We start from the raw sequence: 144,179 nt of genomic DNA, 5'->3' as shown, positions 1-144,179 counted from the left end.
GCAATGGTTAAGAATCCACCTGCCAGTGCAGGGGACACGGGTTTGATCCCTTGTCAGCAAAGATCCCACATGCCACAGAGCAACTAAGCCCTTGTGCCACAACTACTGAGCCTGCAGACCACAACGACTGAGCCCGCGTGCCACAACTACTGAGCCCATGCACCACAACTACTGAAGCCTGTGTGCCTAGAGCCCATGGTCTGCAATGAGAAGCCACCTCAATGTGAAGCACGCGCTCTGCAACGAAGAGTAGCCCCGCTCTCCGCAACTACAACTAGAGAAAGCCCATGCACAGCAACGAAGACCCAACGCAGACAAAAAAACCCCCCAAAAAACTAGCCCCTTAAAACTGGTGATATTTGATTCAGGTTTATGGACTATCCAATTGTATTATAACAATGTTCATTTCCTGATTTGGATATTTGTACTGTGGTTAATTAAGAGAATGTTTTGTTTTTAGGAAATGCATCCTGAAGTATTTAGGAGAAGAGGGGCATCATGTCTGCAACTTACTCTAAAATGGTTTAGAAAAAATATATAGCATGTATATATTGAGAGAGAATGATAAAGCAAATGTGATAAAATGTTAACTTCTAGGTTAAGGGCATATGGGAAGTTTTTGTACTATTTTTGTGATCTGTAATTCTGAAATTATGACAAAATTAAAGTTTTTTGAAAAAATCAGGCCAGTTGTGAACCTAGTGATCTGCTCTGGCTTGTAAATAATCAGCAAACTTTGAGCAGCCATCTCTGCCCCTTTGATGACGACAGGTAGATGCCTGTTCTTCATCTTCCACTTCACGTGACCCTCTTCTGTTGTCACCCTAGATGGCTGCAAAACTGAGGTGGATCCTCCATCCTACATGAGGCCTCTTGGTGCTTCTCTTCGCATCTCCATGACTTTCTCATCTATGTCACCTCAGCCACTTACTATCTTGGACACAGCCTGAGCAGAATCACTACTCAGACAGCAGCTTCCTCTTTGTCCAGTTTCAATGATCAATTATTCCCACTTACCTATTCTCTAATTTTTGCTGTCCCTCACTCCTCCTTCATCTTGAATTCAACTTGCTCCCTTGTCTGTCCTTCCATTCCACCCATATGGCAAATCCTAACCCTGTATGAGGCCAGCCATATTCCTTTGTTGTGGCTATATCAGGATTGCTTGGGTTGTGCTGGAGGTTTCAAGTGACTGTGTTCATGGGGACCCTACAAGTCATTGCAGAAAACTCTAAAGATAGAGTTACCATATTATCCAACAATCCCACTCCTGGGCATACATCTGAACAAAACTATACTTCAAAAAGATACATGGGGGGTGCCTTCAAGATGGTGGAGGAGTAAGATGTGGAGATCACCTTCCTCCCTACAAATATATCAAAACTACATCAACATGTGGAACAACTCCCACAGAATACCTACTGAACGCTGGCAAAAGACCTCAGACTTCTTAAAAGACGCCCTCAGGCGACCTACACGCAGAGGCGGGGCCAAATCCAAAGCTGAACCCCAGGAGCTGGCAAACAAAGAAGAGAAAGGGAAATTTCTCCAAGGAGCCTCAGAAGCAGTGGATTAAATCTCCACAATCAACTTGATGTACCCTGCATCTGTGGAATACCTGAATAGACAACGAATCATCCCAAAATTGAGGCTGTGGACTTTGGGAGCAACTGTAGACTTGGGGTTTGCTTTCTGCATCTAATTTACTTCTGGTTTTATGTTTATCTGAGTTTAGTATTTAGAGTTTATTATCATTGGTAGATTTGTTTATTGATTTGGTTGCTCTCTTCCTTTTTAAATTTTATATACATATATTTTTCCTTTTTCTCTTTTTGTGAGTGTGTATGTATATGTTTCTTTGTGTGATTTTGTCTGTATAGCTTTGCTTCCGCCATTTGTCCTAGGGTTCTGACTGTCCATTTTTGTTTGTTTGTTTTTTGTTTTTAGTATAGTTTTTAGCGCTTGTTATCATTGGTGGATTTGTTTTTTTGTTTGGTTGGTCTCTTCTTTATTTCTCTCTTTTTTTTATTACTTTTTATTTTTAATAATTTTTTCTATTTTAATAACTTTATTTTATTTATTTATTTTTCTTTCTTTCTTTGTTTCTTTTTCTCCCTTTTCTTCTGAGCCATGTGGCTGACAGGGTCTTGGTGCTCTGGCTGGGTGTCAGGCCTGAGCCTCTGAGGTGGGAGAACTGAGTTCAGGACATTGGTCTACCAGAGACCTCCCAGCCCCACGTAATATCAAACAGCGAAAGCTCTTTCAGGAATCTCCATCTCAACACTAAGACCCAGCTCCACTCAATGACCAGCAAGCTACAGTGCTGGACATGCTATGCCAAACAACTAGCAAGACAGGAACACAAACCCACCCATTAGCAGAGAGGCTGCCTAACATCATAATAAGTTCACAGACATGCCAAAACACACCACTGGCCATGGTCCTGCCCAACAGAAAGACAAGATCCAGCCTCATCCACCAGAACACAGGCACCAAGCCCATCCACCAGGAAGCCTACAAAAGCCACTGAACCAACCTTACCCACTGCGGGCAGACACCAAAAACAACAAGACCTATGAACCTGCAGCCTGAGAAATGAAGACCCCAAACACAGTAAGTTAAGCAAAATGAGAAGACAAATACACAGCAGATGAAGGAGCAAGGTAACAACCCACCAGACCCAACAAATGAAGAGGAAATAGGCAGTCTACCTGAAAAAGAATTAAGGATAACGATAGTAAAGATGATCCAAAATCTTGTAAACATAATGGAGAAAATACAAGAAACCTTTAACAAGGACCTAGAAAAACTAAAGAGCAAACAAACAATGATGAACAACACAATAAATGAAATTAAAAATTCTCTAGAAGGAATCAATAGCAGAATGACTGAGGCAGAAGAACAGATAAGTGACTTGGAAGATAAAATAGTGGAAATAACTACCACAGAGCAGAAAAAAAAAAAGAATGAAAAGAATTGAGGACAATCTCAGAGGCCTCTGGGACAACATTAAACACACCAACATTCGAATTATAAGGGTTTCAGAAGAAGAAGAGAAAAAAAAAAGGGACTGAGAAAATATTTGAAGAGACTATAGTTGAAAACTTCCCTAATATGGGTAAGGAAATGGTCAATCAAGTCCAGGAAGCACAGAGAGTCCCATACAGGATAAATCCAAGGAGAAACATGCCAAGACACATATTAATCAAACTATCAAAAATTAAATACAAAGAAAAAATATTAAAAGCAGCAAGGGAAAAGCAACAAATAGCATACAAGGGAATCCCCACAAGGTTAACAGCTGATCTTTCATCAGAAACTCTGCAAGCCAGAAGGGAGTGGAGGGCATATTTAGAGTGATGAAAGGGAAAAACCTACAACCAAGATTACTCTACCCAGCAAGGATCTCATTCAGATTCGACAGAGAAATTAAAATCTTTACAGAGAAGCAACAGCTAAGAGAATTCAGCACCACCAAACCCAGCTCTACAACAAATGCTAAAGGAACTTCTCTAGGCAGGAAACACAAGAGAAGGAAAAGGCTTACAATAACAAATCCATAACAATTAAGAAAATGGTTATAGGAACATACATATTGATAACTACCTTAAGTGTAAATGGATTAAATGCTCCAACCAAAAGACATAGACTGGCTGAATGGATACAAAAACAAGACACATACATATAATGTCTACAAGAGACCCTAGAAACAAATGACAACGAAAATACAACGACCCAAAACCTATGGGATGCAGCAAAAGCAGTTCTAAGAGGGAAGTTTATAGCAATACAATCCTGCCTCAAGAAACAAGAAACATCTAAAATAAACAACCTAACCTTACACCAAAATCAATTAGAGAAAGAAGAACAAAAAACCCCCAAAGTTAGCAGAAGGAAAGAAATCATAAAGATCAGATCAGAAATAAATGAAGGAAGTGATAGCAAAGATCAATAAAACTAAAAGCTGGTTCTTTGAAAAGATAAACAAAATTGATAAACCGTTAGCCAGACTCATCAAGAAAAAAAGGGAGAAGACTCAAATCAAGAGAATTAGAAATGAAAAGGGAGAAGTAACAGCTGACACTGCAGAAATACAAAGGATCATGAGAGATTACTACAAGCAACTATATGCCAATAAAATGGACAGCTTGGAAGAAACGGACAAATTCTTAGAAAAGCACAACCTTCTGGGACTGAACTAGGAAGAAATAGAAAATATAAACAGACCAATCACAAGCACTGAAATTGAAACTGTGATTAAAAATCTTCCAACAAACAAAAGCCCAGGATGAGATGGCTTCACAGGCGAATTCTATCAAACATTTAGAGAAGAGCTAACACCTATCCTTCTCAAACTCTTCCAAAATATAGCAAAGGGAGGAACACTCCCAAACTCATTCTACGAGGCTACCATCACCCTGATACCAAAACCAGACAAAGATGCCACAAAAAAAGAAAACTAAAGGCCAATGTCACTGATGAACATAGATGCAAAAACCCTCAACAAAATACTAGCAAACAGAATCCAACAGCACACTAAAAGGATCATACAACATGATCAAGTGAGGTTTATCCTAGGAATGCAAGGATTCTTCAATATACACAAATCAATCAATGTGATACACCATATTAACAAATTGAAGGAGAAAAACCATATGATCATCTCAATAGATGCAGAAAAAGCTTTTGACAAAATTCAACACCCATTTATAACAAAAACTCTCCAGAAAGTAGGCACAGAGGGAACTTACCTCAGCATAATAAAGGCCATATATGACAAACTCACAGGTAACATCATTCTCAATGGTGAAAAACTGAAACCATTTCCACTAAGGTCAGGAACAAGACAAGGTTGCCCACTCTCACCACTCTTATTCAACATAGTTTTGGAAGTTTTAGCCACAGCAATCAGAGAAGAAAAAGAAATAAAAGGAATCCAAATTGGAAAATAAGAAGTAAAACTGTCACTGTTTGCAGATGACATGATACTATACACAGAGAATCCTAAAGATGCTACCAGAAAACTACTAGAGGTAATCAATGAATTTGGTAAAGTAGCAGGATACAAAATTAATGCACAGAAATCTCTTGCATTCCTATAGACTAATGATGAAAAATCTGAAAGAGAAATTAAGGAAACAATCCCATTTACCATTGCAACAAAAAGAATAAAACACCTAGGAATAAACCTATCTAAGGAGACAAAAGACCTGTATGCAGAAAACTATAAGACACTGATGAAAGAAATTAAAGATGATACAAATAGATGGAGAGATATACCATGTTCTTGGATTGGAAAAATCAACACGTGAAAATGACTATACTACCCAAAGCAATCTACAGATTCAATGCAATCCCTATCAAACCACCACTGGCATTTTTTCACAGAACTAGAACAAAAAATTTCACAATTTGTATGTAAACACAAAAGACCCTGGAAAGCCAAAGCAATCTTGAGAAAGAAAAACAGAGCTGGAAAAATCAGGTTCCCTGACTTCAGACTATACTACAAAGCTACAGTAATCCAGACAGTATGGTACTGGCACAAAAACAGAAATATAGATCAATGGAACAGGATAGAAAGCCCAGAGATAAACCCACACACATATGGTCACCTTATCTTTGATAAAGGAGGCAAGAATATACAATGGAGAAAAGATAGCCTCTTCAATAAGTGGTGCTGGGAAAACTGGACAACTACATGTAAAAGAATGAAATTAGAACACTTCCTAACACCATACACAAAAATAAACTCAAAATGGATTAAAGACCTAAATGTAAGGCCATACACTATAAAACTCTTAGAGGAAAATATAGGCAGAACACTCCATGACATAAATCACAGCAAGATCCTTTTTGAGACACCTCCTAGAGAAATGGAAATAAAAACAAAAATAAACAAATGGGATCTAATGAAACTTAAAAGCTTTTGCACAGCAAAGGAAACCATAAACAAGACAAAAAGAGAACCCTCAGAATGGGAGAAAATATTTGCAAACGAAGCAACTGACAAAGGATTAATCTCCAAAATATACAAGCAGCTCATGCAGCTCAATATCAAAAAAACAAACAACCCAATCCAAAAATGGGCAGAAGACCTAAATAGACATTTCTCCAAAGAAGATATACAGATTGCCAACAAACATGAAAGAATGCTCAACATCATTAATCATTAGAGAAAGGCAAATCAAAACTACAATGAGGTATCACCTCACACTGGTCAGAATGGCCATCATCAAAAAATCTACAAACAGGGCTTCCCTGGTGGTGCAGTGGTTGAGAGTCCGCCTGCCGATGCAGGGGACGTGGGTTCGTGCCCCGGTCCGGGAAGATCCCACATGCCGCGGAGGGGCTGGGCCCGTGAGCCATGGCCGCCGAGCCTGCACGTCCGGAGCCTGTGCTCCGCAACAGGAGAGGCCACGACAGTGAGAGGCCTGCGTACCACACACACACAAAAAATCTACAAACAATAAATGCTGGAGAGGGTGTGGAGAAAAGGGAACCCTCTTGCACTGTTGGTAGGAATGTAAATTGATACATCCACTATGGAGAACAGTATGGAAGTTCCAAAAAACTAAAAATAGAACTACCATATGACCCAGCAACCCCACTAGGGAGCATATACCCTGAGAAAACCATAATTCAAAAAGAGTCATGTACCACAATGTTCATTGCAGCTCTATTTACAATAGCCAGGACATGGAAGCAACCTAAGTATCCACTGACAGAGGAATGGATGAAGAAGATGTGGCACATATATACAATGAAATATTACTCAGCCATAAAAAGAAACGAAATTGAGTTATTTGTAGTGAGGTGGATGGACCTAGAGACTGTCATAAAGAGTGAAGTAAGTCAGAAAGAGAAAAACAAATACCAGGGCTTCCCTGGTGGCGCAGTGGTTGAGAATCCGCCTGCCGATGCAGGAGACACGGGTTCGTGCCCTGGTCCGGGAAGATCCCACATGCCGCGGAGCGGCTAAGCCCGTGAGCCATGGCCACTGGGCCTGCGCGTCTGGAGCCTGTGCTCCGCAACGGGAGAGGCCACAACAGTGAGAGGCCCGCATACCGCAAAAAAAAAAAAAAAAAAAAAAAAAAAAAAAAAAAAAAAAAATACCATATGCTAACACATATATATGGAATCTAAAAAAAAAAAAAAGGTTCTGAAGAACCTAGGGGCACGACAGGAATAAAGACACAGATATAGAGAATGAACTTGAGGACATGGGGAGGGGGAAGGTTAAGCTGGGACGAAGTGAGAGATTGGCATGGAAATATATACATTACCAAATGTAAAATAGATAGCTAGTGGGAAGCAGCTGCATAGCACAGGGAGATCAGCTCTGTGCTTTTTGTCCACCTAGAGGGATAGGATAGGGAGGGTGGGAGGGAGACACAGAGGGAGGAGGTATGGAGATGTATGTATATGTATAGTTGATTCACTTTGTTATACAGCAGAAACTAACACACCATTGTAAACAGTTATACTCCAATAAAGATGTTAAAAAAAAAATACATGCACCCCAATGTTCACTGCAGCACTGTTTACAATAGCCAAGGCATGGAAGCAACCTAAATGTCCATCGACAGATGAATGGATAAAGAAGATATGGCAGGGCTTCCCTGGTGGCGCAGTGGTTGAGAATCCGCCTGCTGATGCAGGGGACACGGGTTCGTGCCCTGGTCCGGGAAGATCCCACATGCCGCGGAGCAACTAAGCCCGTGAGCCATGGCCGCTGAGCCTGTGCGTCCGGAGCCTGTGCTCCGCAATGGGAGAGGCCACAACAGAGAGGCCCGCATACCGCAAAAAAAAAAAAAAAAAAAAAAAAAAAAAGAAGATATGGCATATATATATATATATATATATATATATATATATATACAGTGGACTATTACCCAGCCATTAAAAAAAGGATGAAATAATGTCATTTGCAGCAACAAGGATGGACCTAGAGATTATCATACTAAGTGAAGTAATCCAGACAGAGAAAGACAAATATCATATGATACCACTCATATGTGGAATCTAAAAAAAAAAAAGACACAAATGAACTTATTTACAAAACAGAAATAGATCCATAGACATAGAAAACAAACTTATGGTTACCAAAGGGGAAAGATGCAGGAGGGATAAATTAGGAGTTTGGAATTAACATATACACACTGTTATATATAAAATAGATAACCAACAGGGACCTACTGTATAGCACAGGGAACTATACTCAATTTTTTGTAATAACCTATAAGGGAAAAGAATATGAAAAATAATACATATGAAATATATATATTATATATAATATATAGGTATATATAACTGAATCCCTGTGCTATAAACCTGAAACTAATACAACATAGTAAATCTACTGCACTTCAGTTTGAAAAAAAGAAGTCATTGTAACCAATCTCAAGCCTTCAACGCAGCCAATCTTCCCTAGTAAGTTTAACCTTTTTTTTCCTTCATGAGAATTATTTCAAACTTTCCTATCTCCTCCTTTACTCACAGCAGATGACCTTAACTTTATACCAAACCTTTCAACTCACTGTCATCCGCACAAATTCTTCTCTTTAGCTTTCTGTAGCAATGGGAGAGTGTTCGACCAACCCAGCCAAGGCTGGTACTTCTGCTGGAGCAATGACTCCCTCTCTGTTCCATCTTCTCACCAAGAACCTTACTTACTATCACTTACCCGTCTCTGACCTTAGCCTTTAACCTCTCCCTTTCTACGGCTTCCTTCCTATAAACACTGCCATAACAATATACCATAGACTGGTGGTTTAAATAACAGACACTTATTTTCTCACAGTTCTGGAGGCTGGAAGCACAAGATCAGGTGACTAGCATGGTCAGGATCCTCTTCCAGACTTGCAGATGGCCAGACTTCTCATTGTGTGCTCATAAGGCCTTTCTCCATGTGTTCATGTGGAGAGAGAGAGAGAGCTCTGGTGTCTCTTCCTCTTCTTATAATGGCACTAATTCCATCATGAGGACCCCACCCTCATGACCTTATCTAAATCTAGTCACTTTCCAGAAGACCCACCTCCTAATACCAACACATTGGTGGTTAGGGCTTCGACATAAGAATCTGGTGGGAGACACAAACATTCAGTCCATAGCAGACACTTACATCTTTTTCTTTAGTGGTGGGGAGCTAAAGCCAACTTCCCATCTGAAAGCACCAACTGGTTTTTCCTCATATTGTTAAACCTACTTAGTTAGAAAATACACTTTCAACAAGCATGCAGATTGATTTTATTGTTCTACTCCTCAGTACTTTAATCTCTGACACCTCTCACTCCCCCGCTGCCACAGGGCAGACTCTTTTTCATGGAAGGAGCATGCCTCCCAGAGGAACTGAAGCTTTTTAGAGCAGAGGTGGCTGCCAGCCCTGTGGGTCAGACCATGCTAGTCAGAGCACTCAATACCATTGTGTAATTTTAAGGAAGGTGCAGAATATTCCTCTACTTGGGAAGGGTTGAGGCCCAGGCACCTTTTGGGGTCCTCCCTGGCCCAGGAGTACTAGTACTGGCCAAGAGGGAATGGCAATGACCAGACTCTTGCCCCCTGAAGCTGCTCCCAGGAAGGTGAGGTGATGTCACCTTCCCCAGCAGCCAGGGGGCAGGTGTGACTTCCCTGGGCAGTCACACTTGTGTTGCTCTCACTTCTGGAGAAGGGGGCAGCCTTGTGCATTGAATAATGAGAGGGCTTTAGAGAGACCAGGACTTGACTCTTTACCAGCTGTGTGTCTTTAGGCAGGTCTCCTCACCTCTCTGACTCTGAGTTCCCTGTTCTGTGGAAAGGGGGAATTTACTCTCTACTTCACATCTGAAAGGAATGGATGAGATAACACTGGTAAGGCTCTTGCCACTGTACAGAATGGGGGGACACAGCAAATGCAAGCTCCCTCCCTCCCTACCTCCAGCCTGGCAGAGAGAGCCAGGGAGCCCACAGAGTCCGCCAATGTGGCCAGCACAGGTGTCTGGGCCAATGAGGGCAGCGTCTCCGCTCACACACTGGCACTATTGTTTCAGCCAGAGAGACTGGACATGAACGTGACTCTTGGGAGGGGGGAAGGGCAGGGCAGAGGCAGAGAAAAGCTGTGAGCAGAGGAATGTCATAGAAAGCTCTGCTCCTTAAACAGGGCCTTGAGGCCTGCCAGTATCCTGAAAATCACTTCCGTAGCTCACTTCCACTGAGGCTGTGCCATCAACTCGAAAGTGTTCTTGGGGGCTTCCCGGGTGGCGCAGTGGTTGGGAGTCCGCCTGCCGATGCAGGGAACACGGGTTCGTGCCCCGGTCCGGGAGGATCCCACATGCCGCGGAGCGGCTGGGCCCGTGAGCCATGGCCGCTGAGCCTGCGCGTCCGGAGCCTGTGCTCCGCAACGGGAGAGGCCACAACAGTGAGAGGCCCGCGTACCACAAAAAAAAAAAAAAAAAAAAAAAAAAAAAAAAAAGAAAGTGTTCTTGGTGCACAGGAGCGTTCTTCTTTGTGCTAGAGTCCATCTCCCAGCTTGACAAAGCCTCTTCTGGGGCCTCCGTGGTTCCTTCCTGTGGGGAGCCTGAGCCCTCACCTCCACCTCCATTATCTCCCATGAGCCTCACACTCTGTGAAATACCTGGGAAAAAAATCCAACCCACTTACATCAGTTTGCTAAAGCTGCTGTAACAAGGTACTACAGACTGAGTGGCTTAAACAACAGAAATTCATTTTCTCACAATTCTGAAGGCTAGAAGTCCAAGGTAAAGGTGTCAGCAGGGCTGCTTTCTTCTGAGATCCCTCTCCTTGGCTTGTAGACTGTGCCTTCTTCCTGTGTCTTCACATTGTCTTCCCTCTGTAACTGTCTGTGTCCAAATTCCCTCTTCTTATAAAGATACCAGTTATATTGGATTAGGGCCCACACTGATGACCTCATTTTACATGAATTACCTCTTGAAGACCCTATCTCCAAATACAGTCACATTCTGGGACTTCCCTAGTGGTCCAGTGGTTAAGACTCCATGCTTCCACTGCAGGGGGCTCAGGTTTGATCCCTGGTCAGGGAACTAAGATCCCCATTTGCCACACGGTAAGGCCAAAAAAAAAAAACCAAAACAAAAGCAAACAACAACAAACAACAAAATACAGTCCCGTTCTGAGATGCTGGAAGATAGGACTTCCTCTAATTATTCTCACTTCTCAGAGGAGGAAACTGAGTCACAGAGTGGTGAAGTCAAGTCTCACAGCTAGAAGGTGACAGAGTTAGGATATAAAAGTGGGCAGTCTGGCGCCCAAGCAGGCTCCTATCACTGCACCCCACAGCCTAAAAGTGGGTCAGCCTGTCTTGTCCTTTCTGCATTCAATCTTAACCAGCTACATTTCCCAGCTGGCCTCACTCACTGCCCGACCACACCAGGCCCTGCTGGGCTCGGGGAGAGGGGGACAGGCCAGGATTCTCCACAGCTGCCATTTTATCTACAATCACATTTAAAATTTCCCTCCATCTCGAGCATGTCTTACCCAGGGATGTGCTTTCTCAGACCTCCCTGCGATGAGAGAGAGGATGGGGAGAAGCATATGGGGCTGGCCCAGATCCCATCCCCACAGCCCGGCTTCCACATGGCTGAGCAGGAACTCTGGAGCAGATGCACACAAAGGAGGGCTTTGAGGTGGCTCCAGCCAGGCCCAGGCTGATCCCCTCTCCCCCCTGGTGCGTCACTTGCCCCATTCTGGGCCTCCCTGTGAGCCTGATTTAACGGGAAACTGTGGGCCGTGAGAAGTTCCTTGTGACACACTAATCCCAGCCTGCTGACTGGACCACGCCCCCAGAGGAGGCAACCTCCAGGTCCTGGAGGACACAGGCACCAGGTGTCCCGAGGAGGAGCTGCTGACTTGGCAGGTAAGTCAGTAGCAGGGGCCTGGCTGGGCCAGGAAGCCCAGGACTCAGGTGAGGAGTCAGCGGTGGGGAGACCACGTCTCAGGCTGCTCAAAAACTGAAACCAGCTAGCCATTTTTCAGGTTGAGCCAGACCAACCTGACGGCAGACTTAGCAAATAAAAATATAGGACACCCAGTTAAATGTGAATTTCAGATGAACAACAAATACTTTTCTAGTATAAGTATGTCCCAAATTTGTATGGCACATACTTAAACACTTCAAAAAAACTTTTGCTCATCTGAAACTCACATGTAATTGGGCATTCTGTATTTTAGCTGGCAACCCTAGATGGCAGGGAACAGCCTCAACACGGAGTGAGGGGTGGGTATTTTTTCTTGTATACAGCTCATAAATCAATAGTTTAAAAATCAGAGTTAGTAGATTGGGCATATTTTAAAAAGAGTTGCTGTACTGACTTTAATCCTGCATTTCTAAAATCTAGGATCTTGTCCTGATGAGCTGCCTAACTGGCTGGGGGTGTCTAGCCACTGTCTCTCCTGTCTGAGCCCCTTGCTCAGAGAGTTCTGTCAGCCTCTCCCTTTCTGTTCCACCAAAATCCAAGGGAGAGCACAGTCGTATTTCAGTCTGTCTTGTATATATATATGCCTGCATATTTGGAAGTCTACCTGCTAGAAGGTTGACTTAGATTTTATTCCTGTTGGTGGATGACAGGCCCCAGAACCTCCCTGCCCTGCTGGGTCTGTGGAGTAGGAGAGGCAGGAAATGGGAGATCCTCAGATATTCCCTGGCATCCCCTAAGTCTCTCTGTGCAAGTTGGGGTAATGATCAGTATGATGCTAAGAAAGGGAAGGAAAACTGTGTTTTACAGCAAAACACTGTGCTAGGTGTGTTCTACAGAAATTATAGGATCTTCATCACAACTCTATTTGGTAGGTGTGGTTATTATCCCCAATTTGCAGATGAGGAAACTGAGGCTCAGAAAGGTTAAATAACCTACCACCCTAGCTCATATGGGTGGTAAATGACAAAGCCTGATTCAAACCTGCTTCTCTCTGACCCTAAAGGATTTTCTGTGACACCAGCTCTCCTAGGGAGTTTGCCTGGAGATGTCTTGGCTCTAGGTGTCAAAGCAAGTCTTGGTCTCAGGCAGACATAGGTTCAGGTCCCACCTCTGCTACTAATTAACAGTGAACAGATGACAGAACTGACCAACGGGAACCACCTGGTCAGAGGCAGGAGCAGGGTGGTGATGGGTAGGAGAGGGGAAAATCTGGAAATAGAAGAGTTGTCTCCAAAAATACTCAGTGGGTTGTCATGTGCACAATGGATGAAATTGGTTCTGGTGGGCAGGCACTGATTCTGTGTTCATTATTTAATTAAATCCTCATAAACTTCCATCTCCCTTTTACAGGGAGATGGAAGATACAGGTTAAATCACAAAGCTTGCAAATGGAAGAGAGAGAATTCGAACCCAGGTCTAACTTTTGCCACAACAGGCTGCCTCTTGATGCTGATGGAAAGTTCACAGCTTGGTCTTAAGTCCCGATCCCTGGCTATTGCAGGCTGTGTGAGCTTGGACAAGTCACTTATTCTCCTGGGCCTGTTTCCTCCTATGTAGAATGGGAATAATAATGCTGGCTCCCAGACAATGGATTTGAAAATAGCGCATCACAAGGCACAGAACACGCACCCAGTTATGGTTATGTAACTAGCCATCACCCCTCTGGAGAGTTAATTCCCTGGAACGGGGCCGTCCACTAGGCTGGGAAGTTTCTGAGGTGCCCCTTTGGGCTGGAAAAGGAGGGCCACAAATGGGAGGATGGATTGCCTTATCTTGCAGTGATCATGTAACTGAGAATGAAGGCCGATCCTAGTTTTTCCCTGGCTGGGCCAACTCATCTTAAGAACTGAGGTTTGAGGTATTTTTGTGTGTGTTCCTTCTCAAAGGGGTGTTTCCCAAAGTGTAGCCCAAGAACCACCTTCTTCGGAGCCACCGGGGGTGCTGTTTTAAAGTATAGATGCCCAGGCCCCAGTTCAGACATCCTGAGTCAGAATCACAGGTGCAGGGCCCAGGCATCTGCATTTCTAACAAATGCCCCACTTGATTCTGAGGCACTCAGAAGTTTGAGATCCACTGTTCTGAGACAAAACAGAACAGTTTCTCCATACCACTGCAGCCCTGACTTCCTCTCCTAGGAAGGAGGCTGCGTGGAGAGGCCAGGACAGAAGAAGCGGTGTCCTTCTTTTTCCGAGCACTCCGAGTCTTCCAGAGGCAGCATGTCAGAGGGGGTGAGTACCCCTGTGCCCTGGGGCTCCCCTCCATCCACCTTCCCTCCTTCCCTTTCTTCCTTCTTGTTTCTCTGTCATCTGGTCTGCTCAGAGTTATGGGCATTCACCCCTACAACCTCTCTGTGGTCCCTGACCCCACCCAAAGGGAGGAAGCTCAACGGTGACCTTGGGCAAAAGCACTAGTTTAGGGTCTGAGCAGACCCATTTGACTGGCTTGCTCAGGTTGCTGGGGGTCTCTTCCTGTCTTTTCCTGACTTCTCTCTGCCCAGGCGGGCACATTCCGCATGGTCCCTGAAGAGGAACAGGAGCTCCGTGCCCAACTGGAGCGGCTTACAACCAAAGACCATGGACCTGTCTTTGGCCAGTGCAGCCAGCTGCCCCGCCACACCTTGCAGAAGGTGAGGTGGCCCTGGGGTGTGCAGAGGGACAGGGTAGAGAGACAACAAGGGGGAATGTTGACAGCATCCTCTCTCCTGTAGAAAGGGTCCAGCACCAGCTCTCCAGGTTATTCTGGACCTAAAGGACTGGCTTGTTCTAGGGGCTATTCTGAAGGTCAGGGCCATGGCAGCAGTTGGGGTGACCAGATGTCCAGGACAGCCTATTCCAAGACTATGGCACCAACAGTGTTCCCTGAAGCCAATGCTGAGACCTAGGGCTTCTGGACCAGGGATCATCCTAGACTCACATGTGAGGAACATTGCTTTGCAATGACCTTGGAGAACACGGATCCAACTGCTGCCCCCATTGGATAGGAAACGGCCTGAGTTCTAATACCAGACTGACTTCCAACTTGCTGTGTGACCTTGAGTAAACTTCTTTCCCCCTTTGGGTCTTGCTTTCTGTACCTATGAAAGAAGGTTGTTGGACCAGTTCAGAGTTTATCAGACTGTGCTCTGTGGAGGGTGGCAGAGCTGTCTTGGGGTTGAGCTGGACCCCTCCTGGCTTCCACCTCTGCTCCCTGGGCATCTCAAGGGAAAGGTGCTCTGAGCTCCCCCAGACCTGCCTTTCCCCCTCATGCCATCCAAGGAAAGAGCTGGCCCTGGCATGCTGAGGAGTTCTCCAGGCTCAGCCAAGCGGAGGAATAGGAGGCAGAGGACAGGCTGCCATCTATCTGCCTGGTATCTTTGATTTTGGAAAGATCAGAAATGAGCCTGGGAGGCAGCAGAGTGAAGCGATTAAAAGTCCAACCTGAGTAAGAGTTTCAGTTTCACCCCTTTTTATCTGGGTGACCTTGGTCAAGAATACCTTGACCTCTATGAGCCTCAGTCTGCTCACCCTGAGAAATGGGGATAAGATTACAACCTTCCTGTGACGGACTGTGGCAAAGATTTAAAAACATAATGTATCTAAAGGACTCAGCGGTGTGCTAAGTCAGGTTTCCAGTAGGCTGTTGTGATTAGAAACGTTTAGCTCTCTGGCTGACTCCTCAAACAAACCCAGGATGAAAGATTGACCTAATTTTCTCCAAATGTAATTGGCAGTCTGAGGTGCTGTCAGTGCAGAAGCTGCCCCTGTGGGCAGAGCAGCGATGGCCCCAGCTGCCATGCCCTCTGCGCCTCAGCCGGTCTGGCAACTGGAGGAGCCTCCCGCACCCGTGCCTACCTGACTTCGTGCCTGCACCCCACCCCTGTTCCAGGCCAAGGACGAGCTGAATGAGAGGGAGGAGACCCGGGAGGAGGTGGTGCGGGAGCTGCAGGAGCTGGTGCAGGGGGAGGCAGCCTCGGGGCAGGAGCTGGCCGTGGCCGTGGCGGAGAGGGTGCAGGGAAAGGACAGCGCCTTCTTCCTGCGCTTCATCCGCGCTCGCAAATTCCACGTGGGCCGAGCCTACGAGTTGCTCAGAGGTGAGACCTGCTCAGGATGGGTGGCCCTGGGAAGGCTACGTGGGGGCGGGGGAGTAAGGGGGGGAGTGAGGGGGGAAGGGGGGAAGTTCATGAGGAGGGCATTGACCCTCACCCGGGCACTGAGACCGACTCCTTCACTTCCCTCCCATTCCCTGTGCTGTGCAAGTCACTCTCTCTGAGCCTCCTTATCCTTACCTGTAAAATGGGTGTGTGAACTAAATAGCCTTCAAGATACCTTTCAGCTCTGACAATGAATGCATGAGTCTGGCAGGACCGGATTCCTAGAGGTCTGGCCCTGCCTCTCCTCTCTCCGAGTCTCAATGAGCAGAACTGAGTCACCCAAATTGGGTGCCCAAATTGGGGTAGTTTCCTCTCTCACCCTTGTTCTCCCCTTCCCCACCCGCCCAGCCTAGGTTTTGGCTCTGGAGCACTGCAGGGAAGGTGGGTATGAGCTTGACTCCCCTCAGGTACCCAAACCTCACGCATAGTAGAATTGAAGATGGTGCCAGCCCTGGGAAAGAACCATCCTGGCCGTGCCCACGGGATGAAGACCAGTGTCTTAAGGAAATCAAGTCCTTGGTGCTGGTGGAGGGAAGGGGTGTCTGAGCAGGCCCTGTGCAGCCTGATGATTCTCCTTACTTCTTCCTTCCTTCCTTCCGCAAATGGTAATTCTCTGCTGTGCTTTGCCAGCCACTGGTTTAGGCCAAAGTATGTGGCAGAGAACAAAGCAGACAAGAACTGCCGGCCCTCGTGGGTCTTATAGTCTAATGGTGGAAATAATAAACCAGACAAATAAAATAAAAACATACAGAGAAAAATAAAGAAGGTGGATATAAAGGACTGAGGGGTCGAAGTTTTAGGTAAAGAGGCTAGGAAGGCTCCAGTGAAAAGAGAACTCTTAAAGAAAAACTCGAAGGAAATGAGACGCCTGGGGAAAGAGAGGTAGGGCAGAGGGTACAGCAAGGACGAAGGCTAGGTGGTGGGAACGGGCCTGGAGCGCTGGAGGAGCAGCGAGGGGGTCAGTGGCTTTCCCTTGGCAAATGCCTCCCCAAACCTCCTCTGGGCCTGGTCCCTCCGGGGTTTGGTGGAAGAGACAATCGCAGATAGGCGGGGACCTGTTCAGGATGGGTCAGGGTGGGGTTAGTGGCTGGTGGTGGGAGTGCCACTGGAGTCAGAGAGGGCCTCTGTGTCCTGCTGTGGGTTTTATCTGGGGGTCATTTCCCCACCCACCCCCACTCAGCTACACCTGTGCCCAACTGAGAAACCTGTGCCTCTACCCTTGGGAAAGAGAAAAATACCAAATAGTAATTGTCCTTAGATTTAGGATTACATCTTGTGTTTTTACAGTTTACTCATGGCGTTCGTACCTGGAATCTTGTTTGATTAGCACAGCAATTTGGTGAGATAGGCCAATATTATCGTCCTATTTTTTGGAGAGGTACTGTGGGGCCCAGAAAGGTTGAGCATCCTGCTGGGTTACACATAGCATGTAGGTGGAGGAGCCAGGCAGGAGCCCAGGTCTCTGGAGGCCCACCATGTGCCACCCCAGGACGGGCTGGCTGCCTGAGGGGCCTCTTCTGCTCCCCCACTGCCAGGCTATGTGAACTTCCGGCTGCAGTACCCAGAGCTCTTCGACAGTCTGTCCCTGGAGGCTGTCCGCTGCACTGTGGAGGCTGGCTACCCTGGTGTCCTCTCCAGTCGGGACAAGTATGGCCGAGTGGTCATGCTCTTCAATATTGAGAACTGGGACGCTGAAGAAATCACCTTTGATGAGGTCAGTGGGGATTCGCCTGGCTCCCCCCGCCATCCCCTGGGCTGAGCTCCTTCCTCCAAACCTGACCTCTATTGGACCCTCACTCCTGGCTCCCCAGGAGGCGAGGTTTGCGGGGGAATGGCCAGTAGCTCATGGCACCAGGCCCTTTCCCGGCAGGAGGAAAAGTCCTAGGATGTGCCGTGGCAGCTGGAAAACCCAGCAGCTTTGCAGGCAGGGCCCACTGGCCAGTACATGGCTGCCCCCTTGTACCCCTGCCAGGTGGGAGAGCCAGCTGTGGGTGACGAGCTGGGATCAGATATGTGATTTCACTTGTCAAGCCTTTAAGAGAGCTGTCCTAGTGGGGGAACTAGGGTTTATCTTAGGAGAACTTTGGCATGTGCCACCAGACCTTAAAAAAAAAGTACAAACTCATTTTAGAAAATGCTGCCTAGTAGTCACAACACCATTTATTTAAAAGTCCATCGTTTTCCCCAGGGGCTTGAGATGCCATCTTTATCATATTCTGCATCTTCATATGTGATTGGATCTATTTCTGGACTTTCTATTCTGTGCCATCGGTCTGTCTTTTCATGCTCCAATATCACACTGTTTTAATGATAGAGACGGTATAGAATGTTTAATATCTGTTGGGATTAGTTCTGTCCTTAATGCTCCTCTTTTTCAGGGCTTTTCTAGCTATTCTTGCATGTTTACCTTTCCTTATGAACTTTAGAATTAAGTTATTAAGCTCTAGGAGAAATGTCAGGAGATTTTTATTGGCATAACATTAATGTAAGTAACAAACTTGGGGAGAATCAGCATCTTTATGAATGCAACATCCATGGCCAGTGGTATGATCCACAAAAAAGGGATGCATTCCCTTTTATATTTTTAGCTTCCAGGAGTGATTTAAAGTTTTCAAACCTTATGCATGTTTCTCAATAAGTTTGTCGTAAGTATTTATTTTATTGTTGCTATAGGTGGGACTTTCTCTGCCATTATATCTCCTACTTGGTTATTTTTTGTATCTATGAAGATTATTGGTTTTGTATGTTAATTTCATATCCTGATATTTTTACTGAATTCTTCTGTTATTTATGTTACTCATATAAATGACTCTCTCAGATTTTCTAAGAATACTATCCTATTATCTGTAAATGGGGGACAATTTTTTCTTTTCCTCTTCTAGTTCTCATACCCTTGATTAAAAAAAAAAAAAAAACCAACTTGGATGCACTGGCCACTACTTCCAACACAGAGTTGAATAGTGGTGGGGAAAGTGAACATGCTTATCTTGTTCCTGATCATATTAGGGATGCCTGTAGTGTTTGCTACTGAATAAGATACTGGCTTTAGGACTGAGGCATACATATGTATGGTAAGAAAGAGACTTACAAATATTTTTTTCTTGTTACATAAGTGATATCTACTCATTTTAGAAAATACCAAAAAAATCACAAGTTTAAAATCATCCACAATTCTACCACCCAGAGATTTCTACCACTGACATCCTTCCAGCCTATTTTTTCTAGAAACCTAGAAACATATGTGAACGCATATGCACACAGATATACACATTTTTTCTTATAAAAATAGGATTGTACTCTACAATAATATACCATGAATGGATATCTTTCTGTATCATTAGTCTCATATATCACTGTTCTAGAATATACTCCATGGCATGAATACACCATAATTTCACCAGTCCCTTATTGCTGGACATTTAGGTTGTTCCACTATTATAGGGGTACAAGGATAAACACTCTGGCATCTAACCGTGGATATGACACTGAAGATTATTTTCTTGGCATACATTCACAGAGGTGGACTGTCCCAGCTCAAAGCCTGTGACCAATTACCTCTGGGGAGGGGTATACCAGTTAGCTCTCCTGTTAGGACCTTGAGTCTTAACTGTCTTTGTGAGTTGGGTCTTACAGCCCGTTCACGTTGTGCCCAAGATCTTGCAGGCATACTGTTTCATCCTGGAGAAGCTACTGGAGAATGAGGAAACTCAAATTAACGGCTTTTGCATCATTGAGAACTTCAAGGGCTTTACCATGCAGCAGGCTGCTGGACTTCGGGCTTCAGATCTCAGGAAGATGGTGGACATGCTCCAGGTGAGGCCACAGAACGCTGTCCTGCAGGAGCCTCTCACAGGTGGGAAGGCTGGGAGGCCGGACCAGGTTTCCTGGTTTAATGATGCTGGCAGGGACCTGAGATGACAGCCGCCTAGTGCCCAAAAGATCAAAGACAATCACAGCCCCAGCCACAAACACTTCATGGTGATCAACAGTTTGCCACGTGTTCACATTCATTAATTCATTAACTCCTTAAAAGCATTCTCTCCCTCCTTCCCTGCTTCGCTTTACAAACCTGGAAACCTAGGCTCAGAGATTTGAGTGACTTCTCAAGGTCACACAGCTATCAAGTGGCAGAGGCGGGACTTGAACCTACACCTTCTGACCTAGAATCCCATTCTCTGTCCACATATGTCATGCTGCCTCCCTCTGGATGTGAATTTATCCTGAGAAAGAGATATCATTAACGCTCCTGACAACTCATTCCTATATACTGATGTGTCAGAAGTCCTTTCTTAGAGCTAATCTAATATTAAATCTGCTTTGTCTTGGAAAGGAGAGATGGGAGGTGGGGGTCATGGAGGGGACGAAGGACAATGAGGCATGACAATAGTGTACCTCTGGTCTATAATAGTTTGCAGTCCGCTCAGCAGGCAAGTGGATTTGAAATACCTTGGTCACCTAAAAACCAAGCAAGGCTACTATTTCATTTCCTTATTCCACCTAATTACAAGGTTTTGTGCATCCGCTTGTTGAGGGCTGGGTTGCGTGGCCTCTGGGGCGTCCGTCCTTCAGTTTGGAGCTGCAGTGAAGCCAGGGCTCCCCAGCTGCTGGCTTGGGGATGGAACCTTCAGTGGGCTATCCTCTGGGGCAACCGAGTGATGACAATTCTGTCCTCTTGTCATGGGGAGAGGCAGTGAGTGGGAACCTCTGAGGTCATGGGGCCATGTGGTGGGGTTTTGTCTGTCCCTGCAGGATTCCTTCCCAGCCCGGTTCAAAGCCATCCACTTCATCCACCAGCCGTGGTACTTCACCACGACCTACAACGTGGTCAAGCCCTTCTTGAAGAGCAAATTGCTTCAGAGGGTGAGTGCGTGGCCACACAGGGAAGGTGCCCAGTGATTGTCTGGTGTGTGAGTGAGTGAATGGGGTTGTAGCAGGAAAGGGTTCAGGAGACAAGGGGGATTAAGGTGGAGGAAGAAAGCACCCCGCCTGAGCCCTCCTCAGGCTCTGTACCGAGGTTCCGAACCAAGTGGATCCCACAGACAGCATGACAAGGAGGACTTTTGAGAAGGCTATCACCAGGCAGAGATGGCATGTGTGCCTTTGTCCTCCTGTCTGTCTTCTCCCCCCAGCCCTCATCCTAAGGGAACCCCCTTGCTCAGCTCTATCTCCTCTGCTTCCCTGCAGGTCTTTGTCCATGGAGAAGACCTCTCCAGCTTCTACCAGGAGTTCAACGAGGACACCCTGCCCTCCGACTTTGGGGGCACACTGCCCAAGTATGACGGCAAAGTCGTTGCTGAACAGCTCTTTGGTCCCCGGGCCCAAGCTGAGAATACAGCCTTCTGAGAAAATCCCCTGCCATCCAACCTGTAGTTAGTGTCCCTGGGCCTCTCCTCAGCTTCCCTGGACCCAGAAGGCTGGGAAAAGGGTTGCCTGGGGTGGCTGTGGTTCCTCTGAACCTCCCTAAGCTTGGGTGAGCTCAGGTGTCACCCTCCTCCCAAGCTGGGGGGCAATAAAAAAGCAGGGGAATTCCCTTGAGCAAGAAGAAGTGAGGGCAGTTATATTCCTACTGCCTCTGAAGCTTTAGGACAGAGACTTGTGTGGGCTTGAGTGTCAAAGACTCTAATCAAGCTTCTCAGTGATTTTCTTTGTAATAGTTTTTACTATTTAGGGTCTGTGAAAATAGGCAAGGAGGCTGGTTTAAAAGTCTCTCCCATCCCTAAAAATATAAAAAAGAAGATAAAAGAGGGGGAATATTAGTGAAAATGATCTGGCAAGTACAGTGATCTCGGTGGCTGGTAGGCAGGTGAAATGTTTTCCACGTGTAATTCTAGGGTGGAAGCAGCCTTGAAGTAGCTCCATTTTGGGGTGGTCTGGTCCCCCTCAGTCAGGTGCAGTCTGATGTATGCAGTGATGGTCAGGAGCTTGGACTTCCTTCAAGGGTGGCAGTTGTGTCCCCCTCCTTCTGTCTGTGGGGTCTCTCCACCAAAGCTCTCTCCTCCAGACCCCTTGCCTCAACGGATGGTTTTACTTAGATTTACAGATGGTATCTTCTCTGAGCACTCTCCCAGTCCTCAAGTTATACAGTGAAAGCTCTTCTTTGTCTTCAGCCTCAGACACCTTATAGAAATGAACTTCTACTTTCAAGCTCTGCATATTTAGACAAATATAAATGCTTTCCTTTCTGTGCAGTTGGCTTTCCTCAAGTGTCTGGTGACTTTTGAGTGTGTGCTGGGCATGCTGCTCTGTCTTGGGGAAGGCCTGGCTTCTTCTGGGCATGGGGCTCATAGGCACTGGCAGATTCTTTTCCCAAGATGCTACACTGACTTTCCCAGTGGAGGCAGACACTTGTTTCTGTTGTCTGGCTCATGGTGGTGGGTGAGGGTCAACTGGCCTGGCTGCCTCCACTAGGTACCCTGATAATCATCGCAAGACTTCTCTGCTCTTGCCTCCTTCTGGGCATGAAGCACCCTTGGTGCTGTACCCACCTTTTGGGGCAGGACCTTCAGCTGTTTCCTGGGCTGTGGGTTCAATCCAATGCAGTCCGCTTTCACTCCTTTAGGAATTTCTCTGAACCACTGAATTCTTTCTCGTTTTCCAGTGTGGCTATGTACATGTACATATATATATGTGACTGTACATATATATGCATTTACTTCTTATATCTTTTCTTTCATTTCTAGGGTTTGCAGTGTATGCTCATCACCCAAGTAATTTCCTTCTCTATCATGTTCACAGTCAATAATCTATGTTCATAAATAATATACATATGACTTCAGAGCTGGAGGAGGAATCATAGCAAATTATTGTGGGTGGCTGACCAGTGAGGATTTCTCCCAAACCCTTCCTTAAACCCTTTGAAACTTGAAGCTTTTCCCAAACAAACCTTACATGGAACTCTAGTATTAAGCCTAAAAAGAGTGGAGGTGCTATGGTTGAAGGGGGCTCAGCAGCCTCACCCCGAGAGATCTCCTCGAACATCTGGAGCTAAAAAGGTATTTCAAATGTGAGGGCACAAACATGCCGCTGAGGGGGCAAGTGATAAGAGAATGAGGACTTGCGTTTGCCAAGATAGAGGGCATTGCTGAGTCGACAGTACAGGTGTTGGTGGAGTAGGAGCCAGGGATGAGGCTGAGTTTTAAAAATTAAAAGAATGAGCATGTTTTAAACTTTCAATATACATTTATAATTGTTTTGTAAAAGAGTTGTGTCCCCAATTTGAGGAAAACAGTGGCTGATTCCTCTTGGATGACTCCCATCTTTCCCCTGGCCCCTAATTGCCAGGAGCCCTCCTAGTCCCACCCTCTGATTTGTGGGAGCTCTAATTTACAAATGAGACCAGGATATGGAAAAAACTGCAGGCAGAGGCACTTGGGGCAGCTTTGTCTTACTCAAATCCAAACGGGTGCTGGTGTCCCTCCTAAAGTCAGCAGGGCTGGGGCCTTAGCTTAGGGAGGGTTTGACGTAAAAGCCCAGGGGCTTTCTGAGGAAGAAGCTATAGGGTTGGGACCCAGAGAGTCGGTTCTGACCGTGGGCTGCCACCACCCCCTGCTGGCCGTGCCCTGGTACTGCCCCTCTATGCCCAGGGATAGACTAGCCAGGGGCAGGCCGAGCCAGACCTTGCCAGGAGGGTGGTGCTGCCTTTGGGAGCAGGTGCCTGAAGACCACGAATGTTAATGTTAAAATCTGATGTGCTCACGGGCTTCCCTGGTGGCGCAGTGGTTGAGAGTCCGCCTGCCGATGCAGGGGACACGGGTTCGTGCCCCGGTCCGGGAAGATCCCACATGCCGCGGAGTGGCTGGGCCCGTGAGCCATGGCCGCTGAGCCTGCGCGTCTGGAGCCTGTGCTCTGCAACGGGAGAGACCACAGCAGTGAGAGGCCTGCGTACCGCAAAAAAAAAAAAAAAAAAAATCTGATGTGCTCAGTCTCACAAAATCCGAGCTGCCTACATATGCTGGATTCCCACAAGTGGTCACAACCCCTGCATTAATGAGAGAGGAAAAGGGACAGTAAAATACTCTTGAAAGCCAGCAAATATGTGAAGGGGGACAACAAAGCATGACTTTCACGGCAACCACTTGCTGCTCAGAACACCTTCCTTTCTGGAGACATCTGGGATGAGGCAGGGATTCTGCATGTGAAAGTAATTTGAGCATAGCAAAAGTTGGGAAGTCACAGTGATGCATCATGTGGCCCTTTGGGAAAATACTACCTGTTAGCAAATGGAAGCATTTGTTAAGGTGTGGATGGAGGTCTCAGTTGGGAAATGGGCCATCAGCTTCAGAGAGCCTTTGAGCAAGACTGGTCACTGCTTAGAGCCTCGAGTTTACCTAAGGGATGTTGTAGGAGGCCAATGCTCCCTGGTATCCTGGCAAAGTCCTCCTGGAAGAGGGATGCCCAGTTCTTAAGTTAACCAGGGAAAGAGCTGAAGAGTCACCTTCAGTGTGAACTGGACCATCTTTTATCCCACTTTCAACGGTGGGTGTGGCTCTGGTGTTGAGGAAGCTTAGCAGTGCAGGGTCTGGAAGCTCACAGGATACCAGAGACACTTACTACTCAAAGTGTGGTCTCAGGAGGGGACTGCTCAACATAACACTTTGAAAAACATTATTTTATTTGATTCTCTCAATATCTAGAGACAGGCATTCTTATTAAAATTATTCTCATCTTAGGGGTTAAAAAAAAAAAAAAGGAAAACCCAAGGTCCAATACTGATCAGGGTCACAGAGCTAGGAAGTGGCCTGGATGGGACCCTAACCCAGCAACTCTGGCTCCAAATCCCTTGGCTCTGTTACTACCAATGCTTTGTCTCAAATGTTTATTTCTGGGGATAGAGGAAATGTAGGTAGACGTGGGGAAGAGGAACCATGGAATTAGAGCTTCATTTATTTCAGGTCAATTTCACCAACATCATCAGATAAAGGAGGAAATAACTTTAAGGGGAAACCAAACTGTCTTCAGTAGAGATGCTGCGGTAATTCCAAATGGGGTAGACAGCAGAAATCAAATATAAGTCCTGGATGCACATAGCCACAGAGAGAGAGAGAGGTTTAACTTTTCTCTGGGGAGAGATTGAGCAGTTCAAGGCTAAACCGCCCGTAAGGTCGTTCCAACCACTCAGCTACATGTGACCCCCTCTAAGGCGGGGATACACCAAGACAGAAATGAGGAGGGAGGCTGTCATACAGCTGGAGGGCCATCCAGTTAGGTGTTTGGTCCTTAACATGGGAAAGTACTCCCTATAGAGCTAGAGCTGAGAGGCCTGTTATTGGAAGGTATAATAAAAAAGACATCAGCACCCTTGGGTCAGCAAGTGATTGTCGATAAATGTCACCGAGAACAAATCTATAGGGTAGAATCAGGAGAGGCACAGCTGTGTGCTGACCACATTGGCAAGCTGTTGGCATCAATCTGCCTAAACACTCTGGACCTGAAATCTCTTTCATGTGGTACTTTTCATAGGTAGTATTCTTTGCAAGTTGGTTTTCTTGGATCAAAGTAGTCTGGCTATTTTGTGGGTGATAGGAAGTGGGGTGGTGGGGTTGGTGCTGGGGGAGAAGCTTGCTTACCAGGAAGGGATACACTTTGGAATTCGATATTGGGCATTTTTAGGCCTCGTTAATGCATGTCCTCCAAAACCAACGCTCCCCACCCCACTTAGCTTGTCAAAGGTTTCGCATGGCCAAGGAGGGAAGAAAACTCTGAGTGCAAGGTCCCTGGGGTGAGGGGAGCATGGACTGGCACAGCTCTCCTGGCTGGGCCAGGGCTTGGCCCTGGGAGACCCTAAGCTTGGATTCAGACAGATGCAAAGGAGAAGAAAACACCACCATTACTCAACCAACCCAGTATAAACTTAATTTAGGTCACGTTCACCCAGTCTTTTCAAAGAACGCTATTAGAAAAGGATGGGACTCATGCATGGCAACCACCATTTACATCTCACCTTACATTCTGTCTACATGGTTCACTTTATAGAGCAAGTATTTAAAACGCTGATATCTCACTCTTCCCGGGCCTTGGCTTTCTTTCTGGAGAGGATGGGCTTGTAAAGACACCTGTGGGCTGCTCATTTCTTTGGTATTCGCAAGGCTGGGTTAAAATCAGTTGTGATGAGAACTTGGTGTTTTGCTCATTTCTTTCAAGCTCGTGCTTCGGTGAAGACACAGGAAGAATCCTTTTAGATAGAAAATCTCCACTACAAAGTACGCACAGCCACGCCACATTTTTAGTTCTTTTATTTTTTTAAGTAAAGAAATTCCATTGAATCAAAGATAACAAAATTACAGTTTTTGTTTGTAATGATCTTTGTTTACCACCACACAGAATCAAAACAGAACCAAAAGTAATATGAGAACATAAAATGATCAAGGACACCACTGTTTAGTATAATTTCTTAATAAAGGTAAATATCCTCATATTTAGAAAAAATTGCATTGCTAGTTGCAAATCTTAAACACCTCAGTGATGGAGGATCCTGTATTCCGCCTCCCCCACCCCCAATCCACCAGTACGGAGGCTTTCAGAACACAAACTCAAAAATACATTATTTTCAGGGCAGCATTTGAAGTTTCAGAAAGTCCAAAAAAAAAAAGAAAAAACAAACAAAACAGACAAAAATTAGGAATGTGAAAGTGATGGTTCTCAAAAATCAATCTGGAAGCAGATCTGCCAAGAGAAGAATGTGGTTCATGGAAGTCTAACCAGGAAAGGGGGAGATGCAAACTGGCTCCCCCCCTCCATGCCCCCAGCCCCTGGTGTCGCTAAGGCAGCTGCAGTGGCAGAAGTCAAAAGCTCAGGTACAGTGACGGTCTTCCTGAGGCAGTGGGAGAGACTCAGATCATCTGAAACTGGTGTGGAGAGGTGACAGGATTCTACGTGGACTTCTGCTTTAGGAAAACTAGAGGCCCAAACCCAAACCAAAACAAACCTAACTCCCACACCCAGGAACTCGGTCCACCCACTGGGAGGGAGTGGCTGGCGCTGGGACTGAGGGCTCAGCAATTATTCTAGGTGACTGTTGGCTGCTCCATGTGGGTGGTCTGGAAGGAGAACACCTATTGAGATGAAGGGTATTTCTGCAGGTGCTATAGGTGGACTGTCCCCAACTTATGGCGATAGATTTCTTGGCTAACGGGGACCAGAACGGGGGGGACAGCAGCTTATAGGTTTTATTAACTAACTGACAGGAGTCGAGTTAAAGGACTATATCCACTGGTTGGAAATTAACTTCAGCTTATTCATTAGAGATAGATGAATGTTTTACCCACAATACATGCTAGGAAAAATGGTTCAGAAAACATGGTGTGTGTAGGGGGCTGACTCCTTCAAAAGGGGCAGCTGTCTACCATCTGGGGTCTGAGAATGGCTGGCGACCTGGGCTCTTCAGGGGGGGCCACTTCGGGGGGATGCTTGGGCTACAGCGTCCGGAGGTAGCTGTAGCAGTGACACAGGCAAGAGGAAGCAGCTTTAGTTTTGGGTAGCATCTCAGTTCTCACTGCGAGTACAGGCCCGTTCCCCTTCAAACACAATTTGGCAAAAGCAATCCTAGTTTATGAAGAGGGGGCACTTCCCTCTGCTTTGATAACAGTGGGGAGAAGAAAACCTTTCCCCCAATTGGTTGGCCTCTAAATGTCAAAGGCAGGCCACTTTTCATGGTTTTTTGAAGCATCCAAAGTGGCTTTGAACAACAGAGTGAGGCCAAGAAGGAAGAAAGGCGTCAGAGATGAGGTGTTTGGCCAGTTCTGGATTGCTCTTATTGTCAAGGGGTGGGGGGCACCTAATGTAATAAGGAGCGTACAGGCCACATGAAGACATTCTCTGGTTTTGCTGTAGCTTTGCTTCAGACTTCTACAGCAGGAGAATTTGAATTCCAAAGCCACAATAGTGTTGTACCACCAGGGGATATTCTAGAGGCAAGTTAAGGCTTTCTGGGCAAAGAGAACAATTCCAGATGATATTGTGAGCGGATGCTGCAGTGAAATGCCTCTTAATAACTCTCCTGTCCTGCCTTAGACGACAAAGACCTGAGTTTTCAACTCAACGTGATGTTTCAGTGATCTTCACTTTAGCGCTAAGTCAGAAGCAATGCCACGGGAAAAGAAAAGCCTCTCACAGCTCAGACATCTGCTTGCCCGGCAAACACAAACAAGAACACACGTATTGTTTCCCTGGAGCTGGCAAAACGGATCTCAAGCCGCACAGTGACAAAGAGAGCTCTCATTCAGATGCCAGGCATATAAGCTCAGCTACCCAGAAAGTTCAGCTTTAATGAAGACTGTAGTTTTAGAATGAAAGTCTGAGCAGGAAGGGTTTCTGCCCTGGGAACTCTCAAAGCTTGCCCGAGTCACACAGAAGGATGGGGATATTCACCTCGTTCCAATGGTCAGCACCTGTCCCAGTCATAAGACCACCCTCAGTACAGAAAGAATATTGAGATGACAATGGAGGCTCTGAAGAGAAGCCAGTCAGAGACACAGGGCTTTGGACAAAATCAAGGGTCTTCACCAGCAAAGGCTGAATGCAGGAGTTCCCTCTCTCCAAGTCCCCTCAAGATAAGCCTGAAGTCTTGATTTATCTGTTTCCACTTGCAAGGGCTGTAAGAAGGCCAGTGGGAATGTTCTGGCAAATGACGTGTAAGTAGATGAAGTAGACTTAGAGATGGTCTAAGATGAGGTAATTGGGGCTTGGAAAGGTGAAGTGATTGCCCACAATCCAATGTGAATTAGAGATAGGACAAGAAGCCAAGTCTCCTGAACCCTGGTTCCCTAACACCGTGTCAAGAAAGGGACGCTCCCCTTGAAGTTATATTCCCACTGTCATGCGTAAAATGCTGCGGGGAGGTTCAAAGAATATAGTGACAACAAACAACTTTCTGCCTCCCTTCTGCTCTGGAATCACTGGTGCAAACTCACCGGCGGGAAGGTAAGAGGTTTTCCTCAAGTCTGTTAAACTCCCTACTAACATAAATGCATCAAGGAGACTTGAGACCATGTTTTCAAGTCAGATAATCCTGACTTGACTGGGATCTTCATCACTGTCTTCAAACTGTTTAGAGGCCGGGAGAACAACCCGGAGAATTGTTAAAAACCTGCTTGGTTTTTAACATGTTCTTCCTGCGACAGAACTGTCTAGGTCTCTGCAATTTATATCCTTAACCTGATTTTACTGTATTTTTAACCTGATTTTAAAATATAATATTCAAATACTCTTTAAAATTCTGCCTTGTTTTAGCCCAAGAGGACCTCAGTAGCAAGAAGAGCCCTCACATTATCATCAGGAATGAACGAAAAGCAAGGAAAGCTGGAGGAAGGAAAAAGCTGACCTACATATAAAATGCTGCTCCCTTGTTTATTAGGCGAGCTCGCATCTCTGTAAATTCAATGCCTCTGTGCTCTCTTTCAGGGACAAACAAGAATTTTCCTGTAAGATAGCCACAGTTACACTCTTATTTCCATGCCTGAGAGCCTGAAGCTTGAACAGAGGCCTTCAGTTGATTTCATGTGAGCCAAAATGGAATGTAAGTGCCATTCAGAGTCACACACTAAAAAGATTTCAGCTGGGAGGCAGTCTCCACAGTCCCGTGGGGGTAAATTCCGGTTATGTGGCAACAAAAGGCTGTGCCCCGAGCCCTGCCTCTCCTCCGTGGGCCACCAGAACTGCCGTGCACACCAGGCTCCAAGGACCTCTGCCCCCATCCCTGCCAAGTGTGTAACAACAGGACTGTTTTCTCCTCCTGAATGGAGCTGGTACCTGGCCACTGCTTTGTCGGAATAGATCAAGGGATGTGACCTAAGGCAAATGAAAAGGAGCCTCTTGCTTCCTGGGATGATGATTCAACCCCATTAAGTTATTGCTTCGTTCATCTAATTTCACAAAAAAAGGTCTTGAGACATGAAGGTTGTAGCAGGATATATGACCATGAACCTTCTAGATTATAGCTGTGGTTGTTGGTTGGAGGGAAAAGTAACAGAGGGGAGAGACTAGCTTCGAAATTGAGGGGTAGATGATAAAGTGCCAATCTGTACTAAAAAGAACATGAAAAAGAAAAGCACTTGAAAAGTAACAACTTGGGGGGAAAGTCACAATGATGAATTTGGTGTGTGTGAGAAATTGTACCGAAGCAAAGTTGAGACCATAGGAGTCTCAGTCGCTTCAGATACGGCTGTTTTTGATGTTTTAAGGATGATCTGGTGATTGTCAGAAAACAACTTCTTCAGGTTACAGACATTACTGTCACATGACTTGGACCGATGCCCAAACTACATCCACCTGCGGCCATGAGGGTCTGCATCCAGGCCCTCAGGTGGCTCCCTTTACCCCTTAAACATCCACATGCAGACCCACTGTTTATATTCCTGTCTGTCCTATAGCAAAGGAGAGGAAGCTGGGACATTTTTTTTTTTTAAGTATCTAGGTCATTTCACTTGTAATTCTGTTTAGTTCCAGATAGCAACTGCTGATTTTTCAAAGTGCAGGGTTTTTAGATATTCAAGTACCACAGGATTGGAGGAAAGGAGTACTTGAAATGTAGAGTGACTTTTCATTTGAGAAGATAACACTCTGGAAAGATCTATCCAACACGCTACAAATATGAGCTATCACATTACAAAATCTGGTTTCAAAATCACACGCTCTTCAGTTGGAAAGTCCAAACTCAGATCCAACTTTTGAATTGTTTGGTATCAAAAGCCAGAGTTAGAGAGACCTGGGTTAAAAAAATAAATTATAACTGAGTGCTTTAAAAAAAAACCCACCAAAAAAACCCCTCTTTATATGAAATGAGGCACAGAAAAAAAAAAGGCAAATGATGACGTCTACATGCTTAGAATAGCTCTCAGGCTCCCCTGGAGAGGTGTTCTCTCAAACCTCAGTAAACTGAGTTTGTCATTGAACTTTAGAACTGGTAGTGATATTGGCAATCTACCTGGCCCAAGTCCCCCATTTTACAGGTGAAGAAACAGAAGTTCAAAGGGACTTTTCCAGGGTCATATAGCCAGTGAGAGGCAGAGTCAGGCATGGCCTGAAGTCTTCACCCCCAGCCCAAGCCCTTTCTGAGACATCACATAGCGATCGCACCAGGGCAGCCGTACACGACAGGCCTTGCGGCTTTGGAGGCTCCTGGGATCTAAGAGATACCTCCGACTACGAATTTCAACAACACAAACTACCGAGATGTTTCTAATTTAAAGGCTCTGCACAACCGTGCTTCTCAAATTTGCCTGGTGAGGAGAATCACCTGGGGCACTTGTCAAAAATTAGAATCCCCAGGCCCCTTCCCAGACCCACTGAAACAGCTTCTCCAAGGGGAGGGACCTGGGAGGCTGCATTTGTAACAAGCGCCCCAGGTAACTCTCATCATCAGCAACCTGCGGGAAAACTTGTCTTAGAGGACAGTGAGGGAGAAACTTGGTTTGTGACTCAAGGGAATTTTCTTTGCCACGTAGGAGGCCACAGTTTTGGCCTGGGAGGCCCAGGGCCCCAGGCTCCCAAGCTGAGCTGCATCTACAGCATTGGCTCTTTTTAGGGTCTACGTCAGGACACGTACACCACCACAAAATAACATACATCCTTCACTGCTCTTGGGGAAAAGCCTTCTGATTGGCAAAGCAAAACTGCTGTTCAGACACATTTTTAATAGCGAAACTAGGTGTAATTGGCTTGAAAGCAATCAGATGCTGACACCGGACAGGAGGGTGAAAACCCTGTCACTTGTCACCATGGCTAACAATGCAGTGGAGAAAACCAGTAACTAAGCACAAAAATAGCCTGGAGCTCCCAGGGACGGCCACCTACTTCAAGTCAGGTGTGTCTAGTGGGTGGTCCCCGTTGATGGTGTGAGGTCAGATCCAGGGAGGGAGATGGGAGACCTGAAACAGCCGGTGACCAGGGCAGCTGGACGCACCAGAGTCCGGGGGGTGCCTCACTCCAGGTCGGCCTCCACCTGCTCCGTGTCAGAGCACTGTGACTTGTTACGTTCCCACTGGCAAATGGCGTTGGCGTACTCCACCACCAGCTTATCCATCCATGTCAGGGGCTCGGGGAACAGCACGGACCCCTCAAAGAAGCCCAGGTGGCCCCCGTGCAGGGGTAGCACAAACATGACGTTCTCCCGTTTCTCTGCGGGAGAAAGGCAGTTGAGTGAGTCACTGTTCTCTGACCAGCTCCAGGGCAGGAGGTGCAAAAGCGAGCTGGCCAGGGTGGCCCAGGCTTTCCCCACAGGCGAAGGTGTCACCTAAGTGGGCATCTGATTCCTACTGCCTCGTTCACCAAAGCGGGAGGGAGATTTGGTGGGGCAGGCAAGATGGTGGGATCTAGCAGGTTTCGGAATAGCAGCTTGGCTTTGGAGTAGAATGGGTACCGCCTTAGGGGATCCTTAAAACTCTATGTGGTTCTCAAACTTGGCTGCATATTAGAATCATCTGGGTTCTTTTTTAATGACCCCTATGTTGCATCCAGACCAATGAGATTCTGATTTGAGGGTGGGGGTGGGGTAGAGTTGGGGGGTGGTAGGTGAGAGAGGGAGGACCCAGGCATTGATGTTGCTAAAACTCCCCAGCTGACTTGATTGTACAGCCAAGTACCTCCCAACTTTGCATATCCAAATCACTTGGGAGACTGCCTTAAAATGCAGATTCAGCTTTAATAGGCCTGGGGAAGGAGCTGAGATTCTGCATTTCTTTTTAAAAAAGATATTTATTTATTTATTTGGCTGCACTGGGTCTTAGTTGCGGCATGTGGGATCTTTAGTTGTGGCATGCAGGCTCTTAGTTGCAGTGTGCAGGATGTAGTTCCTCGACCAGGGATGGAACCCGGGCCCCCTGCATTGGGAACATGGAGTCTTAACCACTTCGCCACCAGGGAAGTCCCCAGATTCTGTATTTCTGACAAACTCCCGGGTGATGCCGATGCTACTGGCGGGGACCAGGCTTTGAGGAGGGATTCATAACACTTACACTCTTATCTACTAGAGAACCAGATGAATTCAATGGAGTCAATGTTTTTTCATTACAGAACTTTATTTTTCAAGGCTAAAACATAAAGCTGCAAGTTGCGTTAAAAGACGGCCAAGCTCTCAATGACACGTGCTAAACGGCCATTTGAGAATTCTTAACCTGGAGCTTGACTTTATGAGTCCACGTTTAAGTTAGTCTCGCGTGGGCTGGTAAAGCTATTACCAAAGATGTGTGCAAAATGGGCAGCCAGGTACAGTCAGGTACCACAGGGAGCATCTCTCTTCCCAGGGGGATAAGTGACAACGGGTCCCTTGCTGGATGCTCCAGGCCTCTGAGGCGCTTCCTGGCACTCACATTTCTGGCTCTGCAAGGGCTCTTTTCTTGTCTGATGCTCTTTATCCTTCCCTTTCGCTGCTATTTTGTAAGTTTCTGTGTGGCAGCATTACTGCTATGGATGTTACTTTAGATATGCAGAAGGAAACCAGCATGGCTGCTTCCTCTCACTGCAGCCCACGTGGCTGCTTTTGTGTAGGGAGCCTGTGGTTTGATAGACGGTTGACACATAGCTTTTTATCACATAATGTACCTGCAACACATGCATTCACTCTGAGCAGTGAACGGAGCTCTGTCTGGGTGTGGGTCCTTTATCTGCTTGCTATGTTATCTACTCATTAACTTGGGGTCATGAGATGAATCATAAGTACCCCTTTTCCCCCTGGTTAACATATGATATTTACAGGAGGAAACATAATCACAGAGGACTGGGAAGGGAGGAGATCAGGTACAATGCAAAGTAACTTTAGATTGTGACCCAAGTGTTTCCTTCCGTTATCCTCTTTCTAGTTTCTCCCGTAGCTCCTACCTAGCATGGTGTGAGGCCGTGCAAGCCTGAGGCAAGATAACATTCTCATGAACAACCTTCTTTGCTTTTTCAGTTGCTTATATTTTTATCCTCAAAGCAGATGGGGAGGCTGTCTGTCAGTTCTGCTACAAGAGGTAGCAGAACTGGCTTTTTTGTTTTGCTTTTCAGGTCAAATTTTAAGTCTAAATATCTCTTTAAGTCAAACTCTCAGACTTAATGGACCCACATCCCTGAGGCCATAATTTCACAGAACACCAGGGGACTCCCGGAACCTCTTGGCTATGGATATAAATGATGATCCTGTCTCTTGCACCAGGACAGAACATGAGAAGGCTCTACCCAGGCTCCAGCATAGCCCCAGAACTATCAGGCTAGAATAAATAAGAACACTGCTAAGAGATACCCTGATCGCCAGGATATGACAGCATGATGAGGGTGACATACTGTGGCAATTTGCTGAGTGGTTGAGAGAGCAGCAGGAAGGGACACTTACCTGAAAGAGATTTTGGAATGGTTAGAAGACTTTCATGCACCAAGGGGTCATCGGCTGCATTCACCAACATGAGAGGTACATAAATCTGAAACAAGAAAATAAAGCAGAATTAAATGGTCAGTTCTCTTTTTATAGAGCACATTGACCCAAGGCTCAAATACACTACCGGATATGTCTTTGAAGCGAAGGGAAGAGGGTCAGAGCTCAGTTTCCTGAACATGTGGACTAAGGACACCTCGTATTTCCTGGTGGTGGCAGGAATGATAACTGCTGCTGTGATCACAGCCCTGGCAGGCATGTGCAGGGGCCAAGCTTGGTGTCCTAGGTGGCCCACGTGCTCTGATGGAGCAAGGGTAAAGACTCTACAATACTCACTGGCAAAATATTTCTGATCGTCCGCACAGTGTCTCAGATTAGCCGTACCTTTCCGAAAAATGACTTTACAGAGTTATGTACATATTCATTCAATTTATATGGTGGGGAGGAAAAAAGGAGTGTGCTCCACTCCAGACAAAGGAGGCTTTCTAGAAGAATCTGAAGGGAGAAAACAGGAGCAGGCTGGTGGATATCGGGAAGCTCTTGGCAGCTTTGCATTCAACATCCATTTATCAAAACAGCCAGTAAGTGTCCTTTTTCATTTTAGCAGAGGTGGTGCTGATGGGGGTGCTCAGACATTACTGAACAGCCATGCCCAGGAACGTAATGACTGCTTGCCTCACCTGGAGGCCCCCGACACTGGCTCTGGACAGCTTCACGTTTCTGTAATGGCTTAAATGAAGACATGAAAAGCCTGGATGATGATGCTAAAGTAGGAGGGGTGGCCGATATGACACGAAGGCAGAAATGCCACTCACAATGGTATGCTTAAGCTGGGGGAATGGTGGACCAAACAACAGGCGGACATTGATAGGGATAAATGGGAAGTCCTGTGTTTGAGTAGAAAGAGCAATTGTTCAAAGACAGAAGGGGAGAGACTGATTTGGTGGTGGCTCAGGTAAAAAACATGGGGGTTATGATTGGCCACAAGCTTAATTTAATACAAAGTTTATTGTAGCTGCTCACACCTGCATTAATATAAGCCAGTCTACTTTGACAAAAGACATGCTCCTGTATCATTCTGATACAAAAATGCATCTATTTTACTCTGTGCTTGCCAGATCATGGCAGGAATTTTGAGTTCAGTCCTAGGCACCACACCAACAAAATACACAATGACCAAAACAGGGTCTAGGATTATAAGAAATCTACACGGACTTCCTGTGAGGAACCATGGTAGGAACCAGGAAGGATTATACAGTCAAAGGAAGACTAAGAAAAAAATGGGTGTGGCAGAGATTTTAAGGGCTTTCACCGCACTAAGGGGCAGCTCTGGGATTATTATATGGAGGACACAGTGGGGCAGAGTTTGGTTCAATAATAAACCCAAGTCAACAACTAGAGCGGTTGGAGCCAGATGCTGGGTGAGCTTCCACCAGGGAAGCTTAGGAGGGATGCTTGTTATATCACGGGTGGAGCTGGATGGGGTGATTCTAATTCTGAGATGCTGCTCCCTGAGTTGATGTGGTCACTCACCCTGTGCAGGTACCTCATGCAGCTTTCTTCCTCGTAATATTCCTTCAGGGAGTTATAGCCATGAAACTTCCTGGGACACACATACACATACACACACAAAGGAAAAAGACAAAACAACACTTGAAATAAGATTGGAATGCTGGATTGATTTTATTACTGTGCCAGTTCCCACACTAGCTCATCATATCAGTAGAATATACACAGGTACCAGAGTTAGGGGTTAAGAGCACCCAGCTTTGGCATCTGGCTTCAAATCCTGACTCTGTCACTTAACTGACTATGGACCTTAGGCAAAGGGTTTAACCTCTCTGAGCTTCTCCTCTGCAAAATGGAGCTAGGGACGGAAGCTTCTTTAACGGCACTGTGAGATTTATGACATTAAAGTGACATTTTATTAGCGCAGTGACTGGCCCAGAGTAATTACTCAGTAAGTGTTATCTGTAGTAATTATTAGCGGATGTTACATCTTTTTGAGGCAGCATAAAACCAGATGTCACTGTAGACACTAAGAAACTGCAATCCAAAGACATTTACTAGAACTTTGTTTTCAACAGAATTCTTCCTGGCAGAGTGATCAGGACCACTGTGAACTGGAATGAAATAGGCACTGGATAATAGAAATGAGACAGGGATTCAAAGTTATCGACTCTGTCCTCCATGGAGCAGTAGTCAGAGACACACTGACATCAACAAACCCTTCGGTGCTCCAGCGGGCAGGGCCTGCAGCTTTGCCCTGCCCTGTGCTCTGAGAGGTCGGCACGATTCAGCCTGGAGCTCTGACACCAGGAGACAGAGTCAACCCCAGGTCAGAGGATCTCTGGAAACCTCATTTCTTTCTGATACAGATTAAGGCCTCTGGTCTGTGAATAGCAGGGTTTTTTTTTTGTCCTGACTGGGGTCTTCAGGGTATCTCAGCTCCCCTGTGGCTGTGGATCTCTTCCACTCCCAGGCTCCTTAGACATCTCTGCCGGCGAAGGATCCTCAGGTTGGACTATTTGGGCCAAACTCGATAGGGAGGCCGCCGAGTGTAGAAATCATCTCTAGGACATTTGTCTCCATGAAATCAGCCCCTCTGAGGTCTCAGCGGGCCAGGAAGGCACTCTCGTCCTCCAGTATTACTGGTGGCGGGTTGAGGAGTAGGCTGCGCAAACTGGTTATGATCATGAAAACTGCTACTATCCAGCACTATTAAAAAAGAAGAGTTTTAGGAAGAGTTGAAGAACACTCTCTTTGGGGCTTAAAAAAACTTAGAAGATGAATGAAATTTAAGTAAGTTTGTTTTTCTTTTCTCATTAGTGTAGTGTCTGCACCACAGTAAAGTTGCACACCCCATCGTAAGTGAGGGTGGGTATAATTCATTCTCACCTTCTGAACGTGCTGGCAATTTCCCAATTTCCATTTCCTTTGAGTAACTGTTCATGGGCATATTTCAAAGTTACTTGGTGTAAGAAGGCTACTAAAATCCCATAAGGAAGGTAAATACAGATCTCATACTCTCAGGTCAATATGTGCCTATCTACTGGATGAACACTAGCTTGCTTTAGGCCACACCTGAAGGTATCAAGTGATCTCTAAATAAAAAGGATGACTTTTTCAAGAGAACGATGAGGTCAGAGATGAGCTTTACCTTTTCCAGCTAATGCTAACTTCAATCAGAAACTACTGGTGCCAGGAAAGAGGACACTGTCAGTGTGGTGACCTCAGGTGCCTGGAGAGGCCTGGAGGGGCAGCAGGGAAAGGGCAACCGAGTGAAGTGGGCAGGGTTTGCATATTACACTCAGAGGAGAGTCTTTACGCCCCTAAAGGAAGACGTTCTGTCCGTTTTTCTTGCAACACACAGCTCTCTCGGTCTAGTTTTGGTTTTTCTACTTTTGATAGAGACATAGGCAGGTACAAGAAATATTTTCCTTCTCCTTTTACTCCATTGCCACATGCAGTTTATATGACACCTGATCCCTGACCTGGGGTTGAGGATTGTGGACAACTAGGGCACGCATACCCCAGCTCCCCAGTTCAAGCTCAGTTGGCCATGCAGGAATGTAGAACGAGTAGTCAGAGCCTCTTCCTATTTCTTTTTCTTTTTTTTTTTTTTTTTTTACATTTTTTGGCAGTGCCATGCCATGTGGCATGTGGGATCCTACTTTCCCAACCAGGGATCTAACCCGCGCCCCCTGCATTTGAAGCGCTGAGTCCTAACCACTGGACCGCCAGGGATGTCCCCTTCCTATTTTTTTTTTTTTTTAAGAGACATTAGAAATTCGGATTTCTCTGTGAAATCTTCAGTTTTTAAACAGTGGACATTAAAAAAAACCCAACAAAACCAAAACCCTTAACACTAAAGTGGGCAGAGGAAACCCCTGGTGCTGGGCAGCAATGGCCTGCTACCTCCTGCCTGGCACCCTGCCCCAGAGCATGGGCACACCTCATCACATTGTCGTCGATCTGCATCAGGGATGTGGCTGTGTAGAGGCGGCTCAAGTCTGTGTCCTCCAGGCTCTGAGGTTTCTTAACATGGTCTCCAAAAAGAGCTTGCCTACAATGAGACAAGAAGCAAACAGAATGAAAAGCAGATGATAAACCAAATCATCACACTGTACAATGAAATATCTTACAATTTTGTCAATCATACCTCAGTAAAGCTGAAAAAAAATTTTTTTTTAAAGCACACGATAAACAGCCACAGCCGAGCCTACTTCCTTGCCCAGAGGCAAGCCAGGAGAGGGTCTCTGACATAGCGTCTGCGGGTAACTTAGAAATAAATCCCTTCAGCCTTCAGAATGTCCCAGAGGATGCGCTTGCACTGTTGACTTTTGAATAACTGAAGAAGGATCAATAGCAAGACCTTATTTTCCTTGCCCCTGTCTAAGGGGCAGCTAGACAAACTGAAGATTGTGTTTGAGCCTAAGTGACTATTACAAAACTGGCCCTGCAGAGAGGTCTCAGGATGGGCTCTGTGGCCTGCGGTGGGCTGTCAGCCAAACAGTGGGGGGCCTTAGTTAAAGTTGTGGAGGCCCCATCTTTACACTGGTGTTGACACTGCCCCCTTTAGCAGAACCCCTTTCTCTTTATGGGCTCTTTGTGTCACTTAACAAGGAAGATAATGGTTAACCCATTCAGCATTTGGGCAAATCAACAGCCCTTCAATATGTTAGCTAAAAAGCTAACGTATACTCAGAAGAGTATTTCCAGTAAGAAAATGATCCATCTGGAGAGGATGACAACAAAGGCAGAGATCAAAATGTGCACATTTACACGTCCATTCCCAGCAAGGGCTCTCACTCACACAGCTGAAGGAAGACTGAGTTTGCTTTGAGGTTTGGCCCTACAGTGGGAAAAATTCATTACGGAAACTAAATGCTCTGGTATCCATTCACAACCTCTTCCAAAGAAGAGGAACAGATTTCTTAAACATTTTTTTGTCAAAAGAGTATTAGGAAGATTATATACTTAAAGGATAGAATTCACAATTTAAAGTGTATCCCAATAAAACTAGAGAAAAATTTTAAAAAAGAAAAGACAATGCTGATAGAGAAAAAAAATTATAATAAAGTGTCCCTAAAATTTCTAGGTGTTTGGCTTTCTGTGGTAAATTAAAAAAATGTAAATACACCGAGAGCACATCCAGAGGACTCTGCCAGTTCGTTAAGAACTACATGATGGACCTTTTGGACTAAATGATTAATGGCAAGACTGGGCCCTGTAGCAAAACAAATGTTCCCTGGGAGGAAGGAGTTCACTTTCCATTGCAGAGGTGTGGGAAGACAGAGAGAGGACTTGGACTTGGTGTCTGATGGCCTGGTTTCACCCCTGCTGGAACCTCAGCAAATCCCTGGATCCATCCAAACCTCAGCTGAGCCACACCCGAATCAGGGCCCAGCACACAACTGGCGCTCACACACCACGATCTGAGCAGAAACTCAGCCAGCCCGGGGGACATAAGTCTCCCTGTGCCTTCCACCCACCCAACACCAGGGCCTGGGGATGTGCCTGGCAGCCTGAGGGGCCTGCGAGCACCAGTCCTGCCTAGGCGCCATGTGAACCCCACCCACAGGAAGCCCAATCTGGGGTGCTTGGCTGGCCGGGTGGGCAGTACATTTTTTTTTAATCACTGAAAAAAACAGGATAAGAAACTGATCATTCAGTCGGGTTGCTTTTCCTAGGATGGCATCAAAACCCCCCTAAAATTGTACTTTTAGAGTGCCCAATATGTACCAGGCTCTGGGGGAATCAAAACATGCCCGAGCCCTCCAGTGCTTTCCAGTTTAGTTCATGACGCAGGATTCACACTGTGGAGGCAGCAGAAAAACGACTTGTGCGGGGAGGAGCTAGCTTCACAGAGGCAGATACCCGAGATGGACCTAAAAGGATGGGCTGGGTTTGGACAAGCAGAGATGAGGGGAAGGGGGTCCTCAGCAAGGGCATAAGTGGTGTGGGAGAGGCCAGAGGGCACATGGGCCTCTGAGTGGCTTGGTCCAGCTGGAGAGGGAGGGAGGCATGGGGGAGGAGGGAGAGCCAATATCACTAACAATAATGACAACGATGAAATCATCACTAATATTTCTTGAGTGCTACTGAAGACCAGGCGCTGCTCTAAGCACTTTGTCAGGGGCTAACCCACCAAAGGATTCTGAGCAGGAGACGGGCAGGCAGAGCATGGAGAGTGTGGACACCACGCTTGGCATCAGCGGCTGGACTCCTGTCACGCTGCTGCTTGGTCAGAACCCCAAGAGCCAGCAGAGAACGATTCTGGATCCCCAAGCACAAAAGCATCCTAAGGAGAAAAGCTCCCCAACAATGACAAGCCACCCTCAGGATTGCCCGCATTTGGGACAGAATGGTGTGGAAACGGTTTCTCTTTCTTCTTGGACTTTTTGAAAATTATGGAAGCAGAAAGCGATTTGGTGAATTTGGTAGCTTGGGACAAGTTTGTTTCTAACCAAGTCACAAGACAGGCAGCAGACAATGTGTACCACCCCTGCCTTTTTTTTTTTCCTGGAGAAAGAGGAATTTTGGCTTTTAGTGAAATAAGCTCAGAAAGGAACTGTCTCCCAAGGGATAGGGAAGGCACTGCACCTGTGCGAGAGGATGATCTTCTTCATGTTGTCGGCCATGAGGAAGTTGTAGAAGCGCCGGCACTGATCCCACTGCATGAAGGTTTCCTGGGCCCTGGAAGAACCACAAGTGGCAGTGAGAGGGACTGCGTCCTGGGGAGGAGAGGATGGGGCTGGCGAGGGCAGGAGGCAGAGCTCTTGCCGCTGAAGAGCACCGGTTCCCTATGCTGGAACGTGCGCTTGGATGCGTGGTCCTCAAACTACCTGTAGAGACACCAGAACAGCTGAACGTTGCTGAACATGAGGCCCCAGCCAGAAAGCTCTCTGGGGCCACAGGCTGTGTTGCTGACACTCCTAACCCCCTCCTTCCATCACCTTGGCCTTCTCTTCGTCACAGGACCTCCTTCAATTGTCATTTGAACACGTTTGCTACTCAGCTTCCTACCCTGCAAGCATGTTTTTCTGGCTTAATAACAGGAGTGTGTAAAGGGAGGGAGCGTGTGGAGAAAATAAGTGCACAGCAAAACCTGAAAACACTTACACGTGGAATCTAAAAAATACAACAAACTAGTGAATAAAACACAAAAGAAGCAGACTCACAGAGTAAACTAGTGGTTATCAGTGGGGAGAGGGAAGTGGGGAGGGGCCGTGGGGGGAAAGGGTTATTATGGGAGTGTATGAAATCATGTGTGTGAAACTTCTTTTTTTTAAATTTATTTATTTATTCATTCATTTTTGGCTGTGTTGGGTCTTCATTTCTATGCGTGGGCTTTCTCTAGTAGCGGCAAGCGAGGGCTACTCTCTGGTTGTGGTGCTCGGGCTTCTCACTGCGGTGGCTTCTCTCGCAGTGGACACGGGCTCTAGGGTTTGCAGGCTTCAGTAGTTGTGGCTCATGAGCTCTAGAGCCCAGGCTCAGTAGTTATGGCACATGGGCTTAGTTGCTCTGCGGCATGTGGGTACTTCCCGGACCAGGACTTGAACCTGTGTCCCTTGCATTGGCAGGCGGATTCTTTTTTTTTTTTTTTTTTGCGGTATGCGGGCCTCTCACTGTTGTGGCCTCTCCCGTTGCAGAGCACAGGCTCCGGACGCGCAGGCCCAGCGGCCATGGCTCACGGGCTTAGTTGCTCCGCGGCATGTGGGATCTTCCCGGACCAGGGCACGAACCCGTGTCTCCTGCATCGGCAGGCGGATTCTCAACCACTGCGCCACCAGGGAAGCCCTGGCAGGCGGATTCTTAACCACTGCGCCACCAGGGAATTCCCATGTGTGAAACTTTTAAAAACGGTAAAGCACTATAGAATTTAAAGAATCATTCAATAACAGTTTAAAAAATGGGAAGGGAAAAAAAACACCACTTGTTGCCACTTGCGAGGGAAAGGAAAATCATATATTTTGAGCTTTCTTTTGATTAGCCTTAGCATATTCAAGGGGCAAGGAACGGAAGAAGTAGCGAGGCCATCAGCCGCTTCTAGGCCCAGCTGCTGGGGCTGGTCCTGAGTCTTTTTTCCTCTAGAGCTAGTATGTGATTGGCACAGCAAGGCCCACCGACGTGTGGGGTCACCAGGCAGGCAACACCCCTGCTGCCAGATCAGGAGACCACGGGCTCAGAGACGTCAAGTGACCCGCCCTGGGTCACACTGGAATGGTCATGTATGGCTGAGTCTAAGCCAGGCCTGCCTGGCTCCAGCACGTGTGTTCCACCACCATCACCCTGTCCCTCCTCTACTTGCCTCTGTGGCCAGATTTCCTCACCCATGTGTCAGGTGAACAAACACCGATGTTGTCATTCCCAGGCTGCCGCTCAGCCCTCCCCACTTCGTGCTTTCTTCCCTCGGGGCTTGTGAACCCAGACACAGCTGCCATGGAGGCCACGCTAACCTTCATTTTGCAGATTTCTGAGTCTTGAGGCCTGATTCCACCCTGGGAATGAGTCTGGGTGTCACTATTCCCATACAGAATCCATTGCCCTCATCTCCCAGATGGCCAGAGAGGGGACTCTTGAGAGAGGGTGGTACATAGGTTTTTTTTTTTTTTTAAATCCAGGGAGTTACAAAAGTAATTTCCCCAAAACTGCCACACTTCAATTTTGGAATAACAAACATCTCCCATAACATCGCGGTTAAACAATTAGAGCTGGCGGGAAGTTAAAAGTGAAAGGGTTTGTGGATTTAACGGCTTATGACGTGCTCATAAAAGATGGGCTAAAGTTCACAGTGAAGACTAATACTGCCTTCAAAGGTCAAAAGGTCATTCTATAAATGCACGGGTTTTTTGTGGGGGGCTCCCCGAACACTGTAGGAGCAGAAAGGACAGGCCAGATCACCATGGGCAGGGTCCCAGCTAAGGCAGGACTGTGGACACTTGCCTCTTGGTCTGAATGAGGAGGGGGGTCACCCAATCTGTGACCCACAGCCTGCTGCTAGGGCGGGTCTCCCTCCTCTGACCTTCGACCCAAGCTGTCCCTCTTCAGAAAGCCTATGGTCTCAAAATCCCAGCTTTCTCTTGCTCTCATCCTTTTCTCCCTTTGCTGACCTTCTAACTGCTTTTGTTAGTATCTCCTTCATATTAGAGGGACTGTGGAGGTTGGGAAGGGAGGGGGCACTGACCATAAATTTAAGCTATGAGAAGATGCTCCAGCGCTGCAGATTCCTTGATTGAATCACCCCAGAGGTGCCACTCACTGAAAGGCTCTGGGAATACACGGGGGCCCCGGGCTCAAGGAGGGACTGGGATAAGGTTGCTGGGACCAATGTTTTACCCAGTCAACGCTGGCCAACATTGATTCCTCATATCTTCGGTTTACCACTCAGTATATTTAAGGGATGTCTTTCACCACCTCTGAATATAAAATTAAGGGATTGAAACTTAATTTTATATTAGTTTTAAGAAAACATAATCAAGACCAACATATTATAAAAAACATTCATTTCATATATCTAAAAAAAGACCTCATTTCTTCAATACCACCACCACTGACAAACTGAAAAGAAATAAAAGAGAGGGGGATCCTACAGACTAAAAGCAACTGAAGAGACAAATCAATAAATGCAATGTGTGGACATTATGGGGATCCTGATTCAAACAAACCGACTGTTAAAAAAACTTCCATGAGACAATCAAGGAAATCTGAACACCGACTAGAAATGGGATGATATCAGGAATTATTAATTTTTTGGTGTGATAATGGTATTGTGATTATGTTTAAGAAAAAGTCCTTAGAGGCTTTTAGTGCCACTTAGTGAAATATTTACAAATGATATGACATAATGTCTGGGATTTGCTTGGAAATAATCCAGTTTACGGGGGCGTGGTACGTGGATGAGGTGCAGAGGAAACAAGAGTGGCCAAGAGTTAAGCATAGTTGAAGCTGGTGGTGGGTACACAGGGGTTCAATATCCTATTGAATATTAATATTCAATTAATATTGAATAATTATATTCAATATTAATAATATATAATTAATTAATAATTAATATTCAATTAATCAATATCCTATTCAATATCCTATTGCTTTTATTTTGTATGTGTCTAAAATGTTCCATAACAATGAAGAAGAAGGAGGAGGAGAAGAAAGAGAAAATAGAAAATCTTTTGGATTATGGGCTACTGAAAATTATTTACCCTGCTGAGGAAAGTCAAAGATCAAAGTCAGTTTTAACTTTTAACCCTGTGCCTCAACAACCATTTTCAGGGATGGCAAAAGACCAGCAGGTGGTCTGGGACCATTCTATACATGGCCCATCAAGAACCTCACTCTTGCAGCTCCCACTGAAGCCAAACTCCAATTTCTCTGTCATGTTTTTGCAGTGAAAGCAGGAGGCAGAACCAGGCTAGAGGGGCAGGCGAGCCCAGGGCTTGGGGCTGGTGATGGGATGAAGGTCTAACAAGATGTCCAGGCCACCTGGCAGGCAAGAGTTAGAGCAGAGACTTGAACTAAGGCCCATCTGACCCCACTGGGTAGTTCACCAAACTGCAGAAGCCACTTCACCTCTGCAAGCCTCAGTTTCCTTACCTGTCAAATCAGGAGGTTGAACTAGAGAAGCAGTTTTCACACCCAGATTGCTCTGTGGCTGAGGTAGGTAGACAGTTCTATCACAGGCCTGACAGAGGCCACCCTGGGGGCCTTGGTGTTGCTTTCATTGCTTCTGTTAATGGTGGATGGACTTTTGCAGACAGTGGTGCATGTTGTGAGTGGGGAGCCAGTCAACCAGTGGTGTTAAGAATGGGTCTGAATTCTGGCCTCAGTTGAAGAGACCTGAGGGATGGGCAGGCTCCTGGGCATGCATATCATGAGAATGAAGAGAATGTCTACCTGGAAACCAGATGACTCAGTCAAGAAGGTTTAAAGAGAATGGTGGTGGTGGTACGGGAAGAACACTCAGATGAGACTGTAACATAGGGTACCATGGTGGACAGACTTCAAGTACGACAGGGTGATAAGCATAGTGGTGTCATGAGAACAGATGGGAAAGAACGGGGAGGGAGAGATGACATTTACAGCCTCAGATACCGGTATGCCAATGGGAAGAGAACGCACAGGTGAACTCAACTCGGCACAGTCATAAGATATGAGAGGTATCAGCGAGACTTGCTGAGATGAGATAAGGATTGGAAGGAACCCTGTGATGGACACTGTGTAGCTATTCAAAATAAGGTAGAGAAGGAGAAGCAGAAAAGTGCTATATAACAAGAAAACACAGACCAAGGTGGAAAAACATGTGGGGAATGTTTGGGTGAGATCTGACACGTCACATGGAAGAAATGAATTTTCATTTTTTGTTGCTAAATGGGCACCCAAACCAGGGGACTTCAGCTCTCTAGACACTGAAAGAATCCCTTACTTGGCCACACAGCAGAATATCCAAGTTGTTGACTTGCCTCTAAATAGCTATGTTCTCCAGAAGAGAGAAGGGATGGCAGGAAGTGCTCCCAGGCTGAGCCAGATACTGGCCCACCAGGAGAAACTAGCTGAGGACACAGCAGAGGTGTGTGGAACCTGGGAGGACGCAGCTAGGTCATAATTACAGGGAGGAAAGCCTTTGTATAATCCAAAGTGAACCCTTGTTGGAAGGAAGGCAGGTTTCATAGACTTCAGAAAGAACGAGATGACTCCAAAAGGGATGATGCCTCCCGAGAGTTGCAAAGCCCTCAAAAATGATTCTGTCATTGAGATGGCAAATGAGAAAAGACAGTACCCCAAAACACTAGTAAGGCTTCACTGGGAGTCTTATTCCAGAATGACATGTATGGATTTTTAAAGAACTTTATCCATCCATCTACCTATCTATTAAGAATACCAATAAAGTTCTTTTAAAATGCTGTTATTTCTAATCAATGTAACATTAATAAGATATTATCCGTACTGGTTTCCCAGCCATCTGCTGGTGAGAGATTTCTCTCTGCAGGGTTAAAAGAATTTTAAAAGGTGATGTGGAAGGAGATGGATATTTTCTTTTCTTTTTTTTTTTTTTGGCTGTGATGCACAGCTTGCGGGATCTTAGTTCCCTGAGACCAGGGATTGAACCCGAGCCCCCTGCAATGGACGTGTGGAGTCCTAACCACTGGACAGCCAGGGAAGTCCCAGGAGATGGATTTTTAAATCACTTAGAAGAGGGTCCCAACAAAACAGGGGTCTGTAATTATGTTCAGAACAATCAATTAGGCAAGGAAGAGCTGAGACAACTGCTTTATGCTCCTGGGCTACTGCTCAGAGAAAGCTCAACTTTTCCAACTCATACTTTGCAAAGTGAGTGGACAAGGCATCCATTAAAAGGAATTAAAGTCGGAAGAGAATGAACTGGGGGAAGAATGCATCTAACACCCAAAGAAATTCAAATCTCCTAGCACATGTAAATTTCATCTCAGAGTGCTGGGAGACTGTGAGAACACCACACAGCTTTGCTGTGGTCTTTGAGAAAAAATATGGAGGATGAGAATGAGAGACAGGTTCTATATGTCTGGGGTGGGCAAGCATGACTCTCACATTCCAAAAAGGGGCACCACAAATTAAGATTGGTGAGGAATTTCTTAAATATGGTCCTAGGCAATATTAAAAAATACCTTGAAAGTAATATGCCAATGAAACCTTAAAGTACACTAAGTATTTTCCCAGAATGCTACCACACCAATATAACCAATTTTTATTTGCGAAGGGAGGGGGTTCCCCTCCAGGCTTTGCCAATGTGCAATCATTAAAAAATTTTTTTAAATTGTGGTAAAAAACACATATTATAAATTTTACCATCTTAACCCTTTTTAAGTGCATAGTTCAGAAATCTTAAGCATATTCACACTGTCATATAACAGATCTCCAGAACTTTTTCATCTTGCAAATCTGAAACGCTATACCCAGTTAAATGACAACTCCCCATTTCTCTCTCCCTACAATCATATTTTTACAGAGTTACCTTCCCCCCTACATTTAATATACACAGTTTGCCATTTTATATATTTTCTTAATTTTAAAAAATACAAGCAGCCTTCTTTTCTACTGAGTGGGTCTATCATAGCTTACAGCTATCCCTCATGCTAGACACGTGGGTTATTTCTAACTTGGCCCTACAAGAGTCATACTGCAGTGGGGCAAAACTAGGATGAGCCTTGAACAGTGTGGCCTCTGGGAGGAAGATGGTGGCACCTCTGTGCCCAAGACACTCAGCAGAAGGTTCTGGGCTGGCAGCTGGTTGCCCTTCAGGGGAAGGGCTGACCTGTGGAGCAGTCATTACCTCCAGCTAGTTCAGCTTGAGACTGCAAGCAAAAGAAAAGCTCTCCGAACCCTACTAGGGACTGGGCCAGAACTCTTCACACCTGCCTGGCTGGGCTTTGTGGCAGGACGGGGCAGGGAATCCAGACAAGGGTAGGGATGGCCACCCACCAACCCCCTTTCTTCCTTATCAGAATATTTTCCCTTAGGATGCACTTTTACAGGAATGGGATTAATGGGTCAAAGGGCATATCATACACCCTCATTTTTCTGATTACAAAAATTAACAATGAAAAGTAAACAAAAATCCCCAAGGACAAAACATTTGGTTAGCTTCATAACCCAGTGGTGGCAAAGTTAAGCTGTTTCTTTTTTTTTTTTTTTTTTTTTTTTGTGGTACGTGGGCCTCTCACTGTTGTGGCCTCTCCCGTTGCGGAGCACAGGCTCCGGACGCACAGGCTCAGCGGCCATGGCTCACGGGCCCAGCCGCTCCGCGGCATGTGGGATCTTCCCAGACCAGGACACGAACCCGTGTCCCCTGCATCGGCAGGCGGACTCTTAACCACTGCGCCACCAGGGAAGCCCCTAAGCTGTTTCTTAAGGTTGGAATTCTGTCCATGGAGTTTTGTCTAAACTCAGCAGATTTTCCTCCTTTGCTCGGCTCTGTTAAAAAAAATTACTGAGTATTAAAATTATTTTACAGCTCGACTGTGAACACAGGTTTGATGAAGGTACAGCTCTGCAGAGGGACTTTATGAATGATAATGCTTGCTTTTGTCATAAACTCATCCGTAGTCTGGAGTTTGCCCATTTGCAAAAGAGAGAATATATGCATAATTTGGCAGGAAAAGTGGGGCCTGGCTCTTCCTTGTGACAGGAAGGCCCTCCTAAAAATGCTGGGACGTTAAAGTGGCTACGAGTTAGTGGTGCTCAAGTACTCACTTAGCCAGAAACATACCACATTTAGGGAGATCTGATGGTTCCTCCACTGCCCTGTAAGGGGCCTCTGACCCCACCTCACCTCCTTCCAAAAATCCCTCCCCACTGACTCCCCACTTGACTGAGGTCTTCCTTGGCACCCATATGCCTAGCGTGTCACCATTAGTGACACTTATTTGTTGGTTTGCTGCTGTGTAAACATCATTCTATTGCTATTAAGCAGATACAGACTATCTCTTACACCCAAACTGCAACAGAATGCTTGGATTTAATCATATTATTATTGGCGGATTCTTCAATGCAAGATTGTTGAGGGCTTCCTCAGCAATGATGACTTGATTTTACCTGAAATGAGACCACAAAAGCTTCCCTTCCCTTTTCTTTAAGCTCCACGAGGGTGGGGAATTTGTTGGCCTTTTTCCCGGTTGTGTCCTATTACCTAGAAGGGTGTCTTGCTGAATGAATCAAAGAATCAATGAATGAATTAATCGCGGGTAATCTTTTGGCATCACTACTTCTCCCTCTTGCATTTCTGTCTGGTTGCTATTCACTGGATGAATTTATAATCAAGGTCTTCATGATAGCTTCAAATGATTAATTACACCAGAGAGTTAGGCTGAGTCTGACCACACACATTTCCAGGGCTAGTTAGTTGGCTGCTGTTTATCTTGAGGCAACATGTTAAGTCAGCTGGATACCATGTAGTTTTGGGACATCTGTTTCCCTCCTTCACTGGTTCAGCACCTCATCAAAGGTGAGCTACTTTAGCAGCAGCTAGACTGCTCTAACTACAGCAAGCAGGCGCTGGCTTCTGAGCCTAGAACTGGCTCTGGCTAGTGGGGAGGTGCACTATAGGGATGAGAAGCCAGAGGAGGGGATGGATCACTGACAAACGGTTGTGTAGACTCAACGAGGAGGGATTTACCGGAAGCATGAACTCCTGTGTGGCCCCTGCAGAGGCAGACGAGCCCTCCCAGCTCCACCTTGGCATATAGGAAGCATGGCTGCCATCATCCCAGTGCTGAAAAGGCTCATTGCCCTCAAGCCTTGGCAGGAAAAAGAAGGTTATGCTTGTTTAAAGTAAGCCACTGTCATTTAGCGAGTAGATCTCATTAAACTGTTGGGGGGACCTGAACTCATTAAAATGTTGGGGGTACACATAGGGCGATGGTGTCTCCTTGACCTGCTGCCAGGTCCTGTGTGTAGGGCCACAGGATCTTAGCCTTAGCATTAGTTCTCTGTGCTCTAGAGGATAAAGTTGCCTGTTTCTCTCCTCTTTGTAGGAGGCTGATGTGACAATGATTATGAGTATCAAGATCTTTGAGGTCTCAAAGAGAAGTGGTGTAGACCACGCCTGCAAAATGTTTAGCACCTCACAGATGTTGGTCAGTTTCTTAGCTTAAACCTTTGCCTTAGTTTGAACGCCGTGGATGGGCAGAAGCGTGAGTCGTGTGCTTGGCCAACAGCAGATGGCGCTGTTGCAGCAAAATGAAATCAGGCTGTTACTGAAGAGTGCGCGTTGGAAAAAAAAATGAAAACAAACTCGTCCTACATCCTCCTGCTTGTCAAATCCAGGGCTCTCTGAACACGAAGTCATTGTTCACAGTAATTTGACAGCCCTTGGTTTAGGAGGGGACTTCAGCGATTCTGATTTTTACAGATGCTAGAAGCCTTGCCAAAAACTGGACCACGTGTCAGGTGACAAGGGCTTCCTGCCAGGCCCTGCTCCCTCGGATCCTGTGGCGGGCCCTTTGCTCATTGCTCTAATATTCCAGTCACTGGGCAGGATGGGACTTCGGTTAACTCTGGTTACATAATGGCTAAGAAATGGGAGTTGAGAAAAAAAAAAAAAAAAGAAAAGAAAAGAATTGGGAGTTGAATATTTTTAGCCAAGCCAAAATAAAGAAACATGTCCTGGCTCACCAGAGTGTAGAGAGGAGTGAAGGGGAGGATTCCTATCAGGAGGATGAGGGGACTAACCTAGTCCTGCAATATTAGAGCTGCAGAGACCGCTGAGGTCCCCAGGCCCAATGACTGCTAAACGTGGCTAAATCTCAGGAGTCACCTGTGAAATGTGTCCAAACGCAGATTCCTGGCCCTGTGCCACAGATGCATGAATCAGGATCTCCAGGGCTGGGGCCCAAGAAAATGAGTTTATTTCTAACATGATCCTCCAAGTGATTCTTAATGAAGTGAGGCAGTCACTGGTTCGCTAGATTGGTCTTTGTCATCCACTGATCTAGTCCACTTCTCATTTTACAATGAATAATGATGATAATTAACAGTTACTGACTTAACTTTCTACATGCCTGGCACTGTTGCAAGTACTTCATGCCCATTAACTCATTTGACCCTCACAATGGCGCCATGGAGTAGGTACCATTTATTATTACCGTCATCTCCATATTGCAGGTGAGGACAACTGGAACCTAGGCCCTGGCGCTGGAACTCAGGAAAGGTTCCAGCAGGGATGTCTTTCATGTCTATTTTTGGGTACATTTAAATTCTCCGTTTTTGCCAGCTTTAAGGCTCAGGCAGAGGCTGAATTCTGAGCCTGCATTTGACCTTTGGATGTGTTGACTTCACATTCCAGTAACAGATATTTTTAGAAATAACGTAGCCCCTTTTCTATTAGAAAATGACAAGATAGGTTTAAACTACACCATGAGAGATACAGGTGAGGCAAAAAGGAAGGATTCATTTATTAACTATAAGGACTCTTCGGCATTAGACTGGATCAATCAGGGAGTTTTGTGTTTGTTTTTACTTTTTTGTGTGATTTTGGATTTCAAGAGTTCTTTAATAACTGGTCATACCCATTGGTAATACAAAAGACATTATCATGAGCAGTGAGTACAGGAAAAAATGTGAGTGCATTTAAAGAGTCTGGAAAGATGTGTGAGTGTGGTGTGTATGACTCTGTGTGTGTGTGTGTGTGTGTGTGTGTGTGTGTGTGTGTGTGTGGTGACTCTGGAGTGATCTAGGACAACACTGACCTGGTAGGGGGGTCAGAGCAGACGATAATGTCCTCCTAGGACTACTCCTTCGGGGTTCTGTTGTCGGGAGATTAAGGGGAGAGGTAAACCTTTACCCAGTAGGTCATCTCTTGTGTGTGATTCTGGGATGCCTGAGAGAGATGACTATTTGACAGTGAGGGCATGGATTAAATGGTTTCTAAAGACCCCTTCCAGATGCTACCTGAGACTCAACTCTTTGGTAGACAGGAGGAATCTGGGGTCATAAGGCCCAGTTCTCAGACCCTGGTTCACTAAGTCTCCTCTGTTTTCATAAACCCACAGGGCTACAAAACTCCTGGAGCACGAACAGAGTTAAGTCATCTCACAGAGACTCCAAAGGGAACAGCAGCTATTAATGGGGGCTTTGGCTTATTCAATGACAGATCTGATCCCAAAATAGAGCTGCATATCCCAGGCTTAAGGGGTCTGATAGGACAAATCCAGTGTACGATGTGGAAGCAAAACAAGGTGAATACAAGACCCAGAAATTTCTGCTCAGGCTGACCCAGCATTTCCCCTGCTCTTCATGGGCCAATGTCTGGTGCACTGGGGCATCTCAATAAACGAGTGCTAACTGGAGGACCAATGGCAGAAAGAAGTGGGAGCATGTGGCCAGGATCACTCACCTCAGTGCACTGTAGCCCTGGCACACGCTGACGCAGCACAGAACCTTTTCTTGGTTGGCCTGGGTCTCCCCCAAGTATTTACACACGATGTTACCGCCCAGGCTAAAGCCCACGACCACCAGCTGGGTCAGGGGATATGTCTTCTTGATGTAGTTTACCATGGCTCCAAATTCCCAGGTGCAGCCTATGGGAAGAGAGGTAAGATGACTTGGTCATTTTGGGTGCAACAAAGATTGGAGAAAATGTGAGCTGGAAGGTTACTAAGTGGGTGTTAAGACTCTAATAGAGAGAGAGAGAGAAATATATACGTATGCAGCCAGCCCTCTGTATCTGCTGGTTCTGCATCCGTGGATTCAACCAAATACAGATTGAAAATCTTCAGAAAAAAATCCCAGAAAGTTCCAAAAAGCAAAACTTGAATTTGCCATGCACCAGCAACTATTTACATAGCATTTACATTGTATTAGGTATTATAAGTAATCTAGAGATGTTTTAAAGTATACAGAGGATGTGCATAGGTTATACGCAAATATTATGCCATTTTATATATGGGACTTGAGCATCTGTGGATATTGGTATCTGTGGGGTTCCTGGAACCAATCTCCTGAGGATACTGAGGGACGACTGTATAGGAGAGTGTGTGTGTGTGTGTGTGTGTGTGTGTGTGTGTGTGTGTGTGTGTGGAGAGAGAGACACACATACATTCAGCCAGACAGGCAGACTGCTCTTTGGCTGCCTGCAGCAAAGTTCCCAGATGCCCCTCAGCATTAGAGGAAACACGGCATTAGTAGTGCCCGTGAGGGAAGGGACCATGTATCAAATGCTTGTACAATGTTCCTTTAAAGATGGGTTGTGACCTATCTGGATACTCATGGAAATTAAAACAGATATTCAGGGTGTACATGAGCACCTGTGTTTGTATACACAGGTAAACAAAACAAGAGCAACACTCTTTGGGGTTAGCTTCTTAGGCTACAAAATAGGATGTTACACCCACATTACAATGATTCATGGTGTTAAGAAAAGTACCAAGTGGATGTTATTTAGAGGACTGCCTTGTCAATGTGGGGAAGGGAAGGAGAGACAAACTTCAGTCCAGAGGGACGGCCAAGATGCTCTGTGGGATTAGGATAAAATGTTCTTGGTGATGTAGGGACAGGTGCCGTGGGAGACAGATCCATTCAGAAACGTACAGAGGAGACTTCTGAACGGAGAGGGTGTTTGGGCTCAGTCTTCCTGGGAGGGATGATGTCAACTGGTGTCCCTCTGGGAAGTTGGTGAAGTCATGTTATGTATCAGCAGCTTTGCGAAGAGGAGGAGGTTAGTGGCCATACAATGAAGGGGCTCATCACATCCTTCTAAGGCCCAGCCCCAGACTCAGCAGGGAGACAACTTAAAATAAAACCTAACAGGGAAAGTGAGGGACTTTGCCAAGAGGCATGTACGAGACAGACCAGCATGAAGACAGTATGGATTTTGTTCGTTGAAAAAAAAAAAAAAGAAAACAGACTTCTTCCACATCTTCCTGCTTATCAAAGCCAGCTCAGAGGGCTGCACATCCCTAAGGGAGTTGAACGGCTCCTCTCCTAACCCACAAACCCTGAGGGACACGACCCTCTGAGCTGGGACAAGCTCCCCCTTGGATCTGTCTTCCTCTTAACAGTGGAAGGCCAGCACAACCCCATGCAGGGGTTCTCAGCCCATGGGGTACACAGAATCACCTGGAGAGGGTGTTAGAAACAGGCATTCCTGGGCTTCACCCCTAAAGAAGCTTATTCAGTAAGACGGTGGCCAGGCCCAGGAATCTGCATTAAATGTGTTTTTTTTGAGTTGGTTATTCATGCACATGGCACAAAATTCAAATGACACAAAAGATGTGGTAAAAGGTACTTTCCTATACTCTTTTAAAAAATACCAATGGCAGCATACATATTGCTTAGCAGTGGTTTTTTTTTTTTTTAAACAATATGTTTCGGAAGCCATTGTGTAACAATACACATAAAGCTGCCTTCTGTTTTATTTTTATTTTTAATGAGGTATAACATACACCCAGGAAAGTGCACAATCGATGAATCTATGCATTTACACCCATGCAACCACTGTGCAGATCAAGACGGAAAATATTCCCGACACTCCTAGAGGCCCCCTCGCGCCTCTTTCCAGACAAAATCCCCCAGACTTTGACTAATGATCACAATTTGAAAGTGTTCAGAGCTCCTGAGGCTTGGAAGGTGGCAAAAGATGCTTAAGACTAGGGGAAAAACTGGGGGCCGAGAGCTGCTCCCTCCCAACATGGAAAGACCCAGATGTCACCCTGAAAAGGAAATACGTCTCTCTCTCCATTGAGATATAAGAGATCAAGTCTCCTATTTTTCTCCCTCCCGCACCCAGCAGAGACTGGGGCACCTTGCAGCCCTTCAATAAATAGCTGATGAATTGAGTGGATTCTGAAGGCCTCTGATGGGTCCTGGTGACAGCCTCCTGGAGCAACAAAAAGCTGGTCCAGAGGGAACCCTGACTCTTAACTTAGGAATCTGAAATGCCAGACTTTTATCCCCACCTAGGTCATTTATCCAAGTTTCTCTTTTTAAAAAGGTAGCAATAGAAGGAATGTTATATCTCTAGGAAACGCTAGGTTTTAAATGGGGAGATGTGATATAAAAGAGGAGAGGGGAGTCTTCAAACACACTCAGCTGATATCACGGCTGCTCAGGCATGCAACAAATAAAGAATTCAGAAATCCTGTTAGAGATATTTGCTCACCTCTCTTAGGCCATAAGAGGCCTTAAAAACACAGTCTTAATGAGGCAGTCTGGCCCTGCGGCTGAGTGAAAGAGCTCTGTGGTCACACTGTTTAGGGTAGGCCCCTTTAGTGTCCCCCAATGTTCTCAACTTCCCAATGATGACAAGCAAATCCTGGGGTACAAGGAAAACCTATACCTCTGGGCTCCCTGCTGGAGTCTCAGAGTCCACAGATACAGCATGGGGTCTGGCAATGGGTACTTTTAACAAATACTCCAAATGATTTTTATCCTGAGGGAACTTTGGAAAATACCTTGGGCAAGTAACAAACCATTCTGGGTCTGTTTCTGCTTCTGTAAAATGGAGGTAATAATGGTGAATACCTTACAGAGTTGGTTGCAGGACTGAGTAAAGTGATGCAGGTAAAAGGCTTAGACCAGGGCATAGCAAGTATTCAATGTTAACTATTATTATAACTGTTATTTCTCTTCTCTTTTAAAAATATTATTTAAATACACCCATGTTCATAGCAGCTTTATTCACATAGCCAAAAGGTGGAAGCAACCCAAGAGTCCATCAACAGATGAATGGATAAACCAAATGTGGTACATGTATACAATGGAATATTATTCCATCTTAAAAAGGAAGGAAATTAACACATGTTGCAAAATGGATGAATCTTGAGGACATTATGCCAAGTGAAAAAAGCCAGACACAAAAAGACAAATACTGTCAGATTCCACTTACATGAAGTACCAGGAGTAGTCAAATTCACAGAGATAGAAAGTAGAATGGTGGTTGCTAGGGGTTGGAGGGAGGGGAAATGGGGAGTTGTTGTTTAATGGGTATTGAGTTTTAATTTTGCAAGATGAGAAGTGTTCTGGAGATTGATTGTGCAACAATGTGAATGTACTTAACACTATTGAACTGTACATTTAAAAATGATGAAAATGGTAAATTTTTGTGTATTTTACCACAATTTTAAAAAATCATTTAAACAAGGGATTGTAGCTTAACACTTGAAAAGGTCAATCTAGATTTCTAGATTTTTCTCCAAAGCAGTGTTCTGTGATCTGACTGCACATTAGAATTACCTGAGGATCTTGTAAAACAACAAATACTAATGCCTGGGCCCTCCCCAAACTAATTAAATCAGACTATCTGAGGGTAGGACCCGGGCATGGGTGTCCTTTTATGAGATCTCCAGGTGACTCTAAAATGCAACCAGGGCTGAGAACCACTGTTCTAGGGAACAAGGATCCCTTTGGCTCAGACCAATAGGAGAAAGCATTCTTTAAGGCATACTCCCACTTGGTCTCTGGGCCAGCCTTTTCAGACTTCCCTTTCCACTTGCAGTAAGTAACCTGCCCACATGGAGGCACTGCTCTGCCTTTTGGAAGCTTCTGAAGCAGGGCTGTTGCCCTGGTAGCTGCTTTCCAAATATTTCCTCAAAGCCAGGTTTCTGTAGTGGGTGAACCCCTGCTCAACCCAACCGGGCACCTCTACCGGGTCCATCAAACTCCTAACAAAAACAATCTTTAAAGCCCTAAATACGCACAACTGCTTTCTGGTAATCATTCTTGTAGAGTGGATCAGAAAAGCTGCATTGAGGTTAAATATTACTGCGAGAAAAATGCGCCAGCCCAGCGGTTCTCAAAGTGTGGTCCCTGGCCCACACAATTCCCAGGCATTATTGCCTGGGAATTGTTCAAAATGCAAGTTCTTATGCCTCACGCCACCTAATGAATCAGAAACTCTAGGGGTGGGATCTAAACAGCGGGCTCATTAAGACACAGATTACTAGGTCCCACCTCCAGAATCTTTGATTCAGGAGGTCTGGGTGGGATGAGAATTTTCATTTCTAGCAAGTTCCCAGGCAATGTTGGTCCAAGGACCACACTCTGAGAACCCCTGTCTGAGTTGATAGGAGAGGTGGGTAAAACCTTCAATTTTCTGTTTCTTTTGTCTTGTAAAAGGGCGGGTCAGAGAGATGCTTCATGTCACTCACAGTGAAATAAATGCAAATTAAAACGACAATTCGCAATCCTTTTCCACTGCCCGAATTAGAAAAGATCAACTTTGCCAATGCCCAGCACTTGGGAGGGTGTGGGTACCAGGCCTGCTGGTCCATCCACTGATGTGGGAGTGGGCACTGGAATAGCCTTCAGAAGACAATGTGGTAACATTTATTAATGCTTTTAGAAGGACAAACCTTTGGTCCGGCAATTGCACTTTGGGGGACTTTATACTGCAGATGTGTGCGAAGATCATATGTGCAAGAATGTTTCCTGCAGCGCTGTTTGTAGCAGCAAAGGATTGGAAATAACCTAAATTTCCACCAGTAAGAGGACTAGTTAAATTTCTGTGAAAAAGAACGACGTAGAGTCCGGTCTGCTGATGTGGAATGACCCTGAGCCAGCTTACTGAGGGACCAAAACGAGAGCGTGTACTGTGTGTATTTGTGTTTTTAAAGGGATTATATGTGTACACATATCTGATTGAATATTTGCTGAAAAACTATGGCAGTTATTGTTATTATTATTATTTTTTTGAAGAGGAGAACCAGGGGCTAGGATGGGAAGAAGACATAGTTTGACTCATTGCGATAGATTTTTGCACCGTCTGAATGTTTTTCCTGTGTATATACATTACTTTTTCAATAAAAATCCAGGCAGTTAAAAATTCTAGTGAAAATGAAGAATAATTTCTTAAAAAGATGTTTAAATCTCCTTAGACCAGTTTCAACTATGCTAAATACACCCAACACATCCCTCATGCTGGGGCAGTGATGTGTGCAGCTTGTGATGGGGACATTATTTGCCCGTATAAGAAATGGTACTAAGGGACTTATTGTCAATTGTTTCTACCACCATTTCCTTGGGATTCTGCCTTATTTTTTCATCCCTTGGCTAATTATTTGTATCTTTAAGTTTTGTTCTACCATTGAATGAGCCTATTATACTATAAACGCCATCAAGCAAAGATATTCCTGGTGTTGTTCACCACTGTATCTGTGGGGCCAGGCACTCAGAGGGCACTCAGTCACTATCATCTAAACTAATGGGCAGGAGGCACTACGTTCCAGGCCCTGTGCTAGGCCCTGTCAGTGAGTGGGAGCCCCGGGCTTTGGACCCATGTCTGACCCCATAGCCCAAGTCCTTTGTCTTGTATCCCAAATCTACATAAGTAATTGCACGGCCAGGATTTATTTTTCAATTGTGAAAAGTCTTACTTTTTCACCATCTGATGCCTTTTGGACCTACCTATCTTTATCCAGGTCTGAGACTAATTATTTTAGACCTAGAGGAGATGTTCAGATGTCACTGGGGCAGTTATAAAACTTGGATTTTGTAACTCGGATTTGCTACACTACAGAGGAGCAATTACAGCTAATCGTGTAGGCACTATGGGAGCCTCAGTTTAATTAAATTCAAGCACTTCTGATCTGGATAAAAGGCCAGGTCTACATAATCCTAGACAAGCTGTTGGGTGTTTTGTGAAGAGCTGCCATCTCTCCCAGGCAAGGGAAAGGCAAGGACATGGTGTCTGCCCAGCTCCAGGATCAGCCTGCTGGTAGATGCAGGGTCCGCCCGGGATCTCCACCTGATGTCAGTTACCAAACACCCTCAGTGTCTGGGAACCCCTCCCTGGGCTCTTTTATTAAGAGCTGCAGCTACCTGTTTTTTTAATACTAGGAGGATTTTAATGAGGTTCTATGTATTTAATCCTTAAAGGATTAGCACCAATAACAAGATTTAGGTATATAATCTTTTTTTTAATGTTTCTATAGCCCACTTTAAAAAAATTTTAATCATATTTAAGTGTACAGTTCAGTGGCACTAAGTACATTCACATTGTTGTGCAACTCTCACCATCATCCATCTCCTGAATTTTGCACCTTCCTAAACTGAAACTCTGTCCCCATTAAATAGTAACTCCCCATTCCCCCTCACCAACCCCGCCAGCGACCCCAGCCCCTGGCATCTACCAATGTACTTTCAGACTCCATGAATTTGACTATTCTAGGTCCCTTGTATAAGTGGAATCAAACAGTATTTGTCTGTACCTAATGTATATTGGAATGCATTTTTAAGGTTAACTTAATATATGTCCTGCAAACAGATTGTACCTTTTCCTCCCCCCTGTGCTATACAGTAGGCCCTTATATAATCTTGCTGCAGCTTTTTAAGACGATGAAATAGGAGGCACTAACCTGGCCTGAGAGAGATGAGTACCACAGGCCTATGTTGGAAAAACAAACTGCTGAGGACAGGAGAGACCTTTTTCTTGTACCTTCCATCTATTTCAAAAGCCATTTCCCCCAAAATGGCACTATCATGACTCAGTCTGCTCAAATACAAGGACCCAGAGACGTGGTCTTCCTTGTGGATGGAGACTTTGAGTCATCTCTGTATCCTCCACTCCAGGCACATGGTGGGCGTGCCACTGATGGAGCTGGGTAAGAAGGAAGTTTGCATCGTGCAGCATGAAAGCACACAGTCTCAGCCAGCGTGATTGAGCAGGGGACGGGAAAGAAGAACCTAAATGTCCTTCCCACTAAATTTAATGCAAGAGAGTGGTCAGCTAACAACATGGCTCGCTGGCAGACTGTTGGGGGCCTAGCAGCCCCTAGCATTTTCACAGTGAAGGTGTGTGAGTCATTTCTTAGAGCTGTGGGCAAGCTGCTGCAAAGCTGACTCACTCGGGAAGAAAACAGCTGTAGAAATAAAGTGAGAGCCCTCTTTGCCCACCATATTAATTTGCCTTGTCTTTATCTCTGAAACAAACATTTTCACAAACGAGTGCTTTTGGCTTTGTTTCCCGGGGTACAGGATGCTGAAAACTGCCCTCTTCTGTCTGAAGGTTAAATATTCAGATCTCATCCTAAAAGCACAGATCTGTCAATACTCCTCCACAGTCCTGCTCCCAATATTACTCCCCAACATTTCCCCTAAACTCTGGGCACCCTCTCAAAGCTCGATGACTCTCAGCAGATGGTCTTGTCAGATGTTTTACTAAGATGCTTGAGCTTCTGCAAATTCACTGCCTTCACTTCCCCATTCTCCCTCTCTCTTCACCCACCTCCCCTCCCTCCCCCCTTCCCACAGTGTACTTCTGCCATTATCATACTCGACTGTTGCAGAGGCAACACAGTTCCTGGTTGTCATCTGGAATCATGAATACGATTCAAAATGTAGTCTGCTTCACAGATGTAGAGAACAAACGTATGGACACTAAGGGGGGAAAGTGGCGGTTGGGGGGAGTGGTGGTGTGATGAATTGGGAGATTGGGATTGACATATCTACACTAATATGTATAAAATACATAGCTAATAAGAACCTGCTGTATAAAAAATAAATAAAATTCAAAAAAACCACAAAATGGAGTCTGCATCAATTAAAATGGTAGACATGAAAAGCTTACAGAAACATTTATGTTCATGATCTAATCAAATACCTTCAGCTAGATTGAGCAGTTACTTCTACTTCTAACAAAGTAGAAGTTTCTTAAGAATCACTGTCTGCCACTCTTTGTGGCAAAATGCCTTGGATCATGGGTGATCTCTACAGCATGCTGTATAGCAGGGTGACCATACACCTTAGTTTGCCTGAGAGAGTCCTGGAGTTTGTCTGTTATTCTGATGCAGTTATTAGTAAGATCCTTTTTCACTCTCAAAGGTGACCCAGTTGGGTTGCTAAATTATATGGTGACCCCAGGTACAGGGCTTCCCTCCCTTCTAAGATGGAAATGCTGTCCCCTAAGCAAGGCAAAATTTTCTAACCTTACATTGAGGTTCCAAAAGACAGTAAAAAAAAAAATCCAGTATTAAACCCAATTGGACTTTAATGAGCTCCTCCTCCAAGCAATAGAAGATGATGCTGTGATTTCATGTACCTCTTCTCAGCTTGATGTCTAATGTAAGAAAGCCAAACGTTTAGAAATAAGGGAAGAGCCCACTTCACTGTTTAAACTCACAGGAAAAGGCAATTTAAATCGTTTGAGACCATTTTCAATGTCAAAATGTCCTAGGTTGGTGTTCAGTCATAAGTTCTTAGGAGGTTCATGATTCTAAGGGACTCAGTCACCTTATGGGGGCCAATGCAAGGTTATTATTTTTATTCCTTTCATCTGATATAGAAAAGACTTTTAAAAAATCTTAAATTTTTCCTCTAATCAAGATCAAACTCATAGACCCTTTGTCACTTGGCTCTTAACTTTCTGGTCATAAGACTTCAAGGTCAGTCTTAGAAATGGAGGTCAGAATAACCACAACTGGGATCATTCTGGTTTTTAGTTCGTTTCCTTGGCTGGTGGACTTGACCCTGCTCTACTTTGCTCTGAATATGAATACTGGACTGCTGGGGTAAGGCATTTAGCCAAAGACAAAGATGGAGCAGAATATTTTCTGAATTTACTGGTCCCCTGTAGCATCACTGACAACATTACTCATATTCCTAACACTGCCTAGGTTAGAAAATCAATTAAGTCAATTGTTCACTACCGCAGTGTTCCAATTAAAGACTAGGCTCTGTATGATAAACACACTTCAAAAAAATTTTCAAGACTTCTATGCTTTCCTTCATTTTCAAGTGTTATTCATTGATCTCATCCAGAAGATAGGGTTATGGACCCCCGGTCTGTTCCAGCAAAGTATCGTATTTAAATAAGAAATTTAAAAGACTGATAAATTCTACCCTTGTGGGTTCTACTAATCATCCTAACAGTTTCACATTTTGTCTTTGGTCAGATCAGATAATGTCATGTAATTCATCAAAAGGGAAACCTTTAATATCTGCTGGTTAAAAAAAAAATCTATGAACTATTCTGAGGCAAGTGGTGAGGAATTTTTTTAAAGAATGAAAATAATTTTTAGAAAGTTAAAATATAGCTAATAAACATGTACTACAATAAAAACAACTTGCCAGTACTGATTTTGAATATAGAAGCCAGTAACATTGAGCTGGAGGTGTGTGACCACCCCCCCTACCCTCAGCCTGGGCCCACCAGATTTGGCAAGGAGCCAGTACTGAAGGTTATGAAGCTGGAAAGCAAGCACTGCACCCTTCAAAATAACCACCGGGGCCTTGCCATCCCTGTAAAAAGAGTCGTAACTCAGACCAAGCTCAAAACAGAAATTTATGCTCGACAAGCACTGCTTCTCAAATTGGCCCTTATGACAGTTCACAGGCAGTCAACTGGTTGAAGCCGACATAGAGGCTAGGCCATTTAACTGTTCAAGTAAACTTTCGCCTTTTCTCCTCTAAGTGGGCTCACAGAAAACACAAAGTAAGAGTGGAAGACTAATAAAGACAGTAATCATTGGCATTTACTGGTATTTGCTGGGCCTCATGCTGTGTACTTTTATATTAATGCTAACTTCCCCAACTGCGGAATTCAAATTCCCATCTGTTGGACTCTAAAACACTGCCTTTTCCTTATGCAGGCATTTCCTGAGCAACTCTCTCTAAGTGATATGCTAGATGCAGGAGATTAACAAGAACATAATATAAAAATTTAATATTAAAGTCTGGCCCCTGTCCTTAAAAAGGTTGCTGTTGGTAAATATTCTTTTTGGACAAGCCCAGCCAGTAAGTGCAGACTGATTGGGACAATTTCCCCCCCTTCCCTCGATGGTGAGCTGTTCTTCACTAGAATGGGAGCTTCAGAAAAGCAGGGACTTGGATTCCTACCTGTATTGTCATCACAGGGTCTGGCCTCATGAATGTCTGGTAGGATGTGAGATAAACAAAATCCAGAGCCCAAACCCAACAGGCCTGTTTCTGTGGCTCTGAGAAGCTCCTGTCTGCTCTTTTGCCTTAAACCTAAAATGTATCCAACTGGGAACTACTTCCTTACTCCTTAGAACTATCAGCAGGATGCAGTCCCTTACATGGAAAGGCTATGTAGCCTGTTGTTCAAAAGCATGGACTCCAGGACTAGACTGCCTGGGATGGAAACCTGGATCACCCACTCATCAGCTTTGTGATCTGGAGCCAGTTATTCAACCTTTTTTTAAAAAAAATTTTTATTGGAGTATAGTTGATTTACAATGTTGTGTTAGTTTCAAGGTGTACACAGCAAAGTGAATCACTTATACATACACATATATCCACTCTTGTTTAGATTCTCTTTCCATCTAGGTCATTACAGAGTACTGAGTAGAGTTTCCTGTGCTATACAGTACGTGCAAGTTACTCAACCTTGCCGGGCCTCAGTTTCTTCATCTGTAAAAGGGGGATGACTGATTTAATACATCCTATAAAGTACTTAGAACAGTGCCTGGCACACAACAAGTGCTATGTAAGCGACAGCTACTAATAAAAACAGTAATGGCTACTACCACCATAGTGGGGACAAATCTTTTTAATGCTCAACTATCTCCCTGCTCCCCTTTATTCTAATAAGCAATATCATAAATAGGAAATGAACACTACGACAGAGGTGGTACTGAGTTGAGGTTAAGAATTACGTAGTTTGAATGCTGGTCCTACCACTTACTGGTTGTGTGACCCCATGCAAGGTACTTAACCTCCCTGAGCCTGGGAAGTGGGGAAACTAACGCCTACCTCCGAGGCATCAGGAGGATCAAGGGAAGTAATACCCATGCATGCTCAGCACATGCCTGGCACTGTTAGTGTGAGATAAATGGTAACTGCTGTCATGCAGGATTTTCCTTAATGAATTTATGTTTCAAAGGCAGCACAAAGGATTCATGTGATTCTAAGTCACAAGAATGTAAGGTTATCCACTTAGGAAATTCTTCTCTTCAAGAGATCTATTTTCAAAAATTGCTAATCACATCAGCAAAGATGCCCAATAACAAGGGATTAGTGCTTACGTGGTTTAGAACAGAGTTAGTTTGATCAGTGGGAAAAGGTCTTTTGCAATTTTCTCAGAGAGGTCTGGGGCGGGGGGAGACAGGAAAAGAAGAATGAGGGCTTCATGCTGATGCCCTCTTTAGTTTGCTCTGGTCAATATCACAGTTTCCAAAGGCCAGAAGAGTATCATAGTGACTGGAAGGCCTGCCATCTGCTCCAGAGTGACACGGTTTGCATAAGGACAGGTCATACAACCAATAAGGCACACCTGTTTGAGACATGCTAGTCTGCACAACATCACCTTCCAGCCACAACCTGTCATTTCGCACCCTTCCCCTCAGTCCTCATTCAGGCAACACCGACCTAGTGAGCATTTTCTACGGGCCAAGCAGGGTTCGAGGCCCTGGGGGGCTAGAACAGGAGCACAAAGACCCCGGGCACTTGTGGAGGGGAATTGGGGATGGGGAGACAGGAAATAAACATGTAAACAAATACAACATTTCACCAAACCATACGTGCCTTGAAGAATGTGAAGCGGGGGATTAGACAGAGAATGACTGGGGGCAAGGGGAGTCTTGGAAGGGTTCTCCAAGAAGGTGCCATCTTGGTTGAGTCCTGCGTGACAAGGTGAAACCTGGTGAGACAAAAGAAGGGCCCTCCACACAGAACTTGGGCAGACCTGAGGTCAGCAGGCCCCTCAGGCCAGTGCCTGGTGCCCATGTATGTTCTGGATGGGCTGTGCCATGTCCCAGGGATCAGGACCCCCTTCATGTCACATCCAGTTACCCCACATGGAAGAGGCTGACTTGATTGGGTCTATTAAAAGTGAAGGGAAGGAGGGACTTCCCTGGTGGCACAGTGGTTAAGAATCTGCCTGACAATGCAGGGGACACAAGTTCGAGCCCTGGTCCGGGAAGATCTCACATGCTGCGGAGCAAATAAGCCTGTGTGCCACAACTACTGAGCCTGCGCTTTAGAGCCTGCGAGCCACAGTTATTGAAGCCCACGCGCCTAGAGCCTATGCTCCGCAACAAGAGAAGCCACTGTAATGAGAAGCCTGTGCACCACAATGAAGAGCATCCCTCGCTCCCTGCAACTAGACAAAAGCCCACGTGCAGCAACAAAGACCCAACGCAGCCAAAAATAAATAAATAAATAAATGTCAAAAACAAAACAAAACAAATGGTATGGATATTTGACAATTAAAAAAAAAGAAAAGGAGATTAGGACACAGAGACACAGACATGGACACACAGAGAGACAGCCATCTATAAACCAAGGAGAGAAACCTTTGCAAACCTGCCAACAGTTTGAACTTAGACTTCTAGACTCCAGAACTGTGAGAAAATACATTAATTTAAGCCACCCAGGCTATGGTATGTTGCTTTGGTAGCCCTAGCAAACTAAAACAGTTTACAGAGAGTCCATGTACCTTAGCATCACACACTGAAACAGTCACAGATGAGATGATAGGCTGTCTGGGACTTGCTCCAAAACGATCTTGGAAGGGGGATGCAGGAAAGGTGTGGTTTATGGATGAAATAAGATTGGCCAGAAGCTGAGTACTTGTTGAGGTTGAGTGATGGGTACAGAGGGGTTTATTCTGAGTTCATTTTACTATTCTCTCTACTTTTCTATACTTTGAACATTTCTGTAATAAAAAGGTAAAAGAAAAAAACTGAAGAGGAAACAAAGAACGTGTAAGACCTACATCTATGGCTCTCAGCCCAGTCGTGGGGGGGAACCTTATACTCCTGGGGGCTGGCCCCTGGCCTTGGTATCTTTCAGAAGTTCCCCAGGGGAATTCTAATGTTGATAACCACTGAACTAGAAGTTCTTTATGGGAGAAATAAAGGAAGACTTGAAGGGAAGTTCCATATTCCTGGATGAGAAAACACTATAACAACGTAACAACGAACTTTTCCAAGTTAATTTATACAGTAAAATTTCTATTCAGAAATTGTGATACAGTGTGCTAGAGTTCACCAAAATCTACTTTCCCTCTCTGCGAACAACACATCTCCCCCACCCGACTGAAGTTAGACTTGACCATGTAATGTGCTTTGGCCAATAAATTGTGACTTCTACGGGTAATGCTCCAGATGGGGGCTGCTCCATGAGCCTGGGTGCTTAACTGAGGATGGTGATGGGACATAGGGCACCCCCGGCCAAGCCAGGATGGATCTGTCATGTGAGGAAGACATAAATCTTTGTTTTTAAACCAGTGAGATTTGGGGGGTTGTTTCCACAGCATAATCAAGTCCATCTTGACTGGTACAGAAACTCAACACAGAACTTGACAAAATAATTCTAAAGTTCAACTGAAAAAATAAACACGCAGAGAGACAACAGCATACGCTGAAGAAGCAATGGGTCAGGGTGAATCCTATCAGATATTAGGCCATATCACAAAGCAACAGTAATTAAAAATGAATGATAATAGGTATAGAAATAAAAGTCGACAAATATATTTATACTGAAGTATAGAAAGTCCATAAAAAGGCAACTTAGTCAATACAGGACTAAGTGTGATGAAGATTTTTCAGTTCTAGCTTGTTAACAGTTAAGCTGCCTCACTTTACCAGTGAAAAGTAACAAACATAGGCTTTGCTCTAATGTATGAGGCCACCTTTGTTGAAGGATTGCTCCTTATTCACCAGTCCAGGGAAACATTTATTAAAAACCCATTTTTTATTTTTATTTTTTAAAATTGCAGTATAGTTGATGTATAATATTATATAAATTACAAATGTACGATATAGTGATTCACAATTTTTAAAGGTTATACTCCACTTATATTTATAAAATATTTGAAAATCCTCCATGTTATACAATATATCCTTGTAGCTTTTTTTTTTTTTTTGGTTGTGCTTCATAGCCTGTGGGATCTTAGTTCCCCAACCAGGGATTGAACCCTCGTCCTTGGGCTCCTGGACCACCAGGGAATTCCCCTTTATAGCTTATTTTATACCTAAGATATAAAGTAAGAGGTTTCTACCTCTTAATCCCCTATATTGCCCCTCCCCCATTCCCTCTACCCACTGGTAACCACTAGTTTGTTCTCTATGTCTGTGAATCTGCTTCTTTTTTGTTATATTTACTAGTTTGTTGTGTTTTTTAGATGCCACATATAAGTGATATCATACACTACTTGTCTTTCTCTGTCTGACTTATTTCACTTAGCATAATGCCCTCCAAGTCCACCTGTGTTGTCGCAAAGGGCAAAATTTCATTCTTTAAAAACCCATTCTTTTAAACTAAAGTCATATCAATAGCACTTAAGGAAGCACTAACGCCTTCTTTAAGCTACCAGAGACGTTTTTGTTTGGATTTCAAGGCCTTAAGTGGTCACATTTGTTTGACCTTACTAACCGATGGTTAAACAATGCAACTCAACAGTTAAAAGATGTACTGATAAACAAAAGAACCAAATAGCACAGCTAGAAAAATCATCCATACCTTTAGGTACCTGTCTTTCTGGAAAACTACTAAAATATAATAAACTATAGGAATTTATTTCTAAAATTCTGATGAAACAAACGGTGACAACAACAAAACAGGAAAGTTAAATTACTATGAAAGATGTGGGTGCTGAGCTCACCCTAGATGGACTCACTTCACCCCATGGATTTTCCTTTCTCAAATTCTGCTCGCCAGCCCAGATGTGCCACTCTCTTAAAAGGCAGCTGTAGGGCTGTTTACCCCACAGCCCCCATCTCTCTATTTTTGAGCTCCAACCCCTCCTCACCTTGAGGACCTGGTTCAAATGCTTTTTCTGGGAGGACCCTGCCTTCCACGCGTGACTCCTTGCCTACGGAGACAGGCTGGATTCTCCACCCTGCTGCTGCGCGCCCACCAGATGCTCTCAACTGGTGCACTCATCATACTGTATTGTAATTATTATTGATATTCCCATCTTCCCCTGCAGAACACGTCTTATTTATCTGGGCCACACAGAGCACTGCTAATCTCTCACTAGCATTAACGGATCTTCAAGTATTTGAATAAATCGAACATTTCGTAAGTGGATACTACACGTTAGGCACTCAATTGCCTGCTAAGTCCTTAGTAACCCATATTTTTTTTTTTTTAACATCTTTATTTGAGTATAACTGTTTTACAATAGTGTGTTAGTTTCTCTTTTACAACAAAGTGAATCAGTTATACATATACATATGTTCCCATAACTCTTCCCTCTTTTGTCACCCTCCCTCCCACCCTCCCTATCCCACCCCTCTAGGTGGTCACTAAGTACAGAGGTGAACTCCCTGTGCTATGCTGTAGCTTCCCACTAGCTATCTAATTTACATTTGGTAGTGTGTATATGTCCCTGCCACTCTCTCACATCGTCACAGCTTACCCTTCCCCCTCCCCATATCCTCAAGTCCATGCTCTAGTAGGTCTGTGAGTAACCCATATTTAATTGTAAAACTGTAACCCCCACTTTGCAGCTGAAGAACCTGGAACTGAGGTTAAGCAAATTCAAGGTAACACAGCTGACCAGTGGCAGGGCTGGGGTAGCCTCTCTGTGACCACGTCCCACACTGAGCCGACTCGTCTCTGCTCCTTTATCCACCAGACTCCTTGACTTGTGTGCGAGTGCCCCCCAGTCTAGTCTCCTGTCTCTACAGCTCAGCACTCTGAGGGGCGGGGGCCTGGACTGCACAGGCCTAGCTCCTCTCCTAGGTTTCTGAAGGCCGGGGCGGCAAGATTCAGGCTCTTATCTTGGCTCTTCCACTTACGGGCTCTCTCCCTGCCCGAATTACCTAAACTCTGTGCTTCAGTCCCTCCATCACAATTTCACTCACCACCTCAAGGGCTGCTGTGGAGATGGAAGAGATCACATCCACGGGAAACAGCGGTACTGTGCTGGGCACAGTTAAGTGTTCTCGCTGGCATTTCTTGTCTTGTTGGCACTTCGTGCTGTTAGGTAGCACTCCCGTCCCAGGCCCTGCGGCCAAGCCACATTTCCCCATCCTCTACTTGTGCACCTGAATTTGTATATCCAAGTACAGGACCTTATAATTGTTCTCCATTGTTTTCGTTTTTGTTAGATACTGCCTGTTTCTGCCTTTTGATCCAAACCTGTCTCTCACTTACTCACTACTCCCCAGGTGCCTGCGTTATGTGTAAATCTGGACCTTCACCTGTATCTTCAAGCTACTGACCAAACTGTTGAACAGAAGGAAGGCTGTAAAATGGGTGTCTTTAGGTGGGAGTGCACAAGGAGAAGTGGGAAGGGGAGCCCCCAGCCTGGCACAGAGCAGGTGCCCCCGCTCACGCTTCCTCACCCATCCTCACATGCCACCAAGTGTGGAAAAAACCAGAGCAATATTACTAAAGGACAGTCTGACAATATGTCCAGACGAGCATAAAAAATGCTGACTCTGAAATTCTACTCCTGGAAATGTACTCCCAAGAAGACATTAAAGAGAAGAAAAAATTTCTATGCAAAAATATTTATGGCATCATTATTTAAAATGCTGAAAAACTTTAAATAACCTAAATGGCTACAAAGAGGAATGGTTAAATAAACTATAACAGGGTAATCCCAGCAATGTGGCTCTTTAAAAAGATTAAATATAATGACTATGCATCTTTATGTTAGTGAATATAAAGTTATTTAAATTAAGTTTCCATAGATATACACACTATGACTGCATCGAAATAAAAACTATGTGCACATAGATAAAAGAATGGGAGGATGAAGAAAGAGAAAATTAGTTATGGTGAGATTATAGATGTAATTTTCACTTGTTTCCCATGAAAACACCTCATAAGTGATGTGGTTATAAACACCACAAATGTTGGTACATATACAGACACATATTTTAAGTATTTATTATTTATGTGTGTTCAGTTAATCTGAAGGGAGAGTTAAATAAGATTTAAGAACGAGCGGTCCAGAACACAGAGCCTTACCTAACAAAGGACTTCGATGAAACACAAGAAGCATTTGTCTAAATATGAGATCCAATTCCCGTCCTCAAGCAGCCTGAAACCCACTGAGTTATTAATGTGCCAGACTCCCTTCGCACTAACATCCACATGCCTCATCACAACGCTGGCCTGCCAGTCACAAGAGTCCTGAGGAATGAGCATCAGGAGGGCATAGTGGTGAAGGGCATTAACTTACCAGCAGGGGGCGCTGTGCAAGACCATCCCCTGTGAGCTTTAGCCTCTGCCTCTGAGATGGGCTGAGATAGGGGTTGTTCCAGTGCCCAGCTGAGAGGCTGATGTGAGGCATGGCTTCTCAAATGCCCAGTTACAATTGTGTGCCCCACCAGCTCTTGCAGATGGGCACAAATTCTAAACTTAGAAAAGTAAGGCAGAAGCAGAAGTAGCAGCACACTTGGAGTGGGAACAGAAATAAGGGGTTCTCCACTTGGCTGTGCCCCAAGCTTACCGTAGGTGAACATGCGTGGTGAGGTCAGTTCAATGTTGGGCAAGGCGCCCAGGTGGTTCAGCACGGCACACCGATAGCCATTTTTCTGGGCGTAGTCAACGAAGGTGCGGATGTACTGCTTCTCGCTGTGATTGGCAATTCCAGGGCAGATGACCATGGTAACATCATCTATATGGTGGAGGAGGAGATTCCGAGATAGCCAATAAATAGTGACATGATAAATGGTCACAACTACATTTCATTGGCTTAGCCAACAGTAGGAGAGAATTTAATGTACATCTTGTCATTCATTTCTTTGGGAAAGAATACCTTTCCCTTCTAGCTGGAACTCTCTATATCAGTGCTTCTCAAATTATTTGTGGTGAAGGGTCAGTTTTTTAAAGTTCCAATCCATTATGGACAGATGCTTTTGAAAAATAAAATACAATCAAAATTAATTACTAGAAAAATGAAATGAAAAAATTCAAATCTCAATTTTTAAATTATTAGATTCAATGGATATAAAATTACTCTGTCAAATTCTTATACAAGTTTCCAAGCATTACTCTTAATTTCTATATGAAATTCTGTATGAAGGAATGAATGAATGAATGGAAAAATAAAAACCAGTGTTTGCATAGACCTCTTTGATCCAACAATTTAACTTTCAGGTATTTATCTTACAGACACACTGTACATACCCAAAACAATATATCTGCAGTATAGATTGTAATAGCAAAAGACTGAATATAACATAAATGTCCAGAAATAGGGGTCTGCTTAAATAAATGTTTGCATATCCAAATGATGAAATATTATGTAGCCCTTAAAAATAATGAGACATCTTTACATACACTGATATGGCAAGCTCTCTAATATGTATTAAGTGGAAAAAGCAAGGTACAGAAAAGGGTTATGATATGCTACTATTTGTTGGGGGGAAAAGACATCTATGTTATCTATGTTTATAAACGCATCCACTAGGTATGGAATCATACACAAGAATCCTAACAGTGGGTACCACTGTTAGGGTGGGAGACAGACTTACATTTTTACTGTATATCCTTTAGTACCTTTTAAATATTCTATCATGAGCATGAACTACTTACTTTAAAATATGAATATGTATTTTTCTTTAAAAGAAAAGTGGTGTTTGGGTTATTAAGTCTAATCATAAATTTTCCTTCCAAAAGTTAAGATAAAAACAATTTTAAAATTCTTATGCAATATGCATAAAGAACCTTAAAATTTTTTATAAACCTCGACCTTGTAATTCCAATTCTCGGAATCTTGCCTTAAATTTTATGAGAGGATTATTTGAGAGCAAAAAATTATAAGCAAGCTAAATGCTCCAAAACAGAACGATTAAATTATGGTATTACCACATTGGAGACTATTAAGCAGTTGTTAGACTTTTGTTATTGAAGACTTTTAGACTTTTAACGATATGGGGAAATATTTATATTATAATTTATAATATAATGTGTAGTAATTTAAATTTTAGAAAAACTTTGCATAGAACTGAAGGTAAATGGAACAAAACGTTAACAGTGGTATGCTGGGTGTGGGATTACAGATGATTCTTTTCTTTTTTTAAAATGTTTCTACATTATCTACATTTTCTATGAGTGAGTATTTATTCCTTTTGTTGTCAGGAGGAAATCATTAAAAAGGAAAAACGGCTGCTTTTCTTAGAGAATTTCTTGGAAGCATTTCTGCCTTCCAGAACCACCTTCATCAATCCTTTCTGGGCACAGGGGTGATAGAAAGACACAGACAATCACAAAAAAGAATCAGTTTCGTCCTTTTCAACTTTCCACCTCAGTCCTAGAAGAGCAGGTTAAATTAAATTGCTTAAATTTTGTGCTTTAATAGTAGAAGAAGTCAGAGCATTAGAAGCAAGGGAAAAAATATTTAACTTTTTTAAAATGGTAGAGAAATAAATATTTGAAAGATCAGCTACAAGGCTTAGAAACACAATGTGAACTCCTGATCTATTCATTTATTCATTCCTTCTGTGACTGTTTATTCAACTCTGGGGATTCCTACATTCTAGCAGACAGATGATAAACAACTACGCAAATAAGCTCAGAGAGTGGCAGGTACCATGAAGTACTAGAGCAGGAAGGTGTGATGGATTTCCTGGGAAGGAAACACTAGTTAGAGGAGTCACGGACCATCCCTCTGAGGTGACATCGGGGCTGAGAGCTAAATGACAAAGAGGCAGTCGTGTGAAGGTCTGGGATAAGCATTCCAGACAGAGGGAACATAAGCTTAGTTTTCACTAGCTACTCAGAGGTTCTAAGTGCTTTAAATAACTGAGAGCTATATTACATTTACTGGAATTTACCCCTAAATATTGACTGAGCTCCTGTAAAAAACTAGGTGCCTTTGAATACTACAGAACTCAAAAGACATGTCCTCTTCCAGTAGGAACAGCATTCAAAGGATGCAGCCATCTAACTCCACTTCCTCAGAAGTCCTCATTGTGAAGCTTTTTATGAATGTTTATTGTGCAGTCTGCACAGAGCAATGAGAGTTTTATCACCAGTAGAAACCGTGGTTGTTTCTGAGATGTAGGTGTCCCAAACCTCTGGAAACCTAAGCAGAGGGTATTTGAGAGCCTTTGTTATCTGCTGTTGTCCAACAAACAAGACCAGCTACAATGCATCTCTAAGCTTCAGTTTCCTCATCAGTAAAGTAGGGATAATAAGGCACTGACTTCTCGGGGTTGTTGTGAGGATTAAATGAGATAATAGCATACATAAAGCACTTAGAATAGTCCAGCTTCTGTTGCTGTCATCAAACCAGACGCCTGGTCCTGGGCTCCAAGTTCTTATACCAAGCTTTTCTATTTCACAAGAGGACTAAAAAACTGTATTCAACAATGCTTTCTGAAGAACCCTACAGGGTGCCCGGCAAGCACACGCTGGAGTCAGTCCTTGCCGGTTGCTCCTAAGTGATGCACATCAGCAGACTTCCTACAGGACCCTGGATGCGATAGTAAGTATCAATGGCTCGAGCATTTATACTGAGGCTCCCTCAAGGACTAGTTCCCCTTCCCTGAGTGATGGACCAATCATATGACTTAAACTAGCTTACCTCCCACACAGTGCTCAGCCAAGGGCTCGAAGAGGTCAAAGGTCGAAGTGGCTCCGTCAGACATGGTGATGAACTTCCGGTGCCCATACGGGTGTGGTGACCTCACCCTTCCCATCTTCCCATACAAGGCTGTTTGGATGTGTCCACTTTTCCCCCAGATCAAAGGTGGAATATATCTAAGAAAGAAGGAGAGAAGAGGTCAATTTTCCCACACTCCTTGAATAATGCTCTAAAAAAGTTTGGAGCAAGAGCTTTTCAACCTCTTTTTTTTTTCCTGAAAAATTCTGTATACTAAGCACAAACATGACATTTTTTAAACCTTATATCCATGCCATGATTTATCTCCTTTCCCCATTTATGCATCAGATTAGCTTTAGAAATCAACCAGGACATGCTTATATAGACAGGATTTCAAATTTAAGGTGTTAATTAATTCAACACGGGTTATTCCCATAATGTAAAATGGAAAGAAAGCAACTAATACATTTTGAACACATGCTACTTGACAGGGTTAGCCTCATTATCAAATGAGCTAATGTATATAAAATAGCTAGCACGGCACCTATGAACACTAAATGCTCACTTCTTTGCCTTCCCCCAATAAGGCAGGCCACAGCTGCAGGCGTTACCCCATGAACCAAACCTGCTGCCTTGTTAAACTGGGAAGGGCTGCAAAGCCTCCTAAGAGTCTGTTGAGTGCCTTGTGCATGTGTGTGTGTGTGTGTGTGTGTGTGTGTGTGTGTGTTGGGGGGCACATTGTATTCTCTGGAGAATGTGCTAGAAGGGCAGAGCAATATAAATATTTGTTGGATTAATGAAGGATAAAGTTTTGTTAGCATAAGCAAGGCATGATACCACCCTAACAACCGTCCTTCGTGAAAACACAGTGACTCTGGTCCTTGGTAGGAAGTGCAAAAATCACAAACTAGTTAGTCACTGGGAAAACAAGGTGTTCCAAGTTACAATTAAGAAATGATTATAGTTCACAACCACAGGGCAAGATGATCCCATTTACTGAAACTATTTGTTTCTCTTCTTCAGCTTTGAGCCCAAGCCTGATGCATGAACAGGATTTGTGTCCTATATTAAACTAGAGACATATAATATAAAATGGTAATGACATCAATCCTTCACCTCTGTAGTGTATCACAGTGGTGAACATTTTATTAAGAATTTAGCTTAACCTGCTTGCCAATTCATGCCTATCATTTCTATCAGACCAGATAATCCCAGTCCCTCTTCTTAAATTAAACCAGATTTACTCTCTGTTTTTGGCAATTCATTAAATCACACAAATTTAAGAGAAGGGAAGTCATCACCTTAAGCAAGCCAGTTCCCAGATAAGCTTCCTCTCTGGGGTCAGGGAGGAGAAGGAAGAGTATTTTTAAGACCTAAGGACAGGAAAACACTTGCCAGTATCAACCACAGGCACAAATCTCAGCGCAGAGCCCACAGTCTTTAGAAAGCAGGCAAAGGCATTTTTAAGAGATACGTGGATTATGACAGTAACAAAAAGCAAGCTTATAAAATAATGTCAATTGGACAGCTGAATACTATACAAGATTTAGATAACCGAATTTATAAAGCATTTCGGACTACTAAGTTGGACAATAAACTGTGCATAGGGGGAGGGGAGTGGTCCAAGAAACCAAACTTCCGATTGTTCCTGGAGGAAAAGTTCGGAGAAAATTTTGTTTACAATATAAATTAAAAACAGAAATGTGCTGAGGTTAAAAATGTCAGAAGAATGGGTTAAATTTCATCTACTTACCCTCTGATCTCATTTAGAATATAATATAATCATAGAAAAGATGACAAAAGCATAAAATTTCCTTTTGGCTAGTCAGATTTCCTGCATAATTATGACACAGGTGATCAATCCTGATGCCATGCTCCAGATTCAAGGTTCTGTCACCGCCTCTGAATCTTGGCAATTGCCCCCCAAGTGGCCTCTCAGCCTCTAGTCTTGTTCCCATCAACTCTGGCATCCCTCCACCAGTGGAGGGATAACTAACACACAAACCTGGCCACGGCCCTCCATTGCTTGAGTCCTAGTAGCTCGGCTTAGGAGGTGCCACCTTGGTGCCTGCTTACCTCTTTTGCTTAAGTTCCAAAAAACCTGAACCACCGTCCACTGGAGAGTCACTTCCAATCAGGTTTTTGGGGGAGCTCCCTGCCTCTGTGCCCCCTGGCAAAGCAACCTGCACACCCTAGCACCCACGAGGCTTGATTAAAATACACCTTTTTCAAACACACTCCTCCCTGCCACCTGCAGGGCCTGGGCTCATTCTCCTTTGTGTCTATCCTCAGGGCACTCGAAACACACAAAGCACATAGGGAGGACTTGAGGATGAACAGAATACAGACCCACTTAGTAAATCTGAAAAGACAAAGATATGCTTAAAAAATCGTATGCGTCAGGATGATGTGAACTTGGCTGTGGCATGATTGGTGTTTGGCTGTTGTACTCCTTCCAGGCTACTCAGCACCATTCTCAGACTGGGCTGGGATGAAATTCTCAAGCTGTTCCTGTGTGTGTGCGTGTGTGCGTGCATGGTGTGTGGACGGCGACTGCCTGGGACTTTCTCAGTTCAGGGTAAGGTCAGTTGTGCACAGCGGAAGTTTCACTTTCTATAACGTTATGACAGTACCGCCTACTGATAAAACAGTGTTTCTCCCATTGCGGAGCACAGGCTCCGGATGCGCAGGCTCAGCGGCCATGGCTCACGGGCCCAGCCGCTCCGCGGCATGTGGGATCTTCCCGGACCGGGGCACGAACCCGCGTCCCCTGCATCGGCAGGCGTTCTTTCAACCACTGCGCCACCAGGGAAGCCCGGCAGGTGGATTCTTAACCACTGCCACCACCAGGGAAGTCCCTGGAAACATTTAAGAGATGTTGCTGAAATGGTACATGGAGGAATATGTTTCACTCTAACTACCTATGGGGTAGTTTGTCTGAAAATATAGCCGCCAAATAATTCCACCTATTTCTGCCCCCACAAGCCATTCTTCCCATCAGGAGCTAGATTCCTCCCCCACCCCACCCCACCCCCGTGAATCTAGGCTGGCCTGCGACTTGTCTGGTCTGGTAGGACATGGTGGGAGGCCTGCTGTGCAGATCTGGGCCTGGCCCTTCAGAAGCCTGGCAGCTTCTGCTTGTATAATACCTCCTTGGAAGTCTGGTGTTATGCTATAAAGAAGCCAGGCCTTGACTACCTAATGATGAGGGAAATATGGAGGGGGGCTAGAGAATGAGAAATAAAACCAAGAACTGTGTGCATTTTAAATTTTATAGTACCACCGAACTGCCTCCCAAAAGAGAGGGACCAATTTACATTCCTACTAATTGTGTATGAAGGTACCTGTCTTCCTCACCCTCATCAATAATTGGTGTTTTGGCTACTTTGATAGGCAAAAAATGGGTATTCTATTTCAATTTTTGTTTCTTAAGGTTGATCCAATCTGTGGCAGAAAAAAAGTTTCTTACTTGAATTTGCATTTCCTTGATTCATGTGTTTATTATCAATTTGTACTTCTTTTCTGTGAATTGTCTGTTCATATCCTTTGTCCATTTTTCTATTATAGTTTTCTTTTTCCTTTTTAATTTTTATCACTCCTATACTAAGTCATTATATATTATATTTTGCAAAGGTTTTCTCCAGCCTCTTGTATATTTTAATTTTATTTTTCATCTTATATAGCTTTTTATATTTTGTGGTTAAATTTGTTAATTTTTTCTGTTAAAACCTTTGTGTTTTGCATTTTGCTTTAAAAGGGGCTATTCCAACACCCAATTGTAAATATATTCACCAATATTTCCTTCTATTATTCCTATAGTTTTAAAAAATGTATTACCCTGAAGTCCACTTATTTTTGAAAATGATGTGAAGTAAAGATCTAATTCATTTTTAATCTAATTCAATTAGTTAGCTAATAGTCCTTACACCATAAATGGACCATCCTTTCCCTACTGATTTCAATGGTCATTTTAAATATATACCAGGTTCTCAATTAAATATTTAGATTTGTTTCTGCATTTTCTATTCTGGTTCATCGATTTCTTTGTCTATTCTTGTGCCAATATGGTACCACTTTAATTAATATAGCTTTATGGAATACTTTGAAAGTTGATAGTGCACGCCTACTTCACTCTACCTTTTCAAAATTTTCTTGGCAGACTTTTGGCATTTTAGTTTCCAGATGAACAATAGGATTAGCTTGTTCTATGAAAAATTTGGGATTTTTAAATTGGAAACACACCAAACATATACTACTTTGGGAAGAATTGACATCTTTACAGTTTCGACTTGTCCCATTCAAAAACATGGTGTGACGGGCTTCCCTGGTGGTCCAGTGGTTAAGACTCCACGCTTCCAATGTAGGGTTTGATCCCTGGTTGGAGAACCAAGATCCCACATGCCACGCAGCACAGCCAAAAGATAAAAAAACAAGCATGCTGTATCTCTCCATTATTCAGGTATTTATGTCCTATAGTAAAACTTTATGTCTTGCTTCACATTTCAATACTCAGTTTTACTACAGTAATTTGCATGCATTTTAAAAAGCTATTCTTAGAGTTAGCATCTGGGAATGTTTTACTCCTGACTCCCAGAAAGCAGAAGTGATATCTTCTACTTCTTTACTTATCTAGATGGTATTTTGTCCAATGTCATGCTGTGGTCAGTAGTTAATGAATCCTGTTACTAAGAAAGAAGCTAGAAGATCACAACAAAATCTAGAGGCCAGCATGTCTTTATCTTCTGAACCTACTTATAATCAACATCTGGCTATGCTAACGGAATTGCCCAAAGGGAAAGGCCACAAGGGAAAATCTGGACCTCCCTCCCTCCCACATCCCTCCAGACATGCGTGCGTGCACACACACACACACACACACACACACACACACACACGATGTCTTTGGGTAGATGGAGTTCACGTGAGCAAGGACAGATGGTTGCTGGGCTGTTTGAAAAAAAAGCCGACAAATGCTCACCTTTGCCCTGAATCTGTGGGTGACCAATTCTTCCTTATGGGACTTGGGTCCCTTGGTTGTAGACCAAACCACTTTAGAGCTATGGGACCCAGACTTAGCCATTATTCCCTCTGATCCTCTCCAGTACCTCTCTACCAAATCGGCCCAAGGCCTGGCACACAGTAGGTGTTTCGGATATGTTGCCGCCAACTCCCGGCAAGTCCTTCCCAGTGAACCAAATGCCCATCAGCCGCAACTCCTTGGCATTTTAAATTTGTATCAAACAGGCTGCTTTGGTTAAAGCAACAAAACCCAACTCCGACTAACTTAACTAACTTAACTCCTCTTATATTACAGAGATGCTGGGGTGCTCACCAAATGGACACGAGTCTGGAGAAACAGGCTTGAAGAGCACAGGATCCAGGAAGGAAACCAGGGGGCTGCTCTAGCGATGTGCTCTTTACACAGTCAGCAGCATCACTGCCCCCCACCCACCTGGAAAGAGTCAATGTCCCAGGAGTGAGGTGTCTAGAAGCGGGGAATTTCAGAGTGGGTGGGCAGGGAACCTTGATTTACTACCTACATGCAGTGGGAGAGAGGAACTTACCCAAAAGGAAATTTGTGTGGCCCTGGAGAGGAAGAATGGATGCTGGGCAGCAGAAAAGTGACAAATGTCCCCTACAAGGTTTTTAGCTGGACATGTCTTTGGTTCAAGAGGCTTTTCAGTGCCCCTGACACTCCACAGCCCCCATCAAATCACAGTATTCCCTCTAGTTCTTCCAAAGTCTCCTCCTTCTTTCTGTCCCTGTTCCCTGAAACCTGGTCCCAACCCATAGTATTTCACATCGTTCTCAAATGTATCTATTGATACTTTAAAGTATCTACTGATACTTTAAAGCTCTTCAGAAAAGCTTCACCTATAACACAACATAGATCAGAAATAGGCAACCTACTTGCTCAAGCGTTTGTTTCTTTTTCTCACACACACATCTTTCTAAAAGCTAATTTCATAAAAAAAAAAAAAAAGAGTTTGTGTTATTTTCTTTAAAGGAGATATCTAGCAAAGTAGAGTTTTTATGACTCCTGGTCAATGATCTTTACTGGTCTTAGAGTAAAATAGTACATTTTACGCAGCCCATCATTTTGCCCCCAGTATCTTTTTGAGTTAAAATTCACATAACATGGAATTAACCATCTTAAAGTATAAAATTCAGTGGCATTTAGTACATTAACAACATTGTGCGATCACTACCTTTACCTAGTAAAGGTAATGTTACCTAGTTTCAGAACATTTCATCACTCCACAAGAAAACCCTATATGCGTTAAGCAATCACTCCCCATTCTCCCCTTCCCCCAGCCCCGGGCAACCATTCATCTGCTTTCTGTCTCTATGGATTTACATATTCGGGATATTTCATGTAAATGGAATCATACAACGTGTGACTTTTTGTCTTGTGATTTTTCACCTACATTACGTTTTCAAGGTTAATTCATGTTGTAGCCTGTGTCAGTACTTCATTCCTTTTTATTTCATTTCATGGATATACCACATTTTGTTTACCCATTCATTTGTTGATGGACACTTGGATTGCTTCCACCTTGTGGCTATTATGAAGAGTGCTGATATGAATGCTTGTGTACCAGTTTTTGATTGAATACCTGTTTCTAGTTCTTCTGGGTATATACCAAGGAGTAGTATTTCTGGGTCATCTGGTAATTTCATGCTGAACTTTTTGAGGAACCTCCAAACAGTTTTCCATAGCAGCTGAAACATTTTACATTCCCACCAACAACGTACAAGGGTTCCAATTTCTCCACATCCTTGCCAACACCTGTTATTTTCCACTAGAAAAATTATTACTGCCGTCCTAGTAGGTATGAAGCGGCAACTCTTGTGGTTTGATTTGCATTGCCCTAATAATTAATGACATTGAACAGCCCTACAGTTTTGACTCTAGGCTATTTTCTTCCACTCTATCTCTACTTCTATCTCTGTCTGTGACATTGATCACAATTTAAAAGATGAACCAGTTGATAAATAAATGTATACTGGACTTCCCTGGTGGCACAGTGGTTAAGAATCCACCTGCCAATGCAGGGGACACGGGTTCGAGCCCAGGTCCAGGAAGATCCAACATGCTGCGGAGTAGCTAAACCCGTCCGCCACTACTGAGCCTGTGTGCCACAACTACTGAAGCCCGCGTGCCTAGAGCCCAAGCTCCACAACAAGAGAAACCACTGCAATGAGAAGCTCGTGCACCGCAATGAATAGTAGCCCCCGCTTGCCGCAACTAGAGAAAGTCCACGCGCAGCAATGAAGACCCAAGGCAGCAATAAATAAATAAATAAATTTTAAAAAGTAAATAAATAAAATAAAATAAATGTATACTGTTGGCCTCTTGTTCACTTCACAACGGCTACTACTGGTAGAAAGAATCGAATAAGAATAAAATTGGTAACAGTTAAAACAGCATGTGGTATAATCTAGTATTGCCTAAATTTTGACAAAAGAATCCAGTTTTCATGAAGGCATTTAGACTTGCAAAGTTTAACCTAGAGAACTGGTCTTGATGAAAAGGAGAGCCATAAGAGAACTTTCTACAGTCAGTAACATACAATATGAACAAAAACTGATTCCAAGCTTTGTAGCAAAAGTTAAATGGAAAATAAACCTGATGAAGATAAAATTTAACTGTATTATATTTAAAAAATCAACACGGAATCAAACTGGCTCAGTAGAATTTGTTCCTGAAAATAGTCTAAAACTCTTTAATGTAGCACAACTCTAATGAAGATACTTGTATTTAAAATGTCCTTGGGTTCAACCTCTCCTGAGCCTTCTCCCAATGGGAGTGCAGGTGGTTAGAATTCAACTAGAGGTCCTCCTTCCCAGCCTAATCCAGACAAAAGCCTCGGGACCAACAAAGGAGATGATATGAACTGAAAAGGAACCATGTGGAAGAGAAGATCCCAAATGCAGCGTCCACTCAGGGGCTGTGGAGATCCCTGGGGGTCATCTGAGAAGTCTTGCTTCTCCTCCCTCACAAGGAAGTAATAGGGCTCATGATTTCACAGAGAAAAACAAAACAGGAGGGAAGGGTTACCATGCTCTAATTATCTGCAAGAATGAGTTGAGATACATGTGAAGACAAAGGCTGCTGGAACCTTACTAGAGCAAAGGAATATCACCTGGACTGAAACCTAGGGCCTCTCCCTTTGTGACTTTGGGCACATTAAGGATGTTCCCCAAGCCCTTTACCAAAGTAAGTCAGGAGCATCTGAGGTACTAGTCATGGCTCCATCACCATGATTTATTTACCTCCTTCTTTGAACACAGAACATTTTATTTACTTACAGCACTTCACAATTTTTCAAAGTCCTTTCTGTATAGGATTTCATTTGCTTTTTATTTTTATTTTTTATTTATTTTTTATTTTTGTGGTATGCGGGCCTCTCACTGTTGTGGCCTCTCCCGTTGAGGAGCACAGGCTCCGGACGCGCAGGCTCAGTGGCCATGGCTCACGGGCCCAGCTGCTCCGCAGCATGTGGGATCTTCCCGGACCGGGGCACGAACCCGTGTCCCCTGCATCGGCAAGTGGATTCTCAACCACTGTGCCACCAGGGAAGCCCTTCATTTGCTTTTAAAAAAAATTATTTATTTTTATTTTTTAAATTAATTAATTTTTAAAGTATAGTTGATTTACAATGTTGTGTTAGTTTCTGGTGTACAGAAAAGTGATTCAGTTACATACATATATACATACTCTTTTTCAGATTTGTTTCCATTATGGTTTATTATAGGATATTGAAGACAGTTCCCTGTGCTATACAGTAGGACCTTGTTGCTTTCATTTGCCTTTGATAACAAGTTTGTGAAATGGGCAGCTGTTGTCAACCATGGGGACCCTGCAGCCCAGAGAGTGAAAGGCTTGGCCATGGTCACTTGTCACTCTGCTAATCAAGGGCAGAGTTAGGACTTCAATTGAGGCCTTGACCACTGCGTCCGGTGCTTGTTTGGATGATAAAATAGGCGTGATGAGGAAAATAGATGCTTTCATTCCAGAGGCTCCTATGACTCTATTAGTCATCCTTTAAAAATATTAGTTATCTAGAACCAGTGTAAATGAGGCTTAACGTATCTTAAATAGTCAACGGCCAGCCTCTAGCTTAAAAAATACGTCAAATTAGCATACGTGTATTCCAGAGTTGTCCGTTTTTAAGGCTATGGCCGACCAGGGGCTTCTTAGCAACACGGGGAGCCCTGGGAGGTTACTCCTGATACAAATCTGCTTGTTGAGTTGGAAGCTGGCAACACACAGGAGAAAGGACAAACACTCAGACCACGACCTGGGCCTCCAGCAAGCACAACAGTCACCACAAAGGGGTCATTCGGGTGTGACCCCTTCTTGTGTTTTAACCTTGCTCTCTCCTCCTCAGGGTCATTCTGTTAGTGGTGTCACGTTTCACCCGTAGCCTGATGCTCAAGTTAAAAGGTCAAGCTATCAACTATAGTCGAATCACCCCCCAGAATACCCTTCAGGAAGGAACACACTGTCTGTAAGCAGAGCCCAGGTAGCTCTTGTCCAGTGCCGGGCAGATGGCTGGGCCTGCATTAACACAGATGGCACTGGTGGCCTGAGGTTAGGGCTGTGTTGTGAAATATAAAACCCCCAAATCTTTGACTTCCCTGGTGGCACAGTGGTTGAGAATCCGCCTGCCAATGCTGGGGACAAGGGTTCGATCCCTGGTCCAGGAAGATCCCACATGCCGTGGAGCAACTAAGCCTGTGCACCACAACTACTGAGCCTGTGCTCTAGAGCCCGAGAGCCACAACTACTGAGCCCGTGTGTCACAACTTCTGAAGCCCATGTGCTCTAGGGCCTGTGTGCTGCAACTACTGAGCCTGTGTGCTGCAACTACAGAAGCCCGTGCACCTAGAGCCCGTGCTCCACAACAGGAGAAGCCACCGCAATGAGAAGCCTGCGCACTGCAACGAAGAGTAGCCCCCACTCGCCACAACTAGAGAAAGCCCGCGCAAAGCAACGAAGACCCAAGGCAGCCAAAAATAAATAAAGTAAAATAAATAAATTAAAAAAAAAACAAACTCAAATCTTTAAATGAGAGGATGCAGCACGATGCTCCCTCTCGCAGGAGAGGCACACATGCCCTGGCACTACCAGCGGGGATGTGAGGCTCCCAGCTCACACACCATGGGGCCTGCACTTGTCTGAGTGGAGAGGCCGGTTGAGGGGTCAGCACAAATGAAGTGTGTGTGTGTGTGTGTGTGTGTGTGTGTGTGTCTCTTTCTTGGTGTAAAGACTTGGATCTATACAAGTTAAGTCACATATAATACAACTCCACTGAAGACTAGAAAGAATATCAGGATAATAATTAAATATTGTAATGTTAAAAAAGGTAGTAATTTAATTTATCCCCGGCCTAAATTCCAGGCACTGGGCAGAAGAAGGAACACCCAGTGCAGAGCCATCTGTCTGCAGGATTCCCCCAGACATCCACAGCTACCTCCGGGATTCACCTATAACTCACTCTTGAGGTTTAATAGGTCATCCGGCAAAATGAGCGGCCACCTTCTCAAGGGTTGGTGACTTTCAAATGTCAGCGTCTGGGAACTCAGCACTTGACTGGAAGCCCAACCAGCCCCTGGCCCTGACTCTGTTCCCAACACAGAGGTTCGCTCCACAGACACAGGTCTGCCCTCGGCTTCCCTCTCCTTCAGCAAAGCCCAAGCCCAAGGGACACTTCAGTGATGGGGCAGAAAGCAGAGGGGTCACGTCATCCTGGGAAGCCCTCCCAAGGGAAAAGCTCCCTTTGCGACGGCCCCACAGAGCCCTGCCTCACAGCTGCTCCCGTTTCTCTCCTGAGAACCTCACTTTCAAGTGGCTGATGATGCCTTTCCCTGGGTTTGAGCCGCGACACCGGCCAGGGTTCAGAGCAGGTGCTGGGACTCTTTAGGAGGCAAGGGCTCAGGATGTTTCCTCAGCTTCCCCAGAGAATGCCCTTCTCAGCAGGCCCTCCACTCTGCTCAAAGCACAGCCTTAGGTAAAGAAAAACAAATTTTCCATTTCAGGAAAAATATTTGTCCACTGAGAAGAGATTTACTCAGACCAAGAGATTTGTTTGGAGAGTGACCACACGGACGAGGAATGCCTCTAGGAACACGTGGCTGGCATCTGGGACCACAACAGAGACATTATCGGGACTGAGCTGGCCTCTGCCTATGTTTTCTTTTGGCTCTTACATGTTGAGTCAATAAAATTCAGAGATTAGCAAGACACAGTGCCTGACCTTGTAGGGTTCACAACCTGGGGGTGGAAGCACATGAGGGAAACACAGACAACTACTGTCACAGAGAGAAGGAGTGGGCGATGGGGGGCAGAAAGGCAGGATGGGAGGATGGTATGGGGAGACAATCACGAGGCTGAGAAGCACAAATTTAAATGAGAGAGTACATGATGGGGAGTGTTAAGGACTGAATGTTTGTGTCCCCCCAACATCCACATATTCAAGCCCTACCCCCCACCCCGCATGTGATGATATTTCGAGGTGGGCTCTTTGGGACATAATCAAGCTTAGAAGAAGTCATGAGGGTGGAGCCCCCGTGATGGGACTGGTGCCCTTATAAGAAGAGGATGAGAGACCAGAGCTCTCTCTTACTCTCTCTCTCTCTCTCCACCATGCAAGGACACACTGAGAAGGTGGCCATCTGCAAAGCCAGGAAGAGGGCCCTCACCAGGAAACAAAACCGCTAGCACCTTGATCTTTGAAAAATAAGTATCTGTTGTTTAAGCATCCCAGTCTACTGTATTTTGTTATAGCAGCCTGAGCTGACTAAGATGGGAGTCTAAGGTTCTCAGAGTGGGCAAGTTTCTGAGCATCCAACCTCTGAGTCAAGGACTGGGCTGGGCTGGTCACGTCTCTCAATCTTCACAATACCTCGCCGCCCCCCAACTTTACAGATGAGAAAAGTAGAGTCTTGACTTGCTTGATTTCACAAAGTCGGGATTAGAGGACAGATCTCTGATTTCTGTCCAGAGCTTTTCTTACCACGCCACACTCGAGACTCATCAACTCCCTCAACTACAAGTTAGAACAACAATTAAACATTTTTGTGCCTGCTCTTTTCTGTCTGATCAACTGGCAGAATGTTATATTAAATCATGTTTTTCCAAATTGATAATTGAATTTGTTGGAACTTCTCTTTGGTGTTCTTCACGTACATTAAACAAAAAAACATTTCTTTGATTTTACATGTTTTTCACAACTGTAACCATCTTCTTTAGGTTAGTGAAGTTTTTTTCTGCAGGAGATCCATCTGGAGGGTAATTAATTTGGATATTCACATTGATTATTTCAAGATGGGGCCAGAATGTTAACTCATACTGAATAGCTCCCCAAAGATAATGAGACCCAGAAGAGTGATGATAAAGAGGCTAGAGGTACTTCTGGAAAGGCAAGAGATGTCTGGTTTGGGAAAGCATTTTTACCTACTTTAATGAGTGAGAATAAATTAATCAGGACAAGGATCAGTGGGCCAGGGGGTTGGGGTGGGGGGAACAGAGATTTGTGGCAGCTCCGGAAGTCAGAAAATTGACTTCCACCTTCGTGTGTGTGTGTGTGTGTGTGTGTGTGTGTGTGTGTGTACAAGCCTGTGTCCCCACAGAGGAGGTGAGGAAGCAGGGAAGGGGCAGAACTCTTTAGAGTTAGGGGAACAGTCTGTAGATACTTACCCTGGATCCTGAATGGCCAGAGCCTCCCCTTCATAGACCTTGAACACAGGTCTCTTGCTGCTCCTACCACAGATCCCTTTGGTTCCCTTCAGGGACTCTCTTCCCCTGTCCAGCCTGGCTGGCCTGAAGCCAGCTGGTCTTTTGTGTGCCTACAACACTGGGCCTCACCCTTCTCCACTAGGACACAGCCCCCTGGAAGCCCGTTCTTTGCAGGAGGTCCAGATGTGGAGGAGACCCTGCACCACATGACACCAGTCCTGCTGGGGAGGCAAGGCTGAGGCTGGGAAAGGACTTCATCATTTTAGCTTTGGAAACAAACACCTGGGGCCTTTTATCTCAAAATGTCAAGTGGCATATTCAGCTTCCTCAACACCCATGAATAGGCTCATCAGAAATACGATTTGGGGGCTTCCCTGGTGGCGCAGTGGTTGAGAGTCCGCCTGCCGATGCAGGAGACACGGGTTCGTGCCCTGGTCCGGGAGGATCCCACATGCCGCGGAGCAACTAAGCCTGTGAGCCATGGCCGCTAGGCCTGCGCGTCCGGAGCCTGTGCTCCGCAATGGGAGAGGCCACAACAGTGAGAGGCCCGCATACCACAAAAAAAAAAAAAAAAAAAAAAAAAAAAAAAAAAAAAAAAAAGAAATACGATTTGGGGGACTTCCCTGGCAGTCCAGTGGTTAAGGACTCGCCTTCCAGTGCAGGGGGTACGGGTTCGATCCCTGGTTAGGGAGCTAAGATCCCACATGCCTCGCAGTCAAAAAACCAAAACATAAAACAAGCAATACTGTAACAAATTCAATAAAGACTTTAGAAATGGTCCACATCAAAAAAAAAAAAAAAAAGAAAAAAGAAAGAAAGAAAGAAATACGCTTTGAACACAGCATTTTCCCCACTGGGGGCAAATAGTTCTTCACAGCTGTCACACATTACATTTTCAAAACTGCTGTTGTTAGATGCTCTATTCCTGAATTGCAGGATGATGCACAGGAAAATTCCAGTGCAGAGAGGGTTGTCTCTGCCTGAAATGACCAAAAGTGGCCTAAGGAAATGAGAGAAATCAGCTTCTGTTCCTGAGACTGGTTTCTAAATACAGGACACTGGCCCATCTACTACCCATTGTGTACCTTGTGCAAGCCATGAAACGTGAATGTTAGCAAGAACAAGCACACGAGTGACAATAAAACCACTTAAAAAGAAACCACACATTTTTTGCTCTGAGGAAAAATAAACTCAATTTTAAAGTTCAAAGAAAACCAGTTAAAACCCCTCAGAACTGCATTCACATGTTAAAGGTCTCTGATCCCATTAACTTCCTGCACATTGTTTTGTCTGTTTGTTTTTTGGCCGCACCATGCAGCATGCGGGATCTTAGTTCCCTGACCATGCAGGATCTTAGTTCCCTGACCAGGGATCGAACCCGCGCGCCCCTTGCAGTAGAAGCGCAGAGTCTTAACCACTGGACCACGAGGGAAGTCCCAATCTTCCTGCACATTTAGCTCTGGTCACAGTCCTCTGTATACAGAAGGGAGGAAGCACAGTCCTCTCTCCTCATGTATATCTCAACCTGGTTTGGACACTATGCTCTAAGTGGGCTCATAGTTAGCTTATTACGAGGCTCCAGGGTTCCACCGACAAATACCATACATTAAAGAACTAGTCCTGCAAAGACCCAGTCAAATATTAGTTACCTAACTAGGGGACTACATCGCAGCTCCTGGAGTCTGGCACTCAAGATGCTAAACTGTTCCCCCGCCTCACCTTTCTTATCGCTAAATCATGGATTTGAGAAAACTGCCTCTGCTGACCAGACAGGGCGCATGGTGATGCAGAGCACACAGAACACCTTCGTTTTGTCCCTGTCTCCCCGCTCAGCCCTCTCCTGTCTGGAGGACACGCAGAGAAATGTCAGTGGTCTGCTCTTTGCCCAACCCTTTTTGGCCACGTCTCAGGCCAAGATCACCTCAAAAATCTATTCCAGGGCTAGGCAGGAAGATAAGAGCTGAAATATCACATCGTATCTGCTACTATTCCTAGTGTGGGAGGAACTGGAATAGCTACATGTGAGGTTCCTGGATTATCTACATGGAATGCCCCTTTTAAGAACACTTTAATCAAGAGATTACTGTAAGAATTAAAATGTTAGCATTCAACATGGGCACATATCTTGCCTTTCTTTGCTATGCAGAAAATAATTCACAAAATGGCAAACAATGATGTTAGAAAAAGGATGGGTTCTTAAAATAGTTAATTAAAAACATGCTTCTATTGTCAGTAATTATATGTATCTTTACTACTGCCCCACACTCAAAACCTGGCTCTGTTCTTGTTCCCAGGGAGTTCACAGTCACGAGAAGGGGATAAGAAGGAAAGTGTATAAAGCTCTTTAGGGCTCAGGAGACTGGAACAAACGAGCTTGCGTTGGAAAACTCAGCCTCGCAAATATGCCAGTTCTCCCTAAATTATCTATAAATGTCACAGAGACACAGTAAAAATAACAGGATTTTTATATTTGGAATTAAACAAGCATTCTAAAGTTCATATGGAAAAACGAACAAGCTGTAATAGTCAAGGAAATTATGAAAAAGAAGAGTAGTGAGGGGGTAGCAGCACCAACCCCACTGCCCAGAGTAAAATGTATTAAAAAGCTACAAATCTGCTTAATGGTATATATTCAGGATTATCACCAGAATGGAAAAGACTGGAAATACGTCTAAATGCATCCAGGAAACTTAGCAGGAGAAAAGGTGGTATTTCAATAAATGGGGTAAAGATGACTTGTTCAATAAGTGGCGTTGGGCAAAGGGTAGCCATCTAGAAAAAAATGAAGTTGGAGCCACACTTCACACCGGACAAATTCCAGAGAGATTAAACATTTCAAAGTAAAAAATGAAAGCATATATGTGCCGAAAGAAAGTTTGGTGCTTTTTAAAATAATTGTACAATGAAGAAGACCTTTCAAAGGAATACAGAAATCCCAGAAGCCAAAAGAAACGATCCAACAATTTGACTATGCAAACGTTTAAAAAAATTCTGCATGGCAAATACCACCATGAGCAAAGTCACAAGACAAATGACAAACCGAGAACAAATATTTGCAACTCATACCACAAAGGGCTAATCTCCCTAGTACTTAAAGAGCTCTCTCAGGTGATTCTGAAAAGACCAATGACCATCGGAAAATCGGGCAGGGGCTACCAATAGGAGGTTAATAGAAAAGGAAATAAAAACAGTTCTTAAATATAAAAAAGATGCACAGCCTCTTTGATAAAAGAAATACAAATTAAAACCACAGTGAGAAAATACGTTTTGCTTACCACATCGGCAGATATAAAAACGTAGGAGAACCCCTTCTGTTAGCAAGGTTTGGGAGAAACAGCACTTTCATACTCTCAGTGCTTGTGGGGATAGCCCTGAGGGCATTAGCTAACACAATTTTCCATGTGCATCCTCTATGACTCAGCAATTCTACTTCCAGGAGTTTATCCTACACAGACACGTGTGCATCATGATGTAAATGTAAAATTATCTGTTGCAGCATTGTGAAAGCAAAAGGTTGGAAATAAATGAAACCCCCTTCTAGCAGACTAATTAAACAAATGATGGTCCATTGTGGAACACTAGGAAGTCAAGACATATGTGCAGGAAGCTTTTCCTACATTCATATGGGAGAATCCCTCGGTGGTATTTCATGAAGAAAAGCAAAATGCAGAAGGGTATACAGAATACTACCATTTGTGCAATAAAAGGAAAAGAAGTGTGTGTGTGTGTGTGTGTGTGTGTGTGTGTGTGTGTGTGTGTGTGTAATTGTTTTTGCATAAAATATGCCTGGAAAAATAGTAAAGAAACTGGAAACATTGGTTGAAGGGAAACATTGGTTGATGATGTCTGGGGGAATCTTTTCATGGGAATGTAACTTGTCTTTTAAAAATAAATATAAATATAAGCTATCCAGGAGTTGAGGATGTTTATGATATGTGTAACTATAATAAATTTACTCTGATAAACCTCAGAGCCTACAAGGGCAACACTGAAGGACAGAACAAGGTCATAGACTCTGCTGGTTGATGAGAGAACTACTGGCAAATGCAGACACTGATTCTTGAGCAGAAATGTAAAAGGAAGGAAATGATGCAGCTGCCCTGGAGCTTTCAATAAGAGGAACGCAGTTCCAAAAGGCTGAAAGAAGCCACTGTTGAAGGCTGTGGTTTAGCCTTGTTGAAATGGCAGCCCTTTGCTATGACATGAGAACATAAAAATATTTCCTCAAATAGTCAACGACTCCACCCTTGTGAAAAGTCATGGCAACTTAGGCACCAAACCTTCATACTTGTCCATAAAACAAGAGAGCATCACAAAACCACACAGATAAGCATATTCTAGAAAGTTCTGCTAAAGCAAAGCACATCTCTCTTTACACATGAAGGACAGATTCAAAAGACAACAGCTGGTGTCACTGCTTATACCTATTATTAGCAATGAACTACAAACGACTTTCAAAACTATGAAGGATGAAACGTATATTCAGAATCCTCAGTTTTATTTCATATCAATCTGAAACAGCTAGAAGAAATAAAAAGTTTAAAAATCATCAAAAATAAATAAATAAATAAAAATCATCTATATCCTCACAACCCTTATGAAACTATTTTCACTTTTGTTTCCTTTTTACTTGTATCTATTTGAATATAGAGTATAGATACAGTTATAATATTGGTATATCAATATATAGATATATAATTTTGTCCTCTGCTTTTTTCACTTATTCCCTGTTTTTACATATAGTTATAATACTAAGTTCTGGATGACTGCACAAAATTCTAACCTGTTTATTAGCTATAGTTTAGAGAGCAAATATTTATCTGGCACCTTCTATGGACACATTACATAATGTAATTTACCCCTCACAGCAACATGTATTATCAGGACCTCTCTTTACACACCAGGAAAGTGTCTAAAGATCCAGCAGGCAGTCGACCTTGCATTTGAACGCCACATCTCTGACCTGATACCCACGTTCTTCCCCCTGCATTATACTGCTGCTGCCTCCATTGAGGATCCTTTTGTTCCCAAGGTTTATTACTACAATAAACAATGCTGGTAGAATATCTTTCCACATTTCGTTTTTACCTTTCTAGAATTTTTTTCATTTTTTTCAACACAGTAAAAAAGTCCAACAAGATGCCTCCTTACCCTTCTCCATGCCCAATTCCTGTTTCTGAAAGACAAGTATTTCGACTCTGTTGGTTGTCCCTACTCTCTTATACCTCCCCTAAAACATGCATTTTCCCACCACCCCACCCACTCTTTTCAATATTGTTATAGCAACATGTTTGAATTAATTTTCAGCATTTATATTATAACTATGTAAATATCAGTCACAACTAAGTCACATATTGTATTTTTCTTGTAGGACTCTTCATTTTCCCTCAGGTTACCACTTTTATCTTTTCATCATTAGCTTAGTTTTCTTTGCACCAATCACCAACTTATTTTCAAACTCTAAAGGATCCGTAAGTCACTGGACAGTCAAAGACATCAGACAATCACCTGTTTTGCTTGATCCTGGAGACACCGATCAAGGAGCCCTCCGCGCCTGCTCCCTCTGGAAGGGCTCCCCTTCCCCACATCCTGAAAGGCCCCTTTGCCTCTCTCCTGTGTTGTGGACCCCATGGCCACTATTCCTTGGCTAACTTCCTTCTTTTGGTGGAAGTCAGCTTCCACTAGCTTCTTGAGAAAAAGTAAATTGGAAAAAAAACTTTTTGAGACCAACTCTCCATATCTGAAAATGTCTTTATTTTACCCTCACAGTAGGTTTAGTTTGTCTGGTATATAAGTTCAAGTTAGAAACCATTTTACCTCAGGATTTTGAAGGCCTTGCTCTACTGTCCTCCAGCTTCTGGTCTGCCATTGAGATCTGGTGTCATTCTGATGCCGGGTCCTTGTGTGTGCTCTATTTCCTTACTCTCTGCAAGTTTGGGGGATCTTGCTTTAGTGCCAGTGTTCCAAAATTTCACAAGAGCCTTGATTAGGTCTTTTTCATTCTCTGAGCTAGGATTTCAGAAGCTCTTTCAATCTGGAGTTTTCAGGTCCTATACTTATGGGATAGCTATTGGGATACTTCTTTGATAATTTCTTCCCCTTCACTTTCTCTAGCCGCTTTCTGGAACTAAGACAATTTGGATAATGGATTTCTTGGACTGATCCTCTAATATCTCTTCCACTTTTCTTTGTTATTTTTGTTGTTACTGTTATTAAGTTATAAGGACTTCTTATTCTACCTTCTGGAAGAGATCTTCATTTAATCTTCTAATCTCTCTATTAATCTTCTCCATTTGTGCTCCAAAAGCTCTTCCTGTTCTCTGAACGATGCAATTCTTCTTGCCACAAGGATGTACATCTTCTCTTCCCTCTGAGTATGCTCAAGACAGGTTTTCTCCAGTTCACTTTGGTTCCCTCCATTGTGTTTCCTCCCCTTCCTTTCATCTGCTTGCTTTATATCTTTGCCTTTTATGTTCAAGGCTTTCCTTACATGTCCAGCAACTCTTGGTGGTCTGCTCCTATGGCAGGAGAGTGGATGTCCAACTATCTGTCTACATAGGCCGGGCCTGTCAATCTGCGGGTTCCAGCCGCTCTGTTAGAGGACCCCCAAACAGCAGTCTTTGGGACTTTTCCCTTGGGCAGGTTAGTTTCCCCAGAGGGGAGTCCTTCCATCTCCTTGGGGAACCTGGTCATGGCTGGGACTTTCCACAGACTCTGTGGCCTGGCGCTTCACTCCCACTCTCAATGTGCCAGTCTCCTGCCAGGGAGGAGGCAGGGCAGTCACCTGGCTGTGTGGAATGGGAAGAGAATGGGGGACTCTCCACCAGTCTTCGTGGTTTCAGACATCTTTCACACCCCATCCTCAGGGATGCCTCGTTCCTGAGCCTTCACATCAGCCTGACTCTTGCAGAGTTCTCACTCTGTAGGCTGGGGTTTCAGCTGTCTCCGCTCCTCTAAGTTAGTCTCTACTTGTCCATCTGCTTTCCACTCATCTGCTCCTCTCTCCTATCCTATTCTCTATGTTCTTGAGAATTTGTGCCTTTTTCCCCCTTATTATCATTTTAGTGGGGATTCAAAAAGAGGTGAAGATAAACATGTGTTCGATCTGCCACTGTTAATCAAGCCTGTTAGCTTTTCTCTTTGTTTAAATGATTTCTTTATGTTAAATTCATAGCAGTGGAATCAACATTTCTGCTCCTTTATTTATGATCTGTGTCTTTATGTATTTGCTCAGTAAACATTTATGGAGCACCTAGTGTGTGCTGGACATGATCCTGGGCAGTGAGGTCACATGGCAGAGAGAAAACAACAAGGACTAGGGAGTCAGACAGACCAGGGTCCAATCTCAGTTCTTACAGCTCTGCACCTTTGGGCAAGTCAGTTCACCTTGTTGAGTTGCATTTACTTATTAGTTAAAAACTGGAGGGTAGAGGTGAAGAATAATAACACCCATTTTGCAGGGTTGTTCTAAAGATGCAATAAAATATATTGAAATCACTGAACTTGGTGGATAGTAGCCACTCAAGAGACAATGGTGTTTGTTATTTTTGTTGTTAATAGTAAGTTATTTCATAATTTATCATGGAATACCAACTAGTAAATAATTTTAATGCAGATGAATGTAAATTCTATAATGGAAGTCCCAGATGCTGTGAGATAACCAACAACTCACTCCGAGTGTGGAGGAGGATAACCAGGAAGACTTCCTCAAAGAGGTGATACCTGTGTTCTCTCAAATAAGGAGTCTGCGTAAAGGTATGGAAGGATTCCAGGTAGAAGGAATGGCAAGTGTAAGACACAGGCTGGAGAGAACACAGGGTATCAGGAAATGTGGGGTGATTTGATGTGTCGGGAACACAAGGCATGTGGCTGGGAGAGAAGAAGCAAGGCTGATGCTGTACCTCACCCCACAGGTGGCTTAGAGCAGAGGCATGACATGACCAGATTTGTGCTTTAGAAGACAACTTGGTGGCCTGCAAGGTGGTTAGAAGGGTAGGGAATAGGGCTTCCCTGGTGGCGCAGCGGTTGAGAGTCCGCCTGCCAATGCAGGGAACATGAGTTCGTGCCCCGGTCCGGGAAGATCCCACATGCCGCAGAGTGGCTGGGCCCGTGAGCCATGGCCGCTGAGCCTGCGCGTCCGGAGCCTGTGCTCCGCAACGGGAGAGGCCACAACAGTGAGAGGCCCACGTACCACAAAAAAAAAAAAAAAAAAAGAAGGGTAGGGAATAGATGTGCAGCTATGGAATCAGTCCAAGCAAGTCCTGATGATGCCCTGAACTGAGGCAGAAGCAATGGGATGGTGCAGAGAGACAGACTGAGGAGGTTCAGCTGATAGGAGTCAGTGGCTGTGGTCACCATCATACTCCCTCCTCTTGGATACAGGGTGAATCTGCATGCCTGAAGCTGGGCGTGGCCATGAGCCCTGCTTTAACCAACGAAATGGGAAAGAAAATGACTGAGGGTCCCTTCTGGGTAGCAGTGAGTTGTCTCAGCCCTTTTCCCACATCTGTGGTGGCCATGGAAGCACACATCGAGGTGACACCTCCATCAGCTGGGGTCCTAGTGGGAATACAATCAGCAGAGCCCTCCTGCTGGTTAAAGTAAACATGTAGCAGGAGTGAGAAATAAATGTTTGTGGTTTTATGACACTGAGATTTAGGGGTAATTAGTTACCACGGCATAAACTAGCCTATCTTGACTAAGGCCATGTCCAATTTAATTTCATATTGATCATATTGCCAGATTTTCCTCTGAGTATCCAACAATACTCCATTTTTAAAAGTTTCATTGCTACCAAGGCTGAACATTATTTGGTATTTATTACTAGTCTTTCCTCTTGTGGAAATTATCTAGTCATATCCTTTACCCACTTATCCACCAAGTTCTTATAGATGTCCACATATTCTTGGATGAACTTGGTGTACATGATGCCCTTTGTCATTTTTATAACTGATCTAGCTAATAATGTTAATATGAAAATAACTACAATAAAGCAGCTATACTTACTAAGTCTTACACATGCTAAGCGGCCTATAAACCGTTTCACATGCTGTCTCTTTTCATTCTCATACTGAACCTATGAAATAAGTGCTCTTATGCCCATTTTACGAATGAGGAAACAGACACTCAGCAAGGTGAAGTGGCCTGGCCAGGAGGGGCCAGAGCTGGCATTTGAGCCCAGGTGGTCTCACCACAGAGCCAGGGCTCCACATCTCGCTGAGTAACAGCTGCTAACTTCTCCCTCCACCTGGTGCCCCGGCACTCACCTTCCCAATCTTGGGGAAGACCCTCATCCAATTTGACTTTCTCCTCTAGCTTCCTATTTTTTCCCCTTCCTTTCTTTCTCAGCTTTGGTTACCACACTCATTTTTTTTTTTTTTCCCTCAGTTTCTATGAGCTGACTTCTTTTCTGACCCTATTACTGAAAACTCACCCTCAAAAATCCCTGATTCTGGGACTTCCCTGGAGGTCCAGTGGTTAAGACTCCGTGCTTCCAATGCAGGGGACGCGGGTTCGATCCCTGGTCGGGGAACTAAGATCCCGCATGCCGCACGGTGCAGCCAAAAGATTTTTTTAAAAATCCCTGATTCGTTCTGGCCGAGCTCCAAGGCCTTTGGTCAGCCCTCATTCTTCCTCACTTTCTGTGGTTTCTGACACTGTCTCCTGCCACGCCTTCCTTCTCTGGCTTCTATGGCAGCGGGGCTCCTGGTTCTCCTCTAACCTTTCTGACTGCCTATCTCTGGCTTGCTCACTGGCTCTTCCTCTCACCCTCACCTACCACAGCCATCGGTCCTCAGCTCTCTCTGCCCCTCTGTCTTTCTCTCCCCCGCCGGCAGCCGCTCTGGGATCTGCATGTCGGGCCTTAAGCTCACACCTAAGCCACACCATTGCCACATTTGCACCGGGGCACCAGTACATCCCACAGACTGCCCCAAACTAAACAGCCTTCCACGAGAAAGCAGCTTCCCTACTGGACTTCTCTATTTCTGTCAATGATTCTATTCTTCTCTCAACTGCTCAGTAACCTCTGCATTTTCTGTGATTCAGCCCTTCCCACCAATGCCCAAGGCCATTCCATTATCCACCAACATTTGCTTGATTGATTCTATTGATTCTACCTTGAAAGGCATCTGGAATTTATCCCATCCTTCCCTTTCCTACCACCACTAGTAGTCGTGGGATCAAGTCCAAACACCTCCTTTCTGGGAATTTGAGACTCCATGTGATCTGACCTCCTCTTTCTCCCCTGAAGACCTGGGGCTCTCTGCTGTAATCAGACAGCTCTTGTCACACCAGATCATGGCACAGGGACCTGGCAAAGAGCTGGCCGGGAAGAAGCTAGGGAGACTAGGCCAGTGATGGGGCCAAAGCACACGAGCAAACAAAATCAAGGGCACAGTGAACAAAGGGCAGAGAGGGCGGCAGGTCCAAAGGCTACACGAAGAGCACAAAGGAGATGTCTGGGAATTGCAAGAGAGATGGTCAAAGTCCAGCCAAATGAAGATCCTGGAAGTGGGGCGACGGAAGCAGAGGGGCTGTGGGGTCAGGGCACAGCAGTGACAATGAGGAAACATGCCAAGTCAGTGAGGACTCCATCATCTTGTTACATAGGCCAGCTGGCTGGGAGGCTAGCAGGACAAGGGGAGAGATGTGGGTGGGTGAAGAGTGCTGGCCCGGAGAGCAAATTCGGTTTTCTACTGGAAGCACTTGCTTAAAGGATGGATTTCACTGGCTCATTGCTCACACCAACCTCTCTGTCTTCTCTTGTTCTTTCCAAACCAACTCATCTTTCAGGATCACACAAGACCTCAACATCCAAGCCACCATACTACCATCTCCCTCTTTCTCTAAACTCCTTTATCACTTACCTGAATTACTCATTCTGACACTTAATCACCTGGGTTCCTACCAAAACTACCTAAAAACATTAGGGTGCACTGACTCTGTGCAAAGCAGCAGCCATAGAGAATAAAGAAAATTTTAAGATGGTGTCTGTCCTTAAGCCTCTCAGAATACAGAAGAGAGAAACACACATGGAAAGATATCCTTTACATCCCTGTTGTTAGGTAGGAGCCAAAGGGACAGAAGAAGAGTGAAAGTCAGAGAATGTTGGAAGAACTAGGATGTGGGGAGGCCTTGAGGGATGAAGAGGACTTTGATATGCAGAGGAGATGGAAATGCGTGACAAAGGGTTCTGTGTGTGTGGGAGGGGACCAGTGTGGTATACACACAGAGAACAGACTGGAAGAGCAGGTTACTAAATATTAACTAACTTTAAAAAATACATATTTATGTATTCACTGAGAAGAATCCTCCTTTATTGAAATGCTAAGGAAGGAAAAGTCTGTACTGTTCATGGCTTGGCAGATTTCAAGTTTAAAAAACATACATGGGGAATTCCCTGGTGGTCCAGTGGTTAAAACTCGGCTCTTTCACTGCCATGGGCCCGGGTTCGATCCCTGGTCAGAGAACTAAGATCCCAGAAGCCGTGTAGCGCGGCCAAAAAAAAAAAAAAAGAAAAGAAAAAGAAAATTAAAAAAAAAAAACCAAACATGAAGTTTCTCACTTTATATTAATAAGGAATTACTGTTCAAGCTTTTGTTACCTGGCTGAAAACACCAGTTCCGGATAATTTGGTGCCACATGTCAACAGATAAAGTCAGGTTGGTCGGCAATGGCATTAGTACTCAGTGGAAACATGGAAAAATACACAACCTGCTGCTTCTTGTGGCCCTCTCCGTTCCCACAAGGCCAGAGACGGTTTGGGATCAACCACTGGACCTCCAGGCTAGGAGGCTTCCCAAATGCTCCGGATTATAGACTCTTAATGTCTACCTCAGAAATTAAGCCCTCCAACTTGACACCAGGCACCCTCGCTGACCCAGAGTCCTCACTCTGTGATTAGAAACAACATGGGGTGGAGATTTAGGGTGGTTCACAAGCTGCCACAAGGGCTGACTCATTTCCAGGGCTTTGTGGTGACACTGCACCGCAGGCAGCCGCCTTGGGCAGAGGAAGTGCTTGCTCTGAGAAGGACACAGTCCTTGAGAGAGGGCACTGCTCAGCCTGGCAGACAGTTACTTGGGGTGGTAACAAGGATGGCATCTCATCCAATCATGTGAAACATCAATTCGTCAAGGATTACAGCTTTCTGTATGAGTAAAAGCTGTGCTTCCTAGAATTTCACGGAGGGATAGATTTCCTTAGAAATCCAGGAAGATGCTTTTCTTGAGTTAACCACCAAGCAAATTCTGATCCTAACACCCAGTGCCCCCAACAGACTCCATTTGAACAGAAGGTATCCTCGAGGCTTCTGCAGAGAACTGGGGGCTTCCAAAATTGGTCGCTTCACACACCGCTGCTTCAGACAAAGATGAAGTAAAACTGCAGTCAGCTCTTAACCCTCTACACCGCCGGATGGCAACAGGGGCAGTTAGAGTTTAGAAATCATATTTATTAACCCTCTAGAACACACTTTCAAAGTCAAGTTGCTGTCTTAATTATACTTTACTAGTAAAGCATATACTGCTTTGTAGTATCGAGTGTACTGTCATAGTGAAGGGAGCCGTGCTGTGGAGCAGGCAGACAAAAGGATTAGTTTGACATCAAAATTGGTAAGCTCTGGGCTTCCCTGGTGGCGCAGTGGTTGGGAGTCCGCCTGCCGATGCAGGGGACACGGGTTCGTGCCCCGGTCCGGGAAGATCCCACATGCCGCAGAGCGGCTGAGCCCGTGAGCCATGGCCACTGCGCCTGCGCGTCCGGAGCCTGTGCTCCGCCAACGGGAGAGGCCGCAACAGTGAGAGGCTTGCGTACCGCAAAAAAAAAAAAATTGGTAAGCACTAAATTTATAGGATCAGTAGAACATGAGAACTGATAAAAGTTGGCTACACCTGGAAATTTTAGAGTTTCTAGAAAATGAGGCCCATTTCTAGCTCCTAGATATTGGACTGATTTTCAGTCAACTGCATATTGAGAAGGAAGGGAAACGTGGATCTGATCCCAGGCAAATCCTGTAAAGTAAATTGGGTTTAGTTAAGTTGTTTAAGCAAAATTAAGGATGATTGGTGAACAAAGATAGTCGCTGGAGCCTAGTCTGGGAAAGACTGAAAGAGAGGGTGACTTGGCAATGGGATCAGCCTTGCACGGAGCAGAGGCCCACTTGCCCGTCCATATGTGCTGGGCTTGACACCGTTGTGATGGAATCAGCTGTAACACATGCTTCTTTTGCCTTTTTGAAGGCATGGTAGAGCCCTGAAAAATAAACTCAGGCATGATGAACAGGGGAATAGGTTGGTCATACGTTTTGGGAAGCTGAAATTGACTGCTTTAAGGAGTGCAAGGCACATGGGAGATGTGCTGCCTTCCATCTGAACTAAATCAAAGAAGTCTTGAATATTCTGGATTTAGAAGCTTTTAGACCTTTCAGCAATTCCTGAATGAAGGCACAGAGTCTCTAACAAGAAGCTACAACCTGTACCAAGGTTAGAGAAAGTGGATGAATTTCTCCACAGGCTCAGCTTGCTCATCTTAATTCAATACAAGAGGCCTCAAAGATGGTAGCACTTTCCTCCTGGCCTCTTGGATAAGTGACCTGCTAGGGCAGAGATAGTACAGGTGGGCAACATCCAAGAGTTAAACTAAACTTGACCACTGGCAAACCGAACACCTACCCTTAATGCATACCCTCTTATAAAAACCTCACCATCTGATGGCAGAAGACAGTAACAGAGGGTGGCCAATGCATCCCCGTTTGTCTGGTACTTCCTTGGTTTTAGCATCGAAAGTTCCATATTCTGGGAAACCTATCAGTCCTGGGAAAACCGGGATGTTTGGTCAGCCTAGTAACAGAGGACAGTAGCCAAGGTTTAACAACTCAACTTTCTCACCTTGACCGCTCTGGTTTGGGCCATGTCATCAGAAACAAGCAATTTTAAGATGAAGTCACCTGAGAACGTGTCCTCACTGAGGCTAACCATCAATAATCAGTCTCAACAGAGCTGATTTTGAGTCTTTCATCTTTCAAGAACTCTCTTGCAATGTAAGTTTCCCAAAAATGTGCTTGAAGGTCTGGTGCCTACATAATAAGCCCACCAGAGCACTACAGATCCACTTATCAATTGTTAATGGTTTACCACAAGCATCTAAGGAAATATTTGCACAGTTCTTAAAATGGGTAAAATCAGGTCAATAGAATTAAGACTCTTGGCAATTAGGAGATTATCCTATAGAAAGGACAAAGCTTTAGTGTTCAGCCAAGGAGGAAAGGATCTAAATCTGATTTGGAATGTCTCTGAGAGCAAGAGGGAATTAAGAATTTAAGCCCAAGATAATCAAATTCTTTTCAACTTTAACTCACTATAAATAAGCAGTGCTGGCTCCAGAATTTCTACCCAGGAGGGGCCTAGGGGTGGCAATCTGACTGGAAGGGGACTGTGCTTTTGCATGGTGTTTTATTTAAGACTGAGAAAACACCAATTGTCTATATCCAAGACCCTTGCCCTAGCTTCCCCTGTGATGCTGCCACTGCAAATAGAAAGTAAAATAAAAAGGAGGCAAGGAAGGAAATGGGAAGGGGAGCAGGAGTTTATATACGGAATCCTTTGCTCTTTAGATTTGGAAAATAATTCCATATACTGCAGTATCAGAGAGATGTGAATTAGTGCTTTTCTGTTGAGTACTTCTAATTATTTAATATGTCCTTGGTACCTGAGGACAAAAATAGTGTATCTTGCATATATATATATATATATATATATAATATAATATATATATATTATATATATATATATATATATATAGAGAGAGAGTATTTTTATGTATAGAATCAGGCTTTTACTTGGGGTACATAAAAGAAAAATGAATATTACTGTTAGGAAGGGAATGTGTATGATTGCAACAGAGGGAATTGGTATTGCTTGAGAGAAGAAATAATTAGGAAGCACATTTGTGCAGTAACCAATAACAGTTTTTGTTTTTGTTTTTGTTTTTTGGTTGTGCTGTATGGCATGCAGGATCTTAGTTCCCCAACCAGGGGTCGAACCTGCACTCCCTGCAGTGGAAGCTTGGAGTCTTAACCACTGGACCTCCAGGGAAGTCCCTAAAAATGTTGTTCACAATGAAAAAGTTTTTTAAAATGACCTTTTAAAAATACCTCCCAACAATGGAGTCTCAGAGAAGTAGATCTTCAAGTGTTCATTAACCAAGACTAACTGGAGGGCCACTGGCAGGAAGCTAAAAATATGGACTAATTATGATGAGAACAACATTTCAATAGGATTCTTGTTTGGAGTTTGTACTCTTGGTGAGTGAGGAGAGAAACAGAAAAAAAACACAGAAGATGAACCCATTAGGATCCATGGAAAGGTCATGGGGTTTCTGCCATTCTGAGTGTCTGAAGCAGCTTCAAAGAGGAAAGGCTCAGAAAGGGCACCATGGCATAGGTGAGTCAACTATTATTTTTGACTTGGTGTTGGAAACGGTGTGACCCTCTTCTTCAAGTTTCAGGTATCTCTCAAACTCACAGAGAATAATAACATCCTGTTCTTATTAATACAGGTGGCAGCTAGTTGCAAAAGAAACCCATTACCTTTTTGTCTCTGGGGAAGAAAGGACCCACAAACATGTGGCTGAGGTTTTGATCACACTGCTTCCCTTCTTCAGACCCTGTAGGGACTCACAGATGTCTCTTGCATCCAATAAAAACACCTCAGCTATCCACTTTTAGGTTTGTCTATTAGCTAAGTGCTCCATCACATTCCTCCTAAAATGCCTTCATCTTCAGCTATACCACGACCCATACTGACAGGCCTGCTAATGAGTGAAAAAGCAGAAGCCTGGCTTCCCACAGGGAGTATATACATTTTAATAGCAGGCTTCCAGAGATGGGGCACCTGCTTCCTGTCTTCTTTTTCTAACCAGGACCTGGTGATGGAAAATACAAGGGAAGGGCAGAGGCTGCAAACTGCCTTTCTGCATAGAACTGGGGTTACCCTGACTTAATTTAAGACCAAACAACCAATCTATCTTCTTTCAGAGACAGCATGGTGACTTCCTAATAAACAAAACTTGATCAGAGCCGAAGGTACACCTGATTCCCTGGAGCACCCCTGTGCAGCACTGATTGCATAAGCTGGAAACAGTGTGGTTTCTTTTGCCTGAGGGCATGGCATTCACCAAAATGGGAACATCCCTCATCTACACCTGTCTATGGAAAACGAGAGACGGAATGGCATTATACTTAAAGATTTGGCATTGCTAGGAATCCTGTTGTGTCTGGTCAAGAGTATGGCTCTTGATTTGGGGGTACATGTACTCCACTGATGAAGAAAAGAGACAGACACAGATCCCTAAAGAACAAGATGAAATGTGCTAAATGGACACAGAAGCTACATGCTGGGGAAACATGGGTAGGAAGATGGAAGAGGGCCTCATTCTGGCTGAAGAGGAGTTGGAGGAAGTCAGGCAAAGTTTCTCAGAATTGAAGCTATTTAAAGTTTTTCTTACAGGGTAAGGAGGTATCTTGGTGGAGAGAGAAAGAAGGGATTTGGGGGAGCCAAGGATGAAAACCTAAGGGGCAGGCACTCAACGGGCAATGGGAGAACACCACGAGTGGTAAGGTGGGCCAGGTAGGCTGGGGTCACACTGTAGCACCCTGGGTGCTGGCCTGCTTGAAGAACCCAACTCAAGTGGTATTGTGACAGAGTGGGGCAGAGGCAGGGAGGTGACTCAGGACACTCCTGTAAAGCACAAGGGAGTGGCAGTTACACAGGTGAATATATATGCAAAAGGCCCTGAGCTGTATACTTAAGGTTTGCATATTTTAATATATGTAACTGATAGCTCAAAAAAGTCCTTAAAAAAAACAAAAGCTCATGGAATCCAGTGTCCCCTTGGTCTTAGAGCAAGGGGAGTGGGAATAGTTAGGAGAGGGCAGATACACAAGAAAATCCTTCTCTTTGGGTTCTTGCCCTTACCTTGTAGCCAGGGCTTCCCAACCCCAGGGTCCTTCCCGCAGGAAATTCTTCCGGTGCTTGGTAACAATGCAGTGGTCCTAGACTCAGAGGATGTTAGTGCTGAAAGGGTACTGCAGGAAAGCTACCTGTTTCATTTTATTAGTTTATTATTTTAATTTTAATTTTTTTCTGGCTTAAGTAGCAGAAATTATTTCTCATAATTTTAGAGGCTGGAAGTCCAAGATCAAGGTGTAAGCCAATCCGATTCCTGGTGAGAGCTCTTTTCCTGGCTTGTAGAAGGCCACCTTCTTGCTGTGTCCTTATATGGTAGAGATAGAGCACTGGTATCTATCTCTTCCTTTTCTTACAACGGCACTAATCCTATCATGAAGGCCCCAGCCATATGACCTCATTGAACTCATATTATCTCTTAGAGGTCCCATCTCCAAATATCATCATATCAGGAGTTAGGGCCTCAACATATGAATTTGGGGAGGGACACAATTCAGTCCATAGCACAACTCATTTCCCAAGCCACACTGGGATGGTTCAATGTGAGTTAGAATGGGAAAAGGGGTAGTATACACAGCCAGAATAATGGGCTCAATCAGCCTTGTTTTTATCGTGCATTACAGTTAAAGGATTACCATCAGAAACACTCAACCTTTTCTTCATGGCTTAAAACTAGAGATATATGTAAAGCACAGCTCTAGAATGTTCCCCTCTTCATGGCTCTGTGACTTCTAGTCACTGAGTCATTCACCCCCAACAAAAAGCTGGGGTATTAGAAGTCTACGTGGTGTCTGCTGCATGTATAAATAAAAAGAACATTGATGCTGTCTTGGGTAGTACTTTCCTATCATAGCTTCATGATGAGAAGTAGCTGTGTAAGACTGTTTCATTTTATACACAAGGAAACCAAGGATCAGAGGGCCTGTCGCTTGGTCCAGGGTTCTGCAGCTAGTTTAGAAGACCTCAGTTTGTATCCTAATCTACATTTCAAATCAAGCCTTTTTCTCTACACCACTGCTGCCAACGGCCATTAGGAAATCTGAATGGTTGACATAATTCTGAAGCTGTTAAAAATCAAATATTAGAAGATATGTAGCATGGATAAATGCTGGATAAATGTCCATGGCATACCAAGTGTTTTGTTTTGTTTTAATTTTTTGACTGCGCTGCAAGGCATGTGGGATCTCAGTTCCCCCACAGGGGATCGAACCTGCACCCCCTGCATTGGAAGTGCAGACTCTTAATCACTGGACCGCCAGGGAAGTTCCCAGGGAACACGAAGTGTGAAAGCAGGTTACCAAATGCTATATATGCCCCTGATTTTGTTGGGGGAAAGTATCTGCAGCAGAAAAAACCCTGCAGGGGTGATGACCAAAGTAGTAATGATATGAATCTCTGAGGAGGAGACTTACAGATGATTTTTGTACGTTTCACTTTATTCTCCATTTAAAAAAATGAATATGCATTAAATTTTTTATTAGGGAAAAAACGGAGATCTGTATCATCATCTACATTTTCTCATAATACTGATTTGAGCTTTTAGTTTGCTTGTTACACTGAAAGCAAACAACTCTTGAGAACAAAAAAAAGGAACTGCTAGGTAAATATTGATCTGTTGCTAAGTGAACAAGAGACATATCACCCCATCTTAGAAAAGTTTTCTTCCAGACATTAAAAGGTTCACTTCTAATGTATCTTTAGATAGGTGATCTCAAAACAGATTTAAAAACTGACTTCAGCGCTGAAAGGAGGGAAAAAAAATCCCTATTCTCGTAACAGCTTTTCGATGTTCACCTTTCACCGACTTTTTTTTCTACACCAGAACAGCAAGAGACTATGTCCTGATTCCGGACATAAGTCATAATCACTGGCCACTTTCAGTCGGGATTACTGAGTAACACCATTAGCTTGTTGTAAATCAATTAACTGACATTTCTAGCCTAGATGATTGTTTATGAAGGCCACAGACAGGCTTCCTCTGGGAAAAAAATCTTCAAAGTCCTAGGAGAAGCACTTTTACCCATAACAGATAATGTTTCCTGCCCTCAGCTTCAAATATATGGAAGGTTGTTACAAACACGCCACACAGAGAAAGAACATCAAGGCCACTGGCTTCCGACAGTGATTAAAATAGAAAGGGGGTCATGCAGGAATCGGAAGGCCCCTCTGGGGCCAGTCCTGCTAGAGACTCTTGTCATGGGCTGGCCCCTCACTGCTCTCAGCTTCCTCTCTCTCACCTGTACCCTGAGAAAGGTCTCTGTCCCCCTCCCTGTGGATAGGAAGGAAGCCAGCTCTGGGGTCACAGACTTGGGTCCAGTCTCCACCTCTGTCACTCCTCATTTCCCCATCCTTAAACTGAGAGGAAAAATAAATCCAACCTCAAAGTTGTTAAGAGGATTAAATGGCATGATGCCTATGAGAGATACTCAAAATTTTAAATGCAGTAATGTGGATGAGAGAGTAACAGGAAAACATTTTGGTGATATGCTACGTAAACACAGGATATAGTTTTCCCCAAAATTAAGAGTATAAATAAAAAATAAGAACCTAGTTAAAAGATGGAGGGGATAAGTGAATCCTTTTGCCCTTTAATAATCATTTGTCACGATCAAGTCAGAGAATGTGGGTGTTTGGCATTTAGCTGTTTTCAGTTATGTTCCAACGTGCTCTAGGAGGGCTGGTCCTGTGCTCAACAGGACAAGTCTTGGAAGTACATGGTTTCTGGGGAATTGTCCTCTCACAGCCACCTTCAAACCATAGCTAAGTCCTAAACATGCATCAGCTCTGCCTTTAACCTAGGCTGACCTCCACCCCTCCCTGATTTGGGTTTTACCAGGAAGGAGCATGGCAACTGGTTAATGAAGGGGGTGGTGGGAGAGGGTGGCCAGAGCCACGAAGTCCAAGGAGATTGTGACCAGGGATGCACTTCCATCCCAGGAGGGAGGGTGGGGACAATCGCAATAGAAGTCACGTAGCACCAGGACAGTTCCATAGGCTCATCGAGAAAAGAGTGCCAGGAAGGGGAAAAAGCAAAGAGAAACTGTTGGACTTATGTCTCTGGGTTATTTTTCAAAGAAAAACAAGAAAAGAGGTTAAAAAAAAAAACCTGCCAAAATCAACTTTTTTTTTTTAAACACTTTTAACAATTAGTATGGAATCAAACCTTACGTGATGTTTATCCAGAGCCCGGACAGGAGCAACTTTCCCAGGGCTTCCTCTAATTACTTAGGAACCAATGCTGGGTGGAAATGTGTATTCATCTGCCTATAATCTTGCAGGGCTTTTAATATCTTGGTTTTCAAAAGCTCTCTACAAAGAGAAGACCTGGGAACTGGGTCTAACTGGGTCCCACTCAATCTGAAATCGGGTGCAAATGTTCCTTGCCAGATGAGTGAATTATCTAAATTAAGTATGGAAGAAAAATGCTGGACAATTTTGAAAACATACCGATTCTGTGCACGCTCCTCAGAGAGGAGCGTTTTCAATGCAAACACTGCTTGCTAAGAACACCACGTCCTTGACAATGGTTGTGGAGCCTACTGTAATGTAAAGTCCCTTCAGCAGGGGCGGGTCCAAATTTACTATGATGACATTTATATGGTACATGGCAGTCCACAGGTGTTAGGCAATATGACGGAGTTATAAGTCTCTCTCGACTTGACAGCAACTTTTTGGAGTCATGGCATTATTGTTACAACTACAAGCAAACTGTACACAAACACCCAAAACACCTGCAGCCCACAGCTCTTCACCCGTGGGTAACAGCACATGAAAATGAACTAGACAACCAAAGAGGACAAAGCAAGAGACCAAACTCTCAGGTGTCTCTGCTGCCCATCTGCTCTTAGAAGGGAATCATTCACGCAACAGAGGCGGTGAGAGGTTATACCGGGATAGAGGGAAGAGCTTCTGCTACTGTCCACTGAGTATTAGAAACTTTGTTAGGTGCTCCGGGGACATGGTTGGGATAAGACAGCTCTCCCAGCAGCATCCATCTGAAAAGGCACACCTGGCAGAATGGACTAAGCTTGAAGAGGCACAAACAAGGTGAAGCAGCAATGATGAGGAAGGAGGAAGGAACTAAGACCCCGGAGAGCGTGGACTGCTTCACGTGAGAGGCTTGTCCCAAGCGCTGCTGGAAGACAGAGTTATTCAGAAGACATCAACAGGGGAAGATTTCACGAGGCATCTCCTGAAAACAGCACGTGTGATGTGGAATGCAGATACCCTTTGTTTTACAACTACGGTTTCCTCTATCAGAAGCAGTGCTCACCCCTGCCACCCCCAAAACAGACCTGGGGGCTTCTGCAGGGATATCTGGTTCACTTGCAATGAAAACCCTCTCTTTAAGTGGATTCTCTTAGTTAATGCTCAGTTTATTTTTCAATAAGGCAGAGGGACAGTACCCAATGAATGAGCCTTTGCTTTTTTTGCTCATTCATTATTTTGGGTCAGGATGATTTCTCTGTCTTAGAACTGGCAACAGAGCATTTGATAAAGGGCTAGAATATTGTCTAAGCTTTCTGTATCTACCTAAAAATGACAACTGTTTTCTGCAAAGTCCTTGTCATGGATGATGACACCACACCGTGGAGGAAGGGATGTTTCCAGGCAACAAAGATCTGAGGCTGTCTCCTACCCACCAGGATTCAAACGCCAGGCTCCTATTGAGATGGTGGCTGCTTTAACACCAATGACACTATTTTACATGGATGCCTTGAGGACACATTGTGAGAAGGTTCTTCTTTGAACACTGCAAAGACAGATCAACAGGCAGGTGTACAGGTGGGTTTGAGGTCTACTCACTCTTTGGTCAGAAGAGGGCAGGACTTGAGCAGGAAGCATGAGAGCCCCGAGTCCTGGAAGTAGAGTTCAGGTGGGGCCGTGGGGCTCTTCAGGTTCAAACACCGGACAATCACATACAGCACAGCAGCCACTGCAGCCAGCTTCACCCCGTCAAACACGGCCGGGAGCTCGGGGGTCTCCAGCATGGCATTCATCTTGATCTGGGGAGCAGGGGTACAGGCAGGTTTAGAAGCACGTGGGGAGGGGAGGAGCCCACCACACAGAGAAAGCCAGCGATCACCTGTCACGATCCAGATGTGTCCGCAGAACCTACCCTGGCCGATTCCCATTGGTGCCTTACAAATGCCAACAGACTGGCAACAACCCAGATCACGAACAGTCCTGAGCACTAATAAACTGGGCTGGGTGATGTTTTTTTTAATCTAACGAACGTTTATTTCTAAGATGAGAGAATTGGAAAATGCTGAGAATAGCGTCCTGTTGAGAGCAGGAGAAAGGAGTCCAGTCGGAGAGGTACAAGGGGGACCAGGAAGCTAGCTTTGATTTCTGTTACCAGGCAACCTTGAATCTCTCTGCAGACTTAACCTGCACCTGGAGCACCAGCTGCACGTGAGGTGCTGTGTTTACAGCCTCGGACAGAGACGTGAGATGGGACTGCTGTTGCCACCAGGTGAGGCTGTACTGCCTGCTGTCCTCACCTCTTTTCAGAGCAGGAAGGGCCTGATTCAGCCACCTGCTCCTTTGGAGGCAGCCCTGGTGCTGGAGCCAAGTTCAGGCTCAGCCCAGGTCGCAGTGGTTCTTGCTCCTGGGAGTTGTAGGCAGTGTGAAATGGAACTTGGCCACATTTTTCCCCTCCAAAGGCAACTGACTATAGCCGTTAGTCCAAAATTGGGCTAAAAGTGGACCAAATTCAACTGCTAGACCAAAATTAAAAATTGGAGTACGGAAAATGTACATGCATATCTGGCTTTTCATCTTCTCAGGTAGCTTTATTTTGTACACAGAACACACACACACATGCACGACTCCAAACATAAAAAAACCAAACATCAACAGCAACAAAACTCCATCCTTTTCCTTGCTGCAAGGCAGGAAAACAGAACATCAGCTGTTACCTTAAGAATCAGGGAAACCACAAGCTAACAAAAAGGAGAAAACGGTAACTCTGGCAGCCAAGGTAGCTATGGCAACAGCTTCCCCTGGAATGGTTTCAAGTAGCCTCTGCTAAAAACAGCATGAGAACTCTGGTGGCCAATGGTACAGACAGAAGAGGCAGGACAAAACAATCTCTCAAAAACGTGTTTGGGGCATAACTGAATGAACTCATTTGAGACCTACAGCCAGGCCAGAGAGGTCTCAGAAGCCCTTTTCTAAAATCGAGGTGATTTGGGCAAATACAGGACCCAAACACACTGCAGACGATCTCTGGCAGGGGTTCCAACTCAGCAAGGAAAGGCAATCAAAGATCCCACAAGTTATCATATGACATCACTCATATGTGGAATCTAATTTAAAAAAAGAAACAAATGAACTTATTTACAAAACAGAAACAGACTTACAGATATTGAGAATAAATGATGGTTACCAAAGGGGAAAAGTGCAGGGGTAGGGGGGGAATAAATCAAAAGCTTGGGATGAACACACACACACCACTATACATAACAGAGATAACCAGCAAGGACCTACTGTACAGCACAGGGAGCTCTAGTCAGTATTCTGTGATAAGCTATATGAGAAAAGAATCTAAAAAAGAATGAAAATATATATATGCATAACTGAATCACTATGCTGTACATCTGAAACTAACACAACATTGTAAATCAACTATACCCCAATTTAAAAAAAAAAAAGATCCCAGCTCCTTAACTCACCATCAGAGCAAGAAAATAAGTTTTAAAAATTTATCTGGCATGATTTAGAATCAAGGCTGGACCTCAGAATATACTTTTCAGCTGCATCAACCTTTGACCTTTTATGAGCTGACAGTTTCCTTAAAACTTAACTTCTGGGGACATGTCCCCTCACTCCTAGGGCCATGTTCCCCAAAGGCTGTTCCTCAAACCCTTAAAACAAGGCTTCTTTTAACTTGGGGTCTGTAGGTCCCCTATGGAATTCTAAGGTCCAGAAACTCCCTGAAATTATACATGAAAGTGTGTGTGTCTGAAAGTTTTCTGGGAAGAGGGTCTGCAGATTTAATCACATTCTTCAAGGGGCTAAGTACACAGCACCGCACTCAAAAGATGCTCCAGGGGTTCCACCTGTGGCCCCTGTCCCTCATCTCTCTAAAGCCCTGCCACCTATGCCAGTCAAACCGACGAGAAACAAACATCTAAGATGACACAGCTTGTTAACAGGGATTAAAAAAAACATTTATTTTATTGAAGTATAGTTGATTTACAATGTTGTGTTAATTTTAATAGGGATTTTTAAGTGTAGTTAGTGAAGGGCCAAAACCAAAACCTAGCAGGAATTCCAGTTTCTCTGACATGATGCTGGTGATATGAAACAGACATCCTCCTTCTTGTCCCCTTGGTTGCAAAGAGAGGAGAGGAATGCATCGGATGGCTTGACCAGTTTCCTGGCTGGTCTAGAGTAGACTTATTGAATTAAAAACGTACAAGAAGTTCCTCTGTCCTCACTTCCACTCACTACTTACTAATGTCAGGGAAGGTGGGAGAAGAGGCAAAAATAAGAGTCTCGCCAATACGTACCTATGTCACCTGTTCCTCTCTACTGCAAACATGAACTGTTCTTGAAAAGCTGTACAGCTGGGCTGGTCAGGTCAGATCTCATTCGATTTAACCTAAAAGCTGAAAAGATCGGATGGTGATCTTTTAAAGCCTGAGAAAGAAGCAATTTAATTGAAATATAAGCATAGACTAAGTTTTTCTGCATTTAAAGTCTTTAGGGAAAAAGACAATTTCTTTAATTAACATGTGTGACGCACTCTTGGCTGTTTGGACAGACCTGCTGGCAAAGCCTCTGTGAATCCACAGACTGACGGGTTCTCTGTGGTTTCCAGGACGAGTTATCTGCTGCGTTCAAAACTCTGGCTAACGTAAATTCACACTGCTTTTGTCTTTTATTTTGTAACATAATCTTCAGAAACACCTGACAGGTACCATCTCTGTGTGACCAATGAAATACCTCAGCCAGGTTTAGGTCAAGACAGCAGGCAGTTGACTTGTTCCATCTCTCCCAAGTATACAGCAATGACAGGAAAAAAATATGAGCTGGGAAAAGTAAAAGGGCACAGATGGGCTCAAAAACACAGTTCCAGGGGCTTCCCTGGTGGCTCAGTGGTTGAGAGTCTGCCTGCCGATGCAGGGGACACGGGTTCGTGACCCGGTCCAGGAGGATCCCACATGCTGCGGAGCGCCTGGGCCTGTGAGCCATGGCCGCTGAGCCTGCGCGTCCGGAGCCTGTGCTCCGCAACGGGAGAGGCCACAACAGTGAGAGGCCCGCGTACCGCAAACAAACAAAAAAAAAAACACAGTTCCAGAAACAGAACAGAACTGAAAGTAATGAGTGGGGAGCCATAACACCTGCCAGATCTGGTCCATACTGGGGGCTGGAGGCTGGCTACTCAGGGCCATCCGGAGCTAAAACTGCTCACCATGAGATGGGGAACCAGAGCCAGGCCCACTGGGCTAAAGATCTGTGGCTTCGAAAGCAGCAGAGGAAACACAAGAGAGAAAGGGGTGGGGGAGGGACAGCCAGTGTTTATATAGCACTATGTGCCAAGCTCTGCTCTTCATACTTTACCCATCTTAACGCTATTAATTGTACCTCTGAGGTAGGTACTATTATTATCCCCATTTTACAGATGACGAAACTGAGGCATAGAAAACTTAAGTAACTTGCTCAAGGTCACACAGCTAGTAGGCAGAGAAACCAAGATTCATACCAGGCTCCAAAGAGCGTGCCTTTAACCACTACACTGTGTGAAAGCAGGAAAAGTAAAGAAAGAGAGAAACAAGAAAGAAAGTGGATAGTACCTGAAAACACAAATGAGACACCAAAAGCTTACTCAAGTTCATGTGGCTGTAAAATAGTACAGCTGGTATTCAAGCCCAGTTTTCTCTGATTTCATCACACCAAAATGATTTAAAAAGAAAATGAAAGCCAGTTGAAGGGGAGATTCAATTAACCTTCAGAGTAGCCTTGTTCAACTTCAAATTTTTATTATTTCTTCACATTTTGAGACAAATTAGCCACAGAGGACCAGGCTTTTTTGGGGAGGGGACTAAAGAGTAATGTCTCCAGCCACATCACAAGCTACTTGACCTTTCCAGGGCTCGGCTGCCAACTAAAAAACAAGGGATATGCCAGATCAGAGACCTTAAACTGGCAACCCATGGGATGGCAGTGCATTTGACTGGCATTTAAAAAAACTGAATTTATTAGCTGCTAAGTTATAAACACCAGGAGATTTCAGATAAAAATCTGGATCTCTGGTTTCTCTTGAGAAAAAAATCCGAAGATTTGGCAACACTGATCCAGCATTCTCACATGGCAGCAATGAATGGAGCTGGGCGGGGCTGCCCCTCTAGACAGGCTATGCTCCCTCCTGGTTGCCACAGTTCCCACCACTCCCTATCATGGTCCTTAACAATGACCTCTGGCCTACTTAATCATTGCTGGTACCTGAATGGTCCCTGAAGGCATCTGAATGTGCAACCCTTGCAGAAATCTAAGGTCCTTACTAGCCCTGGATAAGTCTATATTGATTGAATATTCAAAACATAACATTATCAGTATATGTATAAATGATAAATTAATAAAAAACAATTATGGGAAGGCAGAGTAGCAAATAACAAGATGTAGTATGTTTTATTTATTGATATTTACACTGATGTTTATTTACACCTTCACTCTTTTCCACAAACTATTTGAGATAGCTTCAAGAGAACGCTGAATAGGGGACTTCCCTGGTCCAGGGGTTAAGATTCTGTGCTTCCACTGCAGGGGGTGCGGGTTCAATCCCAGGTTGGGGAACTAAGATCCCACGTGCCCCACAAAAAAAAAAGAATGCTGAATAGACTTACACAGAGAAAGATTCAGAAATGTGGCTGACTGCTGATTGTTTCCCGGTAAGAAGTCTCTCCTCCTTTCTTTCAGCACAAACCTGGAAAATGCGCCTAGCTAGAAAAAATTAACTACAGATCCCAGGCTCCATGACAGGTAGGCAAGTCCACGTGACTAAATGCTGGCCAGTTCTGGCGGGGCTGCTCTGCTTTCTGGGGAGACTCCTTAAAAGGCAGGGAGTTAACTCTTCTTCTGCCCTTTTCCCTCCCTGCCTCCTTGGAATGCAGACAACAGGGCTGCAACTCCAGACAGCTATCTTGGGCCATGAAGTGACCTTGAGGTCACTCTAGGAGCCACATGGTGAGGAGAGCAGAGGAGAAAGACAGAGATCTGGGGTCCCTGATGATTCCATGGAGCCACCATGTCAGACCCAGACTGCCTACCTCAGGATTTCTCTTATGTGAGAGAATAAACCCTTGCATGTTTAAACCACTGTTATTTCTAGACTCTTGTAGTCTGTAATTTCTAATGACACAGGAGGAAATACTATCTCCCCAAATCTTTATGGATGCTACACTGGTTGGGTTATTATTAGAGCACAGGCAATTTTTCTTTTTCTTTTCCAAAACATAATGACTACAAATTTTTTTATTACAAAAAAAAAAGCTTTAAAATAGCAACTAACAAAATCTAAAAAGAAATTAAGAGACTCTGAACAAGGAAAATACCTAGGTCAAAATATACAACTAGGAACTTCCCTGGTGGTGCAATGGTTAAGAATCTGCCTGCCAATGCAGGGGACATGGGTTCAAGGCCTGGATGGGAAGACCCCACATGCCGTGGAGCAACTAAGCCTGTGCGCCACAACTACTAAGCCTGTGCGCCACAACTACTGAGCCCGTGCGCCTAGAGCCGGTGCTCTGCAACAAGAGAAGCCACCGCACCGCAAGGAAGAGTAGCCCCCACTTGCCACAACTAGAGAAAGCCTGCACAGCAACGAAGACCCAATGCAGCCCAAAATAAATAAACTAAATAAATTTATATATATAAATGATATACAACTAAGCATACGACTAAGCCTAGAATGTGTCTGAGCTTTCTGACTGCCAGGGGGAAAAGGGAAACCTAGTCAGACCTATGGTTTCTCCAAAATGCAGAGCTAATCCGTAGTACACTCTTCTTACCTGCAGGGAACATGACAGATACTCAAAGAAAACAGGGTTCTTCTGGCACAGACTTATAAAAAAAAATTCTGCGGGACTTTACATAAGGGGACCTTGAGTGATGTGATAGGTAATGTCCTCCTACAACTTTTTTTAATAGCAAATGCAGTAGAGAATTAATTTCCTCAACGCTTGAAAAATGCCAAGCGTTTAAAATTGAATTTGATTCGGTGAAGGCAATCCTATGAGAGGTTTCTAATTATTACGGTCCAGATACAGAGCCTTGAGCTGAAGTCCTGAGGAGCAAGGTGGTTCTACCACATGTTGCTAGGGCCACCTTCCTTGAACTTCAGTGGGCTTAAGGACTTGATGACCTACTGTGTGCCTGGCACTGTACTAAGCATTGTGTAGAACCACAGTTAAGTCGAATTCTCATTTTAACTGGGGAGAAAAAGAAAAGAAGTTTATGTTAGGGCTACATATACTTTAGAAATTGGGGACAAGAATAAGTAGTCCAAGAAAAAAATAAGTGGGGAAAGGACTTATGGAGCAGCTAGAACTAGAACTGCACCTTAGTGAAGTATAGATTTAGAAGAAGTGTGTGTAAGTCTGTGTGAGAGAGATTTTGTGGTGTGTGCTTGTGCACGATATACATTAAACAAGGAATTAACTGGCAATTGTAGAATAAAACTCTTGATATTCATTTTAACTTACCTTGCTGCATTTTATTTTATGGTCTTCTTTCTTTCTAAGTTTGACCTGCCACTAAAAATTAATATTCTGTACTTGTTCCAGACATAACAAACTTAGCTTCTATTGCGCTGTTTTGTGTGCCCCTTCTCCCTTTCTGGGCAGGTGAAATCCAGTTAAAGTGCACTTCAGGCAGCTTAGGGCCGGGTATGCGGATGGTGGAAACGAGACATCTCCCCACCCACACCTCACACGCACCTGATCAGCACTTCCTCCACCCTTCCCTGCTCCCGACACAGGCTTCTTATGAGTGAGATTTAGGTGCTGTAAATGATAGTTAAAATTCCATTTGTCTTCTCAACATTAACGAAGAAATCCAAGGTGCTGTCAAAGGCCCAGCAGTAAAGGAACTTTCAGTATTGCCCTCAGTCTCTAAGACAGGCTCCACTGGCATCTCCGCCAGGGCGGGGGCCTGGGCTTCTCCCTGTGCCCCCATGACTAAGGGCGTTATTTTAAGATGGAGGCACAGATTCAGCGAGAGACGCCCAGTCTGGGGGTTCTGAGACCTGGCTCCTCGAGCCTGCTCTGCCCTTTCTCAGTTGGTGACCTTGAACAAGTCCCTTAACCTTGCTGGGCCCTACAGAACTCATTTGTAAAATGAGAGGATTAGATTAGAAGTCAGTGATGCCAAAGGCCTCTCTCAGCTCAAAATTTCTGAGATTCTAGGGATAGAATTGCAGTCCTTGGCTAAAGAGCACTCTCTCTGTGCTCTGTAACAGAAGATAGCCCTGTTTTCCAGCCTACTTCATGGGCCATTAAACAGTAAAACTCATAAGAACTAACAACCTTCAGGGCCTTTGTTCTTCCTTCAAATAAGTTAAACAGTTCTATATTTTCAGCTGTGCCATTATGCCAATAATTCCATCATATTCATTCCACCTCCATGGGTGAGTGATGATTTCAGCCTTGGAATATTAATGTTCACTGAAAATCTAAAACTTACAGTGAAGAAAAAAACAAGCAGAGATCTCAAACACAAAAGACTCATTACCTGGTATAATGGGGTGAATACTGTTCCCCCAAAATCCACATTCACCGGGGACCTGTAAATGTGACCTTGTTTGGATACAGGGCCTTTGCAGATATAATCAAGTTAAGATGGGGCCATACTGGTTAGAGTGGCCCTTAACCCCATGACTGGTATCCTTGTAAGAAAAGAGAAATTTGGACACAGAACACAGAGGAGAGACCATATGAAGATGGAAGTAGAGACTGGGGTGATGCATCTCTGAACCAAGAACACCAGGGATTGCCAGCAACCACCAGAAGCTAGGAGAGAGACAGGGAACAGATTTCCCTCAGAGCCCCCAAGAACCTGGCTGACACTGAGATTTTAGATGTCTAGCCTCCAGAACTGTGACAGAATAAGCCCCAATGACCTCTCATCATTTTAGACCCCTGATTTTAGACATCTAGCCTGCAGAACTGTGACAGAATAAGCCCAAATGACCTCTCGTGACTCAGCTGATCCACACCCCTGTTCTTCAGGGGCTGAAGAGACCCTCTGCCACATGCTTTCAGAAGTTATCCAGACAAAATCCAACCAATACATACCAATAATCAGCTAACAACAAGATACTACCAGGCTACTTGTTAACACAAAGCAAATTGTATTCTGTGCACAAATGTTTACTAGCTTGGCCTCTTTGCCTCTGTGATTCAGCTGTCAGGACCATCCTTTCCTCTCCTGTTATAGGGAAGTGAGGGAGCCCAGAGACGGAGACATCACGGGTTGGGAGGGGAGGGCCCTCTTTCCCTTGCCATCCAAAGGACCTGACAAGCAAACTTCAATACATACGTGGGTCCCATGGCACATACTCCTCAAGGAAAACCAAACCAAACTTCTAAAGGATTTCTCTCTTCCAATCCCAATCAGGTTGAAAAGGATTATGTTTAGGTTCAGGCCCTGGAGTGAGGTAACCCAGTGTCAAATCCTGGCCCCGCCAGTTCGGTGTTTGTCTTTGGGCAAGTTTCTTACCTCCTCTGGGCCTCCTCTGCAAACTGAAGTTGTTAATACACAGAAAGTATTTTAAAACAATCCCTGATGTACAGTAAATGTCCGTCCCCCAAATATAAGCCATCCCATCCCCACCATTAAACTCTCCTCCATTTTGCCTAAGTAAACGCTAATCTGACAGAAATTACCACAAAAGATACTTTTTCCCAGCTGACACAGAGACCTCATCAACAATGAAATAACTAGTGGATCCACTGCTTGGGCCTCCTCCAACAAGTTTAAAATTAATCCCAGGACACACTCTTGATTCTTCTAACGCGGAACTGTGTTAGACTTAATAAATTGTTGGATAGTAAGTGCTCATCACCAAGGTCCATTAAAGGTTCCAAGGTGTGTTCTCGTTTCTGTGCTGAAAGGGGTCTGGTGGTGTACAGCCTGGACCCCCTCCTTCTGATACACACACCCTCTCTCCTGCCAAGGGACCCCTCCTTTCCCGCAGAGAGACCGTTCCTTCATCTGCACCTCCTTCCTGCAGGTAAAACCACTCGTGTCTGGCCTGGTTCTCCTAGCAAACCTCTTTAATGCCCTGAAATAAAACCCTACACCAGCACAGTAAGCCTCAGGCAGGCTTCCTTCCTCAAGAAGGCCCTATGAGTAGTGTAGCAGACAAAAACCTCATGTCATCCCAATCTGTCAGCCTTTTTGGTGGCAACTTAGATAAAAGTAGTCAACCCAAAATGTAGGCAACATGATACCTTTGGGGAGAGAGCAAGGAGGAAAAGGGCCAGTTTCTCCCCCCTTTATCTGCCATTTAACTAAAGAAATCAGGGCTATTGCGCACACAGAAAAAAGTAACTCCACAGAAGGGGAGAAACAAGCCCAGAGGAGACTGCTAGGACAAAGCCCGGCCACCCACCCTGAGCTGTTTCTCTGCACTTGTTAAGTGCTCACTGCCACGGGGCTGGAACAGAGTCAGAGGCACGGCCAGAAGGTTCCGAGGTATGTCCTAGTCTACCCAGACCTGCGTACCCTTGATAACCTGGGCCGCTTTGGGCCCCACCCTGACCTCACAGTGAGATTTCGATTCCCTGGGTGAGCACCTCCGCCAGCAGCTCACAGCACCGCCTCTTAGCACAGCCAGGCTGTTCTAGTCCTGCGTGTCCTTCTCCCAGGGATAGTCCTGTTGGCTGAGTCTTCAGGGTAACTGGGTTTTGAAATTCCCCCTCTCACCACTGCCACTACCTCAAGCCCCAAATGATGGAGAGCCCTGGCAACGACAGGGCCAAAACCCTGTTTTCCAAAGATGCCAAGAGACAATGATTGATTGATTGATTAGTTAATTTTTGAACATTAAGCATCAAGTACCCAAACCCTTTCCTTCAGCAGATCAAACCAGGGAGCAGCCCTGGGGGCCTGGGACCAGGTTATGACACTGGGATGTGGGTGGTGGCAGGGAGACTGAAAGCAAGATTTAGTCCCACGTTCCTTACAAATCAGGTCCTATGAGGTGAAGGTAAGTCACACACAATTTGGTAAAGAGAAAAGAATTTACAGATAATTAAATACATTTAGGTTAACTTCACTCTCAGTTGCATTCAAAATTAAAGAGCTTGAAATTGCCTTTTTGTGCAAACTCACTCATGTGATAATAGTTTTATTTAACCATATTCTTCCACAAAGTCATAAGGCCACACATTCATCCTGCTGAAGTTTCAGAAAATGTCCTAAAAGTTTCTAGTAAGAGGAAAGTTACCCTTTGAGAGAAAATGTGAACCTCGTGTTTAAATATAAGGAATGGCTACTAACCCACAACTTTCACAAACAAAGTCACTAAACTAAAAATAGCTGGAGACTGAGTCACCAGTTAAGCATGCACATTTAATTGGGCACTTTTACATGCATTTACTAAATTACTGAAAGGGAGTTGGCCTCTCTCATTAGCAAATAGTCTTGCTCAAAGAGTAGTACTTTCAAGTGGAGGACAATGGGTAAAAGCACTTAGTAAAATCACAAGCAAAATTGCTTTCTCTATCATCAAGAAACCATTCAATGCACACCTGAGAACAAACCAAAAATCCTAAGTGGGGTGTTTCCTCTATGGAGATCAGAGAATTTTCTAATAGGACAGGCATTTTAATGGAGAGATTTGATAATTCTAACATTGTATTAAAAAACATATACTGCAATTAGGGCTTCCCTGGTGGCACAGTGGTTAAGAATCTGCCTGCCAGTGCAGGGGACCCGGGTTTGAGCCCTGTTCCGGGAAGATCCCACATGCCACGGAGCAACTAAGCCCGTGCGCCACAACTATTGAGCCTGTGTTCTAGAGCCTGCGAGCCACAACTACTGAGCCTGCGAGCCAAAACTACTGAAGCCCGCACGCCTAGAGTCCGTGCTCCACAACAAGAGAAGCCACCGCAATGAGAAGCCTGCGCACCGCAGCAAAGAGCAGACCCCGCTCACTGCAACTACAGAAAGCCCACGTGCAGCAACAAAGACCCAATGCAGCCAAAAATGAATAAATAAATTTTAAAAACCATATACTGCAATTAAAATCTGTAATATCAAAAGAAAATCTCAGGGCTTCCCTGGGCTTCCCTGGGCTTCCCTGGTGGCGCAGTGGTTGAGAATCCGCCTGCCGATGCAGGGGACACGGGTTCGTGCCCCGGTCCGGGAAGATCCCACATGCCGCGGAGCGGCTGGGCCCGTGAGCCATGGCCGCTGAGCCTGCGCGTCCGGAGCCTGTGCTCCGCAACGGGAGAGGCCACAACAGTGAGAGGCCCGCGTACCGCAAAAAAAAAAAAAAAAAAAAAAAAAGAAAATCTCAGTTTGCCCAAACCCAACAAACCCAGTGCCCAGTTACTGGAATTTTTAAGAGATAGATATAGCTGAAGAGAAGAGCATCTCCAGATTTATTCCACAGAAGAAACTTCTGGGGCATGTGCTTGAATCTCACCAGCAAACAAGCTTCCAGAAGGAGGAAACTGGGGATGGGGTGGGAGGCATGGCCCTCGGCTAAAAATCATTGACCCCATGGAACTCACTAAAACAGAGAAGAAAGTTTCACCCGGAGCTGCAAAACAAAGCACTTACAGCAACCTTCAGTTAATGAGAAAATAAAAATAATCAGGAGTCCCTATTCCTGAGCATTCTGGGGTGTCCCAAGGGCCCCAGAGCCAGAACGGCCCACAGTGCCATTGGAAGCTGTAATGGGAGCATTACCAAGGGCAGTCCTTTATAATCCTGACACTTGCCTTTCACTGCACAGGCAGCAAGAAGTAGATCTGTGAAGAGACCCGACCCACAGGTCAAGCCCCTCACCCCTCCCCTAAGGGAGAGACACTCCTGCCCACTCACAAGGCCAGGGGCAGGGCTGAGCTCCTCCACACCCTGCCTCTCTCAGTTCTGGGCTCTCTAATGATGAATTTTGCCAGTAGTGAGAACAGTAGCTCCCCTCAGGGCTCAGTCTAGAAAGCAGGAAAGGTTCTGGGCTTCCTGTCCTTCCGAAGGTTCTAGGGGCAAGGGTATGCAGTGTGCATGGCATTTTAAGGCATGCTTTATTTATTTCTGTTTTATATACCTCGGGCACTGTGACTAGAAACAGTATCTCCTGGAGCTTGGAGTAGTAAGCTTAAAGGTCACATGGATTCCACTGTGACAAGTGCCCAAGTCACAGAAGACAAACTCCACCAGCTAAATACAGATACAAGGACTGATTCACACTCACGCCCTTAGGCTAAAAATGAAGGACAGGATATTAATGGGAGATAGTCACCCTTCTGGGGCTGAACAAGCCAGCCCCAGTACTGGGCCTCCAGGGAGCCCCTACCCAGCCTCTGCCATCAGTCCTGCCGATTCTGAGAGCTAGACAGAGCCTCGTCCCCAACTTCTAGGTCACAACCCAAATGGAAGGACCCAGACATGCTGGATTCTGGATGTCAGAAGAGGGAGGGAATCCCATTTGTGTCTCCATACAACTTGTTTCCAATGGTATCTGGAATTATTCTCCCCTCTGAGTATGCTGTGCTGTGTAGCTCTGGGCATATCATTTGCCCTCTCTGGGGATTTTGAAACTTACCCTAAGGGCCTGTGTGCTATAATCAAATGACAAAGATTATATTTTTTTCTTCCAGTTTTATTGAGATGTATTTGACATACGGCACTGTATAAGTTTAAGGTGTACAGCCTAATGATTTGATTTACATCATGAAATTTATCACGTAAGTTTAGTGAACATCATCACCTCATATAGATATAAAATTAAAGAAATAGAAAAAAAATCTTTTTCCTTGTGATGAGAACTCAGGATTTATTCTCTTAACAACTTTCATAAATAACAGACAGCAGTGTCCATTATATTTACCATGTTGTACATTACATCCCTAGTACTTTTTTATCTTATAACGAAGTTTGTACCTTTTGCCCACCTTCATCCAGTTTCCCCTCCTCCCACCCCCTGCCTCTGGTAACCACAAATCTGATCTCATTTTCTAAGTTTGTTTGTTCGTTCGTTTTTGAAGTAAAATTGACCTACAACACTATGTTAGTTCCTGTTACACAACACAGTGACTCAGTATTTCCATACTTTTCAAAATGATCACCATAAGTCTAGTTACACTATGTCACCATACAAGGATATTACATAGTTATTGACTATATTCCCCACATTGTACATTTCATACTGATGACTCATTTATTTTGCAACTGGAAGTTTGTACTCTTAATCTCCCTCACCTATTTTTTCCACCCTCTAGCAACCACATGTTTGTTCTCTGTATCTAACTCTGTTTCTGTTTTATGTTTGTTCATTTTTGTTACGTTTTGTATTTTTAGATTCCACAAATAAGTAAAATCATACAGTATTTGTCTTTGTCTGACTTATTTTACTTAGCATAATACCCTCTGGGTCCATCCGTACTGTTGCAAATGGCAAGATTTCATTCTTTATTATGGCTGGGTAATATTCCATACTATATATAGTGTGTATATATATATATATATATATATATATATACTACATCTTCTTTATCCATTCATTTCTGGGTGGGCACTTAGGTTGCTTCCATATCTTGGCAGTTGTAAATAGTGCTGCAATGAACATAGGGGTGTATTTATCTTTTCTAATTAGTGTTTTTGTTTACCTTGGATATATACCCAGGAATGGAATGGCTGGATTACATGGTAGTTCTATTCATAATTTTATAATAATGAGGAACCTCCATACTGTTCTCCACAGTGGCTGTACCAATTTACATTCCCACCAACAGTGCAGGAGGGCTTCCTTTTCTCCACACCCTCTCCAGCATTTGTTATGTGTTCTCTTTTTGATCATAGCCATTCTGACAGGTGTGAGGTGGTAGCACATTGTCATTGTGATTTGCATTTCTTTGATGATAAGCAATGTTGAGCATCTTTTCATGTGCCTGTTGGCCACCTGTAGGTCTTCTTTGGAAAAAACGTCTATTCAGGGCCTCTGCCCATTTGTTAATCAGGTTCAAATGGCAAAGGTTTTAGAGTCAGAGGACTTGTGTTTGAGTTTAGGTTGTGCCAAGTGACCTTGGATGAACTACCTAAATTTTGTGAAAGTTTTCTTTTTCTCTATAAAACAGGGTAGGGGAGGTTACCTTACAGACTATTGAGGGAAAGAAGCTGATGAAATTTTGTAGGTAAAAAAAAAACGCTTTATAATTATAAGATACTCATATTCTCAAGATGAGGTTTGCAAAATGCTTTGAGCTTTTTAGGGGAAAACTGCCTTATTACATATTTCAAGATTATGAAAATGTCAGTTTTAAAGAAACAGCTAGGGAATTTTCAACACATGAAGGACATGGGAATTGGTCCCCAGGCAGTCTTGAGCTTGACTTTATCAGACCCTTCTACTGAGGACACTGAAAATCTAGAAAAATAAAAATTCAAAGGCTCTGAGATAGAAAGGGCAGTCCTCTGGGTTGACATATTTTGGGGTCTTAACTAAATAGGTGGCTTTTCCAAGTAAAGAGACAGAAGTAGGTTCACACCCTCAAAAGTTCTTGTTTCCTGGTCCATCCAGCACAAACACCCCACTGCTGTTCTGGGCCTTTCTCCCTGTCGTCCCACTTTGGAAGCGAGCTTTCTCAGCTTACTTTAAAGCCTGAGGGCAAGTCCCCACCATTACTCCTAGTTGCCCAGCAGCCTTTCCTCCTTTGGTTTTTGTCTAAATTTTGCCTGTATCAGGCAGGCATTTTCTCTGAGTCCACCTCCACCTCTGCTCAAGGCAGGTGAGCCACATATGGAGCAGAGACTCAGCCACGAGCTCACTGTACGGGAGGTCTTCCTCTGCCAGGCTTTCCCCACGCATATGTGATGCCAATCACGTTTCTTGGGAGGCAAGGAACTAGCCATCAAGGAAGATTTCCTTGGAAAGGAAGGAAATGCTTCTCCATCATGAGGAAAGTGATCCTATTTCTCCCAAATTGATTTAACCTGTATAAGTTGGAGCACCCTCATGGATAAAGCAGTGGTTTGTAAAAGAAGAGGATAGACCTCCCCCTGCAAAAAAAAGTGTGTTAATACCACTGGGAGAACTACATCCTGCTTCTGACATTCCACCCTGCTCCCCACGGGTACCAAAGACACCAGCTTCATTCTAAGCTCTGTGGGGACTATGAAAGAAGTATAATACATGGCATCCAGGAAATAATTAGCAAACAGTGCAAATCCATATATAATTAAGAATGAAATCCTGACGTTCCAACTATAAATACTAGAGGAATTCAAACAAAGGAGGCAGAAAGAAGAAGGAGATGGGCTCAGATAGCTGGAGAACCATGGGAAGGGATGGAACAGAAGAAGAGAAAAAGGAGGGGTGGGTGCAGACCTCAAGCTAGCCTCCCGGGCCAGCCAAGGCCTGAGGATGCTGGGCAGCCAGGAGAGTGGCAGGCAGGGCAAGAGGGACAGGTTTGGGAGCAGTGAGAGTGAGTCACTGTGGAAGAAGCTTCAGGGTTTTTACTTCCATGGGGCGTTCCAGACATCAGCCGGGAAGATGGCACCTTGGTAGAGCCTACCGTGCTGGCCCCGTGGGGGACTGATGTGCCTCGGTAAGTGTGAGAAGGCTTTGTTTGGCTGTGTGTAACCTGGGATGTTGGACAAACACTGTCATTCACCACGTGAACATCACCTCAAGCCGCCATGACAGCTAAGGAGTTTTCGTACAATCTGCTCAAATATACAGGAGTCTTCATTTGAGGGCCATCCCCTCCAGGCCCTAAAAATCATCCTGTTTCCTCCCTTCACATTTTGCAAATAACCTTTCATAACCAGAAAATCATCAAGCCTCATTTCCACATAAAAGTGATGATTCATATCCCTTTGATCTCTGTTGGGGATCCGGTCTATGCCCTGCTAATTCAATCTTCAGTGTAAAATTGTATACTAGTTTAAATTTAGGGTGTAGAGCATGGGTGGGCACTCTGTAAATATTTATTGATTGACTGAGCCTGTGGGAAAGGCCTAACACGTCACCATTCTGATCCCTTGAGCAGAATTTTCTCATGAGGAAATTATTACATTAGGCTGAGAGGTAGGGGCCATTATGAGTAACTGCTATACTACCGTGGGTCAAGAGAAGCAGCTCAGTGTGACCTGGGCTGTCAGTAGCTTTTGGATATTTTAAAGAACATTTTGAAGTTCAGGCAAATAATTATCCACCGAAGTGAAAGTTTTCCACTTTTCATCACTCAGAGAAGCTCACGTCCAATGCCATATTTCTTTTCACCTTTTCCCCTGTTTATCTAAAGTTCCAAATCTACTTTATCTAAAGTAGATTTACCTATAAATCTACTTCAGAAACTGCTCACCAATAAAGAAAGAGAATTCAAAGCAAAAACAGGCTGTTCTATATGGCAGAAGAAAGGAAAAATGCCCAAAGAGAAGGTAGGCAGAAAACTATCCATTGACTTCTGGCATTCTGATAAATACTGAAATACCATTAGAAGACTCATGATTTGTGCTTTTCACTCCAAAACATCCAATGTAACAAAAGTGTCTATGGCATTTTCCAACTGATGTAAGCTTATCTGATCCAGAAAATATAAATTTGAGTACAATTAATCCTAAGGTTAACCTAGATTGAGAGGTTAGTGGAAATTAAAAAATAGGGATCCTTTTTAATATCTAAGAAAAATGGAAAAATCCTTCCTTAAATATCTGTGGTATCTGAAACAGGTTTATGTAAATAGGTCAGAACAAGTCTTGTTACAAAGATTTCTACTTCATTGAGATGCTTCCTGTGGATATGCACGGATGGCGGGGTAGTAAGGCCACTCACAGTAGGGTGACAGGCTTTGGGGACAGATAGATCTGGCCTGAATCACAACTCTGCCACTTACTGGCTGTATGACTTTGGGCAAATTTCTTAACCTCTTTGCACCTCAGTTTCCTTACCCATTAAAATGGGGATGATAAAGAGTGTCCTATTATTAAAATGAAATTTTTAAATGCAAACACAATCCTTGGCAATGGTGTGTCCACCAGACATGACAGAAGAGGGGCTCACTTTATCCAACAGGGCTAGAGGGTCCCAGAGCAGAGACCAAAGTCTGTGTCTTCAAGCCCAGTTAGTCCAGGTCCTGGACTTGCCTATGAGCGATCACTACCAACCCCAATTTAACCATCTTCTGCAGGTGACGAGTAGATCAAGGATGTACTACAAGTTCCTATATCCATTCCAGACCATTAGCTTATCTATCAGCCCCCCAGAGAAAATATTAAGTCTGTGAACCACAGGTTAGGGGTCAAACCCTCATCCTGGGAACCAGTAGGTGCTCTCTGGCTAATGCCAGCTAACAAGTCACCATATTTTCAAAAGGAAGGAGCAGAACTAGACGAAAATAGAATTCCTATTTGTGTAGCTCTACAGTTTATCACAGGCTTGTGATTTAAATACATGACCTCAGTAATTCCTCAAACATGTCACAGTGGCTTCCCTGGTGGTGCAGTGGTTAAGAATCTGCCTGCCAATGCAGGGAACACGGGTTTGAGCCCTGGTCTGGGAAGATTCCACATGTGACGGAGCAACTAAGCCGTGTGCCACAACTACTGAGCCCACGTGCCCGGAGCCCGTGCTCTGCAACAAGAGAAGCCACCGCAATGAGAAGCCCGCGCACCGCAACGAAGAGTAGTCCCCGCTCGCCACAACTAGAGAAAGCCTGCACGCAGCAACAAAGACCCAACACAACCAAAAGAAAAAAAAAAAAGTCACAAAGTGCATTGGTGTTGACATGGAAACCAATCTGTAATTTACTGTTTACAAAGTGTGTCCTTAGACATTACCTCATTTGGTACTTATGACAGTTCTGTGAGTTATTATTAATGCCATGGAGGAGTCTGAGGCCTGGAGACCCACCCTGGGCCAGGCCTAGAAAAGGCTCTAGGAATACAGAGAAACAAGGCACCTGTCACAGAGCTGGATGGATCCTGATCCGTTTTGCCCCATTGACAGATGCTCTGCAAGTCCTCTCCCATCCAAACAGAGCCTTAAAGAAATTTGCATTCCTCTCATAAACTCTTTGGTGGCAAAGTCAAGATTTCTCTTGCAATTTCAGTGTAACATCCAGCTTTCTACGGGGAGTCAATAAATAGACTGAGGGGTGATATTAATGATAGATGGAGGGAAATGATCTGTATTTTCTAAATTGGGAAAAATATCCTTGGCTATAATCTCCTTGGCATTTTCTATCATCTTACTATTTAGAAGTAAATGGCTTGTGGGATCTTAGTTCCACGACCAGGGATCGAACCCAGGCCTTCGGCAGCGAAAGCGCAGAGCCCTAACCACTGGACCGCCAGGGAAGTCCCAACATAGCACTTTAGACATGAACACATCCAGCCCCTGCTGAGTCCGAGAACAACACCCACTCTCAGCTCACATCACCCTAAGATGCTACAACTGCACATTGACATTGTGTGGCCCATACCACCTAAAAAAACCACTGAGCACAAAACCACATCAAATGATGCCATGGCTAGGTTAGCTGGCTAAGTGAATGGCTTGGTTTCTCAGCAAAAGAACAGCTGGCACTGTTTAAGGAAACTGAAAAAGTGGAACCCTCCTGGAATAGAATCCTCTACCTCAGACCCTCTCGAACACCACGATTCGATTTCCATGAGCTCAACCTTTTTATCAATCTAAATATGTTCTGTTTAGAAGGCTGCTCTTTATTCTCGGATACGGACCTTCCCACATATTTGGGGTTAAAAAGTCTTTTCTTAAATGATGGCAATGATGGGAGATGACAGGGCTTTTTTAATGCCTTATCTGAAAAACTTAAAATTTGGCAATCCTATGTTGGACTTCCTGATTTGTTTTTTACTGTTCTCATTGACATGACTAAGTAAACAGTACACAAATACATGCCTGGAGTGACTGTGCAGAAATGGGGCAGTTTTTTCAAAGCTTCTATCTCTTCTACCCCAGAGGGACTGGGAAGAGGCTGACTGATAACATCAACTCCCTCTCCTCATATTACACAACACAGCATCTGTGGTACAACTGATTGATGACGTGGACACCCAGCAAGGAGCAAAGATCAGAAAGTAATGACTCTCAATAGACTGGCTGACTAACACCATAAAGATTCAATGCAATTCAACACTCTAAATTAGATTGGGAGGGAAATAAAAACAAGATGGAGATTAAGGCACATTTTTTTCTTATAGCTTATTCCCAGGAGGATTGTGTTCTGTTTTTTAAAAAATATTTATTTATTTATTTATATTTTATTTGGCTGTGTCGGGTCTTAGTTGTGGCATGCGGTATCTTTAGTTGTGGCATATGAACTCTTAGTTGCGGCATGTGGGATCTAGTTCCCCGACCAGGGATCGAACCTGTGTCCCCTGCATTGGGAGCGCAGAGTCTTAGCCACTAGACCACCAGGGAAGTCCCAAGACACATTTTAAAGAAAAGTGAGAAACAAAGCAACAGGCAACCACTGGGAGCCACAGAAGACCATGAGACCATGTTTAAACCAGCATGGTTATCCAAAACATAAGAGCAGCCATAGAAAAGTCAAATGTGAAGACCCCCTAAATTCTCTTCTTAGAATCATCATCAGCAAAAGCTTAGCAAGGCCACGTGAGGCTCAGAGACCTTGGTCAAGTGATATGGAGAATGGGAAACACTCCTAAGGAGAGCAACAAATATCATAGTCCCAAATGTTGTTTGGGAAAAATGCTTCACAGAGGCACAGGTGTGAGAGCTGGTTTTTCATGGGGTGAGAGAAAGGAAGGGGTGGGGCCCTTAACAAAGCTTTCCAGACAGGAAGTCCCGTCATGAAGGGCAGGGTTCCTCTCTGATGCCCAAGGGCGAGAACAAACAGAGCTGGGGCTGGGATGCAGGAGACAGGATTGGAGTGGTAGAGATGATGAAAGGTGTTATCAGGAAGGCCGGGAGCTTTCCCTGGAGACCAGAGAAAGCACAGCAAGCTTTCCCAGGCAATTCCAGCATGTTGTGCCCTGAGGGCAGGTGAAGAGCCTCAGGCCAGTGCTCCTCATTTTTAAATGTCCCCACTCTCCCTTCATAGGATGACCTTCAGGGGACGCCCTCCCCCTCACGCGGCCTCTTCTCAGGCTCAGAGCTGCAGGACAGAGAAGAAAAATATTTGCCCCCAAATAATCCACATAATGCTTTAGGATCTCCATGTGAAGCTGTTGCCTAAATAAGACTGGTTCTTAGCAGCCTTAGAAACAGAATCGAATATCTAAAATACATCACCTTCATAAAAAATGAGGCTGAAGCTCTTTCCATACTGCAAAGAAACACTAAGTGAAAGAAGGCAAGGTTCCAAGTAGCATGTATCGTTTGCTACCATTTGTGTAAAAGGGAAAGATAATCATAATGGATTTGCTAATAGATGTTATAAAATATCTCGGCTGTGCCTGGAACACCTCTGGAGGATGAAGAAATCAGTAACACTGGTGCCTCTAAGGAATAAAACTAGGTGGTAGGAGTCTGGAGTGGACAGAGATGTATTTACTACTTCACTTTTGTGCCTTTTGAATATTTTCTTTCATCATGTAAATGCATTACCTATTAAAACAATTTTTAAAATTAAAAACACTGAAAAGTTTAAAATGTAAAATAAAAACAAAATCGTCTTTCTGCAGCAAACCAAACACCCTTGTTAATCTGGACAGCTGTCTTCCTGGCACACACCAGATGCTCAGTTTGTTGAACTTAATGAAGCTCCACTCAAAGACAACAAAAGAAAATCAGAAACCAGGCAAACCCAAGGGTATCAGTGTTCCAATTCTCTAATAAGCTCTTTACCTGTCTGCTACTTAACTATTGCAAAAGATCAGAAAATGGGTCCTTGGGTCACAAGCCCTGCACCCAACCGGGTCCAGTGCGCAAGCTTCATGGGTAACAATAGGTCTGGTGGCCTGTCCACACCAGCCATTTTATAAATAGAAAATGTTTAATCCCAAAACATGATGCCTTGGAACCAAGACCACAAAAACAAACAAGCAGATATGAAAATGATCCCGAAGGGAGATAATGTCAGCACCTGCAGGGTATCAATGCAGAAATAGCAGCATGAGGGTTAAAAACAACACGCACTGGCCAAAAAGGTTGGAACGTGCAGAGCTGCAATAAAATCCTAATGCCAGACCACATCAAGAGGCAGCCTGAACTCCCTGTGCTCTGTTCTAGGGACAGCGTAGCCCAAGATGAAACAGGAAGGCTTAAACACCCCTTGCCCCAGTCACCTATGCTCTTAAATTGGTCAAAGTGTACTCAAAACCCACACTGCAATGAAAACCGGAATACTGTAAGCAGTAGGTTAGAGCAGAAATTCTGCCACATGAATTCCATTATATTGGAAGGCTCTCTCTCCTAGGGCTTTTCAAAGAGCCAGGTTTTAGGCAAAGAACAAGTCAGACTTCACCCCAGTCTTCCATAGGACCAAAGAAATTATTTCGTGCTCTGGACAGAAGCTTGGAACAAGGGCAGTGGGGAACCACTACACTCTTCGTGGGCCCTGCCAGAGATTCCCAGGAGGAAGGCGGAAGTGGAAGAAGTAAGGAATAACAGCAAATAAGAAGCCCTTTCACCAAGACATTATGAGAAAAGAGAACGAGAGAGAGAGAAAGGGGCCCTTATTAATACACAAAGAAACTAAAACAATTATTCTAAGATGGCTGAGTTCCAGAATGTCCTAAACAAAAAACCCAAACTCGGAATCAACTCTTAGGAAGGTGCCAATCAATAAACAGTGATCATCTTTGCTTCATTCTAGAAAACATGTAAAAACAGAGAAGGGAAAACCCAAAGTGACCAGATTCCTGCAAGAAATAAAGGTGACAGGTATCTTCTGATTAAAAGGGAATTGGATGGCAGATTGAGAGTAGATATTTATCAGAACCCTGAAGGTGGTAAAGAGAATGAAGGTGAAAGTAGAAAAGAAAGGGAATTTCCCCAACTAGAAGGAGAGGAAAAGACCATTCCGCTGCATGTCCCATCTGGTTTATTTCAAGCTCAAGAAAAGAACAGGAAAAATGCAGTAAAATTAGTGAAAGAGCTAGATTACCAGCAAGAATCAGTCACACCCTTGTGTTTCTGCCAGGCAAGCCAGGCTTTGCTCCCCCTGCTCCAGTGACTAAGTAACTTACTTCAGCGCATTTGACACACGATCCCTGAACTTCCGAAAAGCACTTAATACAGTGGCTCATGAAATTTTAATCTAAAAATGTTCACCCATTTATAATCATGCTGCAGCACACTGACAACTGGGAAATAGGGCCGAACAGAGGGAATAGATATTTGGAAGGATGCCGCGGAGATTGGTATCATCACGGACTTGGTTTATCACTTTGAGGGATTTCCACCCCCCCCTTTTAAAGAGAATGAGATTTGGAGTCTAAGAAGAGTGTAATTACAACTAGAGGACTAACAGAGAAAATGAATGACCTGATTCAATAAAAGACAAAAATAAGAAATAAAAGGCGATGTGACTTGGAAAACCCCACAGACATATGTGCTAAATACAATGAAATCCGAAATATGTTTAATGAACTGGGGGAGAGGAAGCAGGGGAAAAAATTAGCTCCTGATAGAAAATACTGGGTGGTAGGTATGAAGAAAAGCTGCATAAAAAGGCAACAGAAGATCGTATTTGACAAATCTATAGTGCTTATGCCTCAGATATAGTAATCTTCAAAACAACCTTCTAATCTAAGTACCATTATTATTCCTGTTTTATAGGTGAACAGAGGCACGGAGAGGTTAAGTAACTTGCCCAAGGTTACAGCTAGTAAGAAGCAGGGCTAGGTTTCAAATCCAGGCACTCTAGCCCCAAAATCTGTGGTCTTAACCTCTCTAGACTCCCCTAGAATTTCAACACAGAGAGCGAGATAAGTAGTCTAGGGGTGAAATACAAGTCATGCACTGGCTAGATCCAGGGTCAACAGATCATGGTTCTGTGATGACCAGTCAGTCCTGTGACCTCCCCAGGCCTTCGTTTCCTCACCTGTGCATGGAGAAGATGGATTAGATGAGCTCTATCTAAGGTGTCTTCAGCTCTAAAATGCCGCAAGTTCATGCGACAATCAGCAGTATATGGACAGGTCTGCTTTCTGACGGGTTATTCAAAGGTTAATTCATCCTCAAACAAGCAGCAAATTTGCTATTAAGGTTCTTCCTTTGCCTCCTGACCTTCAGAAGATTATTCCTCTTGTTATACAATAATATATATAATTATATATTATATATATAATATATAATTATATATATTACTCTAATAACAGATTATTCCTCTATTATGCCTCTATTCAGGCAAATGACAGAGGGTAGTGAAAGGGGTACTGCATGGTTTTTCTTTTGGACTCTACTTCGTGTGGTTGCAATGAAATGGCCCTCGAAAAGCTCTGGGCCAGATCACATTAACTCTGCCAAACCTACAGTCCCACCCAGGCACCTCTCAGGAGTCTGATTTTGGAGCCTGCCTTTGGATCTGGTTACTGGAATGCAGGTGAAACTGACACACTGGAGGTGAAGCAACCAAAGGAGAGGAATCAGAAAGATTAAAAGACACACCCAGCCCACAGTAGTTCAAATTAAGGAGTTTCATAAGGGCTAAATAAACCTTATCTTCTCAGTATGGTATGGTCCGTTCTCTTTGCTAACACCCACTCTTGAGAGTTGAGCCCACAAGTTCATTGTGGATGAATTCAACACCCATTTTCAAACTAATGAGCCCCCAGCAGTATTCTTCTCAAGGTAGGCATTAAAGGTCAGAGTGCATCTGTGAATGGAGAAGGGCCTTACAGGTGGGTCATGCAGTCCTCCCTTACGAGTCCCTTCTAAGCATCCCTGGCAGGTGGCTATCACCTGGCCTCTGCCTAGTCACTTCCAAGGTCGAGGTGTTGTCTGCCTCGCCCAGCAGGGCCTGCGCTGCTGGACAGTTCTCACTGTGGGGAAAGACCACGAAGCGCCTAGAACAGTGCCTGGCACGTGGGCGAGCTAAATAAGTGTGCCTCCGAGTGGGTCAAAAGCTGCCTCCTTACAACTTGAACCCATCATTCCTGGGTGCCCCCCTGGAGCCCAGAAACGCAGAGGCCCCCTCGGATATTCGGGGCTGTAATTAGGTCCCTCAGCCCTCTCCTTGCAGGTGCCGCTCCCGGATCTCCATCACCAAGGCTGGAAGAGCCCCTCCCCAGCCCCCAGAGGTCCCAAGAGTGCGCACTGATGGAGTGGCCGGTAGGGAGGCCGCAGTCGGGGTTGTCCCCATCCTCGGTATCTGAGGCTGAAGGGGACAAAGGGTTTTCAGGAAGGCGTATCCCACCCGATGCGGTGCAGGCTGCCTCCCTCCCCGCCGGCCCTAGGGACCACCGCGGCGCCAGGTGACAGGCCCCCCGAGGATCCGGGGCGCTCAGGCTGCGGCGCGATGGGCCGAGCCACGACAGGGACCGCGGGGCTCAGGGGTTTGGCCCGACTGGTCGGGGGCTCAGTCGCGGCTTGGCGGAGCTCACTCCGCCGTGGCTTTACCTGCGTGAGGTTGACTACTGCGGCCCACTTCGCCCCCAGTCAGGTTCCCACAGCTCAGCGGCTGCCGCCGGCGCTCATGGAAATGCAGCCGGAACCCCTGGCCAGTGGAGCTCCCGCCGCTACCGGCCCCGCCCAAGCAACTGCCGCCACGCCCCTGACGACAGCTTCTGCCACGCCTCTAACGCGGAAACCCGCCCGTTCATTGGGCCGCCCAGCCGCTGCTCTACTAGCCCCGCACTTCCATTGTACCCGGAGGGTAACTCATTGGTCAACGGAGCTGCTCCTCAGGGAGGAGGCGGAGCCCTTAGCGAAGAGCTCCACGACAATTGGTTATTTTTGACGTCTTTAGCCCGTAGGCCGAGAGACTATAGGATAAAGCCAGCCCGGAGGGGGCAGGGAAAAGAGAGGAGGGCTACAAGAGGGGTCTTGTTTGATGTTGACTAAGGCGGGGTGCAAAGAGGGAGGCAATTGTGACCGCAAGCTGGGTTGGGCGATTGGGTAATGTCAGGTGTCGTCTGGGATTGGGAGGAGGGAGGCCGACTGGTAGTTCAGCTGCTGAGTCTGATGGCTCCAGGCCGACAGGTGGACTCACCTGTAGTCCAGGACACCAGGGGCCAAATTTGGGGTCGTGTCCCGGGAGAGAGGTGTCAGGTTAGTGAGTCACCAAGCCTCAAGGAGAGGAAAGGATGAAGAGGGAGGGGCTTCTGGCCCCTTCCAGCTAGGAAAGGGTGATGGGGCCGTGCCAGGCAGCGTGGACCTCAGTTATTGTCCCACTGTTCTTTCAGCCCTTAAGACGACCTTCGCGCAGTTGGAGGCAGCCTGGAAGAATGTAGCCTTTGGAATCATATCTAGAATTGAACTCGGCCTTGAGCAAGTCACTTAACCTTTCTGCATGCATCCTGATTTTTTTCATTTGGCAACTGGGAGTAACAATAGTAGTTGATGAGAAGATTAAGTAACTCCGGTAAACGCTAAGAGTGCCTGGCACTCAGTAGGCATTCATTCTAGTTCCCCACCCACTTACACATTGGTTTATGGAATTAGGTCCAGTTCTAAAATTCTGAGTCTGAAACTGCTTTTGCAATGGCATGTGCTTTTACCATGAATAGAACACTTGACTGTCCTGAGAGGCAACTGCTCTAGGGCAGACAGGGCCACCCTACCAAGAGCAGGGGTTGAGATGAGAGTAGCCATTTAGCCAGAGAAGGGAAGTGGTATTTGTATCAATGTTAAATTTTTTCCAACACATTTCAGGATTATGACAAGAAAAAATGGAGCTTCCTTTTCCCTGTTCACCCATCCAAGTGTCCAATGGCTCATGTTTCATCCCTTTGAAAGCTGATCAGCACTGGACCAAAAACCACTGCATAAAAATCTATCTGTCAGGAACTCCTGAAGCCCCTTGCCCATTCTGAAGGTGTGGAAGTCCTAGAATGTGAACAGAAATAGACTCTCAAGCCTGAATTTAGCCCCAGACCCTTTGGATCTGCCTTTGAGAGAACCCACACCTGTGGTGTTCTAGGGTGAAGGAGGAGAAAGAATCCTTTGCCATTCCTGTATCTTTGTCATAACGTTGTCAAAAAAAATTTTTTTACCTCAGCATTTATTTATTCCTCTATATTCTCTTCTATTTTAGGAAAGAAAAACCCAAAGGATTTTAGTGAGGGACGCCCATAGTTCTGACTCTGTGTTAAAACATTTTGGGCTTCCAGAAAAAAGCTTTAGATCTGTGGCCAGTTGGATGTGTGTGTGTGCACGTGTGTGTTCATGCACTTGGTTCTGCTCCACAGTTTTCCAGTTGTTGTGTCTTTAAATAGTACTGCTTGCTGGCTATACATACGTCTGCACGCGTTCTGGGGAAACAGGTTTGCTCCTGCTTGTGTTTGCTGAAGGAGACTGAGGTGTCTTGTTAGGCCTTGAAAAGCATGTAGTGGCTCCTGATATCCGGGAAGATTTCTCCAGCTTGATTCAGAGCCACAGAAAGCAGCTGTTGGGAGTAGATTGCAGATGGACTTATCATTGTGCAAATGGATTTTTCCACCCATGTGAGGAGCACAGGTTCAGCCAAGAGTTCCAGAAAGGGATGTCCATCCAATTCGGGAATTCTAAAGCACAATTGTGTCACCGAGGCTCAAAGGGAGGTGCAGAATGAGGCCAGGCAGAGGAGAAGGAGAGAAAAGACACGTGCATCTTCTCCTTTGCAGCTCTGGCTGGTTTAAATAACCATTACCATTTGCAACACATAGAAATGTTTCCTTATTGGTCTCTGGTTTCTGTTTCCTCTCCTCTGCTTTGGCTCTTGCCATATTCTGTTGAATCATACTATTTCCCTCTATAAAGAGTTTCTGTGGGAGGCCATTTAGGAGACAGAATGGACTCAAGTTTAGTAGCCCGTTGGGATTGAGGATTTGGTGAGGCTTGGCTTGGGATAACCAGTGGTTAGGACGTGGCTATGAAGTACACTTCTGAAAGCATGAGAGTGCCTTGTTATAAAGGGAACAAGGGAGAGGGTGTGCACCCACTCACGTTCTGGAATGACTAAAGCTCCATCAATTTACCGAAGTAGAAGTGGCTCTAAACTCACCTGGGGCCTCTCAGCAGGATTTGCGAAAGTCCCGGAGGTCCTCAGAGAGATAGCGAGCAGCAGAGGTCAGAGAAGGCAGTGAGCTCTATTTATTCTTTCCTAGCAAAATCAGTGATTCACTCAGCCTGTCATTTTCATTATTCGGTATCCTTAGTGAATGATTGAGAGCAATGGGCTTTGGCCCCTCTGCTGCTGGGGCTTGAATCCTGACTCCGCCTCTCCCAGCCTTGTGACCTTGGGCAAGTACCGCACCTCTCTGTGCCCCCTTTTCTCCATAAAATTCAGATGACAGTATTTGTGCTTCCCTCATGGGGTGCTGTGAGGAGCAAATGAGTTAATAGATGTAAAGTGCATCAAACAGTGCCTGCCACATATCTAGCTCTTAATAAATGTTTGCCCTAGTTATTGTAGGAACCCATTTAAGAATCTTTCTCGGGGCTTCCCTGGTGGCTCAGTGGTTGAGAGTCTGCTTGCCGATGCAGGGAACACGGGTTCGTGCCCCGGTCTGGGAAGATCCCACATGCCGTGGAGCGGCTGGGCCCGTGAGCCATGGCCGCTGAGCCTGCGCGTCCAGAGCCTGTGCTCCACAACGGGAGAGGCCACACAGTGAGAGGCCCGCGTACCGCAAAATAAAAAGAAAAAGAATCTTTCTTTCTTTAGGGACTTACCTGGTAGTCCAGTGGTTAAGACTTCGCACTTCCAATGCTAGGGGGTGCGGGTTCGATCCCTGGTTGGGGAACTAAGATCCTACATGCCTTGTGGGAAGGCCAAAAAAAAAAAAAAAAGAAAAGAAATATAAAACCTCTTTTTTCCTCTAAGTGCTAACTCATTTTCTAAGTTCTGTCCCTCAGAAGTAGTGGTCACAGGATTTAGGATTTGGTTTTATGTAGACTTTATTTTTAAACATAGTTTTAGAGTCACAGTAAAATTGGGCAGTGAGTACAGAAAGTTCTCATTTACCCATTGCCCCAATGCATGCAGGATTTTTTTTACTAGTTATATCTACCACCTAGTGAGAGAAGCTTTTCCTTCAGAATACCCTTACCAGAGAGGGTTCAGAGGACTGAGTTAAGGTTTTTTTTCATATTCTTTTCAATTATGATTTATTACAGGATATTGAATATAGTTCTCTGTGCTCTACAATAGGAACTTGTTGTTTATTCATTCTATGTGTAATGTTTGCATCTGCTAATCCCAAACTCCCAATCCATCCCTCCCCTACTCCCCTCCCCCTTAGCAACCAGGAGTCTATTCTCTATGTCTGTGAGTCTGTTTCTGTTTTGTAGATAAGTTCATTTGTGTCATATTTTAGATTCCACATTTAGGTGATATCATGGTATTTGTTTTTCTCTTTCTGACTTACGTTACTTAGTATGATAATCTCTAGGTCCATCCATGTTGCTACAAATGGCATTATTTCATTTTTTTATGGCTGATTAATATTCCATTGTATATATGTACCGTATCTTCTTTATCCATTCGTCTGTTGATAGACATTTAGTTTGTTTCCATGTCTTGGCTATTGTGAATAGTGCTGCTATGAACATAGGGGTGCATGTATCTTTTCAAATTATAGTTTTGTCCAGATATATGCCCAGGAGTGGGATTGCTGGATCATATGGCAACTCTATTTTTATTTTTTTGAGGAAACTCCATACTGTTTTCCATAGTGGCTGCACCAATTTACATTCCCACCATAAGTTAATGTTTCTGAGACCAGACCTCGTCAGCATAATCACTCTGAGGGAAATGGGAAAGTCTGTGGCTGAGAGAATAGTGATAAAAGCTGCAACCTGGGTGTTCATGAGATTCCCCTCAAGGCCTGAGATACCTTAGGCTCTGAGGACTCCAAAATTGTCACTTTATTGTCACACCGAGTGCTGCCTGTGTGTAAAGTCTAGGCAGTGAGCTCAGAATGCCCCAGGGCCAGTCCTCCTGGCTAGCTTCTGATTGATAATAGAGATGAAGTTTGTTTAGAAGTTCTAAGTGCCAGCATGCAGTAGTTCCACAAGAACAAACTATGGTGAAATTCAAGGGTTTAGCCTCTTTTGTTATTAGGAAAGCTTCCTTCTGGCTAGTCAAACAGTGCTGAACAATAGCCTTGTCTGTGATTGGGGCTGCTTCTTTAAACGTACATGTGAAGTTGTCTATAGTAAAATCATAGGGTGGTTTTATGCCCAGGACAGTCGTGGTTTATGCCTACTGCCCTGGCAAAATTTGAATAGTGTCCCCCAAATTTGAAAGAGTGTCTTTCACTCTCAAATGGTCTCAGTTTGAAAGATAAATTGGGTGGTAACTTTTACACTTACATACATAGGACCCAGGACTGAAAATTCTCATGTAACACACACACACACACACACACACACACACACACACACAAAGCTGTTGCAGCCTTATAATGTCTGCAGAGTGTCAGACAGGTGGTTGGCTAAAGATGACTACTTAGTCACCATGCATTCCTTTTCTTGACGTCATCCTTAATTACAGTAATAAAAATTGAGTTGTTCATGCTGTTAACCCAAGAGGAATCAGTAAAACTTGCGCATTAAGTAAGTGCTTTACAATCCTTTCCTGCATAATTTCATGTTCCTGAGCTATTTTTAAGCTGTTTACATCCTACCAGAGATCCCTATATTGTTTTACCATATATTTGAGTTAACAAGAAAGTAAATATTTTTACCGAGCAAGACATTTAGTATTAGAGAGAGAGAACCAGGAAGTGAAGTCCCATCCCTATATAGGGCAAGGGGAAATACTTGAAGAGATGACTAAAAAGGACTGAGCAGTAAGCAATAAAGTGTAATCAGCATGAACAATTATTCTGAGGAGGGAACAATTTCTTCTGATTTCGATTCTTAGAGATTTGAACTGGCCCTTGAAGGTCTATGGGCTGAAGTCAGGCTGGGGTGGCATGACATTCCAGTTGGGGGAGGACAACAGGGACAGAGGCCTCTAAGTGGAAGAATACAAGTTGATTTGTCCAGAGAAGAGTCCAAGTGGAGAATCAATAGGTGAGAAGATGAAAAGATAGAGTGGGCCCGTGACAGAGGCCAGTTAATATTTCATCTAAGTTGATGGCTTCCTCTTAGCTGCCTGAGGCTTTGGCTATCCTAGCTCAGTGCACGGCGTGCCCCAGGCATCCTAAGCTCCAGGCACCCGCATATCACGTTCATCATTTTGACCCTATCTCTTTACTACCTGCTTATTATTTACTCAATAGTTTCATTAAATGCATTCATTTTTTATATTAAATACCTCTGTATCATCCTAAATCAATGGTTCTCAACTGGGGGCAGTTTCACCCGCCAAGGGACATTTGTTCTACCTCATTGTTTTTTGTTTGTTGTGGTTTTTTTTTTGTTTTTTTTTTTGCGGTACGAGGGCCTCTCACTGTTGTGGCCTCTCCCATTGCGGAGCACAGGCTCCGGACGCGCTGGCCCTGGCTCACGGGCCCAGCCGCTCCGCGGCATGTGGGATCTTCTTGGACCGGGGCACGAACCCGTGTCCCCTGCATCGGCAGGCAGACTCTCAACCACTGCGCCACCAGGGAAGCCCCTGTGGCTTCATACTTTTAAGTTTATATTTCCGTTGAGAGAGATGAGGAGAGCACAGGCACGTGGTCACAGAGATCAAAGGGGCAGGGAGTGGTCTTGTGGTGCCCATTGCTGTAGTTCTGTCTCTGCCCCTGCTGCTCCAGTGGACCGGCTCTGACAAGGTCACCATAACTCCCACATCTGGAAGTCGGCTTTCAGTCCCCCTTTCTTGACTTCTTGGTAGCCTGGGACTCTTGTGGCAGGAACCTCTGCTTTCTCTACCTCCCCCATTAGTTTGTATTGTGGACTGTCCTTCCTGTGTCTGACTCTTCAGCCATGAGTTCTGTCCTAAACCCTCTGCTCCTCTCCCATACACTCTTGCCAAGGGTTTCATCCTCTTCCAGTAGCTTAAGTGGCTGCCAGGCTGCCTTTCAAAATGCAATTTTAATCAACCAATTCCCTCGTTAAAACCCAGGAATGGTTTCCATTACCTAAGTGATAACATTCAAACTCTTATGGAGGCATAGGATGTCCTTCAGCATCTCTTTACACCTCCACCTCCAAACCACCTTCCCTCTCCAGCCTTCCCTCCACCCATTCCCCTTCACACCTCCCTGTCAGCCAGTTACATCATCACCATTTCTGGAATGTGCCATGCTATTTGTTGCTCCCATACCTTTGACCCCATCTGGAACACCTACCTATACACTTCCCCACCTGGAAAACCCTACTCATCCTTTGGGACACTGCTGAGAGGTCACTTCATTCGTAAAGCCTTCCCTCACCTTCCTGTGGAGTTCATTCATTCATTTAATCATTCATTAATTCATTCAAAAAATATTTATGCCCAAGGCCCTTAACTAAGTCTGAGTGCTAAGTCAAGAATCCACATGGTTCACACTTTACATCATAGCTCTTATCTCATCAATACTATTGACTTATTTACAAAAATAGCCATTCCTGTACCCTACCCCTTGAGGGCAAGGATGGTGACTCATTTATCTTTGTACCCCAGTGACGGCACTAAATATGTTTGTTCAATTGAATTGAAGGAGAATAATTACTCAGAAAAGACCTTTGGGGTTGACCATTCAAACAGTCTTGATAATCTTTGGGTGTCTATGTGGTAAAATTTAGGTTCAGGGATGGAGAGAATGAGTCCCTTGTTCCCAGGGGTTAAGGAGAACCTAGGAATTGGCCCAGTTGTAGGCCACATGCTTAAAGAATACATTCATGAGAAGGGGCAGGAAACAGGATGGCAGCAAGATTGAGTGATGAGGGTGTTCAGAGTATTTTAAAAGACATAGAGAGGAGCCCATGGGAAATAGACTTCAGAGGCTGGCGAGAGGGGACAGTGACAGAAGCAAAATGACAGAGGCGACTAGGTTTATTTTTGTGGGCGAGGAGGACCAGATGGGCCTTGGACTGGCCTGGAGACCACTCTTCCTCTAAGGTAGAAGGCAAGGAAGAAAGCAACAATAGAGAGAGAAGGAGTAATAGCAGCTCCTTGGAGTGCCTGCCTTGTACCGGATCCTTTACATCTTTTATTTCACTTAATCCCCACAGTCTTCATTTTCAGATGAGGAGAATGGCTCAAAGCATTTCAAGGACTCTCCACCCTGGCTATACATTAGAATCACCCGAGGAACTTTGTAAACTGTGGCTCTGGGTCTCCCAGCTTTTTTGATTTAATGTGATCTGGGATAAGACGCTGGCATCTGAATTTTTTATATTCTTCAGGCGATTCTAATGTATAGTCAGAGTGGAATACCATCGTAAGGAATTTGCTGGAGGTGATCCACATGTTGGGATGGAATTCAACTCTGGTCAGCCTGATTCCAAAGCCTGAGTGCTTTCCCCTAGGGCAGTGGTTCTCAGTGTGAGGTCCCCAGCACTTTTCTAAGAAGCCTTGTTAACCTACTAAATCAGAAACTTTGGGGTGGGGCCCAGCAATCTGGCAAAGCAAGCCCCCCAGTAGCTCTGATGCATAATCAGGTTGGAGAACCACTGTTCTAAAGCCTTGCTACTCAAACAAAATTGTGATCTACACACGCGCAGCATCAGCATCATCTGGGAATGTGGTAGAAATGCTGTACCTCAGGTCCTACCCCAGACCCACTGATCCAGAATCTTTTTGGCAAGATCCCTAGGTTCTTTGCATGCGCTTTAAAATTTGAGAAGACCAGGGTCTTCCCTGGCGGTCCACTGGTTAAGACTCTGATTCCAAGGCAGAGGGTGCAGGTTCGATTCGATCCCTGGTCAGGGAACTAAGATACCACATGCCACGTGGTGTGGCAAAAAAAAAAGAAAAGAGAAGACCGGTAATTCCCAAACCTGGCTGACAATCAGAATTAACTAGGGAGTTTTGTTTGTTTGTTTTTTTAGAGTATGAATTCCCTAGGTATCCCAAGTTCCTAATTCATTAGGTCTGAGGTCATACCTAGGTCCCTGTTTTAAAGCTCCTCATAAGTGTGATGATCAAGTAAGTCTGGGGACCACTCCACTCAACAACACCGCCTCCCTGCAGAAGAGGAAATTTTCTGAGTATACTCCTTGTCCTAGGCACCTCAGAAGGTGTTTTCCTTACAACTAGCTTGCCAGATTTAGCAAATAAAATTACAGAATGCCCAGTTCAATTTGAATTTCAGATAATAAATAAATTTTTAGTATAGGTATGACCCAAATATTGCATGGGATATACTTATTAAAATTATTTTCAATAGTAAAAAATTAATTTAGTGAATTTACTGGTAAAAATATAAATTTGATCAATTTAAATTTGGTAAAAATTGTTTAGAAATTATTCATTGTTTATCTGAAGTTCAGATTGGATTGTGCATTCTGTATTTTGTTTGGCAACCCTACTCACAACAGTACCAGAGTTTCAAGGAGAAAATTGGTATAACCTTAGGGAGGGAAGGAAGAGGCAGGGTCTGCTGGGACATCAACAAGAAGTAGGTGAATGAATGGCTGAATGTCAGAAAGACCACGTCCAGTGTTCTCAGTCAGATAAGCTAAGTTATGCCTAAGGCTGCAGTGAGAAACAACTCTCACATCTCCACGGTTCACAGCCACAAAGACTTCTTTCCTGTTCATGTTACATGTCCACAGAGGTCAGCTGCATCTCCTCTTCATTCTGCGATCAAGGCTCATGGGAGGTTTCTAATGGTATTTGTGGTCTCATGAAAAAGGAAAAAAAGAGAGTGCTTGGGCGTGTAATGATTCATAAAGCTAGGGTGACCAATATCCCATTTTGCCCAGGAATGGGGGTTTCCTGAGACACACAACTTCAGTGCTAAAACCAGAATAGTCCTGGGCAAATCAAAATGTTTGGTTATCCTAACAAAGCTTCTATTTGGAAGTGACACATGTCACTTGTGTTCACATTCCATTGGCCAAAAAGGTCACATGACCAAGTTTGTCATCAGTCAGGTGAGTTTTATTTTTGGCTGCGTTGGGTCTTTGTTGCTGTGCGTGGGCTTTCTGTAGTTGCAGCAAGCGGGGGCTACTCTTTGTTGCTGTGTGAGGGCTTCTCATTGTGATGGCTTCTCTTGTTGTGGAGCAAGGGCTCTAGGTGTGCGGGCTTCAGTAGCTGCAGCACATGGACTCAGTAGTTGCAGCATGTGGGCCCTAGAGCCCATGGGCTTCAGTAGTTGTGGCACACGGGCTCTAGGGCACACGGACTCTAGGGCATACGGCCTTCAGTAGTTGTGGTGCACGGGCTGAGCTGCTCCGCAGCACATGGGATCTTCCCGGACCAGGAATCAAACCTGTGTCCCCTGCATTGGCAGGCGGATTCTTAACCACTGGACCCTAGGTGGAGGGAATGTTTCTTGATTAGGTCTGAGTCCTTCTCTCAGGGGAAGAGGGGATTTGTCAGGCCATTGTCCTTCATAGTTCTTGCCTCTGCCATCTTGGAGGTCCTTCTTGTTCTATTTTCTTCCTAGAGAGGGCATACGCCCTCCTGGGGGCTGTGAGGTTTTTTGACTTGCTTTCTGCGGTAGATTGTATTAGTATTCAGAATATTCATTCCCCCTCTCTATGGGTACCTCACTACTGGAAGCTTTAAAACACTCACCCAGGGACTTCCCTGGTGGCACAGTGGATAAGAATCCGCCTGCCAATGCAGGGGACACAGGTTCGAGCCTTGGTCCGGGAAGATCCCACAGGCCACAGAGCAACTAAGCCCATGAGCCACAACTACTGAGCCTGTGCTCTAGAGTCCATGACACAACCACAGAAGCCTGTGCACCTACAGCCCATGCTCCACAACAAGAGAAGCCACCACAATGAGAAGCCCATGCACTGAAATGAAGAGTAGCTCCTGCTCGCCACAGCTAGAGAAAGCCAGCAACGAAGACCCAACGCAGCCAAAAAAAAAAAAAAAAAAATGTCTGGTGCCATGGTTAGATGAGAATTAGATTGTCTCCTGTGAGACGAGTGAATTTATTTTACAGAAAAAAGGGAAATAAATATTTGTGACCCAAAGGAGAATGTTGGGGTAGCCTGTATTATTATCCAAAATATTTGTTGCCCCTCTAGGGCTAGTCTCTTTGGGGTCCCTATCTACGTGAGGATTATATTTGCAACCTGACCTTAGGCTTAGTCACGTGGTTTCTTTGGCCAATAGAATGTGAGTAAAACAGACAATTGTCACTTTTGAGCAGGAGTTTGAAGAGCCAGCTCGTGGCCCACCATCTTCTCTTTTCCTTCTGCCACAAGACTAGTGATGTTCCAGACAGGAGCTGCTCCTTCCGCCTGGATCCCAGAGCAGAGTTGCAGCCAACTCAACATATATGTAGTATGTTTGGAGTAATAAGCCAGAGATATTTGGGTGGTGCTTGTTACCACAGCATAACCAGGCCAATCCTGCCTGACACAAGAGTAAATGAACAAGATTACATAAGTATACCTCTGTATGACTCCATTTTTGTAAAGTTTGCAAACAGGCGAAACTAAACAGTATATTATTTAGGAACAAACCTGGGGTGGCAAAATTATAAAGAAAACAAGAGCATAATTAACACAAAATTCACGAGAGTTGTTCCCTTTGGTTGAAGGTAAGGGAGACAGACATGATTGGAGAGTTTTAGACTCTTCAGATGTGATATTTCTTCTTTTGAGTGTAGATTATGCAATTTAAAGAAAAAGAAAGCAAAAGCATGGCAGATTATGTTTTCCAAAGATGGACACAATAATTCCTGTTTACATACTCTTCTAGAAACTTGCCACCCCCCGACGCCTTGAACCTGGGCAACTGTGTGACTGCCTCAGTCAATAAT

At 44.5% G+C, this 144,179-nt stretch overlaps 2 protein-coding genes and 1 long non-coding RNA gene across 7 annotated transcripts; 1 reads left to right on the top strand and 2 right to left on the bottom strand.

The window, feature by feature from the left end:
* The first annotated feature begins 11,616 nt into the window (after positions 1 to 11,616).
* Positions 11,617 to 22,251, top strand: RLBP1 (retinaldehyde binding protein 1). The gene is made up of 8 exons (XM_059056800.2): positions 11,617 to 11,872; positions 14,069 to 14,161; positions 14,431 to 14,559; positions 15,798 to 16,002; positions 17,598 to 17,776; positions 19,717 to 19,875; positions 20,812 to 20,922; positions 21,247 to 22,251. Exons 2-8 carry the CDS (start codon positions 14,150 to 14,152, stop codon positions 21,403 to 21,405), a joined length of 954 nt encoding a protein of 317 aa, XP_058912783.1. The 5' UTR covers positions 11,617 to 11,872; positions 14,069 to 14,149; the 3' UTR covers positions 21,406 to 22,251.
* Positions 19,452 to 26,202, bottom strand: LOC136793843 (uncharacterized). Of its 4 annotated transcripts, XR_010839819.1 has the most exons (4): positions 26,003 to 26,202; positions 23,679 to 23,907; positions 22,548 to 22,840; positions 19,452 to 19,987 (listed from the first exon to the last, which is right to left on the bottom strand). It is a non-coding gene; the product is annotated as an uncharacterized lncRNA (long non-coding RNA). The 4 variants fall into 4 exon arrangements; XR_010839818.1 differs by lacking the exon at positions 26,003 to 26,202 and having other exon boundaries at positions 23,679 to 25,963; XR_010839821.1 differs by lacking the exon at positions 26,003 to 26,202 and having other exon boundaries at positions 22,548 to 22,665; positions 23,679 to 25,963.
* Positions 26,203 to 31,686: 5,484 nt separating this feature from the next.
* On the bottom strand, positions 31,687 to 132,933 carry ABHD2 (abhydrolase domain containing 2, acylglycerol lipase). 2 transcript variants are annotated; one of them, XM_059056346.2, is made up of 11 exons: positions 132,778 to 132,933; positions 110,567 to 110,665; positions 107,856 to 108,055; positions 73,323 to 73,498; positions 70,242 to 70,409; positions 52,275 to 52,458; positions 41,012 to 41,104; positions 38,361 to 38,471; positions 35,939 to 36,008; positions 34,367 to 34,451; positions 31,687 to 32,175 (listed from the first exon to the last, which is right to left on the bottom strand). In XM_059056346.2, the coding sequence occupies exons 3-11, from the start codon at positions 108,047 to 108,049 to the stop codon at positions 31,979 to 31,981; spliced, it is 1,278 nt and encodes a 425-aa protein (XP_058912329.1). In that variant the 5' UTR covers positions 108,050 to 108,055; positions 110,567 to 110,665; positions 132,778 to 132,933; the 3' UTR covers positions 31,687 to 31,978. The 2 variants fall into 2 exon arrangements, with proteins under 2 accessions (XP_058912329.1, XP_066885976.1); XM_067029875.1 differs by lacking the exons at positions 107,856 to 108,055; positions 110,567 to 110,665; positions 132,778 to 132,933 and adding an exon at positions 89,361 to 89,499.
* Positions 132,934 to 144,179: the final 11,246 nt, after the last annotated feature.

Source organism: Kogia breviceps, chromosome 3, assembly GCF_026419965.1.
Source record: "Kogia breviceps isolate mKogBre1 chromosome 3, mKogBre1 haplotype 1, whole genome shotgun sequence".
NCBI classification, from domain to species: Eukaryota; Metazoa; Chordata; class Mammalia; order Artiodactyla; family Physeteridae; genus Kogia; species Kogia breviceps.
The sequence above is the reverse complement of the archived record's forward strand: the minus strand, read 5'-3'. Positions and strand labels throughout refer to the sequence as shown.

Excerpts from the sequence above, each read along its gene's own strand:
- RLBP1 (XM_059056800.2), top strand. Across the intron at positions 16,003-17,597 it reads AGCCTACGAGTTGCTCAGAG|GCTATGTGAACTTCCGGCTG; the intron begins GTGAGACCTGCT and ends CCCCACTGCCAG. Across the intron at positions 19,876-20,811 it reads AGATGGTGGACATGCTCCAG|GATTCCTTCCCAGCCCGGTT; the intron begins GTGAGGCCACAG and ends CTGTCCCTGCAG.
- ABHD2 (XM_059056346.2), bottom strand. The coding sequence starts at position 108,049 with ATGAATGCCATGCTGGAGACCCCCGAGCTCCCGGCCGTGTTTGACGGG. Across the intron at positions 52,459-70,241 it reads ACCACGCATGTTCACCTACG|GCTGCACCTGGGAATTTGGA; the intron begins GTAAGCTTGGGG and ends CTCTTCCCATAG. Across the intron at positions 32,176-34,366 it reads CATTCCAAAATCTCTTTCAG|AGAAACGGGAGAACGTCATG; the intron begins GTAAGTGTCCCT and ends TTTCTCCCGCAG.